Raw genomic sequence first — 137,373 nt, forward strand, 5'->3', positions numbered from 1 at the left:
CCCAAAATGTATTCATGACGTTTCGTGCACTGTATTCTGGGACTTGGAGGGAACTTTTAAAAGTCTATGTCGCCCCATTCTCGGGGTTCAATCTCGCCTTGAACCTGTTGCGCAATAAACTTGGATCTTCTACAGTTTGCTCCTGCGTCCGGCTGAGCTCATTTTCTTCCGCAGGGACCCACGGACTTAGTCCGATGAGCTGGGTGGCAGAGCAGCCTCGCACCCAGATTTTGCCGTAACAGATGGCGCCCGAACGTGGGGCTTGCGGTTCTCCCGAGCTGCTGACTGGGGGCCCCGAAATCTTCAGCCGGCTCCGGGCCATTTTGCCTGGGAAGACCCTTTTGGACCCCCAGCCATCTCCCGGGCGGTAATCGAAAGCCCTAGGAGTTCAGCCGGGGAGCAAAAGAGGGATCCAGCCGGCTTATTCATCGATCCCGGGATCATCATAGAAGACGCGTGAGTATAAGGAAAAGGAAAAATCCAGTGCACTGGTGGGAAGGGGGTGGAAGTCTCCTGGCAACTGAATTCTCTGCCCTCCTCTCTATCGCTCCTTCTCGCCTGTCTCTTGGTCCAAGTGGTGAGAGAGACCGTGGACCGCTGCTCAACCCGAAAGGGGGGTTCTGAGCTCTATCTCTTTTCCTTAAAATCTCCAGCCAGCCGCACCAATTGGGAGCCCGAAAGTAAGACGGAGAGACCCGACTTGAAAGATAGCCGACTCTCCGCAACGGGCATCCCAGTTGAAAGCAAGGGGTTGGAGCTCTTTTTCCGATCTTCCCGAGCGTCCTTCCTAGGGGGCAGGAAGTGGTCTTGCTTTCTATCCCAATCCCAGCCGCACTGGTCGGAGCCACGTAACACGTGTATCGTGCGTGAGCCCGCTTCCAAAAGCAAGGGGGATTTTCAGTTCGAAGTTCTATCCAGGGATCACCCGATCTGGCACCGCACGGCGCGGGCGTCCAGTAGGGCCCCTTTTCCTGAGATTGTGACGATAGATAAGGAGGTTGCCAGGAGGGATAGCCCATGAGGAATTGGGCGGGATCGGCAGAGTGGAAAGGGACCCCAGGTTATTGATTAAGGAAATCGGAAGGAAATATGAAATACCGGATAGCTAGAGCTCTTTAAAAACTCTCTCAGAAAGTTGCCAAGCGACTGATGACCCCTCTTTTCCTATAAATCCTCATGTTAAGTATACCAATCTCCTAGACCTACCAATCCTCACCGACCCCTTCTCTTTCCCTCTTTCTGTCTAGACACGCGTGAAACATAAAGGGGTACCCCGTCAACCAAGCGTTGTGGGCCCTGCCAGTTTGATTAACTGGTGGTGTGTTTGAAGAGGCAAGGAGGCTCATAAAACCATGTGGGACCTTCCTACTAATTTCACTTAATGAAGCCAAAGGTAGTGGCCCAACTCCTTGCAATAACCAACTAAAGGATGAGAATATATATGTTTACATGTTGTCTGTTATGTGTGCTGTCTGTTAATACATATATGAGAATATGTATGTTTACATGTTGTCTGTTATGTGTGTTGTCTGTTCCTTCTGTCTCTGGCAGACTGCCTTTCTTAAGTGTGCATAGTTTAAACTGCAAGCTTGCTTCAAAAGTTAAATCTAAGGAAGCCATGCTGGATCTTAGCAGTCCTAAATAAGACAAGATGAGAATGAAGTGTGCAAATGTTTACCCCACCTCTTGCTTTGCCCCAACTTTTGAGATTGTGAGTCTACAGTCTTATTTTGGAAGGTGCTGATAACCAAATGTTTCTGCTGCAAAAGCCTAGTTGAGCCAACTGCTCTCTCAAGCTAAAATGCAGTGTATGTACTTCATTAAGCATATGCCTATGAAAGTATGGTGTTCCTTCTAAGAAAATTATGTGAGTCCAGTTTTAACTTTGATTTGGTTGGACAGAAGAGTTATTGTAAAGCTCCTGATATCAGTCTCTATAAGACGTCCTGGCCTCTTTTCTTAGAAAATGCCCCCCTTGTTTCATTCTGTCTCTTTCAGGTTTTTTCCCTTCTCCTTCTTATTCTGTGCCAGGTAAATTTACTTCCGAGTAAGCTTCCTTTAAAGGAAACTGCAAAGGTGGGGGGGCATAGATTAGGCTTACTATTCCTCTGCAAGTTCAGGAAAAATTGTTCACTCTTGTATTCCTTTAAATCAAATCTATGGCTGTTTAAACTATGCTTTATAAGAGATCCTCTCCCTATCTTAGGAAAAATGTTCACTTCAGTCTTTAAAGATAATTTATCTAGGAACTTTCACTCTTTAGTCTAAGGAAGTAAACTCTCACTCAAACTAGTTGGGTACTTTTATTTTCCTCTTCCTTAGTACATGATAGGCGCATGGTTTGTGATAGGCGCATGGCTTGTGATCTCTTCCCCAGTTGTGTCTGTGTACATAAGTATGTGTGTGTTTCTGGTAGTACAAATCTTGCTATGAACCCTGTATTTTAGGGTTGGACTAGATGACCCCAGGTCCCTTTCAACTTTCCCAATTTGTGGCTGATGAGTTGAAATTCAGCCCAGATTTGCTCTTTGTTTTTTTAAAAGGTGTGAGGTGAAGCCATGATGTTTGAAGCAGAACTGGTGATATCAGGCATTTAAGTGATTACAGTGTTTATCGTTTTGTCTATTATTTACAAAAATCAGACTTAAAAGTCCACTCAAAGTTTAAGCACATACAAATGAATAATCAAGTAGAATTAGCCTTGACCAATCCTGTAAATAAAGGGCAGGAGAAAAATTTGTCTGCGAATGGTAAGGCTGAACTGACTGAGAATGTTTAAAATCCTATGAATTCTGACTGGCCATTTTTACTCATAAATAAGAGAGCGGTTGATTGTTCCGCGAATGACCAGATAAAATGACCAATAATGATAGCCCTTTCCTGTACATAAAGGAAGCAGTCCCTTTGCTTGGGCTGAAATTGCTAGCTTTGGTGAATACTTGAATTGCTGAGTTTCTCTTTTTTGCTTTAAAATCTAACCCTATTTTTTAAATCTACTCCTTACCCTTCATTTCCTTTATTCAAATGGTAATTTTGCCAAAAGATGCAACATTTCAATAGTATAAAAGGTTTGCTGAGACATGAACTCCACACATGCACAGAGACTAGATCAGCAAAAAAAAAAAAAAGGGATAGGAAAAGAAATGAGAGAGAGAGAGAGAGAGGAAGGAGGGGGAACTGTGGGGGGGGAGGAGGGTTTTTTTTTATGTAAAACTTGGAACCATTGAGAGAAATCACCCTTAATGTGTCCCAAGTTTGAAATCTTAACATGCCAAATTCTTTTCACAGGTAAATATCAAAGAATTCCACCCCTCAATGGGATTAAAATCACAGACTTTGTTTGTCTGCATTTTAGGAACAGCATTTCCTGACAGGCTTCTCACATGAAATAATTTTTCCTTTTAACAGGATATGTGAACCCCGATAACAAAGTGTTTGTCCCCTTTTTTCCTCCCACAGCGACTTTCTTTCTATTCCGTGAAACAAGCCTGAATCTCTTTGTGGCTTTGACACTTTTAAAATTACAAATAATCTGTTTTCCATTTATTTAATCCGTTTTTCCATGATGTCTATGAAGTTAATCGAAGCACAACCAAACATTGTTTGTGGAATGGTATTTGTTTACCTTTTGCCTGAGCATTTCTTATTAATTCTATCATTTTGGCTAGTGCAAGGTACTTGCACAATTTTAAATTAAGTTTCCCCCCATTGTTTTCCCAATTTTTTCAGTCCAGTAGTAATCCGTGTGGTTTTGATAATATCTTTGTATTATTTAATAATAATTCTTTTCTAAGTCTGATGTCTTTGTGTCAAGTCTGGTTTCATCTGACTGGTAATCTAATTTTTTTTTTCTTCCCTTTTTTTTTTACCTTTGTATTTTTACAGTTCTCTTTCTAGACTAACCGTGTTTTAAGTCCCCAAAACCCTGCCCCCTTACAGGATATCACTTATACAGATGTGCAATGATGAAAAGCGGCAACAACCCCTCCCTCAACTCGGTTCTTCGCGATCACAAGACCTGCACAACAGACGCCAGAGTGCCCACAGCTATCTCTTTCAAAGGATGTAGACTGACGGGGAAGAGTTGAATAGCGAGGACATTTTTTCACTTGAACCTCAAGCCTCGGTGCTCCAGGGATTCAAAAGATACATGCGTAAAAGATCACAATTATGTCAATATGCAAATGATATTTAATTAGTTGGTTTTGTGTATTATGTGTTATTATGTAGGAATGTTGAAGTGTGTCTGATTATGTGTTATCTCCACAAAAGAAAAATTTCTGTGTAATGTAACATACATAACTATGAACAGCAGAAGGATATGGCTTACACCCCAAGTCTTCATGGAGGACTCCTATATATTACAATGCTTTCCCATATATTACAATGCTTTCCAATAGAGCAGACTATACTTAGATCAAGTCAACTGATGATCATATTTCCTTGTCCCACCTGGCACTCCGAAGAGTGCCAACCTTCCCTACCCATTTATTTATGCATTCAATGTTTTTCTATATATGAAGTTCCCAGATTTTACTATTTCTTTCTTTCTGTTCCAGAAAACTATTTCAAATCTTTTCTATGATTTCCCTGCATCTCTTGCAGATTCAGTACTGTCTTCAAGTAGCAATTGTTCTGCATTTATTTACTTATTAATCTTGGTTTTCATCTATAGCTGCGAAATTAATCTACCACAACCAAGTATTATTATCGGAACCATATTTTATCAGATAGATTTGAAGCAACACTCCTTATTATTATTTGAGATGTTTTGATTAGGATGCCAGATGAAATTGGGTGTAGATCATGTCAAAATTTTATTTATTTATTTGAGGACACGACTACCATACGTAATATTATTATTGGTAACAAGAAAATTGTATATGCCTTGATGTAGCAAGAATGGTCCCTTATAGAGTTAAATTGACTCATTTGGACAAATGCCCCCTTAGGAATGGCTTTGGTTTTAACATATTGGTTTTGAAAAGTTGAGAACCATGGGGCAAGATAAATTCAAATTGGACTCTACCAGAATTGGGCACGTGTATCCAGGCTGCAACTAGCTTTTGGTCCTTTAAGAGCAAGTGGACAACTTTCCATGAGTGTGGGACCAGAGCCTGCAATAATGAAAACCCTATAGAAAGACCAAGGCGAAGACATATCTCTCATGATGTGTCCAAGCCTGGTCAGCTATGGTGGTTGCCAGGCGACATGGTTAAATGAAAGCCCTGAGGGGATTCAGCAGGATGTGTTACTGTACCACTATGCCGGTGTGAGACCACAGAAGAGCTAGCTTGGCACCTGAAAACACAAAAACGGTGGGGCTAAAAAGCAAACTGCATTTTTTTTTTTCAGTCAGTAGTGGACCTTCCTGCTAAATGTAAAGCATACACCACTATTGAAAGTGTTTGAAAGAGCTAGGGTGCCACAAGTAATTTTATTCGTCCGTGTTGTTCCCTCTTTTGCTGCCCACTATTCCCACTCACAGGGCACCCCTACATTCACCGAGATTTAGGGTGCGGAGAAAAGATTTGCAAGTTCTTGCAGAACTTTAATGCAAATCTATCTCCGAATGGGGGACTGATACGGAAGGAACAGGGGGGGGGGTACCCATCCTTCCCTACCGCTCCCTGAAGGGGTCCGAGGCGATGGCCCCTGCAGTGCCCAGCCGGCCTCGAACCCTCAGCCCCCGCACCATTGCATAGGCACCACACTGTACCCCTGCCTTGTAAATAAAAGGCTCTCTTTCCTGTCTTCACGCGGGCGGAATAAGCCCCATCTTTCCTATGCCTTTCTCTCGCCCTATTCCTAACGTGAGTCTGGAAAGCATTGAAACCTTTAGAAATTGATATAAAATCAACCACAACTCCGATTTTCTCCATCCTGGTGACATTCAACTCAGTTGCCTCTGGACTCCATGTTGCTACCCCTACCTCCATAATCTTCAAGACGACAAGTCACGTACACAGGAACTTCTTAATCCTGTCAGATCGTCCTGCCTAACCCTTCCTCCGGGCAATACCAGGTGGCAGACGATGTATATCACTGTCCCATTGTCCTGCCACCACCGGTACTCAAGAAATGTTTATTTATGTATATCCCTCACTCTGCACATTCCCCCCTCCCTTGTCTTAAATGTTAATCAGTGTAACCCCACCTCTCTGTAAACATATTCATGACGTGTGTAATATATTCATGATGTAATCCATGAAACCCAACCTTCCCAAAATGTATTCATGACGTTTCGTGCACTGTATTCTGGGACTTGGAGGGAACTTTTAAAAGTCTATGTCGCCCCATTCTCGGGGTTCAATCTCGCCTTGAACCTGTTGCGCAATAAACTTGGATCTTCTACAGTTTGCTCCTGCGTCCGGCTGAGCTCATTTTCTTCCGCAGGGACCCACGGACTTAGTCCGATGAGCTGGGTGGCAGAGCAGCCTCGCACCCAGATTTTGCCGTAACAGAAATAATCCATCATATCTGCCCCATGCAAGATACTTTACGTGCATCCATGGTCAGTCAGTCTCTTCCGCCCCCCCCCCCCCCCCGTGTGTCCATAGATGAGTCTTTTTCTGTTATGCCATACTAACTAAGGCTGGGGGATAAATTCAATTAAATTCAAATTTAAAGCCACATCTATCAAATTTGCACTTTCTGAAACAACACAAGAACCGAATCACAGGCATCCTTCAAATTTTACACTTTCCCAAATTCTGTGATGCAGTTCTCCAGCCAGTATTCACAAAAATGCATATCTTAGGGGAAAGGGTGCATAAAAACAAACATATGAGTGAAAAGAACATATAAAAATGCTTTAAGATTGGATTGTGTTGCTTGTTAAAATGTGTACGTTAGTCAAAGCTGCATACAAACATTTCTTCCTTAGGAGAAATTAACACTGAAAGGAGGATTATTTTTTTTTAAAACCCGCACAATTTCAAATTGCTGGAGGAATGTGGAGAACTGAATTTACCATTGGAAAAATGAGAAACTGAGAAAACTGAAAGTGGCAGCTCCTCCCATCCTAATATTTACCCAGCTCATCTTCATCTGCAAAGGCAGGGTAGGAGCCAGGAGAGGAAGAGAGGGTTTTAGCAGGAGCTGGAGAGAAGACAAAGGGGTGGGGGTAGCTAAAAGCATGTTGAAGCAGGAGGGCTCCAAAGGGGTGGAAATGGGAGGGAGGGAGGGAGGGAGAGCTGGCATCCAAGAGGGACCCAGATGCCTTAGACAGGATGTAGGTTTGACTGCTCAGGAGAGTGAAGGGACGGTATAAGAACGCAAACTGCCTTCCGCTGGTGCAGTGAGAGGGAGGAGAATGATGCATTACCCAGGAGATATGGGGAAACGAAATGGGAAGGCATATCCTGAAGCACTTTCTGTACATGATGACATCTGGTAAATGTGAGTGATGCAAAGTTGCTGCACTGTGCTAATGACATTGTTAGTGCTTCTAGTCGAGTGGGTCTTTCTGTTCTTGTGCAAATGGCAAGAGTCCTCAAAAGCTGCCTTACGTCTTTGCTGCCTCTTTACTTCTGCAGTCGCTTCTGCAAGTGCGGGTCAGGTGCACCCATTCTTTTTTTCAAAAAGCAACATCCCAACACCTTCCTCATCAAACAACGCTGCTCTCAGAAATAGCAGAGCCCTTTGAACACCGGGCTATGGGTCTCTATGACTCACTTCTACAAAGCTGCCTGCATGTTTAAGAGGTGTGGTATGCCCCATAATGCCCATAAATCTGGGGAAAGGAAAAGTGGTTGGCATCTTCTAGAACTGAATTATTACTACAACAATTAAATGACAGGCTGCATGTTGATGCACACAGAGGTAGCCAGTGTGGTGAGGGGGCAGCACACTGAAATTGGACCAGAAGGTCAAGATTTTGGTTTTCACCTTAGTTACTGATTAATCAATTTATATAAGATACAGTGGTACCTCGGGTTACAGACGCTTCAGGTTACAGACTCCGCTAACCCAGAAATAGTACCTCGGGTTAAAAACTTTGCTTAAGAATGAGAACAGAAATCATGCTCCGGTGGTGCGGCGCAGCGGCAGCGGGAGGCCCCATTAGCTAAAGTGGTGCTTCAGGTTAAGAACAGTTTCAGGTTAAGAACAGACCTCCGGAACAAATTAAGTTCTTAACCCAAGGTACCACTATATTCCTGCAGCATATCTGAGTTTTCAAGTGGTGAAATTTCAGGGTTGCAAACTGGCGATGGGACAACACTCTCTTATCAGTAGTGTGTGAAAGTACAAAGGTGATTTAAGCCCTACTTGTGGGGAAACTGCTGCAGCGGTGGGGTGAGTCCACCCACATAAGGGACCCTGATGTTGCGATGGTGTTTCCCCCCACCCCACCACGGGCTGATAGATTTATGATGATTGCTTGTTGGTAGCGAATGCTTGGTGGCATTTTGACAGACCAAATTAACTGCATGATTATATGTGCAGGAAGCCCATTATGGAAACCAGAAAAGGTTACAGCTGGGGAGGTGGTTATGGGCAGGTGAGCTTTCTTTAATCAAGGCATTTTCTACTGCAGTTTGCTTGGTTTTACATTCCCAAGCTCACTTTCCGAAGTGAGCAAAACCAGTGCCTGCCTTATGACAAGCATTTTGTTTCCAGCACCACATTTCTTTAATTTGATTGTGATGAATGTCTCTGGCCCAATTTCATTTCTCAAATACGCCTTTCTCCCCCCATTCCTTGTGACAGGCCAGTTTATAATAATTGAGGTTATGAGATGTTCTTCCACCACCTTCCCCAACTGCAGGAGTGAGGGGGGAGAGAGGAAAGTACTGCAACAACTTGCATGTTTATTGGCAGAGCTGGAGAGTACCATCTCCACCCCCCTCTCGCCATCCCCCAAACTCTCATCTATTTCACTCAAACACTTCCAAGTGAAGATTGACTTCCATTTGCTTTTCTGCTGGGGTTATAATGACAATGGCAGCTGTGCTTCGGGGCTCCTTGGAGAGATTCTACTGAAAGTCTGGTTTGACACGGCAGGTTCAGACCAGCCACGGCAGACTATTGCATCTAAAACTTGCTGGTGCCAGAGGATGGTAGCAGAGAATCCTTGTAGCAAGTGAGCTTAGAAAGCTCTCTCTGTGTGTCTCATCCGTTGGAGAGCTTCCACTACAGGTGCATGCGCAAACTAGTGGCAAATTCTGCTCTGCAAATTCCGCAACACAATTTTGCAACAAGGAAAGCCAAATTGTGCATACTAGAATATATTATAAAACTGGAAGGAAATGGGTATTTTTGATACTGCAGCTGCAAGAGGGGTTTGCTTTAGCAGATCCCTTGTTGATGAAGGCTAGAAAATAACCAGTCTGGTTACCAGCTGTGACTGCTTTCTGAAAATTAGAAATCTTTTACGTTCAATATATCTCTCCAGAGTTGTCCACTTAAAATGCCTGGATGTGAATTGCAGCTTCCCTGGGAGTTAAACTGCTTTGGCAGAAGATGTTAAATTCTAGAACGGGTAGCATGATGGTAGACTTGTGGCACTTTAAAACGGAAGTAATATATACCTCTATAAGGTTTTGATTGCAAGTGTTCTTTAAAATATTCTAAGATGCAGGGCTTGTGTGCAGATTGCCGTTAGGGTGCATAGTTTGTTAGGGGTGCTGGGAATTGTAGCTCTGTAGAGGTAGACTACAGTTCCCAGGATTCTTCAGGGAAAGCCCTGTGCTTTTAAATGTATGGTGCATCCAGTCTGGGTCAAACCTTCCACTCATCTTGCTCTGTTTCCCTACATCCTGGTCTGTTGGCTGTAGATCTCACTCCAGCTCTGGGAAAGTGGCCCTTGGCTCAAATAACTGCCTGACAGATATGCTCAAATGAATATTGCCATTATCACACACAGGCAAAGACAGGAGGAATGGAAAATAAGTTTATACAGCAGCTTCCAGCAACATATAAACAAGGTATGCAAAGGAGCCCAACCCCCGTTTGGGGGTCTTCATGCCCTTGCTGCCACAGCAGGCCTGTTGTCTTCCTAAATGCAAAAGGTGGGGGGAGCCCCAAAAAACATAATGAGCAATATGTACCCCTCCCCCGCTCCATTTGAGAGGAGGCTGTGTGATGGAAAGGACCATTTCCCCACTCCCTGCCAGAATGCACAGCCATTGGGTTGCAGCTAGGGGCAGCAGTGCATTGCTATCTCTAGTGTTCAGGCTCTCAGCCCCTGACTCTGGGCTGATGCCCAGGAATTAAATACTGTTCTGTTTTGCACTGCTGCCGTTTCTGAGCTGAACAGCGCCTGTATGCTGCAGGTGGTCACTTGCACTGAGCTGGTGGCAAAACTGATCTTCACAGCATCTAAGCCCGGGAGACATAAAACATACTTTCGAGACTCATTTGGAAGCATCCTACAGATGCAACAACAAGAAGTCCTGTTGATTCATAGAATCATGGAATTGTAGAGTTGGAAGGGACCCTGAGGATCAGCTAGTCCAACCCCCTGCAATGCAGGAATATGCAGTTGTCCCATACGGGGATCAAACCTGCAACCTTGGCGTTATCAGTACCTCACACTATCCAACTGAGCTATCCAGAGTCTTTGCTTTGAGCTGAGAAGAGCAATTAGAGAACTCCTGCATTGCAGGGGGTTGAACTAGATGACTCCTGAGGTCCCTTCCAATTCTATGATTCTATGAAATGCATTGTTTCCCTTTAATTTCACTATCCTGACAGGTCAGTTTCTGGCTTTGATTGTTAAGGGCAGCAAGCAGCATGTGTGGTTTGTAGATCTTCCTGCTCTTTCTCTTCTCTCCAGGGGTGATTCAGAAACGGTTCCTTTGATCCCCTCTCTGTTGATTATATTCTCCCGAGTTTATGATATTTATGCTATTATCACACATTTGACACTGGCTACCAATGGGCCTAATGTATGACCAATTTTGTGCCATCTGTACTCAGTCGTCATGTCAATTTCAGTGAGTGGATGTCAGTTATCATCTGCAGACTCTGGATGATGCAGACTCTTTCCCCACCCCACCCCATTGCTGTCTTACAGCATATTTGCTTTGATTATTGAACATACTTGCTTCTCTGAACGCTCGCACATTGTGTCTTTGGAGCTGAATATCATCCCACCCTGCTCTTTGAGGTCCTTGGTGTAGATATCTATCCAGCTTTGCCGTGCTGGTAACTAGGTAGAGATACTGAGTTATCAGCTCAGCCAATCTGCCCCCTGCCAGGCCAGGACAGAATCTGCGATAGAAGATGCATTAAGAAGCACTTCAGCCAAGCAAGTACTTAACTTTAAGCACATGATTGGAACTCTTTTTCATCTAGAGGATTTGAGCATGAGTTTAAGTGCTTTGCAGCATCAGAGCAAGGGAATCTCATGCCTCCAACGTACTTTCAAGTGCTAATACTAGATCAAGGACACCGGTATTGAGTTGATGATGCTGTCCTTCATCTCCGCCATCAGGGCCACCTCCTAAGTTCCTGAGTCAGTCATCTTCTCTGGCCTAGAAAACATCCAGCCCCCCCCCCCCGGCTTTTCAAAAACTGGAAGATGGCATTGCATATTACTTGCCTGCTTTATTTATAAAGCCCCCATCTGCCTCACCCTCTCTGCGATGCTCTGGGAGGTGGCATACGAGCAATTAAAACAAAATTGCACTGATGAATAAAGAACAATTAAGCCATCAGGCTGCGAAGCCAAATGTCACCATGATGGAGGAAGTGCCTTTTGAGATATTTGGCTGGGGGGGGGGGGGGAGATGGCAGAGGAGAGTGCATTGCGTTGGGAGAGATGAGCTCCTGCTCTGAGCAGCCAGTGCAAGGAGTGACAGCAGGCTGCCCAAGCTTATCCAGGGCTGGGCTCCTTGGAAGAATAAGATTGCCAAGAACAGATCTCGAGAGGGCTCCTTTTAAGAGAGGCAGAGAAGGGGAAACACAAGTCTGCTGCCGCTTTTTAAAAGCAGTGGAGCCTCCCATGGGTGGGTGGGTGTTGATCTGGCAACATTAAGAAAGCAGACCCTTATGTGAAAATGCAGTGTCAAGAAAGCATTCACAAACAGTAGGTTTTGATTTGGCTTTGATTTGGCAACTCTGCTTGATCCCTAGATTGGAATATAATGGGGCTTAATCTCAACATCTGAAGCAGGCTGAAGGTTGCCAAGTGCAAAGAGAAGAAGCAGCTAGGGCTCCTCTAACCTGAATAGCTGTTGTAGGACCAGAATTTCAGCAGGTGTTGCTTATTGTGCAAAAATGAGAGAGGCTGCACCTGCTAAAATTTCTGCTTCTGCACAGCTCATGAAGGCAGTGGAACCCTGTTGTCCTTGACAGTTGGTCACCCTGTTTGGAACAGCTGCTGGCCTCCTTCCTCCAGTGCTTTTCCTCATCTCTGCTGGCTTCATCAAACCCAGAACATCTCTTATGGTAGATAAAAGGTGTGGAGTGCATGCATGAAGCCCTGATTTAGCCATTATACCAGGAGGCAGTGAGAGATTTTACTTTCTTGGGCTACATGATCACTGCAGATGGTGACAGCAGTCATGAAATTAAAAGACGCCTGCTCCTTGGGAGAAAAGCAATGACAAACCTAGACAGCATCCTAAAAAGCAGAGACATCACCTTGCCGACAAAGGTCCGTATAGTTAAAGCTATGGTTTTCCCTGTAGCGATGTATTAAAGTGAGAGCTGGACCATAAAGAAGGCTGATCGCCGAAGAATTGATGCTTTTGAATTATGATGCTGGAGGAGACTCTTGAGAGTCCCATGGACTGCAAGACGATCAAACCTATCCATTCTTAAGGAAATCAGCCTTGAGTGCTCACTGGAAGGACAGATCCTGAAGCTGAGGCTCCAATACTTTGGCCACCTCATGAGAAGAGAGGACTCCCTGGAAAAGATCCTGGTGTTGGGAAAGATTGAGGGCACAAGGAGAAGAGGACGACAGAGGACGAGATGGTTGGATAGTGTTCTCAAAGCTACCAACATGAGTTTGACCAAGCTGCGGGAGGCAGTGGAAGACTGGAGTGCCTGGTGTGCTCTGGTCCATGGGGTCACGAAGAGTCAGACATGACTAAACGACTAAACAACAACAACCAGACAGGTGCTGTGAGTAATTGCTGCTATTGTCTTTCGACCTAGCAAGCAGGATCAATGCAGAAGGCATAATCAAACAGCCCTGCAGTGCCTCTTTCTACGGGAATCTCTTCCACCTCCACCACCCACATTGTGAAACCAGCCACAGAGGAAGCTGGTGCATGGACAAGCTTCCCATAGGCTCCTTTCAGAGTGCCCTCACCAGCATGTATCCAAATGAGGGTTTAGCAGGAATGAGCACACCTGCCAGTCCACAGTGAGAAAGCTGCTTTTCTCTTCTCTCCCTGTGGCTGCTGCCAGGCTACTGGGCTACAAACCATGAGTGGTGAGCCAAGAACAGTTCTTGGTTATGGCTCACGGTTTGTTTGGAGTGAGACAAACCATGAGCCCGGGTTCAGATGTTAACACTTCGCCAAAACAATGTGGTGGCAGCAGGGGAGAGGAAGAGCAAAGCAGCCATGATTTTTTTTTGCTGAGCACTGTGCACTTGTTCGTTCACACCATGCCATAGTGTTACATGCAAACCAGGTCACTGAGAGACCAAAGCTTGTCCAAAGCTGTTTGCTCCATTGCTTGAGCTCCTTTTGCATTCTGGGAAGGGATCTTGGTGAGTTAGTAGCATCAATAGAGGTGCAAGCAGGACTTGTTTCTCCCTTTTTGGACCTTATCTTACAGCAAGCTGGATTTTGTATTCCAGACTTTGCAGTCCTTCCTGAGCTGCATGGCAGGATTTGGGCCTTTGTTTGCTTTATATTTGGAATTTGGGTTTTTTTAAAAATACAAGCGCCATGAGTTTGTGTGCTTCCCCCACCCTTTTTGGGTAATGATTTTCTTTGTCTGTGACATAATGATGGATTAGAGCACAAACCAAAAATATAGTGGACATTTATAAGTGTTTCACCGGCAGATTAGATTTTATTTTCAGTTCCCTAGCATGTTACTATAGTAGAACATGCACAAAGATTATGAGAAAGAAATCAGTGCTGTAGCAGTAATACTATGAAGGGTTTGTTGTTGTTGCTATTTCTGAATACATTCAGATTATTTCTTTTATTAAGAAATGGTTACCATCCTAAGCCTCCTTCACTTTTCAGATTGTGGGTGGGCTATTACTGACAAATACTGTGACACAGACAGAAGCCTCCCTACTGTGTCTCTGAGTCATAGACAGTTATGACAAGATACAGGCAGCCAACTTTAGGAAAGGACAAGGAAGTACCCCTACCCTCGTTGCAGGAGTGCCAGCTTGGCCCCACAACTGTGGTTGCCCAGGGCCATGGGTGCATGCAGCATGCATGGCCCTGGCACCAAAATTTGTGGGTGCCCGGCCCCTTCATGGGGAATTTGGTGGGTGCTCAGGCACCCAGGGAGTTGGCACCTATGCCTAATGGTCCTCTTGCCTGTGAGATATATCATCTGAGCAACCAAGGCTGAAGTGCTCTACTCCCACTGACCCAGGTGTTTAAGAGGGACTACAAAGGGGCTTCTTCCTTCAGAGTGCTAGGCATCTACAGGATCACGCTGTAATTCTGGCAATGGGTGGACAGTCTGATTGTGCCTCTGACTGGGATGCGGATTCTGCCTCAGAAACACAAGTTGCTGCCTGACTTCTCAGTGGATCAAATGCTTCTAGGCTGGCGGAGGAAATACCTTGATCCCCTTCAGCATAAACACACGAGATAATTACTGTACTGAATATTATGGGAGCCAGGGACCAAAACATGTGATATGCACAGACCCAGAAGTGCCTTGTTAAGAGTAGGTGGTTCCCACGTTTCAACTTCTTTCAGAAGACAGCTCTCTGAAAGCTGCTTTCCCCCATTACAAAGAGATCAAATGCCTCCCACTCTGTCATCCTCAACTCTTATTCCCCCAAGGCTCCCTTGCTCTCAATATTATCCCTGGGTAGAGCTTTTCAGAGGCACAAGGGAATAAGCTATTTCCCAATGAAATGACACTTCCACATGGTTTAATTTGCAGCCAAGCCTGTTGATCTGCCCTGCTCAGTGTTTATTAGCATTTCAGAAAGCTGGCTGCTACAATCTACTATTTTTATTTTATGTATTTATTTTTGTTTCTTAGGAAACTTTATTCCAGTTTTATCTTCTGCATCCTGCTATGCACAAAATCAGGTTGCCTACAAGATTTCAGAATGAGAATTGTCCAGTTGGAAGGGACCCCAAGGGTCATCTAGTCCAACCCCCTTCAGTGCAGGAATTTGAAGTGGATCATACATGACTGCTGGCCATCCAACCTCTGTCTAAACACCTCCAAGGAAGGAGCGTGCCCCGCCTCCCAAGGGAGTCTGCTCCACTGTTGAGCTGCTGTTACTGTCTGCAAGTTCCATTGTGGCAGCACAACCACCAAATTTGGGTCGGAAGTGCCATTCTTTCATAAGTTTGGAGAACCTGCTCTTTCCATTTGAACTTGATGGGGCTGTGAGTGGTACTGATTTGTGGGCTTTGGGTGACATCACAAGACTACCCTTCCAGGTTTTCAACTTTTAAAAGCTATTAGTTGTGTCCTTAAAACAAAACTACAGTGAGGAACAAGACTTTAAGTTGAATTAACATTCATGTTGATCTTTAAAAAAAAAATCCACACTGCTTGCCCATTGCATAATAACACAGAGGGGGAGGGCAAGACAGATGACTGAATTAGCATTCAGTGCACTGGCCGATACATCTGTTAAATGCCTTGTGAGGTGTGCATACGTGAGGGGGTGTCATTCAGGTTTGATTTTCTTAGACAAAATATGCAACAACTCCTGTTCATGCCCTAAATGGTTCATATCGGGTTCCTTGATTTGGATGAATGAATTCAGCCCATATGCATGCTTTATTTACCACAATATCTGAATATTTATAGTATTGCGAGAATGGCATAAGGTGACAAAAGTGAAAAGTGAAACAAGGTAGCAGGAGTGCACATGTCGGTAAGATGACGGGAGTCTTTGAGTGATGGGCAGGCACAGAAATGCCTCTTTAGAAGGCGTCTGCCAAAAGTGCCTTCTTTCCTCCATCCACATAAAGGAGAGGGTGATTTTAAACTCTGTTCTGTGCATGGAAGAAATGTAAAGATTCGAGACATTGTCTGCTCTTTTTTTCTGAATAGACTTCCAGAGCTGTTTTACTTATTTCATAACATTTATATACCGCATGATTGTAAAGGAAAACCTCAAAGCAGTTTACAAAAAGAGGGTAGGTTTGTGTCCATCCATTCTGCTGGCAGATCAGCTCCATTGGCTCCTGCCTCCTTCAACTGTCATCTATTAGCACCCATTACAACAAGCTGCAGAGCAAAGGCAGGGAAGAGAAGCAGGGCTGAAGACTGACTCCTTTGGTTTTTCCTCTCCCTGAACACTCCATTCCAGCTGATTATTGATAGTTTCAAGAACAGGTTTCTGAGTTTCCTTGTTTTCCTCTTCCCCCCTCTTCCCTTTTCCTTTCATTGCTGTGTTTTTAGGTTGGAAATCTGTGGGCAGCAGCTGCCTTATTTATTTTTCTATTTTGTTTTTATTGATCTTATGTCAACCACTCTGGGAGACTTTTCAGCTGAAGAACAGGGTAAAAATGCTTTAAATAAATACATAATAAATTTCAGCCTCTGAGATCTCTTCCCTCTGCATTTCTATTTCTGTCACTTTTATTATTCACTTCCCCCTTGTCACCTAACCAAGGGAGCACTCCTGTAGCATCGGCAGAGGAAGAAAATGTTATAGATGTACTCTGCGAAGAACGAAGCAGCCTTAACCTTCTCCTCTGATTTATCATGCAAACATCCTTGCACATTTAAATCTTTGGGCTGCCAGTTCTGTTTGGAGCTCCTCCATGCTTACACGAGCTCTGACACACTGTTGTGTTGGACAGAGGAAGGAAGTGGGAAGCAAGAGGGACAGGAAAACGAGGAGTGTTTATGCCTGGCATAAACAAACAAGCAAGTCTTACCCTCCTGCCCCCCCAAACCCCCCACCAACAATAATAATTTAATGTAGTTCATTTCAGGAGGACTTATCCTGAGGAAATATGTTTATGATTGCGGCATGGCAAAGCACAGAAAGCCGTTTGGGCAGGATTAGAGTGCAGTGCTGACGTATTTTACACACCGTAGTAACACGTTCCTGCATTTCCAGAAATAAAATCCATCTTATGCTAGATAAGTGGGTGCATGTGTGCATGCATGTGTATGCAAGATTCTGCATGTCGTCATGCAGTCTGTAGTAAAGATAATGTCCCAAATTCCCCTCAACTGCCCAGAGTTCCAGCTCCTGCCCAGAGTTGCCCAGCACCTTTCTTTCCTTCCTTCCTTCCTTCCTTCCTTCCTTCCTTCCTTCCTTCCTTCCTTTCTTCCTTCCTTCCTTCCTTCCCTTTTAGCTGACGATATCCCCGCACTGCCTATTGGTATTTTGACTCGTGGGAGAATCAGTTCCTCTCAGCATCACATTTCCCTGTGCCCTTTTGCAGGCAGAGCCCACAACGTGTCACACGTGGCAGCGAGCTTTCCTTGCCAGGCCCTGCAATCTGCTCCAGCTGTGCCCTCATTTATCCCATGACGACACTGTGACAGCAAGTCCTGCCCTTGTGACCACGAGGATTGATTATTGTAATACCCTCTGAGCCGGCTGTCCAGACCAGCAGCCCCTCTTGCTCTCTCTGCCAAAGCTGCTTGTTCAGAAGACAACGGCATCGTGGGCAGCCCTGATCCTGTTATCTCACCTACCCACATGCCCCTCCTTCCCCGGGAGCGATTGCAAACGCTGCTGAGAGCGCGGCATGTGGCAAACTGGACGTTGCCCTGTCGCACCATTAAGCCCTTTGCAGTGTTGGCTCTGGGATTTTAAAGGTCTTCTGTCCTGTTTTACTACAGCATGCCCCGGGCTCCATGACTCAGGTGTGCACCTGTGCATTGTGTGTGTGTTGGGGGAACATAAAAGTGGTTTGGCTTCCTGCAGCTATGGATGCTAGTACGGATTAGAGAAGATGTCACAGGCTAGACTATAGAAAAGGTAGAGTGGTACCATGGTAGAGTATCTGCTTTCCAGGCAGTAGATCCCAGGGTCAATCCCTAGCATCTCCAGTGACAGGGACAAGCCAGCAGGAAATCAACCAAGCCAGTTGGAGTTAACTATTTATTACCAAAAACAGGATCTGCACAGGAGTGCCAGGCCTAATTTGCATAGCAACACATCTCTGGCAGGTCTTGCCCCCATGAAGCAGTTGCTGAGACTGAAGGTCCCTGGCTCCCCACAGCTGCCTAAGTCCCATCCTCGCCAGGGTTTTCCCCAAGCAATCTGAGACTGTGCCTGCATGAAGCTGACTTCTCCTCTGCCCTCTTCATGCCTCTTCTGGGCCTGGGAGACCAGAGGGGAGGAGAGCTTGTTGCAGCAGGAGGGGGAGATACCTGTGCCTCTTCACAAGCCAGACTCATCTCTGCCTCTTGGCCTCCCTCCTCTCCTGCTTCAGCTTCTGCCTCTGATTCTGACTTCTCTCTGTCACAGACTCTTCCAGCTCACTAAGCCCTGTTACCTCTTCAGCTTTAAACACTTCCTCTGTTTTCTCCCTCTGGCCACTCATCGTTGTCCCACCACCACTCCCCTGGCTCTTAGCCTTCTTCCCCTGGGGGTTCCCCAACTGGTTCCTCCCCCCATTCCTCTGTATCCAAGCAGTTTGTGACGTCCCGGTTTGCTGTTTTAAATTCTGTCTAGGAAATCCCAGAAATATTACATTTTATTCTCTCACCTTAACCAAACCTTGTCTTTGACTACTCAGAAGGTAAGCAAACTAGTTTAGGGAAATGTGTGTGTGTGTGTGTGTGTGTGTGTGTGTGTGTGTGTGTTAGTGATATATCTAGATCTAGATATCACACACACACACACACACACACACACACACACACACACACGTGTTCATACCAAAGAGATGTGGCTGGAGGACTGCTTAACAGAAAAGGAAAATACAAATGTACAGCCATGTTAGCCAACATGTAACTTGTAGCTTTGTGTATTTGTATCTTTTGAATTTGGCAACCAAATTCAAGGGTACATGCAGTCCTGGGGAACTTTCCCTACCCTGCTAGGACCCAAAGAGCCAGGAACCTGAACGAGACTGAAGACCTATTTCTCATGAGAAGCACACACCCCAATGCCAATCAGCAAACAGCAAACTACTTTTGCAGTGTGTGTGTGTGTGTGTGTGTGTGTGTGTGTGTGTGTGTGTGTGTTTGTGGCAAAAGCAGCTTCTGACCTGGTCATAGGGCTTAGCTACCCAAAGAAACAAAAGCCCCAGGCTAGGGCAACCCTTTTATTTGAGGCTTAAAGGTTATTTGGACCCCGGGTGCTCATGGTTTGAACAAAGGATCTTCTTGAGCAAGGTATAAAATGCTTGCAAACATTTCCAGTGCGATTTTGGGGAGGGGGGCAGCTTAAGAAAACCCTCTAAATGTTTGTTTTTTAAACTGTTTCCCATTTGTATTCCAGGGAAGCAATGAGCTATAATCTGACTTGGTTGGCACTGCTAATGCACCAGAGTATTTTGCTGTATTAAATTCTGTCTAGGGTGTCAGAAATACTACATTTTATCCTCTCACCTTTTCTTGTCTCTAGCCTAGCAAGCGGTACACTTGGGTCTGAGCTGTACCATTTTAGGGGGGGTTCATTCTGTTCTGTTAATAACAACAACAACTTCCTCCATATAGAAAATTTGATACCAGCAAGAAGAGTTCTTGTCTAGCTTGTTTCCCTGACATGCTACTTTTCCATGTGCAGGAATTTTTTGTCCAGAGCAGCATTCACTAAGTGTAGTCCCTGCTTGTAGCCTGAAGTGGCATAGACCAAGCACAGATTTACTGCTCTAAACTCCTCTGCTGCCTTCCCACTTTTAGCCCTCAAGAAATTTCCCCTTTATTCCATTGTTTGGCTTCTGTGTTTTATGGCTGCAGCTGGGCAGGTTTTGAGCAATTATTCCAGAGGCTGGTTTAATTGGGTGCTATTTGTGTTTGTGTTTTCTTCTCAGGTTTGGACATCTTGCTGCCTGCAATGGATGCTGACGCAGATGGAATTAATGTTTCAGTGGAAGTGGAGCCAGGATGGACATGGAACCTAACCATCCCTAGGTGAGGCAGAAGAATGGCATGTTGAAGTCTATTTGCAGCACACTGTAGCTATTACTACTATTCTTCTTATTATTAAGAGTGTGCTCGATTTTGGTGGGGATAATTCCATCAACCCTGGAGACCTGGTATTCCCTTGACAGTATTTCAGTGTCTGTTTCTGTAAGTTAATTGTCCAGGCTAATTTCATTTTACTGTAATTCATGAACTGTGGCATTGGTTGGGATAACAACAAGCACTGCCCTTGCTCTCTCAAGCGCAGCAGAGGAATTGGCTGGATGGTCAGAAGTGCTTAGTGAGCCTCCCCACCCCCAGCTGAGGAAGTTTGCAACTTGGGAAAAAAGGAGATGGTCAGATCTGAGCTCATGGCCACTGCATATTTACAGGCAACTTTCAAATCTTTAACTTTTAAATATGGGGTGCCTTGGTGCAAGAAGCAGCAGGGAAGCTCTAGGTGTTTTGCCACCGTGGGTGGGTGGGTGTGGGTGGGTGTCAGTGTCAGATTCTCATCTGGATATTCCTGAAGTATAGCTCCTTCCCTAGTGTTAGGGATTAGCCATTATATTGTGCAAGTTAGGAAGCATCATGCCAGAAGCAGCTCTAAATTGTTTTCAGCTGTGCACTTGTTTCAGTCGATACAAAAAGACCAGGAATAATAGTAGCAGTAGAAATAAATAACTAAACAAGCAAACAAGTAGTGTGACATGGATGCAAAGGTTCTGTCCGTCCTCTTGCACACAGAAAATTCTCACTTGAATGATTTAAAGCAGGGACGGCCAACTTCCAAGAGACTGCTATCTACCCACACAATTAAAAACTGGCAGTGATCTACCCCTTTTGGGGGGGCAGTTCAGGTCAAAGTTGTTAAGCTTTTTTAGGGAGGAACGTCCCGTTTTGGGGGGGTTCAGGACCTGTTGGACACCCCTGGTTTAAAGTATCGCCTAGTGGCTCAGAAGCAAATAATTGCTGCTGCGTACCTGACAGAGGCAGCAGATCTGCCTCCTACCCCTGTTGGCCTCCTCTGCTGTCATCTGTCATGGCCACCCTTCTGTGCAGGGCGCCATTTTGAAAACCTTTGTGGAATAAGAACTTACTGACTTTGGCTACTAAATTGCGGGTCTCCAGAGATGTGGAGGACCCAGAATACTTCTATATCATCTGGTTGGATTTTATTTCTTATGTTTCAAACTTAGATGCCCAGTGTTTACCCACTGTCCTTGCTTTATATTGGGTGTGTTGCCACTCCTTTTTCTTTTTTCGTATGGGGTACGACATAATAACAACACTTTGGAGATCCTGAGCCTCAAGGAGGTTCAATTGGTCTCAACTAGGGCCAGTGCCTTTTCAGTACTGGCCCTGACTTGGTGGAACGCTCTGTCGCAAGAGACCAGGGCCCTGCGGGATTTGACATCTTTCCACAGGGCCTGCAAGATGGAGCTGTTTCTCCTGGCCTTTGGCTTGGACTCACTCTGACCCCTTATATGGGATTTGGTATATAAATTTTCCCTTGGCTTTTTTGCTGGCTCGTGTAGGACCAGCATGGACAGCTGGCTCGGGTGAATATCTGATGTTTCCTCCCTTTATGGTCTTGATTGATGAGCTACTACTAAAATGAGGCTGCATTTTAAGCTGTATTTTAATTGTTTCTTCTTCTTTTTTTAATTGCGTTTTATTGTAATTTATATTCGGTGTTAGCCGTCCTGAGCCTGGCCTTGGCCAGGGAGGGCTGGGTATAAATGAAATATTATTATTATTGTTGTTGTTGTTGTTGTTAAATAATAATAATAATAATAATAATAATAATAATAATAATAATAATAATAATAATAATAATATGCCTTGCTATGGCACCTAGGTATTGTGAGTTATGGTCATTGTGCTTCATTAAAACATAAAAAGAGGGAGGGGGAGTTCTCCCCCCAAACCAAACCTGAAATGACTCCCCTCCAGCAGAAAGAAAAGCAGTTCAGCTCTTCAGCCTTAATGAACTTCATTGCACCCTCCATGGCACTTTGTCCCAGGTATTTAGCAGGCGTTGTGCACTCCAGTTTGGAAAGGAGGCAACTCTGAGAGTGAAGTCAAATGAAGGCAGTGCATTAGTCACACCAACCCCTAGCTATCTTGTGGTGTTAAGTGAAAAATTAGCAGTTAGGTGATGGCTCCTCAGGAGGCCTTTGATCCTACTGTGACTGTAATGAGACAAAGTGAATGGATCTCAAGAAAACGAGCCTTGTAGAAATGAACAGGCAGAATATCAAAGGTCTTTTCTCTCTCTCTCCTTAAAACAGACTGGAGCTAAATTAAATGCATTTCCTCCGGTTTCTGTTAAAACAGCTCAACTTTCATGCTGTCAAGTTTGCTGAGAGCGGGGAAGGCTAGGCAGGGGCATTGCTGAGCTGTGATATTTTCCAAATATTAGGCTAGTAGCCCATTTTCAAAAGAAATTGAACTTTTTAAAAAAAGATATATATTTCATTATCTTCAGAAGTGATTATCATCTCATGTAGCCTCAAGGTGAATACTGTAAGACTCATAGGAAGCTCTTGGGTTGCTTTGCTTATGAATATATAATTGACCGGCTCTGGTCGAGACCTGACTTGCCCACTGCTAGTGCATGTTTGTGCTGCTTTTGTAATGCCATGTGAAAGATCACTCTTTACTTCTCCTGTTTGCTGGAAATGGTTCTTGGCAATGAGGGCTGCAGGATCCTCCATGGAGGACGCAGATTTGTTTCACCACTACTACCTTCCAGGGCTGGACAGTATATCAATATATTGTCCAAAACCAGTTTCAAGTCCATATCATGATTTCAGTTTCATATTTTTTGACCTGGCAATATATTGCAAATCATGATGTGTGTGTGGGCACGTGTGCTGTGCAAAAATCACATTTGGGGGGGGGACTGTGAAGCTGGGCAATGCTTCATCCTTACATTGCTTCATCCTTATATCAAACATTGTGATATATCACCAGCTAAACACTGTATTATACTGATAATCATGGAGTTGATAACCAGCACCATCCTTATTTCAGACATTGTGATATATCAATATATCACGATGTTTATTTGGTGATATATTGCAGTGTTGAAAGCCAGATGTTGCTCAGCCCTACTATCTCCAAGATCTGCATGTCATATTTTCCTATGGAAAATGGCCAATTTATGAGATCTATCCATGGCAGTAGAATCCCAGGGGGTTGCAAACAAACTATCTCTAAATGAGAAGCAGGATGCTACAGGCATCGTTTCTGATGGTCCCCACTTGATCAAAGGAACTGCTCAGAAGGGAACATGCTGCCTTTTCCTTGACTATGATGCTTTTAATAGTTGGCTTTATGGTTTGCAAAGCTTGCTACAAGCAGAAGTCAAAACAATGCTATAAACCAGTCCCTGTGCACCTATCATTTGGGGTTGGGGAGGCACACGAAAGCCTGAATTACACAACTGGCAGTGTAGTCTGACTAGATGGCTGTCTGAGCCTCGTTGTTATCAGTTGCCTGAAAAAGGACCAGAGTAAACTTGGATTCAGTAATCAGCACTTCAGGTACTTGAAGCTTTATAGCTGGCTAGGATAGGGACTACAAGGCATATATTTGAGCCGGCTCAATGTAAGGTTATATTTTGATCCTCAGCTCTTGAGTGCACCCGCAGGACCTTGCCTGGGAAGGGAACTCACTACAATTCAAGACAACATGGAGCAGACATAGGCAATAGGTTTACAAATTGCCCGAATTACATACGGAAGGTATAACTTGAGAGCACTTCCAACAGGCATGAAAGGCTACCCAGGGCAGGCTGGCCAGTCTTCATTTAATGGATCTGGGAGACCAGGTTATTGTGCAGAACTGAAAACCTAACAATTGATAACCCCACCCAACAAATTGAAATTCACTCACAGTCCTGCATACTTTCACGGATGCTAGTCCCAGTTAAATTGCATCACTCATTTTCAAGTATTAGCATGTGGTTCAGAATTTTTGAACAGGGAAAGCAGTAGCTTAGGGCAGAGCATCTGCTTGGCATGCAGAAGGAGCCACGTTAAGTCCCCAAGTAGGGAGAAGGACACTTCTTGTCTGAAACCCTAGACAGTTGCTGCCAATCAGTGCAGACCAGTGCTTCCCAATTAGCTAATGACTGAGGACCCCCTACTTTTGAAAATTTAATAATTCTGTTGTAGTTACGTCTGCAAAGCAATTTTTTGAACAAAATTTGGGGTAGCCCCTAATAAGCAAAGGATTTTAGGTATACTAAAAAAAACCAGACCATAAAATTTGTGATATCACCATGCAAAAATGACAAAAAATAGTTGGGGGGAGGCAACGGGCGGGGCCGCAGACCCCCAGGGGTCCCCGGACTTCAATTGGGAACCACTGGTGTAGACAATAAGGAACTGACTCTGTATAAGGAAGCTTCCTGTGTCCTATGAGTGACCTTGGGGTCCCTTTCTATAATTCTAAGTTGGAGCAAAAAGATTTCAAAAACTCTGTGAAGATGGATAAGAGCTCTAAGTAATGCTGTCTAGTCTCATTCTAATCACAAGATTTTGCCAAGTCCCAGTTGTAATGTCTGTTTAAAGTGGTATGCTACTGCTTTTAATTCATAGTGCAGATGAGGCCTTGGTGCAGTGATGGTAGTCTATTGCTAAAGGTGTGTTTTTAGGACCTAGGTTAAAAACAGTGGCAGGTTAGTCCCAGTCTAATTTGAATTAAGCAGCGATGGCAAGGAGAGGAGAGTTTGGTGCATGCCCCCACACTCATCTACTGTTGCCGCCTTATCTAGCCAAGGATCCTCTGCCTTGAACTAAAGGTGGCAAATGCAACCCCGCCCCACCTCACACACCCTTCTTCTCCTGGTGGGGCTTGGGGGGGGGGAGGGAGCTATGAAGGTAACATCTAGGGATGTCTCATGTCCTGGTGCATTTGACTCAAGGGAGGTTGAAGAAGGCAACCTTTGTCAATGTGGCCAAAAAGAAAGAATGAGAAAGGAAGGGTGTGTGAATACATTTTAAGAAGTGTGTATTTAATAACCCCCATTTGGCATTTTGGGCTCTTTACGAAGATCCAGAAAGTAATGTAAAACACTAAAAATATCATACTATGCCCCCTGTTCAGTCCTCTATACAGTCTCAATTTATATCAGTGCATTATGGGAAAGCAAGATAGTCCTAATCATTTTGTTTATTTGTTTAATAGGAGGCTGTTGGGCATTTCCCACTGTGTCACAGACAGCCATGCTCTGAACGATAAACTGGCACTGAAATGTAGATGGTTGACACCGCAACTGATGCTTCATAAGCTATCCACAGAGGCAGCATGACTGTGAATCACCACCATGAGAGAGTCGTCTTGTACGCGAGTGAGGGCATCCCAGTGCCCAGCAATGGAAGACTTTGGAATCAGTCAATAAAGTGCCTTCAGCTGCTCCCGCTTTGCGTTTTGGTCCATTAGAGGATGGAGAAAGGTCACTTGCTCTTACGTTGATCCAGGGTGGTAGTAGTGAAGAGACAAAGAACTTTCTGCTGATACCGGCTTAACAGGGAGACGCAGAACGCTGGCTTGGAAGGCCTTGTCTCTTGCCCTCCTGGATGAGCTTCTTCTCTGCAGTCTCCAATCGAGCATCAAGAGCCCCAGCATCTTCCCCCTATCAGACTTCGGACTCTAGGCTAGAGATTCGCCTCCACGATCTTCCTGCGTAAGGGCTGTGCATCCTCTGGGTGCTCAGGAAGTCTCTCTGCTCAGTATTGACCATCTGAAGAAACGTTGGGTCCACCCTGCTGCGGTCCCTGTAGTCTCTGTAGGTGCTACCAAAGTACATGGTCCTCTGGCCATCCTGGTGGACCAGGAAGTCCCTGCTGCAAGGCGACCAGGGAGCTCGGCTGAAGCAGTGCTGGGTGGCACTGGACTGTTCGCACAGCTGCGGAGAGCCTGGGTAAAGGCGCCCCCAGTAGATAGGCAGGTTTGTGTACGAGTTCATGTAGGCATACTGCTTGTGCACCACCGTGGAAGAAGCCTTGTGCACGCCTGAGCTGTTGTGTAGGCAGGCCTCCCGGTACGAGGGGAGCCTCGTGGACTGCGAATGCAGCAGCCGCTGGTCCTTCCAAGGTAAGCCGTTGGCCTCCACACATTTCCTATTGCATGTATAACTCGGCCTAAGGGCACCGGGAGGGTAGGAATGCGTTCCAGGCACTGACATTGTTTTTGGAGCCCGGCCAGCTTTGGGGAAGAGGTCTGGCACATCCCCATAGGCTGAGGACTTCCCATGATGTTTCCACAGGCCTAGAGACTGGGGTCTCTCCTGCTCCCAGCCGGACCTCGAGAGATTAGCTCTGTGGCTCGGCTTCTCTCTCCTTAGCTCTATTGAGTCAGATTCTTTGTACAGAAAGGGTCTGCAAGTCCTGTTAGCTTTGGGGAAGGAATTGTGGACACAGGCATGAGGCGGAAAGTGGCTCTCCAACTCCTTTCGCTTCTCGGAAGTGGAAGCCAGCCGCTCCACCTGGGCTGAGCTGTCGTCACCACCTTCTCCGTACACCAGGTGAACGTTCTGGTGGTGGAATTTCTCCTTGGTGTGCCCTCTGGCCAAGGCCAGCTTATGCTTATGCTCAGGTAGAGGAAGCTCCCTAGCAGTTCCTACTGGGGAGTGGGGAGCAGCACTAAGGTGGTTTCCAAGTGGCACGTGGTTTCTGACATGGGTCTGAGGTGTGGGTCTTACCATGTAGTGGGGGGAGCTGTTCACAGTGGAACCGGGGAGCACCTTGTCCTCAGAATAGCTGCCTCGGAACTTCAGCGGATGAAGAATCTGCGGCTGCTCTAGTGTCCCTCTCCAGTTTTCACTGGCTGGCACCAAAGACTGCTGGAGCGGAGAGAGGGATTGTGGGAGAGACCTCCCAAGCCTCTCAGCTGCTGCTGCATCGGAGGCATGAGCTGGCCTGGTAGGCCCACTGGTGTTCTGCACAACAAGCTGAGGAGTCCTTAGGGAGAAGGTGGTTTGGAGGTTTTCGCTCCTGTTTGACCAGTTCTCAATGGTGCGTGTGGCGTTCTCCAGGGAGTTCCCCACACTGGCTGTCGACACCATGTTCTTGGCGGCCTGTAGCATCTTCAACACGTTGGCTTGAGCAGAGTTAGCAGTGACGTCTGGTTTGTGGACGCGGGCAGGGCTCTCCAGATTCTGGACTCCATTGAAACAGCTGTAAATGCCCTGGAAAGAAAGAGAAGAGGGAAGGCAATGACTAAGTAGGCATGTATTGGAAAGGGGATGAGCTGGAGGGTAGAGAGGGCAGGTTGGCTTAATGTTCAAGCTCATGCAGGACAGACATTACAAATACTGAATGACCACATTTTTCTGAGTGAACTGGGAAAATGTTTGAGCAACAAGATACTTGGGTAAGCTAGCTATATTGACAGTCCTACTTACCCTGTTGCAAACCAAGTGCTTCAGCCATTCAAAGGAAATACAGTGGTACCTCAGGTTAAGAACATAATTTGTTCCGGAGGTCCATTCTTAACTTGAAACTGTTCTTAACCTGAAGCACCACTTTAGCTAATGGGGCCTCCTGCTGCTGCTGTGCCACCGGAGCACGATTTCTGTTCTCATCCTGAAGCAAAGTTCTTAACCCGAGGTAGTTTCAGAACTTGGGTGAAAGATCAGGATTCCATTATAAGCTTGGCTGGATCACCAAACAGGGTTGATAAGAAACGTGTTTCCTCCTTTTCTGCTGACCAAGTCCGGTTGTCCAGGAGGTTGTTCATGTCTGACCCCCCAGGCACTCTAGCATTCACAGATCCAACTCCCTCTCGCTACTTCTGGCATTCCAGTCTCCAATTGCCATGTACTGTTTTCTATGAAATGTCACGGGTTTCCTGTTTCGTTTCTCGGAGGTGAAGTAATTCTGTTAAAATGTATGAGGCTTACACATTTGAGAATCACTGTACTAGATTAATTTTATTTCATATGTTTATCTCCTGCTTTCCACCCCTCAGGTTTAAAGATCCTACACTTTCTGATTCCTCGTTATCTGAACTTCAGCCCAGTACACCTGGAGGAGCGTCTCCACCCCCATCATCCAGCCTGGACACTGAGGTCCAGCTCCGAGGGCCTTCTGGTGTTTCCCTCATTGCGAGAGGTGAGGTTATAGGGAACCGGGCAGAGGGTCTTTTCAGTAGTGGCACCTACCCTGTGGGATACCCCTCCCAGCAGATGTTGTGTTGTGTTTTTATTGTTTTTTGTCGGGAGCCAGTCAGATGGGTGGCATATAAATAATGAATTTGAGTAATAATAATAATTTATTATGTCCCATTACTCTTAAGGGCCCTCAAGGTGATGGCATTCGACAAGATTAAATACCGTATACAGTGGTGCCCCGCAAGACGAACGCCTCGCAAGACGGAAAACCCGCTAGACGAAAGGGTTTTCTGTTTTGGAGGCGCTTCGCAAAACGAATTTCCCTATGGGCTTGCTTCGCAAGACGACAGCCCATAGGGAAATCTCCGGGACAGCGGGGAAGCGCAGCGCGTCTTCCCCACTGTCCTCGGACCTCCTCCGAAGCCGGGCGGCGGGGCGGGGACACCTCCACCCGCCGCCGGGCTTCGGAAGGCTCCTCCGAAGCCGGGCGGCGGGGCGGGAACACCTCCCCCCGCCGCCCGGCTTCGGAAGGATGCTCCGAAGCTGGGCGGCGGGGAGGGAACACCTCCTCCCGCCGCCCAGCTTCGGAAGGATGCTCCGAAGGAACGATGCTCCGAAGCCGGGCGGCGGGGCCGCGAAGCCTGGGCGCGCTGATCTCAGCACGCGCAGGCTTCGGCATGCTGGCAACTCTCCGCAAGCAGCGGGAGCGCTCCCGCTGCTTGCGGAGAGGTCCGCGAAGCCTGTCCAGGACAGCTTTTGAAGGCGGGGGGGGAAGCAAAGACTTTCGCCCCCCACCCGCCTTCAGAAGAGGGACCTCTTCTCAAGGCGGGCGGGGGGCAAAAGTCTTTGTCCCCCCTGCCTGCCTTCCCAGGGGCTTTTAAATCGCCCCGGACAGCGGAGAAGTCCTCCGCTGTCCAGGGGCGATTTTAAAATGCCGCCCGCCAGCATTTTAAGATCGCCCCGGACAGCGGAGAAGTCCTCCGCTGTCCCGGGTTTTTTTAAAATGCTGGTGGTGGGAAGAAAAGCCCTTGTCCCCCCCCCCCCCCAGCCTTCAGAAGAGGTCGGGGGACAGACTGTCCCCGGACCTGGTCTGAAGGCGGTTTCCATAGGAACGCATTAATTGATTTTCAATGCATTCCTATGGGAAACCGTGCATCGCAAGACGAAAAACTCGCAAGACGAAGAGACTTGCGGAACGAATTAATTTCGTCTTGCGAGGCACCACTGTATACTTGGGTATAAGCCAACCCGAGGCACCTAATTTTAGCAGAAAAAACTGGGAAAACTTATTGACTCAAGTATAAGCTGGTTCACCACACCACAAACTTGGTTGTGGTGGCAGCGGCGGAGGAAGGAGCAGCCCAAAAGACTGCTTTCGGGCCGCTCGTCCCTCTGCCGCCGCCTCTGCCGCTCGCAGGAACAGGCATAGGAGCCACGGTTGGGAGAGGCGCAGCACAGGGCAGCACCTCTCCCAACCGTGGCTCCTGTGCCTGCCCTTGCGAGAGACGGGCAGCAGCGGCGGTGGGACCAGCGGTGAGAAAGGGCTCCTTTCTCACTCGAGTATAAGCCGAGGGGGGCTCTTTCAGCATAAAAATGTGCTGAAAAAGTCAGCTTATACTCAAGTATATACAGTAACTAACATTTTTAAGTTAAGAACAGATTGAGGACAGAGGTGACAATAAAAGGCGCTGTAATGAGAAAGAGGCCTATTCTGATACTAGATATCAATCCAGATTATGTAGAAAGAAATCTCTCTCTTGCTTCTGTTCAACATTAAATAGTTTCAAACACCTATTACTTTGATCAGGTGAGGCACTGGCAGGAAACAGTTAAGGCATTTTATGTTGGAGCAGACAGTGCAGCCTCGAAATGTAAATGCAGTAGAACCAGGAACAGGCAAATCAATTTCCTGGTCTTTTCTCCAGTAAATTTCTAATTGGGAAAAGATTGGTTTTTGATTGGTTTAATTTCAAATACATTTCACACAAATTAAGCAGCAGTGATGCAGTCCTCTACAAATTGCTTCATGAACCTGTCACAGAAAGCCTTGCTCTGTCTTACCAGTACTAGGGAAGTGGGTCATGACCGGGCTACAAATACTGATAAGGCGGCTCCTTCAGTGTACATGAGGAGCAGCAGACTTGTTGCTTTATCCACAGGCAGGTTGACTACGGAAGGCTTTCTTGAGCCTGCCCTGTCCACATGTTGCATTTTTGACCTGAAAGAATTGTGGCTGCCTAAGAGCTGACACCCTGCTCAGAAGGAGCAGGGTCAGGCAGCTGTGGGCAGCGTTGTTCATTATCCAAAGATGAGTTCCTAGCAGAAGGTTGTGCCTGGTTGGAGCACTCTTTGTTAACAAGGCCCAGGTGGCCCTAAAGAAAAACAGCGCAGGGCAGAGGTGGCTTCTGTTTTTACACTCTGCCTCCTTTGTTAGCTGTAGCCACCATGGGTATCATTACTGCTAACACTGGTTGATATCATTCCTCCAGAACCATGTATGGAAAAACTAATTTCCATAAAATACATTTTCAAATTTAAAATTTCAGGTTCGCATGAGGAGGACTGGAAGCTGTCCATGGAACCTGTACGTGTGGAGAATGTGTTCAGCTTATCTTTTGGTTGCTATTTTGTTAATGTTGTTAACATTGTTTTATGAATTATAAATGCTGTATTGGTTTGTTAATCATATACAGTGGTGCCTCGCAAGACGAAATTAATTCGTTCCGTGAGTTTTGTCGTCTTGCTTGATTGTTTTCGTCTTACGAAGCACGGTGTTGAGAAAGTTTTGGAAAAGCTTCAAAAATCACCAAAGTCTTTAAAAACCTCAAAAAAGGCTACCACACCGTGTTCTATGAGTTGCTCCTCGAAGTCAAGTCGCAACTGTATTAACGGTGTTAAGAAAAAGGAAACAAACTTGCAAGACGTTTCTGTCTTGCGAAGCAAGCCCATAGGGAAAATCGTCTTGCGAAGCAGCTCAAAAAACAAAAAAACCCTTTCGTCTTGCGAGGTACTACTGTAATGTGACTGGCTTGAATTGTGATGTTTAGCTTATTACCGTATTTTTCGCCCTATAGGATGCACTTTTTCCCCTCCAAAAATGAAGGGGAAATCTGGGTGCGTCCTATGGGGCGAATGCAGGCTTTCGCTGAAGCTGGGAGAGCGAGAGGAGTCGGTGCGCACCGACCCCTCTTGCTCTCCAGGCTTCAGGAACACATCCACAGCCTAGGCAGCCCTGTGGGAGTTCCCGCAGGGCTGTCTAGGCTGCGAATAGCAGCCTGCTTCCCGGAGCGTCGGGCGCCCTGAAAGCAGAGCGCCCAGCGCTTTGGGAACACACCCGCAGCCTAGGCAGCCCTGCGGGAGGTCCCACAGGGCTGTCTAGGCTGCAGATAGCAGCCTGCCGCCCGGCGGGCAGCCCGCCCTGAAGCAGCGCGCCCTGTGCATCGGACAGACATCCGCAGCGTGGGGAGCCCTGCAGGAGTTCCCCGCAGGGCTACCCACGCTGTGGATAGCAGCCTGCCGCTTGGCGGGTGGGGCACCCTGAAGCAGAGTGCCCCGAGCGCCGGACAGACATCTGCAGCGTGGGGAGCCCTGCAGGAGTTCCCCGCAGGGCTCCCCACGCTGCGGATAGCAGCCTGCCGCCCGGCGGGCGGGGCGCCCTGAAGCAGGGAGGACAGCAGGGAGGTGCAGCGCCGCCATCCCGCTATTCCTCGACCTAGTTCGGTTTCCCGGACCTGCTTTTGGGGGGGAAATAAAGGGGAATTTTTTTCCCTTTATTTCCCCCCCAAAAAACTAGGTGCGTCCTATGAGACGAAAAATACGGTAGTTGTTGATTTGTAAATTTTATAGATTGCAAATGTTCTACATATGATTTGTTAATTATTCTATGAGATTTATGTTGTATTTGTGATGATCTGTAATGTTAGTGTTATTTTTTGTTTGTAAGCTGCTTTGGGATTTATTTGAATGAAAAGCAGCAAAGAAATATAATAAATAAAAACTAATTCATTTAAGCCACCTGCATACCCCCCGTTTTGAAAGTGAATAATAGATTGTTTTTAACCATTCCTGGTATGTATGTGGGGACAGACCAGGAATCAGACAAAGTGAAACTGAATTATTGGCTTATTCCACCTCCCAACTACAGGAGAGGAGAGGGGAATGCTTGAGCTATCACTTTGCACTGGTTCCTTCTTTTGTACTTATGCATGCAGGGCAACACTGTGGTTTAAGCCCTCTGTTCAAATATGACCAGCAGCTTGGAAGAATAAACTGTCTATGTGTCACATTAGGAATAATCTCAAAGGGGACATCGAAGGGGTATGTACATATCTACATGGCATCCTTACCCTGCTTATAGCCAGAAGGAAATCCAGCTTGTGAGACTTGGGTACAGAATGTCTCAGCTTCCAATAGACCAGGTGTTCCCAGGCAAAGACGAGCAGGCTCAGCCCCATAGCCACCAGCAGCATGTAGAAGACGCCTGCCATGTTGTCAATGTCCAGCTTGCTGCTCATCACCTCGTTCTTCTCATTTTGGCAGATCCCTGACAACCACACAGTCTCTAGCTTCTGTGTTTCACCTGGGAAACAAATAACAAGAAGGGAAGACAGTCAAATCCTAGCAAAGGGATCTCCTCTGATTGACATCACAGATAGCGGAACCTGAAGAAATTTAGATTATTTTTGGCTTGTAGTATTCATTGTCCACCTCAGTCAAGATACCCATGGCTACTCAAGTAAAATTTCCTGTGTTCCCATGATCTTCCATAGGACTAAGCATTTCTGGAGGTCTATACCATGGAAAAACCTTTCCCCAGACAACAGAGCTTAAATTTAAGATTACCAGCTTCACGGGCTTTATAGTATAATCCTAGAACTGTAGAGTTGGAAGGGACCACGTGGGTCACCCCATTATATAAAGCTCCTGTGTACAAGTGCAGAGTGCATTTCCTTAATCAGGCCAGAAGGTATGGTCTCCACCCAGGCCAGAGTCCTGGGAGCAGCTGTCCACATGTGGGATGTTCACCCCGTGCTCCTCACTGTCGCCCCACCACTGAACACCTCTCTGCTTTAAAACACAAGAAGCAGTGTTCAGAGAAGAGACAAGAAGTCAAGACTGTGTGACAGGAACTCATTAAAGGGACTCTCTGATGTGTGCTTTAACCTTATTTGCTTTTGTTCATATAACAGCATATTTGTCATTGATCATACGTATAAGTGTACAGACCTTCCCCTTTCCTCTCCTTTTCTCATAGCCTGTCTCCTTTTCTGGCTCTCTGATCCCCCATTATGTTCGACATTTCCTTAAAACACTTCCATCTGAACTCCCCCAACCCTGCACACATTTTTTTAAAAAAACAAAACATTTTTTGCACACAGATCACTTGTTAAGGTCTCCAGAGTGACAAGAGAGCTTTATTTCCTACTGAAGGGAAGAGAGAATCATTTCAGGGCGAGATAACTTCCCAGACACCTGACAAGGAGACGTTGTGCTTGATTTAATGTGGACTACCAAACGGTGTGGCAGGGAGGAACAGCGCTCTGAAACCTTCTCAGAATTCTCCCTAATGGCCAGAAAGGAACTTTGGTCACAGGCTGGCGGCTCAGTGGAGAGAGCCAGAATCCGAGCATACAGTTGTCCTAGCACCCTGGGGCGAAGCAGTCAGCAAGACAGAATCGACGGGAGGCACTGCCACATGGTGGTCAGGAAATTGGGTCAAGGAGACAACCGAGGCCTAAATACATGCAGCAACTGTAACACAAACGGGAGCCCTGGCCAGCAGCAACACAAGGAAAAAATATATATTGGAGGAGGCATAATAGGAGCAAAATGCATGGGGTGGGGGCAAAGTTTGTCCCACATGGGATAAATGATCCCACCCACAAACATCATACAGTGGTACCTCAGGTTAAGAACTTAATTCATTCCAGAGGTCCGTTCTTAACCTGAAGCACCACTTTAGCTAATGGGGCCTCCTGCTGCTGCCACGCCGCCGGAGCACAATTTCTGTTCTCATCCTGAAGCAAAGATCTTAACCCGAGGTACTATTTCTGGGTTAGCAGAGTCTGTAACCTGAAGGGTATGTAACCCGAGGTACCACTGTATAATTGTACTAATTTTGATGGTGTAGGGCTGAACTCCTAACCCCATTTAATTGGGAGCAAGCCCTACTGAAGTCAGTAGACATGTTTAGGAATGCAGCCTTAGCTTTCAAGTAAACATGTTTAAAATTGCAGCTTCAATTTAAATTCCAGTTTATCCTCCAGTTATTATTTGCATGTGAAAATGCCTTTTAAAGCAACCGCTATAATGGAGGGAGGGAGGGTGAGGGACTTGTGAGGAGGTGGCCATCCTTGTGCCTCTTTTGCCCCTCAGGGTCTGAGGTTTTGACAGGCTGTTGGAAGTTTTTTTTGGGGGGGAGGCGGGTTTAACACCTTCATATTTAAAAATAAATACAATTTTAAATAAACACAGAACTGTTGTGATTGTGCCAGGGAACATGGAGGGGTGGGTGAGAAAGTGGAAAGAGGAGAGAGGGAATAAAGATTAAGTAGGGTTCAGCTTTGTGTTTGTGAGGCAGTTGTGGCCAGGTGTCCGTCCCGTCCCGTCCCCCTCCCCCCCCCACAACCTGTTAAGACAGAGGTTTTCTTGTTCTGTGACCCCTTGGAGAAAAATACATAGGAGACTACTGGTAACTACCCCTGAGGATGAGGAAGCAAAGTGTGTTTGCGGGGAGGAGACGGAGAACTACTTACCATCTCCCAGGAATTGTAGGAGGGCTAAATCAATTGGCCTCTTCCACTTGGAGTCCTTCTGGAGGGCAATGCCATAGCCGGTGGTGGCAAAGACTTTCCCGCTGCCAATGGTCACCAGTTTGCAACCCTCATCCTTGCCCGCCATGTAGTTGAGCACTGCGGCATCATATATAAATGCATCCAGCTTTCTGGAATCAAACAGAGAGAGAGAGATGGAGAGAGAGGGGGGGAAATTAAGGGACAGCAACTACAAAAGCCACATGGGGGGGGGGGGGTTGGTAAGCTAGAAGGTCACACAGTGCCAAGTGCCAGGCTATAAAATGATGCAAGAAAGCAAGCAAGCTGTTCTCATCTGTGGGCTTGACCATATTTGTAGGACAGCCCCAGAAGCTTCAATCCAATAGGAAAAGTGCTACGCTGAGAGTAACCTAGTCTTGCAGTGCAATCAAGGGGCAGGAGAAGACAGCATATGTCATCGTCTTGCTTGCAATTTTTCGGAAACAACTCGTGCCTCTCTTAACACTGAAGATGGGGACTGCACACTGTTCAAACAATTCATGTAAAAAAACCAGTTCACAAAATGGTGATATCTAGCATATTCTCCAGGGCAGCCACAACTGTAATAGTTTGGAAGATAAATCACATTTTCCCCAGCTGCAAAATCTCACAGTTTGAGTGATTGGGGGGGGGGGCAATCACTTTCTCCATATCAAAAGTATGGCCTTGGGGGAAAGCAAGCATTACCCCACTGTCATAAACAACAGGGCAGTCACTGTCCATAAAAACAATTTCACAGAAATACGCTTAGAAACTAACTATCAGGCTGTGGCTGCAGTCGTGTGCTCCCTTTCCTGAGAGCAAATTCCATTGAACTCTGGAAAGCAGCAAGGACTGCTTGGCTTGGGCCTGCACACGCACAGCTGCAGCTTTGCAGCTCCTGCAGCCCCACCTTGAAATGCTTAGGCAGAATGTGACATACATGCATGCTGCAGCCTAGGGCAGGTGAGGCAGGCAAGAACTGGCTTGAGAGTTTTCACTCCCTTGGTTTTAGAATACCACATCACACTCAAGCTTCATTGTGCTGTGCAAGTTGCCTTTTAAAAAGGACAACAAGAGGTCAACAGATCAAAGGATAGCAACAGAGGGATGAAAGAAAAAAACGGAGCAAATGAAATTAGAGGGTGAATTAGAGGCTGGTAGCAGAGAGAAGACTCTCCTACTAATGAGTAGTACATTCGAAATCTGAACTTCCAGAAACTGGAAACTTGGAGACTTCTGTTGCTAAAATTAGGAAGCACTAAATATTTCGAGGCTTGTTAGCTACAGGAGTGAAACCAGCATTCACGGTGGAACGCACCCATCAGGCACCAAAGGAAACCTCTGTAAAGATGCTTGAGAACCATTGTTTTGATTGATCTAGCAGCTTGCAGGGGTTTCAAAATTGTTAAATTTTGCATCACATGTAAAGACAGGAACCTTACATGTGATACACACATATTCCCAAACATCCAGATTGTTAGAAAAGTCTGAAAACAAGATATTTGGGCATCTCACGGCCAGCACTCGGTCTGTGACATTTACCTCACAACAGCAGCAAGCAAACTTCCACCCAGAATAAACATAATCGTGTTTGGACAGAATATAGATACCCAGTTCACATGTTTGTGGAGTCTGACTGAGAGAAGGGATTCACAGTGAGAACCAGGAACTTAAGTCAACACTCTCACAGAGAGTAAGCCAGCTATGTGACAGAATACTGAAACGTAGTCATCATTAGCAGAGAGCTTCTTTATGGTTTAATCTCACACAGCATCAAGCGTGCAGAGAAACTTCAGTCAATAAATAAATAACTTCAGTCAATAAATCCTGTTCATAGGATGGTGACTTGATCAGGTTGCTATGGGCTGCCCATTTTTGACATGGTGGCCAGTCCTGCAAAGGCCCCAAGGAAGTGGTCAGAAATGCAGCATGCCATAGTGTCAATCTGTGTGAGAGGCATACAGGAACATTCACAAAACTGATCAGAAGGTTTGCCTGAGTCTGTCATCACTGAAGCAGAAGCTCACAAGCAAACAGAAAACAAGAATCAGAAGCTGAAATGGGCCAGTTCCAACAACCAACTTCAACGTCATTATTGAAGTATATGCCAGTATATTTACTTATCCTGTTATATTTGCTAGGGCTGGCCATGAATGAACTCAATGTGGCACAGATACCTTGAGGCCTTCTTGCACGCTGCTCTTTCTTAGGGGGAAATGCTGCCACCTACCCCATTTTGAGGCTGACCAGGGCATCCTCCACTGAGCGCTGGTTGTACTTCACCATGTGCGAGTGCATGTCATGGTAGTTGCTCCGAATGTTCCTCTCGGTGCTGCCATTGGGAACTGTTCCAAACCGGAATGGGGGGTACTGCTCCTGAGGCCTTTGAAACTGGGAAGGACACCACAAAGACAAGTCTGTTGCCAGATCCAGAATGGAAACAGCATCCCTCTATTCAGACTTGAGGATGCACATTTCAGAAAGGACTCTGGGCTCCTCCAACCTAACTATTGAGCGTTCAGTTCTGAGTTGCTTGCACAAAGCTAAGTTGGAGGTTAGACTTGGCCCTTACTGGGCACTTGTTCGAATTTGTTAGTGGGAAGGTTATACAACCTTCATCATGGATTCATCCTGGTTTGTTTGTGCAGTGGTTATATGCCTTCCCATTAAATCAACTGTTCATCCCACAATTTTCAATGCATTTCCTTGCCACTTTCCAAACCAAACAAAAAACTAATCCTTGTTTTAAAAAAACAAACCACAGATTTGTTTGCACCAGGGTGACAGAACCCTTTAATCCACTTGAATGGCTGCAAACCTAAATTTTAGGTAAGTGCTTAAATCTCTCCTACAAAATAGTTTTTATTTAATGTATTGCATTGTAACCCATCTTTGCTCAAAAACGCTCAAGATAGCATACATAGTTGTTCTCCTCCTCCCCTATATTACCCTCACGAACAATCCTGTGAGGCAGGTTAGGCCGAGAAGGAGTGACTTGACCAAGGTCTCTGAGTGACCTTCATGGCAGAGTGGGGATTTGAACCCTGGTCTCTAAAGTCCTGGTCCAACACTCTAACCACTGTATAAAACTGACAGTCTGGAGGCAAGCTGAGTGTGTACTTCAGTACCACTGTTGTAGCATAATTTTCTACATAATTGTCTACATTTACTTATTTCAGTTTATAGTCCATGTTGCAACAGTGTCTTGGGAGCCAGCAATACAGAGGTCAGAAACTTTGAGAGTAAAAAAGCAGAGCCATTGAGTTATCTTCAGCCTTACAGATGCAAAGGTGGGCACAGAAAGGGACACTTTTGTGTGGGCTTAATTTTCCTTGGTAACCAAAAGCTATCAGGTTTCCTCTAGCTGCTTACCAAAGCCAGCAAATGTAACCAACTTGAGTTTATGTCCTGCCATTCAGTCAGCACTAGCACATCTTCCTTGTGGGATATTCCAAGCTACAAAACGTTGCACCCATGGCCTAAGCACTCGACATTCGTTCCCTTTGCCACCATTGCTCAAGCATTCCTCACCTTCTTATCACTGAGCCCAGAGACAGTATCAATGTATTGCTCTTGGATCATGAAAGCTGCCAGATTAGCAGTGTAGCTGGCCAGGAAGATGACGGCGAAGAAAGCCCAGATGAGCACCATGATTTTACTTGTAGTCCCTTTGGGGTTTTCAATAGGAACGGAGTTGTTGAAAACCAGAGCCCAGAGCAGCCAGACGGACTTGCCAATAGTGAAGGAAGGCCCCCCAGATTCTAGAAAAGATGGAAGGGAAAGCGATTTGTAGGCAGCAGGTTTTTCCTGCTAGAAATAAGCCGTTTTCGTTCATTGTAAGCTTTTGGAAGTAAAACACGTGCATTTTATTTACTTTGGAGATCTCTGCTGAAATATCTCTGGCCGCCATTTCTGCTAAGGCTCATCACGTGAGCAGGATTTGCTTTGGGAAGGGATTGCTTCTTCCACTTGCTAAGCAAAGACATGCACTTGTATTTAAAGATGTAGGCACAGCAGAGTTTGACAAGCAGAAGGTCAAGAAGGAGAGAACCAGGGCAATCCAGAACCCAGCAGTGTACTTAAGAGACCTCATAATCTGTTTGACCTTTGTGGGATTGCAACAATTGCTGCAACCTTTTTGTTGCTCAACTCAGACACAGTATTGAGAATGCTGGCAGATTAGCAGCAGAGCTTGCCTGGGAGACGGCATTGAAGAAGACCCAAATAAGCACCACAATCTTACTTGGAGTGCCTTTCCAGTATAATCTATTGAGAATTCTGAGAATCTTCATCATTTATTGTTTATAAGTTTCTAGACCCTATGACTACAGGGGAAAGCTTCAAAACCCAAACAATTAATGTGGGGCTTCACTTCAGCAGATCTCAGACTTTCTAGGACCACCCTGCGGAGAGCCAGAGGGCCCTGCTCCTGCCTCTCTCCACCTGGCCCAGGGCAGGACTTGATAGGTTTTATAAGGGCTGCTGCTGCTGCTGCTGCTGCTGCTCAGCAGAAAGGGCTGCTTCTTTTATATCCTTTTAAATTGTTTTTTTAACTGTTGTAAAGGGCATTTTTTGCGATGTGCCTGGGAGGAGAGGAGCGGGGGAGAGCAGGGGGAGGCCCAATGGCAGCAGTTCTGGGCAGGGGGAGGTATGGCGTGGGAGGAGGGGCAAGCTGCGTGAGGGGCACACAGCACAGGCAGTTAGTGACTGTGCTGTGTACCCGTCCCCCCTCCAACCTGGGGAATTGTGATTGTCATATCAGCCAGCCCTCGGGTCTGCGACTGCTGCTGTTGAGTGCCAGAATAAAATCTCCCTCATCCATGATCTGATTATGGATGAGGAGGCAGATCTGGCATGTATCACTGAAAAACCTGGGTGGGTGAACAGGGTGGAGTTGGTCTCACCCAGCTGTGCCCACCTGGGTGCAGCATCAGGCCAGACTCAAGGGTCGGGGAGAGAGAGTTGCTGTGGTCCATAGAGATTCTCTATCTCCAGGCTCTCTGTCCAGTTGGGGGTGGGATCTAGAGTGTGTGTTCCTGGCATCGGGCAATCAGGACAGATTAGGGATTCTGCTGGTTTACTGCCTGCCTCGCTGCCCAGCAGTCTCCGTGCCTGAGCTGACAGAGCTGGTCTCAGGGGCAGTGCTGACGAGTCCCAGACTGCTGGTTCTGGGAGACTTCAACATCCATGCCAAGGCAGCTGGTTCTGGGGTATCTCAGGACTTCATGGCCGCCATTGACAACCATGGAGCTGTCCCAACATGTCACCAGCCCAACGCACATGGCAGGCCACACTCTGGTCCTTGTTTTCTCGATCCGGCAGGAAGAAGGTGATTTGAAGGTGGGGGGCATTGACATCAGTCCCTTGTCATGGTAATAATGAGGCCAAAGGAGGGACGGTGGCACAGTTAGGAACGTTTGCGAGTTCTTCATATTTCCATTTCCCTCCTGTTTGCAGTTATGAGATTCTGCTGCCATTTCTAAATTAAGAATGCAACAATACTGAACAAACAAGCCAAAGAACAAAATAAAACCCACCCTAAAATCAGAAACCCAGAATGTTTAGAATGGTTCAAAGGCAGCTTCCAGTGAGAGGACGAAGGAAGCAGCAGGGTACCAGCCACTCTCACCAGCCAGAGGTTTGGTGTTTTTTTTACAGAGTTGGATGATGAAAGCTAAAAATAGGTTGTATATTTTTATTCCAGGCTATTCTCTCCTTGTAGCTACCAGTCTCCTCCTGACTTCCAGCATCTTTTACCTTTGTTTGATCCACCTTCAGCAGCAAATTCTCAGAGGTCAAGTGGGACGGTGGCATTCGGGGAGCTCTCCCGGGGAAAAGGCTAGCCAAAGGTGGCTGGAGGGTGTGTGGGGGTGTGTGGGACCTATCTCTCAGCACCCGAGGAGCCTTTTCATTCCCCACATGTCAGGATGTGTAAGTTTTAATGAGCATTTATCAAGGGCAGGGATGGTAGGATTGGCCTGGGGCTGACAGCTTCTCCAAGCAGCTGTGAGAAATCTTCTGCCCTGCTCACTTAAGACGCGGAAGCTGTTAACAGGAGGAGCCGCTCACGGAGTTTACAGGCGAGCCTACAAATCAGGCTGGCTGATCCGGCCAGCTGTTGACAGTTCAGACACAAAAGATGCTGACATGACTCAGAGCTGGATCGGATCAGCCTGCAATGGATGCATTTGTTTCTTTGCACAGAAGCCCGGGACAGACTGACCTAAGGCTGCTGCCCTTGCAGGAGGAACACTTCAGGACCAGCTCCTGGGTGATCAGGAGGGCTTCCTTGGTACCTCTAGACTGATTCAGAAGAGATCCAAAGGCACTATATCCTACAGGAAGGCAGGGCACTGTCTCTAAACAGCCTTCGCAAGTGCCGACTACCAGATGCAATCTGGTGCCTTCCATAGCTGCAAAGAAGCCAGAATTTCTGCAGCTTTGTCATGCAGAGGTGAGAAAACCTGCATTGACATGTTCCCTTCTGTGCATCTATTTTAAAGGCACAGGAGCCCTGTTTGCTTTTACACCTGGTCCATCTATACACATGTAAATAAACAGGACAGAGAGTCCTGTCGGTGTTTGTATAGTTTGCTTGAAAGGCTCCTGGGTCTCTCTCCCCACAGCAGGGGACTCAAAGTGGGCATTTTGGGTGCTTTTCAGTTTGCTCTCCTAAAATCTAAAGGGTTGTTTTTCCAGATTTTGTCATGAACTGCAGAAAATGTCTGGCAGGTCTTAAATATTTAACAACGTCGAACGGCACATATTTCAGCGGAGATCTTTACCAGTCTCATTTGCCACATTTCCGTTCTCTTGTTTGGGGTTTACATGGAAATGTTATCGGTGCTGGTGGTGTGAAAATGATGGTGACCATAAAGAAACAAATATCGTTGGGTCGCCACAGAGTGCTGTACCGCACCCTGGTTTTCCTGGGTAAAGGAGAAGTATGGAAATGCCATAACTAAAGTAAGTAAATAAATGGAGGAATCCTTACACCAGAAACTGGAATGCCATGGGACTCTTGTGGTGGGGAGGCAGAGAAATCCCACCTGCTGGAGATTGCCATGGGCTCTCTTTCCAAAGGTCAAGGCTTTCGATGAGACGCTGAGACTTGTTTATCTTTTGCAACTGTTTAAATGTGGAGTGTATAATAGCAGGGTGGCTCATGCTTATTACATCCTGCTTTTTGTCATTGCCCCCACCAAAAAAATAAGGCTCACTTGCTGTGCGCAATTTTGGAAACTTACTTACTTTTGCCACTGGTTAAATTCTGGTTGTAGCCAACAGGGCTGAAATACTCAAACATGAAGACTGTGATGGCAACGACAGTGAGACACATCACAAACATCATCACCCACACGGCTGGACTGTAGGGTTCTAGGAGACAAGAGGAAGCCAGTCAACCCAGGGCAAGTGACAGGTTAAGAGTCACCCATCGATGCTACAAACACCCCCTCCCTGCCCACTGATAGAGAGAAAAGATGGTCCGATAGACAGCGGGAGACTTGCATTCAATGCCTGCTGAAGTCAACAACATGTGCTGTGAAATGCACCTCTATTGTGCTCATTCTTTGCGTGTGACAATAGGAGTTGCGAGTGTGATTTGCAATGAATTGTTGCAGCAGGGAGTGCTTCCATTCACTGCACCAGACAACCAGCCACACCCTCCCCAATATTGCCACCCTCTTCTCCATGGTTTGATTCTGCTATGGCTACATTAACACCCCAAACGTCAGAAGCACAGAGAACCAGTGAGACCTGCAACAAAACATTACAGAGTGGAGGACTCATTTTCATCCTCTCCTCCTCTCCCCAAACCAAACAGTCTGTCATCATTCAGTGGCCTCTGAGTATGCTTGGTCCCCCTTGGGCTGTTTTGTGGGGCTCCCCACTCTTCTCTCTTTTTTCTCTAAATACTTCTGTGAAGTGGGATTCCCCTGAGCTTCCTGACTCCCTCTCAGTGTCAGTCTGAGCACTGAAAGTGGAAAGAACGGTGATTGTGTGTGTAGCGATGCTGATAACAGGTATGGGTACATATTGGCTGCTGTGGTGGCACTGTTGAAGTGCACCCCAGCACCAGTATCAAACACCATGCAGGACTTACAAGAGCCCATATTATGAGTAGGCCAGCAGTAAATAACACTGCTCAAGCTGGAGTTGAGTCTTCATTAGTCAGAAACACAGTCTGCACAGACTTGGTGCAGTGTCAGGCCTAATGAGCACAGCAGCTTAGCCCCATGGATCATGTGCTGAGACCGAAAGTCCCTGTCTACCCACAGTCATCAAAGTTCCCTCCTCTCCAGGGCTTTTTCCAAGCAATCAGAGACTGCGCCGGTGTGAAGCCAACCTCTCCTCCACCCTTTTCACGCCCCTTCCGGTTCTTGTAGACAAGGAGGGAGGGGAGCTTTTCACAGCAGGAGAACAAGACACCTGCGACTCTTCACCAGCTTGACTCATCTCTCTGCCTCTTGTCCTCCCTCATACCACTCGCCTGCTTCAGCTTCAGCTTCTGCCTCTGATTCTGGACTTCCCTCTGACACTGATTCTCCCAGCTCACTTAGCCTTGTTGCCTCTTTAGCTTCCAAAACCTCCTTCTCCCAGTCTTCTCCTTTTGACCACTCATCATCATCCCACCACCAATTCCCTGGCGCTGATCCTTCTTCCCTTGAGGGTTCCCCAGTTGGTTCCTCCCACCATTTCTCTGCGCCCAATTACAGCCCAAGAGACACAGGAACCATTTTAAGACAATATGCTGCTGCTGTTGCCCTGGGTACTCAATGGGGGCGGGGGGAAACTCTGTCCCCAATCTATGCGAGTTCATTAAATATCTGAATGAAGACAGGGAGACAGGCAGAGTCTGCTACTGGAGGCCCCTTCATTTAGCAGGGAGAGAAGCATCAGGTATGGAAAGAGTTAGAGTAGTACAACCACCCCTGGCGATAGGTGCTTAAAGAGTCAACTTCACTAAAATTTATGTACGTAACCTGTCCATAGCACCACATCACACAAACACTTGCGTCATCCACAGCGATGGTTTTGACAACAAAGCAAAGGAAATTAAGGTGACACCCAAGACCTTGGAAGATGTCCTTATCAAGCTGGAAAAGGCTGTTCATTCCCCATCTCTACAGGACATTTATTTTCTCTCTCCCCAGTGCTGTCAATAGACAGACATGAGTAAGAAATTTGGTTGTTGTGTGTGCCTATTATATTCACTATCATAGAATCATAGTGTTGGAAGGGATCCCGAGGGTCATCTAGTCCAACCCCCTGCAATACTGGAATCTCAGCTAAAGCACCCATTTGCTGCATTCATTGGTTGCAGCAGATATGTCCATCAGGTATGTCCTAGGGAGTCCTCTCCCCATGTGAACGGACCCAGACCCTGCAAACATCATCCAAGGCCCTTCTTTGTGCGCCGTCTCCAAGAGAGAACAGGCCTTTTCTACAGTGGCTTCCCTTGTTGTTAAATGTTCTCCCCCAAGGAGGCTTACCTGGCGCCTTCATTGTGTATATTTAGGCACCAGGTGAAAATGTTTCTCTTCAACCAGGTATTCGGCTGATTAACATTCGATTTTTTTTTAAATGTGTTTGTGGAAGGTGAGTTTGGGGTTTGTTTCTGTCTTTGTTTTATTGTGTATTTTGTATTCTCATTCTTTATTTTTCTGTTGTGAACAACCCTGGGATCTTTGATTGAGGGTGGAATACAAATTTAATACAAAATAGTAAATAATAATAATAATAATAGTTCCAAATTAGGCCAGATCTTTCTTTATTTCCCCCTCTGAAACTTAATGGAACCAGAGTCTTTACTTGAAAATCTCTATTGAACCGAAAGCTTCAATGTTTCTCTGCAAGGTAACCTCTTGGTGAGAAAATCTCTCTCCTTTTCTGTGAAGGGTGGGGAGTGGGGGGGGGGGTAGGAAGACGGGCCCACCGTGCAGGACTGTCAGTAAATATTACTATTCCCAAAGCTAAGGCTGAAGCATTTTCAGGAGCATTTAGGAACCCTAAGCCACATTTTAAAGCTGTAAGAATGAACAGGCTCTCAAGTCAACGGGATATTTTTCAACACAACACACCCCAAAGCTACTTGTCTGCCTTTATCAGAACAGAAAAATTAATATGGTTTTCCCTTCACCTGTCAAATGCGGTTTTGCACACCAAGGTGTATGAACAGAATGTGCTTTGCAGGGCTGAGGCAGAGAATGAGAAATACCAACCCCGTGACCAGTTGCTTCAGAGTATGAAATATTTTCCCGTCCGGGGCTGGTATTTTGTGAGCAAAGAAAGAAAGAAAAGAAAAGAAAACCCACCACAATGACTTTAAAGGTAATTTTGGGGCAGCAATATTTATCAAATTCCTTATGAAGATAGTGGGAGGGAAATTATAAGCACAAATTGTAATACAATGATGAAGTATACAGGAAATCTCCAAGCTTCCGGCGCATCTTACAGATGTGCTTAATCACACAGAAAGAGGAAAAACATATTACAAAGGCATCTCATTCTGTTAGTAATTACTCTGATGTAACGCTTTTGTTTATGTAATTTGGATACCCACGGACATATTACAAGAGGCTCAGTTGCAAGATTACAACCTGGTGATTTGCTCTACCTCTTTAAGGACTGAAAAAGTTGCATCGGAAGCCCCCTGCCCTGCAGGTCCAGCATGGAGGGGGGGCATTAAAAGGTTGTACATGGCAGAGAAGAAACAGATGAAGCCGTAGCTGCTACATTTCCCACCTAGTTCCAAAGCAGGAGTGGAGAACCTGTAGTCTCCCAGATGTCAGTGGACTACAACATCCCTGGGTTGTGCGTGTAAGTTTTGTAGGATTCGGCTCTCTCCCTGCCCTGCTTTTCAGGCTCTGGTTATTGGAAAATGGGTTTAATGAACACTTTTGCCTGTGACCTGCAGTCGGAGAAAGAAGCTGTTTCTGCCCCTGGGTGAGAGAACCTGTTTCTGCGCACCAGGAGAGTCAAAAGAGAAGTGAGTGCATGAAGGTGGCTTGATTAATGGTTTCCCTGTGTCTTTGCCACAGGTTAACCAGTGTTCTCAATGTCTTTTTCATCAGTGCTTGGTCAGCAGTGAGGGAACTGTGGCCTTCCAGAGATTACCGGACTACAACTCCCATCATCCCCGACCGTTGGCCCTGCCAATGGGAGCCAAAGTCCAGCAGCATATGGAGAGACACAGGCTCCCCATTAGGCGTGGCGATGCAGCAACTGGACTCGTGACTGGATGCAAAAACACCAAGGTAAAAAAACACTAAGTTGCTGGCATCTGTCTATCTCGGGAGACAATGGAGGAGTGCTCCTTTGGGGGTGAAGTCCAACCGTTCGTTGGAAGGTTACAGCGCCTGCTGTGGCTGTAGAGACCGATAGGGGAGAGACATGTTTTGTTGCAGCAGGGGCAGGTGAAGGCATCCAGTTGTGCTGCTGCAGATGCACCATGCCGTTTCTTCTGTCTGCGCTCCTCCCACCAAACATTCCTCCTCTGGTCACTGGTAAGGATGCACGACCTGACTGGCCGTCTCCAGGCACTGCGATTGGGATTCCCATAGTTGACGTTGCCGGCCTTCACGCCGCGTTTGCAGACATCTTTTGTAACACAGCGTTGGTCTGCCAACGGGCTTGGTGCCTGAAGCCAGCTCCCCGTAGAGCATGTCTTTGGGGATCCCGCTATCTTCCATTCTGTGGACATGACCAAGCCAATGTAGATGTCACTGGGACAGGAGTGCGAACATGCTGGGCTCGGGAGAGCACATATTTGTTTGGAATTCTGTCCTGCCATGGTGGTGAATGCAGCACATGATATCATGGGCTGTCCCCGGAGTTCACTAGATGACATTGTGGGAGACCACTGTCTCAGGAGAGCGAGGAAAATACTTAGGAACAACTCACACCCTGGCCAGCACCTCTTCGGGCAGGAGATACAGAAATATAGTCAGCCGCACCAACAGGTTAAAGAAGTTTTTATCCGTGGGCTGTTGGGCTGCTGAATGGAAAAAAACAGTGGTGCAATTGACTTCCGACAAGCACACAGAGCGCGAACAAGACTGAGTGTATTGGGGGGGGGGGTCATTTAATTTCACTGCACACAGGTGGTGTAGTGACAAAAATTCTTCTTCTTCCCAAAATCCTCCTGCTGCAGCACACTGAGGCATCGTTCCTGGAAGTTGTAAGTTGCCCACAACTCACTTCCATGAAGCAGCATGTTCAGCACTCAAGCCTGGCAGACCTTCATCACAGTATGAGACATTAGTATCACATTCACTCATACCCTTTTGGAGAGGGGAGCCATTGCTGTAGCTGTACCGCCAATATGCTTGTCCAGCTCAGGGTCAATGGAGAGGATGCTGGTTAGGGTAGAACCCAAGCAGACAACTCATCTACCACCTTGAGTGTGTGGTCAGCAATGCTGATGCGTGGAGTACTGGCGATGTCCAGACCCAGGATGTTGGAGGTCATCAGGCTGATGGTAAGACTGAACTCCCTGCAGGCTTGGGCAAAATGGTGGACAAGTCTCTGTAGAGCTTCCTCAGAATGTGCCGTCATTAAGGTCTTATTATTACTATATAGCCCTAAACAGCTTGGGATCAAGTTACCTTGTAATCCTGCCTGGACACCTCAATTCTTGAGAGACACACTCCTTAGTACAGTGGTACCTCGAGTTACAGACACTTCAGGTTACAGACTCCCCTAACCCATAAATAGTACCTCGGGTTAAGAACTTTACCTCAGGATGAGAACAGAAATCATGCGGCGGCAGCAGGAGGCCCCATTAGCTAAAGTGGTACCTCAGGTTAAGAACAGTTTCAGGTTAAGAACAGACCTCCAGAACGAATTAAGCTCTTAACCTGAGGTACCACTGTAGTGCCATTTGCTCCTGAGGTTTGTCTTAAGTCCACAAAGATCCAGGGTCTTTGAAATGGCGGCATCTCCCCTTTGGTGTGTGCTCTCAAATGAACACCAGGCAGGCACCTCCTGACATTTAGGCACCTGCTTAAAACTCCTCTGTTCACTCAGAATTCCTCTGATGGGTGATCCAGCTGTGCCGATGTATTAATCTGTGATGCATTTGGAACTTTTGTTAATGTAACTTCCTTGTTGATTTTATGCTCTTCACCACCATTCCCCCCCCCCTTCATGTTGGAGGATAGAAATATCTGCAAATAAACAAGTTCCCTTCAGCCCCAACCAGCATGGTCAGGGAGGATGGCAGCTACAGTCCAACAACATCGGCAAGGCCCTAGTAAAGGTAAAAGGACCCCTGACCATTAGGTCCAGTTGTGGCCAACTCTGGGGTTGCGGCGCTCATCTCGCTTTATTGGCCAAGGGAGCCGGTGTTCAGCTTCTGGGTCATGTGGCCAGCATGACTAAGCCACTTCTGGCAAACCAGAGCAGCACACAGAAACGCCCTTTACCTTCCCACCGGAGTGGTACGTATTTATCTACTTGCACTTCGTGCTTTCGAACTGCTAGGTTGGCAGGAGCAGGGACCGAGCAACGGGAACTCACCCCGTCACGGGGATTCGAACCACCGACCTTCTGATTGGCAAGTCCTAGGCTCTGTGGTTTAACCCACAGCGCCACCCGTGTCCCTCTGTAGGGCCCTAAAGGTAAAGGTAAAGGTAAAGGTACCCCTGCCCGTACGGGCCAGTCGTGTCCGACTCTAGGGTTGTGCGCCCATCTCACTTAAGAGGCTGGGGGCCAGCGCTGTCCGGAGACACTTCCGGGTCACGTGGCCAGCGTGACGAAGCTGCAGCTGGCGAGCCAGCACCAGCGCAGCACACGGAAACGCCATTTACCTTCCCACTATAAAGCGGTACCTATTTATCTACTTGCACTTAGGGTGCTTTCGAACTGCTAGGTGGGCAGGAGCTGGGACCGAAAGACAGGAGCTCACCCCACTGTGGGGATTCGAACCGCCAACCATGCGATCGGCAAGCCCTAGGCGCTGAGGTTTTACCCACAGCGCCACCCGCGTCCTGTAGGGCCCTAGGTGCCCACAAATCTGCTTTTAAAGGGCCGGAGGTGGAGGAAGCCAGATGCACATACTCTGCTGCTCTTTTGGCTATCACTCAGTGTGGGCTGAGGTTGGGGGAATGCCAGCCGAGGCCGAGGTTCCCCTGCTTGCGTATACTGCGAGGACTGGCTTGTGCTGAGACACCACATCTCTTCCTCTAAGCAGGAGCCGTGCGGACGTGACCAAACTGAGGAAGAGAGCAACACAGGGGGGAGAGGAGGGGAAGAGGAGCAAACAGAGAGCCCAAGCAGTTGTCTGATGACAGCAGCAGACTGAGAGATAGAGCTCCAGCGTTAAAGGGCAGACTGAAGGATGGGATTAATTCAGGCCCTCAAAATACAGCAACCGAGGCCCATTTGTCAGCTTGTCCTTCCCTGTCAAGGAGGACAAAAACTTTATCTGATGGCATCAGATGCATTTCATTAGCATGTTGAGGCAGATGAGAAAGAGAGGAGATCCAGAAAAGCAAGCAGCACTGGGTGGGAATCCAAGAACAACAGCAGGAATGGCCCCTAATTTTCTCTGGGCTTAGTTTTGCCCCCACCACCCTGCCCTGCATCCAGATGGTTAGATGAGAGCAGGTAGCTCCCTCTTCTTGCCTTTATGTTCTCCCCATTCTTAAGAGCCCTTTTTGTTTTGAGTTGCTCCAGTATTTCTATGGCTTCCGAAAGGCTTTAGAGATGATCACTTCAGGTTCCCAGTCCAAAATGTGTGGGTACACACACACACACACACACACACACACACACACACACACACACACACGTTATATGATAACTATAGTACAGGTAATTACTGTGTACCAGGGAGACTGTGAATGCAAGAGGCAGCCACTCTGTTCTGTGATGCTAAGAGGATCTGGCATGTAGAATCTCCCAGGTTTTTGTGCATGTGTGTGTGTTTTTTTAAAATCCAGATCAGAGAAGTGTCTTTGTCCTAGAGGAATTTTTAAAATGTCTGATTCTTTTATTTTTCTGAACGGTAAGTAAAAGGTTCCGAGAGAAGTTTCTGACAAGCCCTCTCCTCTTTTTTAAAAAAAATAAAATAAAGTACACATTCCTCTAAAGTGGGGTACAGTGGTACCTCAGGTTACATACACTTCAGGTTACAGACTCTGCTAACCCAGAAATAGTACCTCGGGTTAAGAACTTTGCTTCAGGATGAGAACAGAAATTGTGCTTCGGCAGCGCGGCAGCAGCGGCAGGCCCCATTAGCTAAAGTGGTACCTCAGGTTAAGAACAGTTTCAGGTTAAGAACGGACCTCCGGAACAAATTAAGTACTTAACCCAAGGTACCACTGTACACTTCTACATGCCACGCTTACCCTTAACCAGTAAAGGCTGGCAGAGGTCACTACCAGAGGGGAGCTGGCATGGAGGCTGGAGCAAAGTTGGAGCAAATGGACAGGCTCCAGCGCTGCACCCACATCATGCCAGCCACCCCACTGCCTCCCCCATCTCAGTTACCAGCGGCACCCTCTGCAATGGTAAGCAATGCTGCTCTATTCCACCAGCCACTACTGCCCTTAAAAAACAGCTTCCTGCCTCTATTCCATTTTAATATTCTAGCTGTGGACCAGGCATGCAATGGGCTGCTTCCACCCACACTGAAGGCACAAGGGAACTCGGCTCAGAGCCATGGGATGATGCTGGTTCACTGAGCAAATGCACATCTGTTGGTCAATACTATCAACTTTCCAAATCCCTGCCAGATGGGGTTTTTTATAGTACTTGTGCCTTTGGTCAGCAATCCCTACCTGTAAAACAGTAGGCAAAATGGTACCCTCTTGATTTCCGGATGCACTTACTCCCTGGAAAGCGTATGCCATCGGTGTGCTACTGCTTTTCTCCCTAGGAGTACCGGATGCTCCTTTAAACTGAACTTGCACTTGATCCTCTAGTGGACTCAAGAAATCTCCACTTCCCCGGGAATCAGCCACTGCCTGCCTTTCTGCGAAACGGCTCCTCTCTCATGAGGTGTAATAGATTCCCCCCGACTGTTAAACAAGCTTCTATTTGAAATACTAGACCAATCAATCACTTGCCGTGTCAAAAGGCAAAACACAGCTGGTGTGCATCGAGGATGGCATTTCAAAGCTTTCCAAAGTACAACAGCATGACGTTGGATCCTCCCCACCCCACGCCCGGAAGATGTAGCTCACTTGCTCAGCACCATACTGCGAGGTGCTAACTCGTGTAACGTAATACGTGTGCCTCTTTTTCAGATCCAGCAACTGATGGAAGACAGGCTACCACCTTTCTTGCACATAAACATTTGCCAGCGCTCACTCAACATAGCTAAAAAGCTACGGTAATATTTCACGCAAGGCTCTTGCAGATGCATAGCTACATTAATTTATCTTCCCAATGGATATTGTTTTCACTAATCTTCAACAAAGATTTCCTTTTGTTTCCGTAATTATGTGTTTGCCGTTCCAAGAGAGAGCCTGATATGACCCCCCTCGACTGATTGCAGCGATAATTCTGCCTCCCTGTTGTTTATTTTGTTGTTTATTTTAGTGCCTTCAGCTTTCGGCATAGATGACGGTTGGTGCCAGAGAAACACAAGAAAGGAAGTGACAGCTTTTGTTTCACAACAGGAAGGAGGAGGGCCAGCTCTCAGGAAGCCCTGCCTGCCTCGGAGGGGCTTTAATGGGAGCCTATGAGAAGCCAGTGTCCTCACCTGGCACTGAGCAATTCGTTTCCAAGGGAGCTCCGTGGAGTGGAAGGAAATGCATCCCTTCCTTCGAGGGCAAACAATAAATTCCGCGATATAACAAGCTAGAACCAAAGCGTCTGGTTTTGTCCGTATCTTTCAACTCCCAAGTGGGAAAAGGAGAAAGCCCTTTTCAGCTATGATACACCTATGGATAAACAACACAACTCACGGAGGTGACCATGTAGCAGCAGGCTCCGCCCCTGCCCAAGGGGCCTGCACTTCATTGGCTGCACACACACCATACATTTAAAGCACATGACATTCCCCAAAGAGCCCTGGGACTGTAGTTTGTTGAGGGTGCTGGGGGACTGTAGCTCTGTGAGGTGCAAGCTACCATTTCCCATCATTCTTCAAGGAAGTCACCTGTGTTAGATGTATGGTATAGTCGTACCTCGGGTTACAGACACTTCAGGTTACAGACGCTTCAGGTTACAGACTCCGCTAACCCAGAAATACTACCTCGGGTTAAGAACTTTGCTTCAGGATGAGAACAGAAATTGCACAACGGCGGCACTTTGATGTGCTTTCGAACTGCTAGGTTGGCGGGAGCTTGGAACAGAGCAACAGGAGCTCACTCCATTGCAGGGATTCAAACTGCTGACCTTCTGGTCGGCAAGCCCAAGAGGCTCAGTGGTTTAGACCACAGCACATAGTCCCACTGCCTGGCATATGGAAAGACAATTGCAATTCCATGCATACTGACTCTATCTCGCTACACACATGCACCTTACACCAGCTTTGGCTGCAGGAAGGGAGATAACTTCACTTTCCAAGCCATCCTCCATTTGAAACCTTTTTGGAAAGATCTCTACATCAAGAGTCTGTCTAATGATTAGCTCCCATTAAAAGACAACTAGCAGCTATCCTAGGCTATTAACCAGCCATCTCCCAGACAAAGGAATGGCTGGCTAGCAGCCATAACAATACATCCACATCCTTGTAAACAGGGGTTGCAAGCAAATTACCCAATAAAAGAGTCGCCACCGCCAAGGGCTGCTATGTTTAATATGCAGAGACCGTATTATGCTAGACTATCTACACTGTGGGGATGATGCAAGGAATTTAGACCACAATAAACAAAAGGAAGGACACGGGAGATTCTGGGAACCACGGGTGCAGTATAAACTGAAGCTATACGGCTGGCTTCAGCACAATTCTCAAGCTATCCAGCACTAAACAGATGAAAGAGCTTGCCAGAGGGGAGTGCTAGCAAGCTAATTGGCCCATGATAAAAAAAACAATACTTTAAGTGGGAAATAAACTCTTAACGCTGCTAATCCAACACGCAAGTTTAAAACTTAAGTGCCGCCTCCCACACTGTATCTGTCCCAAACTACTCTATGGACGCCGCCAAGTAATTGATGCATTTGGTAGCAATGCATCAACGGAGCGCCCATCAGTCAGGAGACATCATTAGAGCAATAAATTTTTATCCTACAGTACATTTCATCCAAGAAGCACTGAGTACACTATAAAACCATTGATGAACTTGCTTTACTGCTTTGCTCTGCAGCTGGGCAGCCCAACTTTTCATACCAAGTGAGCCGCAAGAATACTTCAACACAGAACTTGCAGGCCACACACCACAAGGCCCAAATTTGATGCGCAAACACACGCCCTTGCACTGCCTTTCTGACTAAGTGAGGCACCAGGCTTTGGGAAGGGGTTGCAAGGCTCTGGCAGGATCCTAGAGCCCTCCCACCTCCTTCCCAAAGCTGGGAGATCACTAACTAGGCTTTGGGAGGTTGGTGGGAGAACTCCAGGACCATGTCAGAGCCCTCATGCCTTCTTCCCAAAGCCCAGCGCCTTGTTTACTTGGCTTTGGAAAGGCAGTGTGGGAGCTGGGGTGTGTGTGTCAAATGTTGCTGAGGGCCTTTGAGAAGCTCACAATGAAGTTTCTACACGCTCTCTGGAGAACTCTGGTCTATCGGCAGATTTCAAAAGGTGAATGAGACTCCACTGGGAAAAGGTCAAATTTTCCCAAAAGAAACGAAAGGAACACGAGAGAATGTATTGGCTCTTTAAGTCTCTGGAAACATATCAGAACAGATAATGAAGCAATACATCTTTAAGTTTCTAGGACAACACAGGGTGATTACCAGAGATCAGCATGAATTTGTTAAGAACAAATCATGCCAGGCTAAGCTAGTTTCCTCCACTGATGGAATAAACTCATGTTAATAGATAAGGGGGTGTAATTAATATCATATATCTTGACAGCTCAGCCTCTTCCGAGCCCTGCAATATTTCCTTGGTGTTGGAAGGGGAATCGCTGGCAACTGTACATCTGATGGTATCTCCTTGCTGCCAACCTTCCTTGATACCCTTTCCCTTTAGCATTTCCAAACATGTGACTTTTCCTGTCAGTTCCCAAAGCAACACATTATTTCATGCTCATTGTTCTTTTACCTACTGCTCACCTTAACTTCTCAAGCTATCACTTCATGACAAGATATTCCCAGGTCACCTACAGCCTCTGTTCTCTCAGCCAGTTCTTTCCTGTTTGTATCAGCCCAATTCATTAATCTCTTAATTGGTTGCCCAATTTTCTGGTTCAAGGCAAAGCGGCACAGCATTTTATAAGAACTTTTGAAAGGATAAACACCTCCCTTTTTGAAGTTGACGCTCCATTCTTTTACAATTTACATTGTCCTCTCTTCTTCTCCACTCCCTCAACGACCTTTGCCTGCCCTCAGTTGCATCATCTCATTAGCAATTTAGCATTTGATGTCACTCATTACATGTTCATTACATGCTCCCCAACTGTTGGGAATCACCCATATCACCGCTTCCACAATCAGCCAATGAAAAACAGCTTAGACTCAACATTAACCAAGGGAAACAACACCAAACAATGTTATGAAATCAACTGGTCATGCAAAGTGTTCCTTTTGGAAGTATTTCTATTCTTCCACAAATCGTAGTTTTCAGCTTGAAAACTGAAATTGGGTAGCATTATGTACAGCCAAATATCTAAGCAGTTATAAAAGTGCTCAATTCTCCCTAGCACACATGATTTGGATCTGGCATCAGCAAACCCTCTCCTCTATTTGTGATGATCAAAGGTGAGGGCCAATCCTTATACAGCAGGACCTCTCCTTACGGACGTAAACAGTTCCGGAGGTCCGTCCGTAAGTCGATCCGGGTCGCTGGTAGAAGCGCCATTGTGCACAGGCGCATTCGGTGGCAGTGCACTCCTGTGCATGTATAGACGACAGCAGCCACTTCTGAGCATGTGCGAATTGCGGCAAACCCAGTACAGTCATACCTCATGTTACATCCACTTCATGTTACGTTCTTTCAGATTACGTCCCGCAGTGACCCGGAAGTACCAGAAAGGGTTACTTTCGGCTTTCACCACTCGCGCATGCATGCGCAGAAGTGCAAAATGACGTCACACGCATGCACAGAAGCGGTGAATCACAATCTGTGTGTGTGCAGATGCGCCGCTGTGGGTTGCACTCTTTTCATGTTGCGAATGGGCCTCCGGAACAGATCCCATTTGCAACCAGAGGTACCACTGTATTTACTTCTGGGTTTGTCGCGGTCGCAACTTGGATTGGGCTCAAGTAGAGGCAGTCGTAAGTAGAGGTTCTACTGTACAGCCAAAACAGCATCATCTGCACACGAGGAGGAGGCATCAGCAGCCTGGAGCAGGGGGCACTGAGGTTTATAGAAGTACAAGACATCTTTAAAAATAAACTTGGAGGGGACGGAGACAGGACGGGACGGGACTCCACCACCACCTCAAAGCCAAATGAAGAACGAATATGTTCAATGGCTACAGGACACTTGCCGGGGGGGGGGGGGAGAGAAAGGAACAGAATATCATGGCAAAAGGCATGGCTGGCTGAAACAGTGAACAAGGGCACCCCATTCTGCAGCACCCACTTATAGCAAGTCCCTCTTTTTGAGTGCTATCGGCATTAGCTCATACCTAGAAAAGCGGAAGGCGAGACGGTCCCATTGCTTCTTGCTACCATGACGCTGATGCCGGTCTCCACAAAGGGCACAGAGAAATCCACAATTTGCGACCGCTCCTCATTGATGGTGAGGGACCCAATGGCCATGTCTGCTCGCTTGTAATACACCTAGAAAAGAATGAAACGACAGGAATAAATCCCCACCACCACGCGCATACAAAACACCACAGCAGAGCCAGCGGCACACAAACTGAGCAGAGCATCTTGCACTCATTGATCCCTTCCCTATCTTGTGCTGCATCTCTAACAAGCGGAAGAGGCTGCAACCTTATACACACATGTCTGGCAAGGGCCGTAGCTCAGTGGTATCATCTGCTTTGCATGCAAAATATCCCAGGTTAAATCCCCATTGGCTCTCCAAGTAGGGCGGGCAAAGAAGCCTGCCTGAAACCACCTTGGAGAGCCACTGTCAGTCACTGAACTAGATAGACCAATGGTCTGACACGGATAAGGCAGCTTCCTATAGGAGTAAGCCTCACTGAACACAGTGGGACTTACCCTAAGGAAATGTATATAGAATTGCTCCCTGGACAACCTATCTACATGAATGTACTAGTGGTAAAGGTAAAGGATCCCTGGACGGTTAAGTCCAGACAAAGGTGACTATTGGGTTGTGGCACTCATCTCGCTTTCAGGCCGAGGGAGCTGGCGTTTGTCCACAGACAGCTTTCCAGGTCATGTGGCCAGCATGACTAAACTGCTTCTGGCACAACGGAAGCCAGAGCACACGGAAATGCCATTTACCTTCCCGCCACAGCGGTACCTATTCATCTACTTGCACTGGCATGCTTTCGAACTGCTAGGTTGGCAGGAGCTGGGATAGGGCAACGGACAGATCACACAAACACACCATTGGCTATAGGAAACTAAAGAATAAGGGGGAATGGTTCTAACATAGATGCCTCCCAAATATGGCAGATTTCCATGTGCAAAATGACTAGCATTGTCTGTGTTGGCTCCTTGTCCTCATGGCCCATAGTAAGTTGGCAGTGCGTACCCTCCCTCCCAAGACACCAATCTTCTATTTGCACAGCATTTTTATATGGATGTCAGGTGCACTGTCCTTCTCCCCTTCCTGTCAGAAATATCATCTTGTCTTTAATATTGCTCTGCCTGCCTTGGGAACATCTGATTATGCTTTGTTCCACTCTTGCGACCTAGGCAGGAGAAATGACATTGCCGTGGCTATATAAAGGTTCTTTGTACTCCCCGCCTGCACAGCCTCCGCTCTCGAGACCATTTAGTGTAGGGATCCTTTCGACCAGGTTAAGATGTTCCCCAGAACCAGGGGAGCTGGTGGGGAGTCAGGTCAGAGGGGGCAGCTAACTGCAGGTGAGTCAGTAATAGCCCTGTGAATGAATGAATGACATGACCCCAAACTCTCGCAGCACAGAGACTCACATTCACAGCACACACTATGCCTGCAACAGACAATGGTGTTGATGATGGAGAAAGACCTAAGGCAAAAAAAGTATTAGAGCCAAATAGTGGCAGTGAGGAAATGAGGCTGTAAATGCAGGACTGGGGTAGTTAAGGCGGGATGAAAATTCATACCAATTCAAAAGTTCAGGATCTGCAACAATCGAACCTTCAACCTTCAGTTCAATCTCAAGTGTGGACCCTGCTATAATCTGCAACTTGTTTGAGCAGTAATCCTTCCCTCCCTCAGCAAAAGACAGTGGCAGCCCAAGACATTTCTCAGTCTGGAGCGACCCTCCACAACTGCAGCCAATAAGAAAGCCTTGCTGTATCGTTTGCACATCACTTCCTGCCTTCATCTATCCTCCCACGGGGGGACACCTTAAGCAGGGCCACTTCCCCCTTGTGGCATGGTAGGGCCGGCTCTGCCTCAACTGGCTCCTCCCGCTTTTGCACACGGTCCATGCTGGTGATGCTGCTGCCGCCGATCCTCCTTCCTTATTGGCCCACCCCAAAAGGCAAGGATTGGGAAGAGGCTGAATAGGGCCAGCAACATTATGCCACAACTTGCTAAATTCAATACCTTGTGGAGGTTCCTCCCCACCCCACTGCATCTTTTTAAAAATATATATATGTTAATTTAAATTACACACATATACAGAGAATTTAGAAAGAATTTACAATCTCATACTACAAAAAAAAAATTAAAGAAAAAACAATTAAGAAAAAAAGAAAAGAAACTACAGAAAGAAGAAAGAAGAAAAAGCAGATGTGCATAAAAAACCTTCCTAATTAATACTTAAACACTTAAATAAAAAAGACTTCTGACAAAACGAGTCTTCCAATCATTCTCATTGTACTGTTTATACTGTCATTGTTTTTTCGCAGTTTTATATTCGTTAATATTGTTCCCATCTACTCCACAAACAGTGTTTATTGTGTTTACAAGTATCACTCAAGTTCTGCTAATAAGGCGTGGTTGGTACAATATGATCTTATACAATCCTTAAATATTCTCCATTCTCCAAATATTTTCTGGTTCAATGCTCCTCTAACTCTTCCCGTCAGTTTTGCTAGTTGTAAATATTTTAACATGAGTATCTGCCAATCTGTAATTGTCGGTATTGTTTTGTTTTTCCCACTGCATCTTAAACCCCTCAAGACTAACAATAGCCATAGCTAGCAATACTGAAAGTTCAGAAAGATTCGCTTGAAAAATTGTTCCCGCCATGTGTTTCTGAGGCCGCTTCAGATCACAGGCGCTTCCCGATTCTTCTGAAGTCTTCTCCCTTTTTCTCTAGTGGAAAATTTTAATAGCTGGAATCCTGGAGCAAGAATAGTTTCTACTTATGGAGAAACGGTGAGCGTTCAAGCTAGAATTCGGGGCTGCATGCCTAATACCCCACTCCCAATTTCATTGCTGCCAATGACCGCCTTTCCCCCCTCTCAGGGCTGCTTAGCTGTATTTGCCAGCACACACAGTGGGCACTTAGTGCTGCTCTGGTGACTCAGCCAGTTCAGATGGATTTATGGCTCCTTACCGGGCTGATACAAAGCAGCTGGAGCACACCAAAGCTGTGCCTGGTGTAATGTGTCAATATTTTCTCATCCCTTTTCTAACAGGTCAGATAAAACCGACTGTCCCCTGGTTGCAAATTCTGACATGACAGCTCTGGCCAAGCTGTATGTTTGATTTCTGCTCTACCTGGAGATCATCCTGCCGCACACAAAGGGCATAAGGAAGAAGGGGAGGCTAGAACCTTCCTTCCTGTTTCACAGGACATTTGTGTCATAAGTGTTCCTACATATAATAAAAATAAATAAATAAATTTTTATTTATACCCCGCCCTTCACGGTTCAGTAAACCGGGCTCAGGGCGGCTAACAACAAATTTAAAACACTTAATTGATGCAAGAAAAAAAACAGCATGAAATACAGTATAAAACGTGAATGACAATAAATTCAGAATTCAAAAATCATTTGGGGGGGGATCCATCCAATAAACATTAGATGACCACCAGGGCTAGCTGGCTAAATTAGTCCTATTTGGGCCAGCGAGGAGACCAGGGGAGAATTAGCTGTGGGATCCCAGAGCGGGTAATCTTCATAAAAAGGGGAAGGGGAGGAAAGGAAGGGGAATAAAAGATCAGGCTAAGTTCAAATTGAAAGCCAGGTGGAATAGCTCTGTCTTATAGCTCCCCCCCCCCCCCAGTTTGTATTGTGAATAGGAATAGTCCTGGGAGGACTGTACCATGTGCTTTTTCTGAATATGCCTGTTACATCCATGCTGCAGAGTACATCTAAATATGGATGGGGTTGAAAACATATGATCAACAGCTAGAGAAATGTAAACTGAACCCATGGAACAAACTTTTCTAACAAATGATGTACGGAGGCCACATTCACACCAGACATTAAAGCACTATGATACCACTTTAAACAGTCCTTCGGGGAGCCGTAATTTGTTAAGCGTGCTGAGAGCTGCTAGGATACCCCTATTCCCCTCCAAGAGCTACAATTCCTAAAATTCTCTGGAAAGAAGGATTGATCCAACTCTATATCCACTCTCATTTTAACACAGTTTTTCTCAAAATTGGGTCTCCAGCTGTTTTCGGACTACAATTCCCATCTTCCCTGACTACTGGTCTTATTAGCTAGGGATGATGGGAGTTGTTGTCCAAAAATGAGCCTGGGAAACAGTGCTCTAACAGAGGCATCAGGAGAGTCCCAGATCTTGCACATCCGATGACTTCTCTGTTACTCGCTATACAGATGTTACAGAGACTTTCCTAGGAAAATGCAACCTTCGCGTATTTCCTTACCTCTCCGATCATGCCATTCCAGAAGCCATCAACTATTTTTCCATGTTTCCCATTTGTCACCAGGTAGAGGTCATAGGAGAACTTCACTGTCTTGGCCAGCTTCTTTAGGATATCAATGCAAAAGCCTTTGCAGCAGAGCTTGGTGTAGGGATCCATTGGTTCTTCTCCACTGAAAGAAGGATATATTAAAACACACACACATAGGGCATGCTTAGTAGTCCTTTGCCTCCTGTATTGTGCTGGGGCTCTCCAATGATCTCTTAAGCGTGAGGGTGATCTCCGCCTAACTCCCTGGCCCCTTCCCTGTTTACTCAGAGCAACACTATAGCAACTGGCTCCATCACTCTTTTCTCAGAGGGGCTAGAACTCAGTCATTTGGAGGTGGCAGCCAGCCACATCCCAATCATACAATTTTTGCAATATAACTTTATCAGTGGCAAGAGAGGCTGCTGCTCCCACCTTTCCTATCTCACAAACATCTCTCTCTCTCTCTCTCTCTCTCTCTCTCTCTCTCTCTCTCTTCCTCTCTCTGTGTGTGATGGCCATTACTGAAGTCAACTTTGCACGCAAATGCTCTCACGAAGTACACAGCTGTCAGCATGTTCTGTCCCATGCCATTGCCCTCTAAGCACCTGTGAGGTTCTGGCATTCTGGAGCCCCACGCAGCCTAGCTGGGCTGCACACATAGTCAATGTGTCTAGGTAGAATGAGTGATAAGAGGCACGCAACTAGGTTTGATAGTTATAGAAAGCAGATTCCAAAATACCCATCTCTATGAGGGCTGAGACTCCAATACTTTGGCCACCTCATGAGAAGAGAAGACTCCCTGGAAAAGACCCTGATGTTGGAAAAGATGGAGGGCACAAGGAGAAGGGGACGACAGAGGACGAGATGGTTGGACAGTGTTCTCAAAACTACCAGCATGAGTCTGACCAGACTGCGGGAGGCAGTGGAAGACAAGAGTGCCTGGCGTGCTCTGGTCCATGGGGTCACGAAGAGTCGGACACGACTAAACAACAACAACAAATGAGGGCTACTAGCCCTGCTCATTTCCACTTACTGCCCCAAAGAAAAAACAGCAGACAGTTTTTTGCAAATTTGCTGAAGTCCCGTCTGCAGAAATGTCCCTTCACCCTTGAGTGTGTGCAATCCTTTTCCTTCTTAAAGGTTGGGGGGGGGGTCACATGCATGCAAGAGGGAGAGGTGACAGCAGGCAGGGAGGAAGGGAGGAGTAACTGATTACAAGAAGCTTCCTGGAGGGGATGCCTCCTAGCTCAAGAGGAAGTGGGCAGAGGGGGAAAGAGAGTGTCTGGCAATCTTTGCTCAACTCCTAAGGAAGGGGACATGCTATCCTTAGCACTAGGAAAAATGCTAATCACGTCTGGGAAACTCTGCACACCACAGTGGGATGCAGGGAGATGAGCAGTCTTCTAAACAGTCTGGAAAAAACATCCAGTCAGAGACCACTCCAGGAAAAGAGAGGAAAGATTAGGGGTTCTGGCTATGACAAGAAAGCATTTAATACAGGCCTGGTAAAACAAAAAACAACCCCCCCTTAGGTTCCACCTTAAAACTAGACTTGCTTAAAAGATTGTACTTTTTGTTGTTGGAAATGATCGCTGAAGTCTCACTTGCTCACAGCCAGTTTGCACGTCAGAGCCAGACACATCAGAGTGTTGGCACCTCACTCGTTCCTTTTGTACTGATCTGATCTCCAAGGGAATTGTCCTCACCTCCTCTCTGCTCAAAAGGACAGGGAAGGAAGGGGGTGCTCCACCGCTGTGGTTGCTGCCACCACCAGCAACATCACTTGATCTCAGGCCGTGGATGCACGTGAGCATTCCCCACATGGCAACTTGGCGCACAGGCCATCTGCTTAATTCCAACTGGTGACAGGGAAATAGAATCTTGCCACATTTCTGCACCTGGTTACAAACCCCAGAAAGCAAGCATGGGGACAACACTTTTCTGCTTGGTAGGACAATTCAGCCAATGAAACAGAGTGGGCAATGCTCACTGGGAGAGAATGGGGTTTCCCTGAAGGTTTCAGGTCCAAATCCTAACCGTCTCCAGCTAAAAGGTAGCAAGTAATCAGGCTAGGAGGCCTTGGCTTTGGCCTTCCCCAATTCTGGAGCCTTACAGATGTTGTGGCACTCTAGCTCCCATCATCCCCGATCACTGCCCACACTCGCTGGGGCTGATGGGAGCTGGAGTCCAGCACCAGTTGGAGGGCACCAGATTGAAGAAGACAGCCTTAGTTATTGCCGGTCAGAGTAGCAAAAAACTCTTTACCAAGATTTGAAATATTTGAATGCTGTCATTTTCCTTAATTGCATATTTTTGTTTCATTTCACAGAGAAGGTCTTTACCTTTAAATATTGCATATAAATGTTTCCCATAAATAAACAGATGACAATATGGATGGACACACTACAAGGCAGATTCATATGTTCAAAACTGGCTTGCCAAACCATGTTTTCCCCCAGGGTGCTTGTGAATATACTGCCCACTGGAAGTTAGTTTCAGAATCTGTGTTTCTGCAAAAGCTTTCCGATAGTTTTTAACCTACATTTATTGAGCTGGGGAAAGTAGCTTGCTTCTTCACCCAGCAGGTTGGCTGACACAACTTTGATCAGAGGACTGCAGAGGTCGGCAACAGGCAGGTGATTAATAACTATGGGCAGACTTTTCAGGTTAGGTCTTGGTGGGGGCGTGCGGCAGACCGACTGCCATGACCACCTTTCCAGCTAGTTGCCTCCAAGGAGCAGCCACAGCCTTGAGAGTCTGCTTGCAGGGTCACTACATGTATGCAGTCCTGGAAGTGTAATTGATGGGCCAGCTCACCAGGTAGCCTGCTGGGAAAATGCTACCTTTATAGACATAGAAGTGGAGGGGAGGATGCTGCTGCTGGGGCTTCAAATCTACCTGCAAGCCAGAGACACCTCATCCAGAGCCTCCATCCCAAAGCCTCACCTTGCCTAGAGAAACCAAGCTGTCGGTGTTGGGACAGGAATCCTTCCTGCATTAAGAAAACACTACTTCAAATTCCTTCAATGTTCTGCAGCAAGGGTGAGAAGCCTATAGCCCTCCAGGTGTAGTTGAGCTTCAACACCCATCAGCTGCAGGAGTCATGTCCAATGGTCAGGGATCATGGGAACTGGAGTCTAGCAACTGCTGGGAGAAGGACACAAGTTCCCCTCCTCTGTTTGGAGCAGTGTTTCCCTAACTTGGGTCTCCCGCTGTTTTTGGACTACAATTTAAAATATCACCTAGTACAGGCATAGGCAAACTCGGCCCTCCAGATGTTTTGGGACTACAACTCCCATCATCCCTGACCACTGGTCTGGCTAGCTAGGGATGATGGGAGCTGTAGTCCAAAAACAGCGGGAGACCCAAGTTTGGGAAACACTGGTTTAGAGGAAGCAGCATTTCTCACTGGGATCCACTACGGTTTGCAGCATTTTTAGTTTCTCTGTCTTTGAAAGCTGCAAGTCCAGGAGAAAGTCAGCAAGTGAAGATTTTCCAATGCAGTGATAGGAAAAGCTGTGCTGAACTGAATTTGCCTTTGTAATGCAACTATTAAAAACATGGTGACCCTTATTATGGAAGGAGAAGATAATTAAAAGTAAGCACAAAAATAATCTCATTTGATAACCTTGCTATCATTTAGTGAAATGGAGGTTTATCTTAATTTTTGACTACCTGGTTCTTAAAATTGCCTTACTCATTGTAAGGATATGATACATAGCAGATGTAACTATGATGTATTGAGATTTGCATACAAGTTGTTTTCTCTTTTTTGTTATTTCTATATTTATTTAAAAATATAACAGTAAATTTAAAAAAAAGAACCGGAGAAAGAAAAGAAACAGTTAAGAATGCTCTGATTCCCAAGACTCAGCCAGCCAGGAACACTCAAGGTAACTTCTCTGTTTTCCCTGCTAAATTTTTCAGAAGTAAAAAAACCTCTGAGATCTCCATTGACTGATAATCATTTTCATCCATCAAGATGACTCCCACTTCTAGTGCCACCCTGGGAAGCAAACAAATGGCATTTCAAACTAACGGCAACGATTCCTCCAGCCAGTGGCCCAGCATCCATCATGTTTGTGTAATTTTTATGCAAATTCAATTAATTGTGTGATGTAAATTAAAATATGTCAAGTCCTGATGTGCTTCTTTTGTGGTTCTGGATATTGAGCACACTTCTCGGGGGCCCTGCCTGGGGCAAATTCTCATATTCCTTGGGCAGGCAGCAGGAAGGATAACTTTATCACTCACACACTCGGAGTCAAGAAGGATAAAGGAAGCCATCATATAAAAAGAAGACTCCCAGCAGCTTCCTCTCAGCTTTGCAACTGAATCGAAAGACAGTCAGCACACCAGTGAATTTGTCCATCGTCTTGCCCCTCCATGCTTCAGGTGGCTTGCCTCTCTCGGACTCACACAGCCACCTTTTGTCTTGGAAAGTTAATTACGCTTCCCACAGATACAGAAAAGAGAGTCACAGGCTCTGATCTGCTCTGCAGACTGCAGAGGGTGTGACAAGTTTGATCTTGCTTCACACAGAGCCAGCAAAGGGCACAGCCCTTCCCCATTTCAGACGTCCATACGAAGTCAGAGACTTGTTTCTGTGGTTTTGGGGCAGCAGGAGTGGTGGTTGGGCAAGCAAGTCAGTGCCAGGCAGACTGCTTCAAACACGATATGCTTGTCCAGTTTATACTGAGGAGCCAAGAAACTTCGAAGAGGCTTAAGCCGAACTTCCAGCATCTACGGCTGCGATGCTGGCATTATTTGAGTTGGTAGACTCGCGGTTTGCCTCTACATAGCTCCCATCCTTATTTTAGACATTGTGATATATTGGCATAGTGCAATGTTTAGCTGGTGATATATCTCAATGTTGAAATCCAGATATCGTCCAGCCCTACTCGCAACTAAGCTATTTGAAGTGCAAGCACCTTGTCCCAAGACTACTGTGCCCTTTTAAAATGGGGTGTGTGTGTGTGTGTGAGATTATTGGGTTGTTGTTTTTATTTTGGTTGTGTGTTTTGTGGTTTTATATTCTGATTTTATCCTGTGAAGCGCCCTGAGCATAGCTGTCAACGTTCCCCTTTTTTAAAGGGAAATTCCCATTTTCTGAATAGGATTCCTCGCAAGAAAAGGGAAAAGTTGACAGCTATGGCCGTGAGACCTGAGGGTGGAGGGAGGGAAATAAATAAATAAATATGAACATAGTGGCTGAAGGACTCGTCAGCACACGGCAGAAGATTGGTACAGAGAACACCAGGGCAACAAGAATTGAGTCTGTTGCGTAAGGTGCCACCAGCTCAACCACGGACCCTGCTGGAATGTTCATGCCATTGAAGAAGCAACCCCAAAGGTTATTATGCAAAGGGTTATCAACCCCTTCATGAATTCTCCAAAGATGTGGACATCTGAGTTCCACATCTGGCCCTCTGATCAGGCCACTGAATTCAAACATGATCGTGCCTGCCTTGCTGAATATTCTTTACGATGCGAAAGAAGGCATCAAGGTGAATGATAGCGGCCCACAACATGAACCCTTCGTTAAGAAAGAAAAAACCCTAAGGGCTCTTCTCAAAGCAGCAATAAGCCATAGTCCTGTCAGTGCAAAAAATCCCACTCCAAACCACCACCCCTCTCCCATGTGCCCCTTAAATCTGTTCCAGGGGTTCCCCCAACCCTCCAAAGCAATTTTAGGGAGGGCATGGGATGTCCCACTGCACAAGTGGAAATATCTGAGCTATAGAGGTGCAGGAGTTGGGATACTGCCCTATTTCAGCTACAATGGGAAGGCCTATGGGGCAGGGGGGGCACATGGCTTCCTCCAGAGGCTGGTGGACATCCACTCCCATCAGTCCTAGACATTGTGGCCGATGGTCAGGAGCTTGTAGACTAGCAGCAATGGAAAGGCGCCATATTGGTTAACCCCACTGCAGGCTTATGCTGGGGAGATGGCCAGCAAGGGGAGGCAGCAGAAAGCTCAATGCTCAAAAGGCACCCCATACCCGCAAACCAACCCTAAATATAGACTTGTGCTAAGTGTGTCCCAGAAATCCTTGCTGCAGCCCCCCACCCCTTAACTGCCTTCCTATTTACCTCTTTGTGTGGTTGGCCTGTTCCCGGCAGGGGACGGTGTTGCGGACGCACACTCCGGTGGTTGGGTCTGTCTTCTCCACAATGACAAAGGGCCGCTCCTCCAGGGTGGCTACTGTGAGGTGGTGGCTGTCGGCCATGGGCTGCAGGAAGGATCCGTAACGTGGCCACACCGGGTATTTCATGTGGATGATGCCCTTCTCCCATTTCCCCACCTGTGCAATGAGGCAGAAAGCAAGGGACACGGTTTGTACCAAGCAAAAGGAGGCCCTCAGCCATGTACACAGCCTTTGACACCCCGGCTGTGCCGTCCTAAATAGCCTGTTGTCAGCAGGAAATTTCTGCTGCAAATGACTATAAGACTGAGAGGGGAGGAGAACATAGGACAGAGCCAGGTCTCTGTGCAGCTCATAGGAAACCAAACAGCGTGAAATGGACCCAGAAGTCAACACAGGCCCCCCGGGGCACAGGAAATGCATGCTGCTGGCAGCCTCTGCACTGACCGGGGAGGCGGCAGAGATTGGCAGCTTCCAGGCAGTCCCAACCCAGAACAATTTGCCAAGCAACTTGATGACAAGCCAACAGAGCAATTGGGAGGGCAGTTAGCATTCAGTATGTTTTGTATGGATACAGAAGACAGATGTTTTATTTCTGTTTCCCTGATTGAATGGAGGTGATTTTTTGTGCGGGGGGGGGGGACCACACTCCCGCTGCAACTGACTTCAGGAGATAACAGTCATTTTGGAAATAGAATTTGTGATATTAGTTTCAAATGAGCCAGATTTTGAAATGGCCCGGCAGCAATTGGCTATAGAAGCTCTTATTTATTTACAGAGATTGAACACAAACTAGATGTAACCCCAGGCAGGAGGAACTTGGGTTTTAAACAGAGCATTGAGTGGAGAGATTTCATTTTGCTCTGGGACAGTTGTCTGGCTCCAGTAACCAGCTAGAGCACACTCTATGGCCCCACTGTTAACTCTAGGTCTGCTGCTCCTCATCTGAGCTCTCCGTGGTCAACCTGTTACTTAGCTGGATATCACACTCCCCAGGAAGCTTGGAGGCTAGTATGTGAACTACAGCCGTACATCGGAAGTCGAACAGAATCTGTTCCAGAAGTCCATTCGACTTCCAAAATGTTTGAAAACCAAAGCACGGCTCTGATTGGCTGCAGTAAGCTCCTGCAGCCAACTGGAAGCCCTGGAAGCCCCGTTGGACATTCAGCTTCCAAAAATAGTTAGCAAACCAGAACAGTCATTTCTGGGTTTGCGGTGTTTGGGAACCAAAACGTTCAGGGACAAAGCTGTTCTAAAACCAAGGTACAACTGTACTTCCCTGGAGAAATCAAACCTTGTATCCATGAGCAAGGAGATTCCCATGACATGGATTAAAAGGACCACTCCACTAAAAAGCTCTTGCTCTTTTATAGTTCTTTAATCATCCCAAAGGTGATTATTACAGAAACCAATCCTGGGGCGTGTATCTCAAGGGATGATGGGTCAAAACCTTGCTTGATCAAAGTTGCAAAAAGGGAAGGGATGCAATGGCACAGAGTTGTTGCTTTCCATAAAATGCAAAAAGCGGTGGTGGTGGATAGGATTCCGAATTTTTAAAATCTACTCAAGTTATTGTGATCTTACTGAAATTACATTTTTATTAGAATTTATTTTTATGTCTATTTATATACTGTGACAACAAAAGCTTTGCAATAAATTGATAAGATCAAAGTGTGGTCCAAGTCAAGCATGAATCACTTGACATTAGAGATGCTGCCAAGACCTGCTCAGAAAGATGAATCTTGGGGCTCACAAAGCTCACCCCAAGTACATTGTGAGCAACTTGACCCCTAAATTATCCTTGAGCTAAAAGGTCTGGAGGAATGAAAAAGTTTTTTCAACTGACATTGAAATGACACCAGCAAAGCATCATAAAAGCCTTTCCTCCTCAGTGACCAACTCACCATATCTATATCAATTGGGGCACCAAATTAGGACCTCCAGAGATTATCTCAGCATCCTGGTAGGTTCAGATAGCAACAACCAATTCATCGGATGTGCCACATTTTAAAGTCAGCCCATTTAAACCAAATTTCATTGAAAAACCATATAGTGTACATTTTTACACACTTGGCATTTAGGTGGTAATCTTGGCTACTTTCACTACTGAAACATGAACATTATCAACTGAAAACTATTTATTTATTTATCTATCTATCTATCTATCTATCCATTCCCTCCCCAAACAATGAATTTTCAGAGTCAAATTCTGGAGTGTAGTTATCTAAATTCTCAAGTTGCCATGTTTAATCTGAGGCATGCAGGTTTAAGGCTGTGTACACACCATACATTTAAAGCACATTTAGCACATTCTCCCACCCCCAGCTCAAAAGAATTCTAGAAACAGTAGTTTGTTATGAACTGTGACTCCGCAAGGGGTAAATTGCAGTTCCCAATATTCCTTTTGGTGGGTGGGGAACAGACTTTAAACGTATGGTATGTGTGCAGATTTGGTGAATTCAAACTATACCTTTCAAACTTGATTTTGCTCTTAGAAACACAAAAGGAATGCAGCAAACTAGGATGGATGGGAGAAAGGCTTATTGTTGTTCGAAAAGATAGATGTGTTCTCTTTTTATGCTATTTGGCAGTTCCCTCAATACCTTCAATGAGAGAATATTAGGACAAGTCCATCCTAACGCTGCAAATGCAGTTGTATCGACTGTGTTTATAGCATTGTACTCTCGGTTTCTTAAGAGAAGTATTGACAAAGCAATAGTAATAATTGCTATGATACACGAGAGAGCATTTTAACAGCCCAAACCAGTCATATCATAAAGGGAAAGTGTCAATGGAAAACATTTACTCAAACAGCAGGGTTGACTTAATTAACACTAATATTATTCCACTGGTAGCTTTCATCTCGGCCAAAGTACTTATGGCACTCTTCCAAAAAGAATAGAAAACCCAACCAGAAATATTTAGTAACACATGTTTATCGGATAGAATAATCACACACACACACACACACACACACACACACACACACACACAGCCATCACAAGCAACTGGCTCTATTTTCCTCCCCTAGGTTTTGCCACTTCTGAAGAGAGAAAATAATGGCCCAGTCTCATATGCTTAAAACGTCCAACCATGGAGCAGGGAGACAATGCCAGTTCTCCAATCAGCAGTAGGATTTGGTCGCAGGTATGGACCCCCAGCACAGTCTAACTGCCAGAACATGCTAATAAGGCCAGGGGAATGGCAGGTCGCCACCCTCCGGAAAATTCTGACACAAAACTGGACCTGTGGCACTGTTCAAGAGCCTAGACTTACTGGAGCATTCCTATCTGGTAAAACCATGCAAGGATAAATGAAGCCAATAACCGTGGACGGCCCAAAATTAATCTTGACTATACAGGGCCAATCTAAGACCCTGGAATCTTCAGGTTCCCATCTGGAAATCTGGAAAGCCACAGCCAGTCAGTTTTGACAGTACTGAACTAGATGGACCAATGATCTGACTCCGTATAAGGTAGCTTTGCATGTCCCTGTGACATTTCGCAGAAAATGGTGCCCTTTCTACCCCAAGCAGCACAGTATCCGAGGCCAATAAAGTTATTTTACACCCCTATTCCAGACCGTAAAAATGCCCCAATAATAAATGGAACAACTAACAATTTCCTGCCCTTTCCCGACACGCAAAATCATCTGCCTGAGGTGGCCACCTCACTCTGGCTAACGGTAGGACTTGACCTGTGGACTAGACAAAAGAATAAAGAGTCTCACACAAAATGTAAATACTGTTCAGTGCCTATAGCAGGATATCAAACCATCTAAAAACAGAACTTTGTTCTATCTTTTGCCTATTTCCGCTCCATGTCAATTTTGCATGTGTTCGGTCACAACTCTGCTCTATATTCTGTTTCCACATTAATCTGTGGCTTAAAAAAGAATATTCAATTTAAAATACCTATTCTCAAAAAAACCACCCCACCCTATTTAAATTCTGTTTTATCTCAATACACACATTTCTAAATGCACTTTATCTTAAAATATTCCCTTTTAATGCATTTTGGTACTTTTCTCTGAGTCAAGAACTGTATCAAAAAGTTCAGAGAAGTGCGAAATATGAAGGTAATTATGTTCCAGTCTAGGACGTGTGGATCAAGTCACTCTGTATTGGAATTCATGGGAATCAAGTTACTTAAATTTCCCTTCACTATGGTGCAGCATTTTGGAGAGCCCCTATTGTATACCTGAGGGAGGACACTGGGTATCAGTGGTTTCATCCCATAAGCCAGCTAACCCGTGGGCCTCTATTAGATGCTGTTGGACTGTAACCCCCATCACCCCAACCCCATGTCATGCTAGCTGGGGCTGACTGATGTTGGAGTCTAACATCTGGAGGGCCGTGGGTTAGCCACACCTGCCACAAGGGTTCCAATTTGTTTTCAACTTCTGATGAACTCAATTGATTGACAAGCTTCCAAGTTGCCCTCATCTCTGATCTTTAACTCACTTAAGCCAATTTGCCTTCACATAATTTGTCCAGTTCTGTTTTTTAATTCAATTCCACACGAACGAAACTACAAAGTAATCTTGCGCAAACAAGGGCATTGCCGCCCTCTTTCTCCAACTGAGCTATGCGCCCCGTAGCATGTGATACATTACCAAGGTGCCGCAAATTAAATAAATTAGTTGTGTAACACTGAATAAATGAATCCCAAATTTCATTTCATTTCATGGTGCTTCCATTTGTTTATGAAATGAAATTGAATTGCCATGCAGATCCTGAAGAAAGCGTCCTTTTCAGCTTTTAATCATTCAGTGAAGTCATCACCTCGATGGCAGGAGCCGGGAGGAGCACAAAGCACAACTGGGAAAGGCAACAGGAAGCAGAACTTGGGGGCTTCCAAGTCGTTCTTTGGTTTAAAGCAGGGGCAGGGAACTCTTTTTGCAGCCCAAGGGTAACATTCCCTTCTGGGCAAGATTCTGAGGGTCATATACCAGCGGGGATCGGGGCCAGAGACAAAAGTGGGTGGAGCAATGGATGCAAATTTTGCAGTTTAATGCACACTCTCTCTCTCACACACACACACACACATACACACACACACACACCTGATCCTCCATTCAGACAAGCAAGGAGCAATATCAGAGTTCAAGGGAACATTCCAGCCAAGTAAAAACACTTGGGTACAGTAAGGATTGCGGCTTAGGGAGAGTTCTGAGGTCCAGATATAGAGAGACTTGGAGGGCTGCCTTTGGCTCCTGGTTTAAAGCCAAGACCCCTCTTTCATTGATTTTCTCCTTCCCTTCCTCCCCTCCACAAGCACTGGTCTGTGTCACCCTGAAACTCTTAAAGCAGGAAAGCCTGGAGCTTGAATGGTGGGTAAACCCTCCTGCAGAAGAAGATGAAGAAGAGTTTGGATTTGATATCCCACTTTATCACTACCTGAAGGAGTCTCAAAGCGGCTAACATTCTCCTTTCCCTTCCTCCCCCACAACAAACACTCTGTGAGGTGAGTGGGGCTGAGAGACTTCAGAGAAGTGTGACTAGCCCAAGGTCAGCCAGCAGCTGCATGTGGAGGAGGGGGAAGCGAACCCGGTTCACCAGATTACGAGTCTACCACTCTTAACCACTACACCACACTGGCGGGACGGGTGACTGTGCCTCCACTCGCAGAGAAGGCTGCCCAGAAAAATTAAAAGGAGCCCTCACCATCTCCCAGAGCCGATGCCGGTTCAATGAGATCACCACCAAGGTGGGCCTCACCAGGAAGCCATCGTCATTGAAGGAGAAGTCCCTGTTTTCCCACGTCACGTTGAGCAAATGCCTGTCGGGAGGAAACGAAAAGCACTTTGAGGTTGCCAGGAGGGAAAGGACAAGCGAGAAGTCCCCCCATTTCATCAGTGCAATGTGCTCCATTTGTCTTCCTTTGAGAGAAAACATTTCCCCTTCCGTCTCTCTCGCATGCTGACCTTGCAACAACCACCCAGGCCTCATCAGTTCAGAGCAAGATGGTTAAAGTGCATTTTACCGAAAATGCCTACACCTCCCTATGAGCTCAGACGTTGCTTTCCCCAAGAGATGCAAGAGTGAATGAGAAAGGATTTAGTAGAAAAGCCTTCTCGCAAGTGGTCTTATGGGGAGAGCACCCGGCAGCAATAAAAATGCGAGCACATTTGCAAAGCTGACCAGGGTCTGGTATGGTTTCATGTTGTGGGTTCAGATTCCTACACTGCAGAGGGTTGGGCTAGATGACCCTCAGGACCCCTTCCAACTCTACAATTCTACGCCCTGGGTGTCACCACTGAAGGGAGTGACAAAATGCCAGGCGGCACTCACCACGGGGCCTGCAGCGCACCCGAGCCATGCATCTCTCCTGGGAGTGACACAGTAGCTTGGGTGCCCGCATGCTCCGCGCTGCCCCAAACAGTCTGCCCACTGCCTCCCCCTCAGTTGTAGGGCGGCTGAGTGGGAGGAGGCAGGCAGACTCCTCAGAGACCCCGCGGAGCGTCTTGACCCGGCTCGCCCTGCCCCTGCGGGTGGCTGGCCCCATCCCTGGGTGCAGGGCACACAAGCTGCCCCAGGCACCCAATTGGCTTTCTCCGCCGCTGCATCACTGCCTCCAACAGTGGAAGCAGAACATGCTATGTCTAGTGGCCTTGACAGACTAAACCTCCATGGTTTTATCCAATCCTCTTAGCCGTCCAAGTTGGTGGCTGTCACTGCCCCTTGTGGGAGCAAATTCCACAGCGGTCTGCTTTGTGAAGCTCTTTTGTCTGCCCTGAATTTTCCAAGATTCAGCTTCATTGGATGAATCTAGGTTCATCATCCTTCCCTCCTTAAAGGCTCCTGCGCTTGCCCTGCTGCCTTCTAGCCAACTCCCTCATCCACATCTAATACTTCCAAAGTTATGATCTTCAGGCTGCTCCACCAGCACCAGTCCCATTTATTTGTCTATTATTTATACCCCCAGAGTGACTTGAAGGTTGTGCAAGTACCCATTAGTAGCAAAGCCCAAGATTTACATAACTCCCAAGTTAAAGCCGTTGCTCAATTATTGAGTGTCACACTCCAGAACTGTTCATTAAAACCGGGAAATTAAAAAATGTTTCGCTCAGTTAGCTTTCTTCATACTTTAGATTTTTGCCATCCCTTGACTCACAACAGTTGAGCCTTCCTCGGCTCTCTTTCTTTCTTTCTTTCTTTCTTTCTTTCTTTCTTTCTTTCTTTCTTTCTTTCTTTCTTTCTTTCTCCCTCCCACCCTCTCTCATTCTTCACTGCTGTACCAGTGACCACACAACCCACTTGAAACTATGGTGATCGGCTCAAACGACAGAAAGAAGAATAGCAAAGAGCTTCAAAATATCAAAGGGAGTGGTATCCAACATCCTTTGTTTGCTAGCTCAATGACTCTTGGGTGAGCTTTACTGTTGTGCTACAACTCCCAGAGAGATTGTTAGTTATATCACTCTGAGAATTGTAGTTCTGTGGCAGGGATAGGACTCTGCTAACAACTCTTGGCACACTTAACTACAGCTCCCAGAATTACCTGGGGGGAGCGGTGCCCGTTTAAAATGGAATGGAATGTGCAATAAGCTGGAGAATTGCATTTGTAGAAAATGGGCCATTTCTAAATGCAGAATTATGACTGCAGAAAATGGCAGAATTCTCAAGTGTATGAAAACTAAAGTCTCTCTAACTACCAAGGCACAAAATCTTCCTTACAAATGGTTGCTGCAAATCAAATTCTAATTTCTGATGCACACCAGTAGCCAACAGGGTTTAAATCGTGTTAATTAATAGGCTGTTGCCCGGGCTGACCTGTAGAAGGTGTTGTTTGTGGGTATACTTGAAGGTGTCTTGTTGTTGCAGTCTCTACCCACTATGGGAAGGTAGCCATGGGTCCTAAAATAGCTCTCTGCTCCGAGGGCGATGATAGCCACACCATCCCGGACCTTTTGCCTCAGGCTCATTTTCCAGCTCTCCGTCACCACACTGATGAGGCCAATTGGGAAAGAGGCAGGTGGGACATCCATGTTCCCCACGGTCAGGCTAGGCACAATCCAGATATAGCCAGGTCCAATCAAACCAGCCTGTTCTGCCACTTGGAAGAGGTATTCCGCCTCCTCTCGCGAACAGTACACAATCATCACCTGAGCATCTAGCTGACGCAGCAACCTTTGGATCTTGGAGTTGCTCCCGTCCTGGGACATCTCAAAGGTGAGGACATCTTGGATTTCCCAGCCAAAGTAGCTGGCATCTGTGAAGGACCGTATCACATCCAAGAAGACACTGTATCCAGGATATAGGCTGGTGATAATGGCAAAGGAGCTCCAGTCATATTCCTCCAGGACTTTGAAGATCACCTGTATTTGCTGTTCAATGGAATCACCCAGCTGTAGAAAGGCAGAGCCAGCCTCCTAGGAAAGGCGAAGAGAGATGGATTAGTAAAAGGGGGTACATGAATAGTTTTAAAAATTTATTTACTTTAGTCCGTCATTACTGACTTCTTAGCTATTTTCACAGACCTTGAATAGCAGGCTTGATGGCCACTCTTGTTCTCAACACTTTCCCAATTTAATATGAGCTGTGAGGTGCAAAACCTTCCTTTTGCTTCCAGATTTGCCACCTGCTTGCTGCATAAGCCCGGGTGCATCAGCAGAACTCTCTCTGTAGCTCAGAGCTCTCCGATTTTAAAACAGGAAGCACACACCCCACCATTAAAATCTGCAAGTCTATTGTGGAACTCAATTAGTCAATCTTTATATGATGATATATAGAGGCAGAAGATGTGTCATCACTTCTGGCACTTATTTCCTGCTCTGGCTCAGCTGCTCTTTGCCTGGGCCAGCTGTTACAAGTGGTCTCTTTCATCCCCAGTTCCTAATGGCTATTCCTGGTCTGTTCTTGTTTCCTACACTAACATTTGATTCTCTTGCTATATGGGCAAATGCACATACCCATACATACTCACAGAGCAATAACTTTCAAAAGACTCAGTTGCTCTGCCACCCACAACACAATTTCCAGAACATCCCGTTTTACAAAGCAATGGCGAATGTCGCAATCCACAAACGAAACATGGTCCAGAGCAGGCATAGGCAAACTCGGCCCTCCAGATGTTTTGAGACTACAATTCCCATCATCCCTGACCACTGGTCCTGTTAGCTAGGGATGATGGGAGTTGTAGTCCCAAAACATCTGGAGGGCTGAGTTTGCCTATGCCTGGTCCAGAGTATCTTCATTTGGGAACTTAAGCTCATTTGAGTCAACATTTGGCAAGGTCAAAATTTTCCTAGCCAAGTCAATCAGCCTAAACAGTCAGTGAATTCATTCTTGCCCTCTGTGTATGTTTCTATTTTAAAAGCCAAACCTTCAGTATTAAAACACAAAGGGGGAGGGGGGAATCACATGGAGAACTGACTTTGTTGAATACTCTGTTTTTCAGTCAGTACTTGCTTGATATCCATCTGAATATTTCATTTGTCTAATCTCCCTCTTTGGCCCAGCCTGGCCCTCTTAAGGACAAGATTAACTGATTGGTGTTTATCTTTAAAACATTTACAAAACAGTTTGGAGTTGGAGAGGTGTTCTGTTATTATTTTTTTTTTGGAAGAAACTCACTTGGAAATTCAGCAAGATTTTTTTTTGCTGCAGTTTCCAAATAATTGTTTTCTAAAGGGATGCAAAGCAGTTCCAGACAAAACCACGTAGGAAAGATTTAGTAGTAGGCAAATTGAGATAGTCAACGTGGGTTGAAGAGGACCTGGCCTGCCTTGGAATCTGAGGTTGCAGCAGAGGTACAGGGGTTGTCAAGTGAAAGAGCAAGGAGAAAACAAATGGGTTTCAGAGAGGTATATAATCCCAGGACAGCAGCAGCAGCGAAGATGGGATGAAAATGAGGAAAACAGATTGCCAAGATCAAACCTAAATCAGTTAGGACCTTGAAGAAAGATCTCCCCTGAAAAATGAGCACTCTAAAGAACATTAAAACCACTAGTTTGGAAGTAGGTGACATTCTGCTCCTTGCCTTTCCCTCCCCCAACTTCCACTACCTAAGGACCATCTTGCCCTGAGGGGAGGGGAGAGAGAGAAGACCAAACAACCCGGATAGCTGCTCACCATTTAGCTCCTGGAGTTCCAGTGAATGTGGTCTTTCCATCTCTCAGATACCACCACAGGGGCTATTTTGAAGACTATCTTGCCATGGGGGGAGGGGAGATCTAGCTTTCAACAAAGGTTTCTTCCTTGAAGCTTTCCTGGCTTGTTATAAAGGGCCATGCCCCCTTTACTGACAGAAGGCTCTTTGATCTTTGATACATTAGCAGAATGGTGGGGTAGGGACATTGAATCATAGCTGTGATTGAAGTTAGTGACTTGATAATATCTGGAGTTATAGCTGGGCTAGGATGGGGCTCTTTCCATTCAGCTGCATGGGCTTGGAGGATGGCTCATAGAGAAGAAGAGAAGAAGAAGAGTTTGGATTTGATATCCCGCTTTATCACTCCCTTTAAGGAGTCTCAAAGCGGCTAACATTCTCCTTTCCCTTCCTCCACCACAACAAACACTCTGTGAGGTGAGTGAGGCTGATAGACTTCAGAGAAGTGTGACTGGCCCAAGGTCACCCAGCAGCTGCCTGTGGGGGAGCGGAGACGCGAACCCGGTTCCCCAGATTACGAGACTAGCGCTCTTAACCACTACACCACACTGGCTCTCAAGCATTTAAAGCATAGAGAGCATTTAAAGCAGCCTTTCTCAACCTGTGGGTCCCCAGATGTTGTTGAACTACAACTCCCATCACCCCTAGCTAGCAAGGCCAGAGCTCAGGGATGATGGGAGTTGCAGTCCAACAATATCTGGGGACCCACAGGTTGAGAACCGCTGATTTAAAGGGAGCCTGCCCAAGATTCAACTCTGACAACTCAGAGAGCATTCACAAGCTTAATCAGAGAAGTTCAAGCACTGTACAGATCCCTTGCTCCCAAAGCTTGGGAGGCTTCCTGAGTTTTCCCCTACGCCAGCGATGTCCAACCGGTCGACTGCGATTGACAGGTAGATCCCTGGGATCCTTATTGATTGCGGGAATATAAGCAAAGTATTTTGAATGATTCTGCCCCTGCCCCCTTGCTCTGTCCATATCCACCCCCCTTAAAAAGCTCAACAACTTTGGCCTCCCCCCCCAAAAAAAAGCTCAGGAACTCTGGGCAATCTTCCCCTTTGACACGCCCACCCCACGCACGCTCCTCCTCCCTCCAATGACAATGGGTAGATCACTGCCATTTTTTTTATAATGGGAGTAGATTGCAGTCTCTTGGGAGTTGGGCGTGCCTGCCCTATGCCAATGGTTCAGGAGCCACAGATTTCCCTGCAGTCCCCCCCCCCCCCCGGGATCAGCATTTGGAAGCTTTTGTATAGCTCAGTCTCAGCTGTGTCCAGAATTTAGAAGGATGGGGGATGATTTTTTTTTTTTAAAGCAGATGAAATTCACTGGCTATGTTCAGACATTATGCTAAACCAGTGTTTCCCAACCTTGGGCCTCCAGCTGTTTTTGGACTACAACTCCCATCATCCCTAGCTAGCAAGACCAGTGGTCAGGGATGATGGGAACTGTAGTTCAAAAACAGCTGGAGGCCCAAGGTTGGGAAACACTGTGCTAAACTATGGTTTAGCACAGGGTTTCCCAAACTTAGGTCTCAGCTGTTTTTGGACTACAACTCCCATCACCCGTAGCTGGCAGGACCAGTAGTCAAGGATGATGGGAATTGTAGTCCCCAAAACAGCTGGAGACCCAAGTTTCGGAAACCCTGGTTTAGCATTATGTGAACAAGCCTTGGGCTCATCAGCACCGCTCTCCTCCTCTGCAACAAACCACAGTTAAGATTAGCCACTGTCTAAGGTTCAGCTGTAATGCGAAGCTCCAGTTTATTTAAAATGGAAGCGAAAGCTTCCGATCTCCTCCTTGTGGCCACGCTGGAGACGATGGCAGGGAGGAGGAAGTGAACAAGCGAGGCACTCATGCACGTAATGCTAAGCCATACATTAGCATTAAATCTAATGAAAACTGAAGGTGCTACTTCATTACTGCAAATGTGACAGCAAAACTAGAACACCAACAATATGATGTGAAAACGAACAAGTTTCCCCTAAGAGTACTCCAATAAAGCTCAAAAACACGGAACTGATTCTGAAACAAGCTTTTGGTGATGATTATTTATGATAAGGACTGGGTGCGGCCCTCTAGATGATGCTGGACTCCAGCTCCCATCAGCCTCATCCTGCACGGTCATCTGGAGGACCATCCCCGATTTATAATGTCCCCAAGAAAGTCAACATTTGCGCCGCAAAACGCAACCCCATAATCATGCCTTAATGTATTCAAATGCTATGCTAAAATATAAAAATGAGCCAGCATTCCTATGAGATCAGTGTTTGCATCAGTGAATTAAAACACTTGAAATGAAAATATTCTGCTTATAGAAAAACAAAATTTCAATTGTTGATCAGAGCCAGTTGAGAACGGTGAAGCACCGTAACCCTCTTTTTTGCATTGCTATAAATGGAAACTATATAAATGATTACTTGGTGTTTAGCTAAAGGGTGGGGAGGAACAGTGATTAGCATTTCCACCACCACCACCCCCTGCTCTTTTTAAGAGCTTGATTGTGCCTGGGTGTCATTTTGAATGAAGTGCTCACATTATTTTAGTTTATTTTAAATAAATTAGATTGGGGGAAAAGGTGAGCATGCTTTCACATGCATTAAAGCATTTCTCGTCCTCTCCTTCAACGTGCAAGCCCTGGGTGCTCAGAAAGGTCGCCGCGTGTGTGTAATCCATGCAGCATTTACTTGTGACCTGCTGCTGACGCACATCATGGAAGGAGGTTGGCAAGGAGGGAGGGGATGCAATATGCTAATACTCTAAATGAACTTCTCCTGTTGTTCTTGGCCCCGAGGAAACACTGTGGAAACACATTAGGCAGCTCAACCAATGTTATAACCAACGTCCATTCCCTATGAGCATTAGCTTCTTCTGGGGGAAGGGGGGAACCTTCTGGAGCTTCTCCTCTTCTCTTCCTGCTCACTACAGGCATGACAAGACTACCACAGCCTTTCTCTTACACTACTTTGAACAGTGGTAAGCAAAGGGACCGTGTGGATTAACGTGCCGGAGAGCCTTGTGTGAACAGCTAGCAAGTTGGGAGGCACTGATCTGGGTTACTGCCAGAAATACTGGAAATAATGGCTCTCTCTGTGTGTGTTTTAAGGCCTTCCCAATAGAGCACAATGTTCAGCACCATGGAGAGCACTTCAGTTGCTGCATTGGCAGGGCTTGTCGTGCCCACTCAGCCATGATAGCCCACCATTGATGGTGGGAGCCATATTTCTTTTCGTGTGCCTGTTCCCATGTACGCATAACTTTGGGGTTGACAGTGGGGAGCCTTTAGCAGCAACAGGATCATACAGGACATGAGCATTGAGCCCTTTTGCTTCCTCTGCCTTATTTGGCTGTAGTCCACTGTTTCAGTCTCTCTCACACACACCAATTTCAGGTTCACCTCTGGAACCTGGACCAACAGAAACAGAGAAATGGAACTGGAGCAAACAAGGCGACCAGGAAACACAGAGGATGGGTGAAGTTTCAGCCCACTGACCCTTTCTGCTTACACCCACCCACACACCCTGCTTTCTTGTAGCGGACATGTGAACAACGGTTCCATTGCATCTGATTGGGCTCCTGCCGTGTGTGTGGGTGGGTGGGTGTGCGCGCGCTGATAAGGTGGAACAGAGGTGGAAAAGTACATGGCGGGGGGTGGCTTCCCAAAATGGCAGCCCCTGTGTTGATCTCGCTTTCCTTCCCCTTCAATCTATAGCCATTGAAATATGCGTCATGATCTCATTGCATGGTGCTATTTCCTCACTCCAATGCAACAACAGTCAGCGAATGATGTGTCACCTGTTTCCACCACTCTATTATATGAGGAGCAGGAGACTGAACTCAACCTGGGACAGAGTTGCTGTTGGTCTTCAAATGAGAGGAATATGCACTTGTTTAACAAAATTGAACACCTGGCCAGGAAGTGGGCTTTCAGTGATGCCATTGGGGGAGGCCTTTGGGGCAGAAGTTTAAACCCCCCCCCTAATTTAGCAAAACAAGCAGGAGGATTCCCCAAATGCATCAGGGTGGGGCTGACCACAAGTCGAAGTGAAGGAATACATTTTACCATCTAAAGGAGCACCCCACCCCACCTTGAGACCATGAAATTCAGAGACTAAAATTATCTTAATTCACCATAGACTGGCCCCTTCCTCTGATGTTCACTTCCATGTGGCAAGATGCTCCTCTGGAAATGCAGGCGATAGCTATCACCCCACTGTCACGGACTCATGCTTGGGTGGGTTTGTGGTGGCAAGATCCACCAGGGCTCTCCCTATGCCACTGTTACATCGTGTAACAGATAGGCTGCTATGGGTGGGGTTGCTTGCAGCCACCACAGGGATGAGCTTCCGCATGATGAGACATCGCCCCACTAGCTCTTCTAGAAAGCATGGCTTTAATTTGGCGAGACCCAGCAGCAAGTTCCTGTCAATAAGCCAGAGGCCCTTTTTGACTGGAGAGCAAGAACTTGTTAGTGGCCAGCTATGGACATTTCCATGAATTGCTTTATGGAGCACATGTTGCCAGGGGAATGAGCACTAATGGAGCATGGCGAAGGTGAGGAGGCTGATCCAAGGTGGTCCTTATTGTTCCTAATCATGTCCTAAAGGCTTCCCCCCACCCCTCAAGGTAAGTATCACACATGATATTGGTCTTATGTAAGCTGTGCTGCCATTGAACGAGGCTCAGAGAAATTTCCCCGTGAGCAGGTGACAGTAACCGTCGCTGACATCCTGTGACAGGCAGGCAAGCCAAAAATAATTACACAGCGCACAGCCCACCTGTAAGGAATCAGGGTGCCCTACAGCAACCACTGCGCTGAACTTGCACGTGCTCTGAGCCGGTGATTTAAGAGGTAAATGCAGCCTGGCTGGGGTGAAACATGGGACTGGATCCCACCCTCGCCCACCTGAGCTACATCCCAATGGCTTTGGGATGGATGCAGAACAGATGGCATTTTGCCTTCCTTCCCACTAGCCTCTCCTCAACATTAGCATTCTCTGTGCAATAACTTGTTGGGACTTGCTTACAACAATTGGTCCAGAAATCGATAAACGGACATCACATATTGACAAAGTCATTGGCCACTCAGCTTCCTCCCCTCATTACGAAGCGAGACAGTCCATTTTTCCCTATTTCAGCAGTACGGAAGGTTTTCAGTAGGCACTCCATAATCAAAGCAAGTTTATCTGATTTCCATTTCCTGACCAAGACAGTTTTAGCAGCAGCTAACAAATAAATGGTTGGTTGGATCATTGGCCTCTAAAACGACAACAACAGTTCTTGGCCATTCAGGGCCAGGAGAATATAACACAGATTATCAGGACCCTGGACCCTGTCCCTCCACATGTTGGTAACTATTAGCTTATAGCCCATGGGTAGGCAAACTAAGGCCCGGGGGCTGGATATGGCCCAATCGCCTTCTAAATTCGGCCCACGGACGGTCCAGGAATCAACGTGTTTTTACATGAGTAGAATGTGTCCTTTTATTTAAAATGCATCTCTCGGTTGTTTGTGGGGCACAGGAATTCGTTCATTTCCCCCCAAAAAATATAGTCCGGGCCCCCCACAAGGTCTGAGGGACTGAGGGCCCCTTGCTGAAAAAGTTTGCTGACCCCTGATAGCCTTTGGCCATAAAAACAGTAGCAACAGGCTTAAAGGTACCCCTGCCCGTACAGGCCAGTCTTGCCAGACTCTAGGGTTGTGCGCTCATCTCACTCTATAGGCCGGGAGCCAGCGCTGTCCGCAGACACTTCCGGGTCACGTGGCCAGCATGACAAGCTGCATCTGGCGAGCCAGCGCAGCACACGGAACGCCGTTTACCTTCTCGCTGGTAAGCGGTCCTATTTATCTACTTGCACCCGGGGGTGCTTTCGAACTGCTAGGTTGGCAGGCGCTGGGACCGAACGATGGGAGCGCACCCCGCCGCGGGGATTCGAACCGCCGGCCATGCAATCGGCAAGTCCTAGGCGCTGAGGCTTTTACCCACAGCGCCACCCGCATCCCTAGCAACAGGCTTAGGGAAATGGAACTGTAATGGAACTGCTACAGCCTGACTTTGCTTGTATGGTGTATGAGATATTTGGCAACATACTGGGAATTAATAGTCACATTACAAGTGGATGAGAGTAACCTGTTTAGAACACAAATTCTTCTTCTATTATATAATTTCCCCAAACGTCTAGCATTAGACTTTTCCTAGAGAGAGAGGTGGACCATACAGCCATACAGAATGGGTGGTATCCAGACAAGTAGCACTGCCAGTGCAAGGACTTCTGGCTGCACAGCGCAATATCCCCTCCCTCTCATCTCCCTGCAAGTCCCACTAAACCTGTTTTGGGGGTTCCCCCAATCATTTGGAGCAGGTTCGGGAAGGGTGTGGTGGCAAGCAGAGAGGGACAGGAAGCTACGTTGTGCTTCTTTGCTCTGGTGGCTTCACCTGAGATATGGTATTCCCTACAAAGGAATTTTCTGCAAATGCTATCACACCGCAGGTAAGCTGAAGTCCAGGCAGTCACAAAGAATTCACTGTATAGTTAACTAAACAATACAATGATCTACATGGCTACTCAGAGTAGGTCTCTTTGTGTTTCATGGGGTTTGCACCCAGGTAAGTGAGTGCAGGATTATAGCCTTGACTGTCTTGTGAGGAAGGAGCAAAAAGGTTGATAGCGATGGGGCCACTATCAAAGCAAAACAAACAGATATTAAAGGCAGCCTATGTTTATAAGAGAGCGGTATAAAATCAACAATAATTTTAACATGTTACTAATAAAATAAAAATTATTCTGCAACATTTAAAAATCCCGGCACATGTCAGTGATTTTGCAGTTGGGACAAAACACTATAAATTAGGAGCCAGTATTGATGCTGTTTTAAACTGAGCAGTTAGGGAAAGTACTGGCTCCTTAGTATTTTACCTATAAAACTAAAATAGTTAAATAATATATATATATTAAAGTACAACCCTCTTCTTTTCACAGCACCCCACCCACTCTCCTGTGGCTACAGGCCTAAGGCAACTCCTTCTGGAGTGCAACTGAACATAGGGATTATGCATTGGTGAAAAAAAAGCAATAACCAGGCTAGACTAAGACTAGTTGAAACCTTAGAACTGTACTAAAATGCAGGGGTGGGGTACCCAGGAAAAAATACAAAACTGTATAGTGCAATGACCCATCACTATGGTTAAAGGAAGCAAATTTTGATGCTTAGGATACAAGCACTAAGTTCCCTTTTGCACCCAGCTTTAATCCTCCTTCTATATCTTCGCAATAGCCATGCGAAGTAGGTTAGGTTGAGAGATGTTGCCTGCCTCAATTTAGGAAACGAGCAAATGCAATGAGAAGCGAGTTCGAAATATTAACTGCACATGCTCAGAGTACTTTCTTTTTGTTTACTGCGACTGTCATGGGCAGTTATATATTTTGCTGATAGGAGTCAGGTTCTTAGCGGCTACCCACTGCTATAACCGACACATTTATGAATGGTGCACTGCATTCACCCCCAGTCTCCCAAAATAACGAAAAGGTTTTTTCACCTTGGGTGTTAGGACCACAGCAGATCCTCCACTGATGCTAATAATGGGTACGTTGGTCTGGGACGAGATGAAGTCTAGAATCTGCGCCACGGCTTCTGTGCCGATGTTGTCCTCAAAGACGATCCCGTGAATTTTCGTGCTGGACAGCATGTTGCAGATTTGGGTCAAGAGAGTCCTGGGGTTGGTGTCGTTCACTACTACGGTGACCGGGTGGATCTCCAGAGGCATATCCAGGAAGCTTTGGTGCGTCAGCCGGCTGCGGATGTGGACAGGGTAGGAAGATCCCCCGAAAACCACGGCCACCGTTACCACTGGTTCCCCGGAGCTTGGCAGCGAGTCATCCATTAGGACAGCTGAACAGCCCAGCACCATGGACAGCACCAGGGTGTTTGTCAGAGCTCTGCCCATGTCCACCATGGATTGCCTGCAACCCAGGACAAAAGAAACATCGGTCGGAAAAGGACAGCGACAAAGGATCCAGAAGGAGAGCTGGAGGGAGGCATTAAAAGATGCTGTTTTGCCAGCAGATCTAAAGTCAATCGCACACAACTGTTTAGCCACCAACGTGGGCCAGCCACCGAGCGTACGGGAGACAAGGGAGCCAATCCCAGCCTTCTGACAAGCTTGTCTGCACAATATGCCACTTTTTGAACACCTGCTTGCTGTGTGCATGCTCTGCATTTTTAGTCTCCCATAAGGACACAGCAACAACTTAGGGGAAGACCCGTGTGGAGTGGTCCCTGAGCAATAAAGCGACTGGTGGATTTATTCCACAAAGCAGTCACTACGCTATTCCCCCCCCCCCCTTAATATAGGCACATTTGACGCCATGCTTTCTTCCCTCCGAATCCAACCACACCTGCTTTACCCATCCCTCTGTCAGATCAGCTCTCCAGCTAACCTCCACCCCATCTGTTTATCACCCTGCCCCCAGCTTTCACTCTCCCTCCTTCCCCACTTCCCACCCCCCAGCCTTGCAGTCAATCCCTTCTCACAATCCTTTGCCCTTCCTGAACCTATAGCCACCTTTTCTCTTGCCACTAAGCTCCCCTCCAATCACAACCCTGTTCTTCCCAAACATCCGCACTTGGATAAGTTTCCTTCCATCATCCTGAACACCCTTTCATCGGGGGGGGGGGTGAGGAACCTGTGGCCCTCCAGAAGCTAACAAGACTACAAATCCCATCACCCCTGGCCACGCTGTCTGGGGCTGATGGGAGATGGACTCCTGCAGCCTCTGCCAAGCCACAAGTTTCCCCATCCCTGATTTAATCCCAGCCACTTCTACGCTTTCCTCAACCCAAATTTCCCTCTGCTGCCACCCAGTGGCCTTTTCCCAATGCTTCCTCATTCTAGCTTTTTCCTAACGGGTCTCTTTGATTTCTTAGCGTCATTCAATCACTGCTCATGTATTATATATTTCCTTTTTAAAACATTCACTGCAGTGATCTCCATTTTTATTCTTCTTCTTTGGTATATTTTATAGGGCACATAGGCTTGGTAGGCAAAACATCCCAGGTTCAGTCCCTGAAATCTCCAGGTGAATCTGCCTGAAACCCAGCTAGACAGCTGCTGCCAGCCAGTGCAATCAGTACTGACCAATGGTCTGGGCAGCTCCCTATGTTCCTATTTTGGTTAGAATAATGACTTTTCTAACAAACAGGCTAGACAGAGGCAGAAAGAAGAAGAAGCAAAAAAACTCCAATGCAAAAGGCTCGAGGCTAAATTGCTTGGCGCTTTGTATAGCTGACAATCAAATATTTAAGAGGGAAGACTCTCCCATTCCATCAGTCATCTGCACTGTAAATCATCACTGTAAATTCAACACTCATTGGCATCCCTGCCAGCAACCGCCAGTCACACAATGTTCTGGATCTCTCTCCCCCTTCCGCTGCATGAATTGGAAGATCAGCACATCTTACCCTGGATACTCTCAAAGCAAAGGCAGCTCATTCTGTAGCATCATAAGGTAGATCTTTGTTAGCAGAAGTGGAAGAAAACTGCCCTTCTTCAAGCCAAGTCTAGGCTTCATCGAGGGCAATTTAATTGGGTTATGCTTGGCAAATCTGCTTTGGGTAAGGAGCTGCTCTGCTTCGGACCATTTCGGATGAGACCTGCTTTGCTTCAGATCCACAGTGAAAGGTGGCTTTGGTTTTCCAAAGCTTCATGTGTCTCTTCATTGACTATAATGAAGAAATCAAGAAATGTAAAAAATAAATAAATAAAATTGGGTTTTTTTAAAACCCTTTTGCCAGAATTGGATGAAACTTACAGGTAGTGTAGCTGCTTCTGAATGGGTGAAAACCAGCCAAATTTCAGATTAATGTTCTCCAAAGATTCACAGACCTCCCTGACTTCAGCCAAATGCAACTAGGATCAGAATGGGATGGAAAGTGGAGGGGGAAAGGAAGTGACTTGCCTAATTGCTAGCACTCAGGCATAAACAAACAACTGCAAGTGTCAAGAGGAATTAGGATGCAAGAATAGGATTGATTTCAAGAAAGCTTTGGTCTGGACTAGAATAAGATCACACACTACCAGCAACAATTCCAACTGTTTCAACTTTGCGGCTCCTAGAAGAGTAATCACCCCCTCCAGTTGCAACTGGAGAACCCTGGTAAAGTCAAGCCCTAGTTGGAAGCTATAGCTGTCAGACATTTGGGTTCCAAAGAACGTTCGCAAACCAAAACACTCACTTCCGGGATTGTGGCGTTTGGCAGCCAAAACATTCAAGTCAGAAGGTGTTCGAGATCATAGGTACGACTGTATATAAAAACAAAATAAAACATTAAATATTCAAAAACTTCCCTATAGATGTCTTCTAAAGGTTTTATAGCTACTTGCCTCCTTGGCCTGGTGGTCGCATAACTCCATACCCTCTGACATTTCGCTGATGAAAACAGGGATGTGTTAAGGAAAAGCGTGACATTCCGGGATCAAATCAGAAACTGGGGCGGCTTCTGTAAATCTGGGACTGTCCCTGGAAAATAGGGACACTTGGCACGCTCAACAAACTACAATTCCCAGGATTCTTTGGGGCTGTCAGATGTGTGCTAAATGGTGCTTTATATAGTGTGGAAGTGAAGCGTGGCTACCTCAATCTCCCCCAGGACCCCAAGATTTAATGGAGGATCCCTCCATGATCTCCCCTCCCTTTGCAGTACAGTGGTACCTCGGGTTAAGTACTTAATTCGTTCTAGAGGTCTGTTCTTAACCTGAAACTGTTCTTAACCTGAGGTACCACTTTAGCTAATGGGGCCTCCTGCTGCCGCCGCACGATTTCTGTTCTCATCCTGAGGTAAAGTTCTTAACTCGAGGTAATATTTCTGGGTTAGCGGAGTCTGTAACCTGAAGCGTATGTAACCTGAGGTACCACTGTAAAGTGTAATTCAGTGAAATTCTGTGGCACACCATACTTCCCAGGTGAAAGAAAATTACAGGTGCAGAAATGAAAAATGTTGAGATGGATGTTAGTGCTAATAAAAACAAAAAAAATTCCTTTCAGTAGCACCTTAAAGACCAACTAAGTTAGTTCTTGGTATGAGCTTTCGTGTGCATGCAGAAGTGTGCATGCACACGAAAGCTCATACCAAGAACTAACTTAGTTGGTCTTTAAGGTGCTACTGGAAGGAATTTTTTCTGTTTTGACTATGGCAGACCAACACGGCTACCTATCTGTAACTGGTGCTAATAAATAACGACTGGGAACAATATGGAGAAGTTAGGCAAAAGGCTTCTCTCGGCTGGGGCAGCTCTCCCTCAAAGCGGAAGAGAGGAAAGGAAAGGGCCACCTGAAACACTTTGCTACCTGAGGTAATGAACAAATGGCACCCCCCTCCCCTCTTCACATACAGAAGTCATCCAGACTGGCAGTAGACCCTGACTTCACCACTAGTGATGATATTATGTCTTCCACAGTACCTGAGGCATAGGGCCAGATTAAGGCCTTCAGAGGCCCTAAGCCAGCCTTTCTCAACCTGTGGGTCCCCAGATGTTGTTGAACTACAACTCCCACCACCCTTAGCTAGCAAGGCCAGAGCTCAGGGATGATGGGAGTTGTAGTCCAACAACATCTGGGGACCCACAGGTTGAGAAACCTAAGCCCTGAAAAGAGTATGGTGCCTCCCATGTAATTCAAAATAAAAACAGTACTAAAACATAAAATAAAATTTTCTTCTTTGAAATGACACTAAACTTACACTGCTGAGGCAGCAAGCTAGTTTGGGGGCAGGGGGAAGACAGGCCATGTAGCGTAAATATCAAGTGATGCAACTTTTTTTACCTCATATTATCCAATTTTCTTAAAATTTTGTACACTTGTTGAATGAGCATAACTAAAACTAACATTTTAATCTTTTCCCCATCCCGATTGTGAGGGATGAGGGCTTGAATTTTCAAAAAAATATATATGACCATTTTAGCCTTGCCTGGCTACACAAAAACATTAAAAGCTCAGCCCAAAATGGAGATGTGTCAAAACTAAAAACACCAATCTCTTCAAAATTTCATGGGCCTTAATATGATATGTCACATGATGGACTTACTGTAACTTTTAAGTTACAAAATTTAACATTTTAAAAAGTGATTAATAAAATGAATATGATTCGGCAAGGCAAAAGAGGTAAAAACGCTGGATCACTTGATATGGAAAGACCCATCTCTGAAGAGAAAAAAACAGGAGGCCTGGAAGGAGCAGCCATGGGGATGTCATAGCTCCCATCCCTCTGCACCTGCTGTCTGAAGCAGTTGCCTCACTTTACCTAACGGTAGGGCTGGGTTGGCAAATACCAGTCACATACCAGTAAATTCAGATTGCACAATTACAGTTGATTGGGAGGTCTTTCCCATCTATTTCCCCCCATCTACTTTTCCGATAAGGAAAGCGAGGGGGAAATGCCCCGAAAAGTGGGGGATCCACACTTCTTTTGATGCAATTCTACCTAAACATTACTCAAACAAATCAGAACAAAGGCTCATTATATAATGGCTGCCACTGTCTCATCACTCTAAAAACAAATCAGGATGAATGCTTGATAGACAGGTCACCTGGAAGTGCCCAGAGAGAAAATAGTGCCCCACTAGAGTTCTAAAACTGGGTTATAAAGTGCCCCTGCAAATTAAACATTCTCTATGTTTCCCCCCCTCCAGCCACAAAGGAAATCTGCTCCACGACTCCCCAATTCTTTTGCCTCTGTTTCCTGAGCAGTTAATAAAAACCTTCTTCTCCTTTCCTTCCACATTGCCCTTGGTTCCACAGCAGTTCAGTCTCCGAGTGTCCTTGAGCAATTTTTTATTCTTTTAAATGATGTTGGGGAGCAATATTGTCACTCCCCCTGCTGCCCATCCTCCTGGTCTTATGACTCCTGCTGTCCCTGTGGCTGTGAGCTGCCGCAACGCAGCCTGTCTTCACCATTTCATTTCTTCTTCTTCTTTTAAAAAAAATATTTCACAGCCTGATAGGCACCTTCAGTTCCATCAACTCAAAGATTAAGTACCAGCGGTAATAATAAAAAATTTAAAACACTTCAAGGGAAAGAAATTAGCTCTAACTACTTCTTTGGATGAGGCAGCAGTTAAAACAGCAGGTCTTGGGAAGGAATGCTACAGGGCAAAAGACACACAGGTTTGGGAGCAGTCCCTAAAGCTAGCCTTGTCCCCTGCCCCAATCCTGAGCATGATCACACTCAGATTCCATTGACTTCACTTAGAGCCGGGCTACTCATTTGGATGGCTGCGTGAAACACCTGCCCTTTTGCTAGTGTTCCCCCCTGCAAATGCGTAAAGCACGGAAATAAAAGATGCATGCATATGCATCTTTTAAAAGCACCTTTACGAGTGTCTGGGAAACTTGATTAGCATACCGATGCTTCAAACAGGCATGCATATCCATTTCACACCGCCACACGTTCACGCCATAAAACATCAACGTTTCTTGCAATAATTGCAAGCCATAGGGCTGCCCATTGGTCAGCATAGGATAGTGAGGGACTCATAGCCCTCCAGCTATGACTGGACTCCCATCGCCCCTGGCAGTTGTGTCATGCTGCCTGGGGCCAATGTGAGTTGGAGGCCAACAACATCTGCAGAGCTACAGGTTCCCCAGCTCTACTGCCAGCAAATGGGGACAAGGTCCCTGTTGCATCCAGCAGCTTGAAGAGCCCTCTCTGCTCAACTTTCTCAGCTGGCTCAAAAAGGTCCCTTCAGTTCCCTTTTCCAAAATGGCTTTGAGAGGCATAGAAATGGCCGAACCGAATCAAACCACTCTAGCTTGGTGTCCCAGCTCCAATTCAACTGCTTCAACAGACTGCAGAAAGCCAAGACGAGCAGTTATGAAATCTAGCTGTGAGCCTTGCACATTTCCGAAACTGTGTGAGTTACTAAACCATTTAATAAGACTGATCTTTGTGCAGCAGAAGGTTGGGAAGTTTTTTATGTGTGACATTTTGATGTATTTTTAATCCTTGTTGGAAGCCGCCCAGAGTGGCTGGGGAAACCCAGCCAGATGGGCGGGCTACAAATAATAAATTATTATTATATTATTATTATTATTGGGAACCAAGAGTGGGTTGCAGCCTGAACTAAGGTGAAGTCCCAACAGTGGCACTAACACCATACACATTTTTGGTAAAATAAATTAATAAGCAAGCAAGCCAGCAGGTTCCCAAATGCATGGTTAATATAAAGGTGGGTCCCAGGTCTGAAAAGGTTGAACTCTTCTGCCTCATCCAATTACTACCTTGTCTATTTGCCAAAGTGGCCTCTTTGCAAACACATTTGAGAGGACCTGCTTCTAAGCACATATGCTACCCAAGCCACAAGGACTGAGAGGAATTCTGCTGGCTTCCATCCCACTGAGGGAGTTTACCAGAATGTGCTACATTACCTGGGGGGTTTTTGGGTCCTTTGGATGAAATCCTATGTGTAGCTCAGACAGGTGTTCTCAACATACAGCCCACAGAATGGGGAAGCTTGAAAAACTTCTTTTTAACCTCCCTGCTCTTCACACAAGATCCAACAGGTGAGGCGTCAACTCCCTCATATTGGCTGTTCTCAGCTTCTGCCATTGTGATTTAACTCAGCTGTGAGAAAAACTGGGTGGTTTTCAACTAGGTTTTACTCCTAATGGACCTAATGGACTCCTAATAAACATGACAAAGTAGTCATGTTTATTAATTTTAATGGGTCTGTTCTAAATATTAAAAAAAGTTAGCTGAATACCGCCCTCACACACATTACAACCATTTCATTCCTGGCTATTTAGGTTTCATTCATTATATTTACACATATCTATAATGGCCCATCTTTCTAAACATTTTATAAATTCAAAGCAAATCACAAAAATTATTAAGAATGTAGTACATCATACCATTTTAAAACTCTAATAAGATTGATTAGATTTTTACTTTGAATGGAGTTTGTATCCAGCCATTAAACATTGTTCTTCCATTCATCTTTATAAGTTTTGGGAGGCTACCAAACCATATTCCTCATCCTAATTTCCCACAACCACTCAAAGCCATCCAAGTTGATTAGGGTTGCCATCTCCCCCCCCCCCACACACACACACCTTGGAAGCTTTCTGTATCTTCAAAAGTGACATAGCAGGAAGAAAATCAGCAGGTGAACCTTTCCCCCATCAAGATACAGGAAACCTCTCAGGAAAATATTGCCAACACACATACATAAACACACACTACATTGCAGTGTGTGCTGTAGACATATGTAATACACACGTAACCATCCCTGAAATGCAGAATTTTATTTATTTTATTGGCTCTGGTTCCTGTGTCTTTTACAACAGACTTGCATGCAGAAATTTAAGCAAGCAAAACCTGTCCCAAACAATTCCTCTCTGTGCCAGGAAAACCTCATGGGCTGAATTTCTGCATGCAAGGTTACAGTTTAAAGGCACAACTGCAGGAGGAGGAGGAAGAGGGCCAGTGAGCAAGTTGGCAGGCCCAACATTCACTGAGCAAAATTCCATTCCACCCCAATGCTAACACCATCTTGATGCCCCAAACGCAAATGTTAGCATTTGGAAAAGGAAATGCAAAAATTTAACGGCAAAAACTTGGCCAGTGATAATTAAAGTATTAACAGGGTTGGAAGAGGGCGGGAATCAGTTTTGCCCTGGGCTCCTGCTCTCTTGCCGTCACTAATCCTGGTTTCCTCTCCATCTCTCTTCCTCTCTCTTTTTGCTGCAAGATGTCAGCTGCCAGCAGGAGTCTTGGAAGCACCAACTGTAATTAAAAACTGGATTTCCAAATACGGCGCTGCTTTGTGGGGAGAACATCCCTTGCTGGGCGGACCTTTGCCTGCTGGGCTCCATTTAGACAGATGCAAGCACTTAGCTGAAAAAGCAACTGGAGGAAACAGGGCATTGGCAGGGGCCAGGATAGTTGCACTCCTGGCGCCTCCCAACACAATCCTCAGGACTTGCCCACCACGCCCAATTTCTTTTCAGAAGATGGATACTAGAAGGTCATGCACACACTCTCAGAAGATCCTTCTCTGGAACTAGGTTGGGCTCAAACCATATTCTAGCAGGGGTGCTTTTGAATCTGGCAGCCATTCCCTGCATTAGTGAAGCCAAACATATTATGTCATCTGCGTTGCACTCTTCATGTACTGTGCACTATCCCCTTAACTTTTGCACTGTTTTCTTAAGTGCCACCCAGACCCCAGACTTCATCTGGCTTAAGTGAAACACTGCTGCAGGCCTGCATTAAGACCCCTGCCAGGGGAACTGCGTAAACTAATTGATGGATCAATCCATCAACCTCTGATGGATGATTTAGTAGGAATGGGTCCAGCATCACTTTCGCTGTGCATGTGTGCCAGTATCCACACTCAGCAGAGTTACATCTCAACGCAGCTCCTTCCTTGGGGTTGAAGATACACACAGTAGACAATAAACACTCATGGATGCCATAAAGATTCAGTCAAGTGTAGAAGTTTACTTGACAGGTATAAAAGCGTATTAGTAGCAAATATATGCAATCTTTCACCACTACCATGGTAAAGGCATACTTAAGAGTCCAACAAGAGTCCAAGTCTCTCTCTCTCTGCTTCTCTCCCCACAAGTGACTTACAAGCAAGAGACTTACAAGCAGCTACAAATTACAGTGGTACCTCAGGTTAAGTAGTTAATTCATTCCGGAGGTCCGTTCTTAACCTGAAACTGTTCTTAACCTGAAGCATCACTTTAGCTAATGGGGCCTCCTGCTGCCGCCGCGCCGCTGGAACACGATTTCTGTTCTCATCCTGAAGCAAAGTTCTTAACCCAAGGTACTATTTCTGGGTTAGCGGAGTCTGTAACCTGAAGCATATGTAAACCGAGGTACATAGAACCGTTGTTATCAGTACTTCCTGTCACACTGCGCATGTCCAAAGAACAGTTCCCACAGAAAATGTCCTTGCATAGGAAAAAACAATCTCAGCCTTCTGATGATTCCTGAAACAACTTCTCCGTTTCTGGAACAATTGATTCTCACACACACAGAGAGAGAATGTCCAACGCTAATAAAACAGAATTTGCCAACATTGATGTGGAGTCAATATTCCATAGTCAAGTTACAACAGCTAACACTGACATCAAAGGACTTATTGTGACTGTGTTGTACACTTTAGGGCAGGGGAGCCCAAACTTTTTTCAAAGAGGGCCAGATTTGAGGATGCATGAGGACTGACTGAAATTGTTGAACTTTTTTAAGGAAGTTTTTAAGCTTCTTAAAGGATTTTACTGCTACAGGAGCTAGATTAAATCAACCAGCAAGCCAGATTAGGCCCCCCAAACAGACTTTGGACATGCCTGCTTTAGGGGCATCCAAACCATAGCACTTTTAATTCTTCTATTATTTAAGTACAGAGCTGTGGCACATGGAGTAACTCAATCAAAGTGCAGAATAAACCATCGGTGATTCATCCTATGAATGAAATCTGTCTTGCACAGAGTCAAACCACTCAGTATTGCAGAGGTAGCTAACCTGTGGGCTCTCCAGGTATGGCAGGACTAAGCATCTCCCATCAGCCCAGCTGGCATAGCCAATAGTCAGGGATTCCAGCAAAATCGGGAGGGTCAGATGCTCACCAGCTCTGCGATATTGTCTACTCTGCAAGGTCTCAGGCAAAGGTCTTTCTCAACGTTGCAATCTGAGATCTTTGGGGATGCCAGGAATGATGGGAAACCCAGATAATTCTGTGTTCTTTCACCAAATTGCAGCACCTCCAAGTATTCATGTTAAAATTCCTATTTTCAATTATAATTGAAGGAGGAGAAATTGCTTTGCGACAATTAAAAGAAAAAAATCTGGATAAACGCTTTCCACAGTACATTTGCTTCATATTGCGGGGCAGATCTCCTAAAATGTGAGCAACTGCTAAAAATGATGAATGGGGTGATATAACCCAACTTCACATCTGTAATGGTGTGCATAAAAAGTGCTCTCTGCCCCACCCCAAGTGTTCTTTCGACTATTAATACCAACTGTAATGATTGTGCTGGAGATAATTACCTCTGATGCTGTTCCAGCAGAGGTGATTAAGAGAGTCTGCTTATGGCATTTCCTTCCAGTACGAAGGAACTCACAGCACATTCCCTATGCATGTCCGAAGTATACCTCATTGAGTTCCATGGGACTTGCTCTTAGTTAAGTTTGTATAGCCTTCAAGCCTGTCGATTCTGTCCCTTTCTGTATGGATGGGGCTGCTATATAAGCACTGTAGAAAATGTTCACTATTCATATATTTGGGGTGGGGGCAGAGAACGGGATAATCTCAGGTCTGCTGAACTGGGCTGCTTCTTAGAGGAAGAGCAGGATGCAACATGGTAGAAAGGTAGAAGCCCTTTTCAAATAACAACCGAGGAAGAAGGAACGTGCGGAAGTAGGAGAGTAAGATTCATGTCCATGGTAGGGTTGCCATATGTCCTCTTTTCCCAGGACATGTCCTCTTTTTCATGGGTAGAGTCATCATAGCAATCCATAGTTAAGTCAGCAAATGTCTCCTCTTTTTTGCTCTTCAAAATATGGCAACGCTAGATGGGGTCCCATCCCTGACCTCCATGCGTTAATTCAAACCTGTACACTAAACAAAAGTATCTGGTTCTGTGCACAATGCATGCACAGTAAATCCTTTTCTTTTACATGCACAGTAAGTTCTATGCACAGAGCATGAATTAATGCATTTAAGTTGGGTGTGTGTGGTGAGTGAATGAGTGCAATATCAGATTTCCCTCCTGCACGCTTTCTCTGTTGTTTTCTAGAGAGGAATACATCACACACACACAAAATACTATGTCACCCACTCTACTAGAAAATTCTTCTGGACAAGTCCCATAGAAATGACTTTCGATGAGGTTTGCACAGCACCACCTTATGGTCCTGGATGGGCCCAATCTGTCTATCTCCCCACACGGCCACCATTAGCAATTCCCAAAATCATCTGCCTGAGGCAGTCGCCTCGCCTGGCCTCATGGCAGGGCCTCCTTTGGAAAGTAACGAGAGCCAATAAATCCATCACAATGCGACTGGCGTTATAACTCTTCTCAAAACATGTTCATCCATATGCAGCCTGGAGAGCAGGGATTAATGATGACAATCACATGGCTGCCTATCTCCACGGAAAGGTATCATCCTCAGCGTATCCCAGGGGGCACAAATCTGGAAAGCACTCTGTGCTGTGGCAAATTATAGCAATGCAGCCATCCTGTGACACTTTGAAGAGAGGAGTTCTGAAGAGCAGACTAAACAACCGGGGGAGGGAGGAATAACACCAATGCAAGTGGGTCAATCCTAACGGGGGGGGGGGGAGAGGCACTAGAGACTCCCTGAAGTTCTCTAGGGAATTGCTATCTGATCCCCTGCCCCATACACACACCGTAGAAAACATTCAGATGTGTCAATTAAAGGGTTGGCTGTATTAGGCTTTGGCCTAAGATTTGTAGAGTGCTTTGGATACTCAAGATTTGCACCTCTGCTGAAATGTGAGGATCATTTTCCATCCTTATCTCTAGCTTAAATGTGGCATGTTTAAACACTGGTTTAGAGCAGTGTGCAATGAACACAATGAGAGGAAGGAGGATTGCAAACACAAACACACAATCCCAGCCGCATGCATTCATCAGCTCTGTATGCACAGAGTCTACATCTCTGCAAGTTATATACACAAGGAGGTGCAATCAGGGTGATTGGTTTGTGCTTAAGTCTCCAAGTCATGCAATCCTGCATGCATACAGGCTCCATGCACATATACTGGATGAATGTGCGAAAGTTGGGAAGGAGGAAATGGAGGGAGCGCAAACCTGTCCGTCCGCCCCCCTGGTGCATTCTGTTCATCATATGTGTGTTCAAAACATGACAGCAGGGCCATCTTACCCATAGGCACTAGGGGTGTGGGGCACCCGGGCACCGGGCTCTCAGGGGTGCCAGGCCAAGTCCAGGGCCCAAGAGTCCGAGGAAGAGCCCGCCCATCGGTCAGAGCACCACAGCAGGCTCTTCTGCTGCGGGAGGCTCTGCGCCGTGAGTTCGGGGGGTGACCGAGCCAGCAAGACGCCGAGGCAGGCGGACGGCTCCACCCTCCTGCGTGCCTGGGACTGGGCAACCGGGGAGGTGCATGCCAGGCGGATCTTTGCACCCCTGGCTCATTAGGGATGATGGGAGTTTTAGCCCAGCCTCTGGAGGGCAACAGGTTGGCTATCCTTGCAGTAGACTTTGCATCTAATATAATCAGTGCTTTTTTTCTCTAGAAAAATAGGTGCCGATACTCGCCATGAAGTTGTTACAGTAAGCGCCACACTTTTTAACAATGAAAAAGAGGTGCCATTACTGTGTACCCTTGAGTGTACCCCCTGAAAAAGAGCACTGAATATAATGCATGTAAAACATGCATTCCAAGCAAATACAGTGGTACCTCGGGTTACAGGCGCTTCAGGTTACAGACTCCGCTAACCCAGAAATAGTACCTCGGGTTAAGAACTTTGCTTCAGGATGAAAACAGAAATCGCACAGTGGCGGCGCAGTGGCAGCGGGAGGCCCCATTAGCTCAAGTGGTACCTCAGGTTAAGAACAGTTTCAGGTTAAGAACAGACCTCCAGAACGAATTAAGTTCTTAACCTGAGATACCACTGTATCAATTTCCCCTGGCACAGAGACAAAATGAAGGGGGAAATGTTTCAGCGCCTTGATTTCTGCATGTCAGGTGGAGGGGTGCTGCTTCAGACTCTTTTAAATGCATGCGCTGAGGGGGGGGGGGACAGGTAGATTTTTAGGTTGGTAGCGCAAACTGCAGAGCAAGGTTTGAAGATCTGCTCTTGGAGCCTATATCTGGAATTTGTCAAAGAGCATTTGTTTTTGTTACTTGTATACTTCATAACAATGAAAAAGGGTGTTGAGAACCATTACGGGCCGCTAAGAGATTTCTACTTCAAACCTGGAAGGCTAAATGTCTGCTATCAGAAGACCTCAATGCCCTTGCTCCATTTCAAACCACTTTTTATAAAGGCTAACTTCACTTGGATACCTATCTGGACATTTGGATGACATAGATCGAGCTTTATGTGTAAAGGAAGACGGATGAACTGATGGTTATTGCATTGCGAATGTGAGCTGGTGGGCTTTTCTTTCTTTTCCGCGCTTCCTCCTTTCCTTTCACTCCTTTTTGGCTTTAATAAAATTGCGATGAAAATCAATTAGAATACTTCATGACAAGAGACATGGATATTCCTGAGGAATTATCACATGCAGCCTGAAGACCAGAACTGCCTGCTCCCAACCTCCTTCTCCCTAAATGGTGTCCTCAGTCGGGCTGCTGTTAAATGGCCAAGGTAAAGCAAAGAGATGGACAACCCTGATGTAAAGCCAACTTTGCCTCTTTTGTTCCCTCCCCTCATTCACCTCATTTTGATTTTTTAGGAACCAGCCGGCCAAATAGAAAATAAGAGCACCTTGAAGCATTGCAGGTAGGTCTCCCCTGCCTTCATACCTGACACCAAGGAAGGGCCATAACTCGGTGGTAGACCACATATGTTGGATGCAGAAGGCACCCAGTTCAGTCACTGGTATCTCTAGTTAGGGAGATTAGGTGAGATAGCAGGTAGGCCCCATTGTCTGAGTTCCTAAGAGAGGTCCCGTAGCTCAGATGAGACAATATTGGGCTAGATGGCCAAAGAGTCTTAAACATGATATAAGGCTGCTTCCTAAAAGGAAAACAATATGGGTGGCCTAGCATTGAGGATAGGCTTTTAAAGAGAAGATATTTTAAGGTGGGAGATTAGGCAGAAGACAACGAGGATCCCAGGTGAGAGCTGGGAGGGTCCACCCTCATGACCTAGAATAAAAGTTAAAATGTATTGTTGACAGAGGGCTCTGTATTCTTTTTAACATTCCCCCCCTCCTTTCTATTCTTTTCTCTTTACTTCTGCTCTTTCATTCCCCACCCCCTCTTTAGATTAGTTTGAAGGTTCCTGTATTTTACGCAGAAAACTTTTAATGAAAATTTGATAATAAAAGGTTCAGTACTCAAGTATGCATCTGAGCTTTGCACAGGAAAAAAAAGAAAGAAAAAAAGAGGATAGGCTTTTAAGGCCTAAGTGGGGAACCCAAAGGAGAAAACAGCCAGGACAATTCAGTAGTACATCAAGGTCCTTATTAATTCACTAGGAACAGGAATTAGAATTGCAGTAAACTGTAGCCTGTTTGATGTGCCACCCTCCTTCACACCCTTTCAGATGCAGAGTGAGGCCACTGAGGGCTTTGGTGGCAATAGCAGCTGCCTCCTCCCCAGCTATTCCTTCTGAACCACCAGACATTCCCCTCTGTTGCAGGACTGAGCCATGTAAGGTGGCTGCCCTGTTCACCATAAGTTAACTTGCTGCCCTCAGGTGTGGCAAAGGATGCTGTCTCAACACGGACATTGAATTAAGAGTGAACTGTCCATCTGGTTGGCCTTTGTACAACGAATGGCGGAGGGGGAGCGCCATCTTGTCCTTTGCGCCTCAGGCGGCAAAATGTTTTGGGCCAGCCCTGACAGCCTGGGCTTGCGCACCAAACAGCCACAGGCGGTTCCTACCCTTGGCGAGGGTTGCAGGGCTTCCAGCCGCAGCTACCCTTGTGTACATAACCCCTTGTTTTTAGAAGCATTGAGAGTCCCATGGACTGCAAGAAGATCAAACCTATCCGTTCTTAAGGAAATCAGCCCTGAGTTCTCACTGGGAGGACAGATCGTGACACTGAGGCTCCAATACTTTGGCCACCACGTGAGAAGAGGAGACTCCCTGGAAAAGACCCTGATGTTGGTAAAGATGGAGGGCACAAGGAGAAGGGGACGACAGAGGACAAGATGGTTGGACAGTGTTCTCGAAGCTACGAACATGAGTTTGACCAGACTGCGGGAGGCAGTGGAAGTGCTCTGGTCCAGGGGGTCACGAACAGTCGGACACGACTAAACGACTAAGCAACAACAAATTAGAAGCATCAAACTTAAGAAAAGGGAGGATCCAGATTCTGTGAACAGAGACCTCCCATTCTGCCAGCAGGAAATGTGATGCGTATCAGTGCTATTACAATGCAGGCTTCATATTTCTTGCCACATTGCATGAGCATAAGACATGTCGGTCCTCAGCACATATGGGGCAAAAGGGGGCTTGCCACGGGGACATATAGGAGTTGTATTGGGATGGCAGAAGCAAGGGGAAGAAATATTTGGCTCTCAGCAAGGAGAAAAGGTGGGAGCTAAATGATGCTACTATCCTGGGCCAGTTTCTCAAGAGTCTTAAGCTAGGAGGTAGTTCCTAGGTCCTAGTGCCTACCCAGTGCTCCTCAACCTTAGCATGGGGAAATGGAGAAGGCATTGAAGCCAATACAAACAGACACCTGATACCTTCTCAGAGCTGACATTCGCGGTTATTGTGACTGCATCAAATTTGTGAAGGCATCGTAACATGACATACTCAAGTTTACACACTCCAGCCTCCCTCCCTAGGCTGGGCCGGGCTGCTAGGAAAGGCTCTTCTATTCATTGCTGTGAATTTCCAAGTATTTTTAGCCCTGTGATCAATAATTCATGGTGATTATGGCATCAACTACCTGAGACCAGTTAAAAAACACACCAAAAAAAAGAGGCCCAGAGTCTCTTAAATCCAAGATTCGCCCATTTTAATTTCACTTCAAGGACATTTAAACACACTGTAGGCAGCACTTTCTCCCCATAGAGGCTAATAAGTTTCTTCTGTATCAGATTTGATGCACCACCAACACTACAGAAACTCCTGCATCATGCTTCAGCTGCTTTGTGGCTCCATCTTCAGCTTCAAGGCTACCTCTGTCTAGTGAGAAGAGTTATGCACACTGGAACCAGCCTGCTTGATACCAGGACTTAATCTTTAACAGAAGAAGAGCCAACGTTCAAGTATCACAGAAGCAGGGACAGACTTTGGTCTTTTGCGGCTTTCTCCCAACTGAAGTGCAGAGTGTTTGAAGACTGGGACATTCGCAGGGAAACCAAAATGCTTGTTTACAAAGCTATTGTACTACCAACCTTACTGTATGCTTGTGAAACATGGACCACTTATAAATGCCATCTCCAACTCCTCAAAAGATTCCATCAACAGTGTCTCCAAAACATTTTACACATCACTTGGGAAGACAGGCAAACTAATACCAGTGTACTGGAAGAAGCAAAGATCACCAGCGTCGAAGCAATGATTCTTCAACATCAACTTCGTTGGACTGGTCATGTTGTGCGGATGCCTGATTCCAAAGCAACTTCTCTATTCCAAACTTAAAAATGGAAAGCTTAATGCTGGTTTTCAACAAAAGAGGTTTAAAGACTGTCTCAAGGCAAATTTTCAAAAAATGTAGTATAAACACCGACAATTGGGAAACACTTGCCTGCGAGCGCTCCAACCGGAGAACAGCCTTTACCAAAGGTGTCATGGGCTTTGAAGACGCTTAGGGCGCAACTCAGGACGAAAGGGAGAAAAGTGCTAAGAGGAAGGCACACTTGGCAAATCCACACCGTGATCAACTCCCGCCAGGGAACCAATGTCCCCACTGTGGAAGGATGTGTGGATCCAGAAGTGGCCTCCACAGTCACTTACGACTCATTGTTAAAACCATGTTTATGGAAGACAATCTTACTCGACTATGAGTGATCGCAGAAGAAGAAGAAGAAGAAGAAGAAGAAGAAGAAGAAGAAGAAGAAGAAGAAGAAGAAGAAGAGGGCTGCCTCTGAAGATGGTTTGGAAACTTCAGCTAGTGCAGAACTCAGCGGCCAGGTTGCTCACCAGAGCAAGGTGGTTTGAGCATATTAATGTTAGACAGTGAAAAGGAGGTTGGAAACTCCATGGTTCCTTCATAACATCAAGTTTGCTACTCAATGCTAAGATGAAGATCCAGAGCCAGAGAGATAGATCGAAAACCAGAAATGAACAAGAAAAGTAATGTTATGATTCCCTGAACATATCATACATGAAATGTTATTTGAGCTATGGGGGCATGTGTGTGTGTGTGTGCATACACCACAAGTGTCCCGAAAAACAGGAACATCCCATTTCCCCCCGCAAGAGTACAGTGGCCATTTTAAGTGCACAATTTCATGCTGAGAACTCGCCCTAAAAAAAGGTGGTTTGGAGGGGGCTGCGATATCGCAGTGTGCCCAAAAATGGAAATGAATTCTATGCGCCCTAATGGTGGCCAAGAGGCAGATACTGATGAATTGGAAGCATAAAGATACAATTCCCCTTAATCAATGACTTGACAACATGACAATATTGGCAACATATGAATGGGCAGCTTATAAATGCAGACTCTCTTTGGATAAATGATATTTGGAATGAGTTTACACAGAATATATTTGGTTATTGATAACTATGTGTGTATTAGGATAAAAAGATTATAAACATCTATATACTAATGTATGGAAATGTAATGGAGTATTTCCCCCCCCCTCTTTTTTCATTCTCACTCACTTTTTTCTTTCTTTTTTTGGTCACTCTACCTTTTTATAAATGAAATTCTTTGAATAAAATACTAATAATAAATGACTGGTTCATACGGACCAAAAAGGGTCGCCCTTGTGAAATTTGCTAAAGGTGCGCTATAACTCTTTGACCTTGCTCTAAGGTACAGCGCACCCTGGTTCCTATCCAGCAAAGCACTTACGCATGTGCTTAAACTAAGCACAGACTTCAATGGGATTATTCACAAGCATAATGTTAATAATCATACTTGAGTGCTTTGCTGGGCTGGGGCCAGATTGTTCACCTCTTTCCTCATCTCACTGTCCCCTGTATCTCACAGCAGCCCCTTAACCTGCAAAAAATAAAATACAAAAGAGGCGACTTCTTAAGGGCAAATGCAAAGATCAATTCACCTAGCTCTAAAATACACACTATTCCAGGGCTAAACAGTAGCATCTCCTTAAGTGCCAAGTTGCAACACACACACACACACACACACACACACACACACACACACACACCAGCCAAGGACAGGATAAAGAGAACGAGGATGCCATCTCCATTTCTAAATACAGAATTAAATTGAGGTCAGTACGTTGCTGGGACTTTGGAAATCCAGCCAGAAGAACCCTTCAGCTCTGCTTGCAGAGCACCAGAGTGCGATGACTGACAACAAGTGGTCAGAACTTGGGGAAAGGGCACCTCCGAGGCAACGGTTGATGCCTTGTTTTCTGATTCAAGAGCACTGGCTCTACAATGCACTGGGATGCAGTCTCTATAATTCACACCCAGTTGGAACACCTTGAGCTTGCAATGCAATGTCACAGGCACTCCGAATCTCAATAGCACCCATTGTCTTATTCAAAGGGGACACCCCTAATATGTGAAAGTGCCTTCCCCAATTCTCTCCCTCAGGAGCATTATGAAAAGCAAAGCTTGGGGAGACATCCTTCACGAGCCTGCGGGCAACATCTACATTACATACAGAGATTGGCTTTATATTAGCTGAACTGTGATAGCTGCCCCCTCCCAAAGAATCCTGGGATTCACAGTGTGCAAAAATCCCATTAGACGTTCTAAATACCCGCCTACAGAACACTAACAGCCCCAAGATTCCACAGGGAGAGGAATTACTGCTTAACCAGTATACATATCTTCTGTTCTGTAGACTAGGGGTAGGCAGAAGGGAGATCGTGATCTAGTGGTAGATCTCTGGATAATTTGAGGTAGATCAGCTAGGATTTCCAATTCACATATGTTTAGCAGTGGCAACAATGAAGTGACTTCCCCTGAAATTAAGAAAGCTGGCAAGGGGAGAGTAACCTGGTTTGTGCAGCAGGACTTTTGAGCTTGTTGTGTGTTTTGGAACTCCAAAGAAATTGATGGTCTCTGAATTCTTCAGTTCTGATGGTGCTAAGCTCAAGGGGAATTCAATCACATTGCAGAAAATCCAGACAAGCACACTCAAAGTTGATTTGCTGCTCTTGCGTAACAAACCCCACTGCCCTAAACTGGCTTTTTGGCAATAAAGTGATGGGGAAATGCACTGGAAAGTGTGGCGATAACACTTGCTTGACACAATGTTCTCTTGACACCCAGACATTCTGAAGGACACCCAGAATTTGCGAATATGAAAAGTTTGAAGTGTTGTAGCAACAACACTTCTAAAAAGCTCATGGACAACATATACTATGGAATAATCAATAACTTCAGATAAGTAAGAAGCAGATAATGGAGATCACAACATTCACCTGCTCAAATAAACCCCTGGAAAAGGGGCCAGTTCAGGGGAGGTCCTGAAGTTCTGACAACACTCCACGGTTTAAGGACATCCCAAGCAAAAGCAGGCAAACTTTGTCCATCACTTGCAGTAGGTTTAATGTTTTAGATGGCGGGTACGTTTCTGCCTAGATTGCATTTAATTTGATTTTAATAATGTATGCACCCTGTCCTGGGACCATTTGGTGATGGGCAGGTTTATAAATCTCATAAAAAACAAACTCTAGTGCCGAGCGCCATCAGCTATGCAGCCCAAATGGGACTGCCGAGAAACAGAAGAGAGGTGTCGGCATGTCTGGGATAACCCTCGGGGTTTGGAGAAATACGAAATACATTTAGGGGAAAGCAGTAGCAGCTTGTGTGGCTGGGCTGCACTGAGGAGCCTCCCTCCCGACACTGCCACCATCCATGAAGCTGACCTAGATGGAGATGGGCAGGGTGGCTGCAAGGTCAGGATGGTGTGGGCACATGGACAGGAGGAACACAGACTTGGCTAGACCAGGGCACCCCTGCAGCCTCAACCTCACCACCACACCACCCTAATCCCAGGTAAACTGCAGCACTGGTAGTGCCAAGAGGGCAGCTCTGAAACTCCACCCTGCCACTACTGAGGGGAAGATAAAGGGGAGAGAAATCTCCCAAAAGGACTACTGAGAACAGAACATGCTCAGCGACCACAGGATTCTTAGTAATGAAAAGCTGGGGGAGAGGGAGGAATGGAATGGAGCAAGTGGTCTGGCACCCTGAACAGGTGTGTACCACACTGCAATGTCTCATTGCAGGACCCGATTGCCCTCTTGACTAATAAAGGTAAAGGGTAAAGGGACCCCTGGCCATTAGGTCCAGTCGTGGATGACTCTGGAGTTGTGGCGCTCATCTCACTTTATTGGCCGAGGGAGACAGTGTACAGCTTCCAGGTCATGTGGCCAGCATGACTAAGCCGCTTCTGGCGAACCAGAGCAGTGCACAGAAACGCCATTCACCTTCCCGCCGGAATGGTATCTATTTATCTACTTGTACTTTGATGTGCTTTCGAACTGCTAGGTTGGCAGTAGCAGTGACCAAGCAACGGGAGTTCACCCCGTCGCGGGGATTTAAACCGCCGACTTCTGATCAGCAAGTCCTAGGCTCTGTGGTTTAACCCACAGTGCCACCTGTGTCCTCTTGACTAGTAGCAAGGCACAAACTGATCTACTTCTTTCAATCAGTAACAACCCCTTTCGAACAAAGATGGGACCAAAAGTAGCACTAGAAGCACCAAACCCCCCCCCTTCTCTCTGTTTTTCTCCCTTTGATATACCAGCAGAGAGACGACAATTCTTTCACTGAGTGTAAGTAAACAAGCATACCTAAACTCCAGACCCTAGTCAAATCATCGTCCTTTACTCACTTTGACCCCAACTCTAAGGCTGGATTAGTCCATACAACAGACAAAACAATGACGTTTCTTTTTGCAGTTGTTTGGGCAAAACAGAACCAACCCAAACCAACTCACTACAGCACCAGTCAAATCTTGCTCCCTACTGAAAAAGTGTAGGGGGTGTTAGGGGAGGTGTAATACTGCTAGTGGGGGACATGTTGTGCTCCTTCTCGGGTGGTTCGTCCACCTTTGGGCCCCACCCTGTACTCAGCTCTCACCTGTGGCTCCTAGAAGCTGTCAGTATATGACAGTGGCCACACCCTGGAAATAGGTTCAACTGGCTGGCTAAACCAGGTGAGGGTAGCCAATGGGTCTCAAACCCTCAGCGAGTTAGGGACTTGCGAAGATGTGGCAGATTGAGCAGATGAGACCAATACTGGACCCAACAGTCAAGAATGAGGTTTCTGCATGTGCTGTAGAGAGAAGTGAGGGACAGATGGGGCTCATTAACCTGGGAAGGCAGCCCATCTAGGATCCTAAACCTCTGCTGCCTTGCAGGGTATCTTTGGGAGAAGAAAGGGCTAAGGAATAAAGCCCTTCACAAATCCAGAGTAGAGTCCCTAAGATGGTTGGATGGTGTCTTGTATGCCTTCTTCTGGCAGCTCCTGCAGCCAAGCTGGTGCCAAGCATATTGCCCTGCTTTCCTTTGAATCACATCAGTGAGGTCGAGAGGAGGGTCTTGTTGTCTGGGCAGCCCAGGACCTCCATACACACTGCCCAGGCTTGTGCCTAGGGGAGGTCACTTTGGTGCTAATGCAGCAATTTGACTTCATCCCTGGAGGTGCTCTCCTTGAGACAGATAGATACCAACAATAATAATGATATTATAATAATATATTATTTGTACCCCGCCCATCTGGCTGGGTTTCCCCAGCCACTCTGGGCGGCTTCCATTAAAGATACATTAAAATGTCACACATTAAAAACTTCCCTAAACAGGGCTGCCTTCAGATGTCTTCTAAAAGTCAGGTAGTTGTTTATTTCCTTGACATCTGATGGGAGGGCGTTCCACAGGACGAGCACCACTACCAAGAAGGCCCTCTGCCTGGTTCCCTGTAAGCTCACTTTTCACAGTGAGGGAACCACCAGAAGGCCCTCAGCGCTGGACCTCAGCGTCCGGGCAGAACAATGGGGGTGGAGACGCTCCTTCAGGGATACTGGGCCAAGGCCGTTTAGGGCTTTAAAGGTCAACACCAACACTTTGAATTGTGCTCGGAAACATACTGGGAGCCAATGTAGGTCTTCCAAGACCGGTGTTATGTGGTCTTGGTGGCTGCCCCCAGTCACTAGTCTAGCTGCCGCATTCTGGGTTAATTGTAGTTTCCGGATCACCTTCAAAGGTAGCCCCACGTAGAGCACATTGCAATATTCCAAGCGGGAGATAACTAGAGCATGCACCACTCTGGTGAGACAGTCCGTGGGCAGGTAGGGTCTCAGCCTGTGTACCAGATGGAGCTGTTGACAGCTGCCCTGGATACAGAATTGACCTGTGCCTCCACGGACAGCTGTGAGTCCAGAATGACTCCCAGGCTGCGCACCTGGTCCTTCAGGGGCACAGTTGCCCCATTAAGGACCAGGGAGTCATCCACACCAGCCCGCCCCTTGTCCCCCAAGAACAGTACTTCTTTCTTGTCAGGATTCAACCTCAATCCATTAGCCGCCATCCATCCTCCAACCGCCTCCAGGCACTCACACAGGACCTTTACCGCCTTCACTGGTTCTAATTTGAAAGAGAGGTAGAACTGAAAAAGGATTCATCCTCTCTTGTAGGATGCGTCTTACCCCTCAAGAAAACACATAAGTGGGAGAAAAGACTCGGGACCAGTTCATGCAAGGGAACGTCACATCCCTTGCCCCAATCCTTACGGAATGCTGTGACATCACAGCATTTCGTAAGGAGTGAGAAAAGGCTGAGACATTTTCCTGCTGCATGGAATAATCCTCTCTCCCACTCATGTGGGCACAGGGGGTGGTAGCCCATTTATGTTTCACACAGAGATTCTTAAACAATAGGGATATTAGATCTTCCTGTCATTCTGAGATTAGACGCGCAAAGGGGAACCTAACTGATACAGTACAGTTAATACAGAGAAGCAGTTGTGGTCAGTGTTGCATCCATACCACTGGGTCCTCATGGCTAGCCCAGCTCATGGAAATAACTCCAAACCCTCCCCCCCCCCCCCGCCAACTTCACAGGGCATCCATCTTCCTCAGCATTTCCAAAACCCATCACGTAAAGGCAGCAGCTGGCTTGGGATCTGCAGCCTGGGCTCAAATCACAAATCAGCCACAGGCGAGTCAATCATACAATCTCAGTTCTTCATTCCAAGGGGGGGGGGGCGAGGAGGAAAACAAATGCAAGGCAGGCACACACAGCTGTTGTGTGAATGAGGCTCAATCAACAAGTACAGCAGAACAAGATGGTATAAGTGATTGCACTGTTTCAGAGCACATTTGTGAATGTCCCGCCCCTCCCGCCATATACAATTTAAAAATCAAGTTTACACAGCCCAGCTTATTCCTAGGGCAGTTTTAAATAGCAAAGTAACTAGTGAGGGCTTTTGCTTTCTTCCTTTCTAAAGGAGGGGATCCAATCATGTCCCCCACCACCACCCTTGCGATCTGGAGTGGTACAGTCACTTCTAAAACTGCAGGACTCTGCCACTTCATTCTGCTCCATACATAGACCTGCCCTGAAATAAGAATTGTTGCCTGCTTAAAAAGGCAGTCTAGTTAAAAGGTAAAGGTAAAGGTACCCCTGCCCGTACGGGCCAGTCTTGACAGACTCTAGGGTTGTGCGCCCATCTCACTTAAGAGGCCAGGGGCCAGCGCTGTCCGTAGACACTTCCGGGTCACATGGCCAGCGTGACAAAGCTGCATCTGGCGAGCCAGAGCTGCACACGGAAACGCCGTTTACCTTCCCGCAAGCGGTCCCTATTTATCTACTTGCACCTGGGGGTGCTTTTGAACTGCTAGGTTGGCAGGCGCTGGGACCGAGCAACGGGAGCGCACCCCGCCGCGGGGATTCGAACCGCCGACCTGATGATCGGCAAGTCCTAGGCACTGAGGTTTTACCGTTTCCTTCCTCCAACTGGGTAGGTGAAAGAAGCCTCTATTCTGTTGAGAAGTCCTCTTTGCCAAGAAAATGTTATTTGCTTAAGAGTCAGGGTCCAACGACATATTCAGTCAGAGACAAATGATGTGAAGCCAAACCATGGCTTAGCGCAAATGCACAAGCTGCTGGAGAGGAGATTGTGGCTATTTTGCTGTTCCTCTGATCCTGCTGCTGTTGCTGCACTCCGGCAAGCAAAGCTTTGAATGTTATCTGAACCTGGGCTCAAGGTTTGTCTCATTCCAGACAGACCACAAGCTGTAAATGGTGAACACAACCTTGGTTATAATTATTGGCTTGTCTGGGGCAGAGACAAACCTCACGCCAGGTTGAGATGACACACTAAGGCGAATCAGTTCAGTTGTATACTAAACATGTACCTTCTTAGTAGTGGCGCCTTCCCTGTGGAGGTGTCAAGAAGATAAAGAATTATCTTTTAGAAGACATCTGAAGGCAGCCCTGTATCGCGAGATTTTTAATGCTTGATGTTTTTAGATATGCTGTAAGCTGCCCAGAGTTGCCCTAAATTGTTTTAGCAATTTAGCTGGCTCCAACGTTGTTGTTTTACACTGTTGCAGCTTGCCCTGGGAACTTGTGGTGAAGGGCAGGTAAGACATCTAATAAAAAACAACAATGCTGAAGCATAAAAACTTCAGCAGCAGAGATTAGAATTAGTAGAGAACTACTCTCAAGCAACACCAGAAGATATTCCAAGCAGGTTTTAAAATTTAAAAAACCTGCGAAAGAAATAAAAAGTAGTTTTCACCTGGTGCCCAAAAGACCACAAAGTGAATGCCAGGCAAGGCTCTATGAGGACAGCATTCCATAGCTAGGGTGCCACCATTGAAAAGGCTCTGTCCCCAGTAACCACCTGCCACACATTTTCTTGGCAGATACCTAGAGAATGGGAAATAAAGATTTAAGACCATAGTCCCCAGCATGGCACTCATAGGCACCATTGCACCCTTAGACATCCCTTGGTGTTCACCAAGGTTTCCACTGATCCTTCTTATTTTTAACTTTAAAATATTTATTTTGTTTGTTTGGGGTGGGGGGTGCTTTTTGGGGGGCAGCTTTTTATCTTTTTTATTTTGGGGGTATAGACGTTAGCCTGTTGTTTGGCATTTGTGTCTTCAGTAATCAGTTTTCCTTCTGTAAAATGGGTATTTTGAGGTGCCCATGGCAGTTTCTTCGATTTCAGATGTGTCTCCCAGGCCCCAAAAGGCTGGGGGTTCCTGATTTAAGGCAATTCAGAAAAAAGGTATTAACATGGAGATCACTTCTGCCTAGGAAACTTTATGGGTGCCATGTGCAGTTTGTCAAATATGAATGTGACAAGGCATCTATTCCACTGCACCGTCAGTTGTGGCTTCCTGCTGAACATACCTGTATCAAAATAGCCACCAAGCATTCATCACAGCTGATGAACTACTCACAGGAATTATGTAAGCAGCTTCCATGCGGGAAGCGCCTCTCTCACGTGAAAACCGTTTTGATCTGTTAATATCCCTGATCAAGCAAATGCAGAGGGGACTTGTGGGAAAGTATATTCAGTACTTGTGAACAGCTGCAGATACTGCCAGCTAAGGCTTCTGTTATTCTTATCTATCATCATCATTTATTAATTTATCGATTGCCTTTTACACACATCTCAAGGCAATTTGCAAACACACCATAAAACAAGTAAAAACTACCCCCACTGATAGCCTCCACTGTTTGCAAAAGAGAAAAGTCATTAACTGAATTAATATCTTCCAAGGGGTGGTCATGTAAGAAACGGTATTTCCATTAGCGTGCCGGTCTGTTTAACTGGCACAACAATGAGCAGCTGCAACGCATTGCACAGCAGCAGCAGCAACAGGAAGTTGCGAGAACCGTGAAAAGGCTACTTGCCCACATAGACACATCATCTTTTCCAGATTGTCCCGTCACAATTACCTGCATGGAGCTGTGCAATATTCAACTACAGTGGTACCTCGGGTTAAGTACTTAATTCATTCCGGAGGTCCGTTCTTAACCTGAAACCGTTCTTAACCTGAAGCACCACTTTAGCTAATGGGGCCTCCTGCTGCTGCCGCGCCGCCGGAGCACGATTTCTGTTCTCATCCTGAAGCAAAGTTCTTAACCCGAGGTACTATTTCTGGGTTAGTGGAGTCTGTAACCTGAAGCGTCTGTAACCTGAAGCATCTGTAACCCGAGGTACCACTGTACAGAGGAAGCACAAGCACAACAATATTGCTGCAGGTGGGTGGTTGTGATCAGGGTTCACTAGTTTGCTTTCCATAGATCCAATTAGATCTTTCTCCAGCTTTCCACTCACTTGTCCATCTCCCTGCATTTGTATCGGGATCCCTTGACACAACGTAGCCATTTCACAGAGGAGCTGCGAGACGAGCAATTTCTCTGAAGCATTCTGTTGAGGACAGAACCACGCAACTGACACAGGACCACTGCTATTTTTCTAGAAGAAGAGGTGCCGAAACTCACCACAGACACCTCTCTTATAATGGGAATGGCACCCACTGAGAGGTGCCAAAATTGAGTCTTGGCTGGGGAAAAAGCCCTGCCTAGCTCTGCAAAGTGTGATGAAGGCTGAAGAAGTCACAAGTGTCTGGAGCTAAAGTGATTTGGAGATTGTTGCAAGGATGGCACTTAGTGAGCATAAACAGAATTGTGTTTGTTTAACTCTTCCAAAGGCCGAGACCTGAAATGTTTAGTAGCATTTCAGTAATGTCAAGGGCAGGAGAATGTGGACAGTAAATTTGAACACCAGATATGAAGAGCTGAGAGAGGACCAGCAATTCAGAATTGTAAGATATTCCTCCCTGTTGTGGGGCGAAGGGAATGCGGCAAAACAGAACCCAAAGATGAACTACTGAGGAAATGTATAAAGTCAGTAACTATCTAGGCTCGATGCACCCGTCTCAGGCTGCAGCTGGAATCAAGCAGTTCCAATCACCCCTGTGTCTCAGAGATGACTCTCCACGATGATGCTGTTTCAACCCAGAGCACAGAATGGATGGAAAAGGGACCAAGAGGCTCCGAATGTGCTAAATTCATATATACCTTTTTCCTATTTTTACTGGTATGTCAAGTGATCCAAGTCTTGCCAAACTACAAGGGAACGAGAAAGACCCAAGGAAATCTTTCAAGAATGAGAGCTGTAAGCAAGTATAGACTCCTGTGCTGTGTTTTCCCTCTGTCAGTTTCAAGCTGTGGCTACACAGAACAACACCAATGCTGCCCTTCTCTCTTCTTTCCCCAGGAAATATGTAGCAGGAAGAGCCGGTGGTGATGGTTCGATCCTGCTTCCCTGTCTGCTTGTCCAGTTTTCGCTACAGATTCCCAGCCCCCACCCCCTGCTCTGACTGTACTTTTTAAAAATGTATTAAAAAGAGGGAGGAAAAAACAGCCTCTTTAATCCATATTTCCTAAAGCCCTCTAAATAAGCATCACATAAGTACTTATTTAGGAAAATTATTTAAAAGGGAGATTATGAGCCGAAAGGATTGGGAAGTCACTGGTGCTATGCTGAGGGTGGTCAGCCCCAAGGCATTTCAGAGCTACTATATTCCCTCTTCAAACAAGGCAGAGGCCGTGGGTGCAGGGAATAAATTCAGGTGGAAGCAAATCTTGGCCTATGTCCCCACCGCCACCTTCTGAAATGTGGGAGCAGATTTGGATCTTGGTTCTGAAATCATAAGAGATTTTTGCTACTGGACGCAATGGAAGGGCAACTTTTTCACCTCTGTGAAGCTCAAGGAAAATGACGGCTGATGGCTTCTTGAGAAAGCCCTCAAAACCCAGTACTGCGTATTTCTCTTTCCCAGGGGGAGGAAGAACATCTACCTTATCACAGCTCCCAACATTTTGCATGCAAAGCTCTGTTTGTAGGGAACACCTTTCAAGCATATTGTTTTATAATATACATTAGGCAAACCTGTCGCAGCCGTATTTTGTTGGTGCTGCCGTAAACAGTGAATTTTGTTGGTGCTGCATTTGCCAACACACACACACACACTGTGGATTGCTAAAGAGTACATAGAGAAAGGTGGAAGAGAAGAAGGAAAACCCCAAGAACAGCAGCAAAGAGTTCCAGTGGAAATGAATGGAAACTGAACAGATCCTTCCCTTCTATATCCATGGAGCTTGCAGAAGAGAACCTCCTGGGTGCCCCCTCTTCACCTCCAGTAGGAGCAGAGTTTCCAGTTTCTAATTCGAAAGGCGGTGAGACTAACCCCATCCCTGACAGCGCTCAGGCTGCGGGTGAAAACATTCCGATTCTGCATAGCTTTTAATGCATCTTTAATATATGAAAGAAGGTTTTTAACTCTGCTCCCTTTCCTTTTTTTACTTGACGGTATGATTTGTTCTTCTTTTCTTTTCTTTTTAATGGTATGATTCCCCCCCCCCCCAATTAAAAAAAAAATATATCCAACCAACCTGGAGAATATTTCATTTTAGATTCAGTTTCTTTCTCGCCACTCATATCAAGTCATGGCAGGTGGTTATGGAGAACAAAACGGCCTTATTTATAAACCTCACTTTACTATCACCTTCCTCTCCTCCCAAAACGTATCTCCAGGTAACACACACAACTGTCAGTGGAAATTATTTTAACTCCCCTTAATTTTGTGGATGATGAAAATTCCTTAAAATATCTGTACGTTTAAATCTACCTGTTTCTGTATGAGAGTTATATTTTGTTTATTTACTACTGTTATGTCTTGAAAATAAGCTCAAGGGGGTTACCCCCCCCTTTCTATTTTATCCTCACAACAACCCTGTTAAGTAGGTTAGGCTGAGAGACAGTGACTGGCCCAAGGATGCCCAACTTGGCTGGGTTGTGATTTGAACCCTGGTCTCCCAGGTCCTAGCCCCATAATCTAACCACCGCACCGCACTAACCAAAGCTACAAACTTTTAAAAATCCTAAATTTGAGGATGGAGTGAAGCACAGGTTTCCCTCCTCCACGATTGAGATTCTGAAGTCTTTTAACTGGGCTAGAAGGATCACTTGTATTATAATGATCCCATTCCAGGAAACAACCCCACCGCCAAGTTTAAGAGAATATAACTAAAGGAAGGGAGGAAAGTTAGTTAGAACTGGGTAGCAGGGAATAGTGCACGTTGCTGATATACAGAGGACAAAGTGGAAAACTGAGATTACAGAACAGAAGGAGAAAAAGGAACAGGGGGAGATCTTCAGGAGGATCTACTTCTGTAGCGCTTCCAAGGATACTTGAGGAGGGGAGAAGATGATGGTGATGTAATTCTTCCCCTCAGGAAGGTACTTCCATGACATGCCACACTCTGCCCCATTACCCTGTCTGACTTTTTGTTCCTCTACCCCCAAAAGGTCTCCCTCTCTCTCCCCCCCAAACTTCCGGATGCGCATGAATAATCGCCACACACACCCCCCAAAAAAAAAACTTCGTTCCCAACAGCTACCTTTCCTCTAAGACCCCGATGCTCTAATGTATGTCCGCCTTATTAGTAGAAACCGTATTATTCATAGCATTCTTATGTAATTTCCCCCTTTTCTCCCCTTTGCTCCTCCCGCAGCAACAGTTGGAGACGGGGCGGGAGGGAGGAAGGAAGGAGCGTTATCAATACCAATTAGAACCCTAATCGTTTGTAGACAAATGCCAGAAGCCCAGGAGGAACATGGAGGGGGGGGGAGAGAGGGAGAGAGGACCATTTGTCACCGGGACAAGACTCCCTCCCTCCCGGGCTCCGGCTCAGACACGCAAGAAGGAAGAAGGGAGGGAGCGAGGCAAAAAAATGCAGCTTAAAAAGGTCGCATATGGATTAACCAAAAATAAATGCAAAGTGTCCTGCCTGATGCGATGTTACGCAAGGTGCTGGAAGGGGGGTGGGGGGGATGTAAAAATACCGACACTCGGCGATTTAGGAGGGGAGAACAAGCGAGCGCCAAAACACACACAACACACACACCAACCAAACTCTCTTGCCTTCCAGCCAAGCCAACCTTGGTGTTTCGTGGAAACGTTCCCAACACGACCCGGAGGGTGGATGGATGGGAGCTGCTTTCAGAGTGAAGGCGAGAGAGGGGGATAGCAAGGAAAGGGGGTTGTTTTTTAAAGGGGGGGCGAGTTCTTCCTTGGGGGTGCAGAACTTGGGGAAAGCGCCACGGACTTGGCGCTGCGCAAAGCCCTCCAGGAACAACTCCAGGCGTGACATTGACAAGGTGGCAGCGGGATGGGCGCCTCTCGGGTTACTTACTAGCCAGACGCCGCTGTTGCTGCTGCTGCGGCGGCGGAGGGAGAAGTAAACAAACCGGGGCTACTTACTAGAGGGCAAGTGCGGCGGCGGAGGGCTGCATCCCCTGGTCTCCGGGGCACGTCTGGGCTCCTCGCGGTCTCGGGAAGAGGGGGGTGCTGTCGGGGGTCGGCCCCCCGGTCCGCTCGCCAACCCTCTGGCGGCTGGCTGGGCGAGGCATAAGCGACCCTCGGCTCCTTCTTGCGCGCGTCCTCTCCCGCCTTCCCTGTCGCCACCACGGAGCCAGACGAGTGGCGCGAAGGGCTCTCCGTGGCTGCCTGGCGGGGGTCACCAGCGTATCCTTGCAAGGAGTGGGGACGGCAGGGACGGGACCGAGGGATCCCAACGGCTTTGGAGCGAGGGAGGTGGCGAGATCCAACTTGGGCAGCCGGCGGCGGCGGCGGCTAGCAAGGCGGAGGACTTGCCCTCCGTCGAGGGTCGCCCTTGGAGGAGGCGAGACGGCCGCGCGCCCGGGGTGCCAGCAAGTGCCTCCTTCCCGCCCGCTTCATCGCCCTCCGCGGCTCTTCTCCATCTCCGCGGCCGAGGAGGAGGAGGAGGCGGGCGGGACGGCGGAGAGGATCTTAGACAGCAGCAAGGCTGCGCAGGGCGCTGGCACAAAGATCGGGCAGATGTCCTTCCGTGCGCGCGGGGCCGCCCGGGCTGCCATCCCCTCCCCTCCCCTCTAACCCGGCCTGAACCCTCCTGCAACTTGGCGCCTAGGCGCTGGGCCAGCCAGTCCCAGGAGGGGGACAGGTGGCTCCGATTAAAGCTGCCTCGCTCCGTCTGCGCGGGCACCGCTCCCAGTTTAGGGAGAGGGAGGGCGCTCGGGGCGGGAAGCGGGCGAGTGGCCTTGGCCTCCGCTCGCCCGGTGGCCTCGGTCCACCTCTCGATCGCCCCCCTTCCCCAGAAAGGACGCGCAGGGCAACCTCGCCTTTAAAGAAGCGGCGCCGTCGGAAGACCGAGGTGTCCCCACGTGCGGCGCCCATAGGCGGCCCGAAGAGGCAGAGGGTGCCTCGTAGGCTCTAAAGCACCCGGCACGCACCCAAGGTTGGAGCGGGAGAAGCCAGGCGGATCCCCGCGCGGAACACACCTGCGAGCTAATCGGCGGAGTGGCCGGAGGAGCCCTCGCGTGCTCGGCGGACCGCCCGCGCTCCCCCGACGCTCAGCCGCCGCTGCCTCCCTTCTTCTCCCCAAGCTCCAGCCGGCAGGAGCTCGCCTGTGCCCTTCGGCTGCCCACCTCCCCTCCTTCTTCCCGCCGCTCCTGCCATGCTCTGCTACCCGCCGCGCCTCGAGCCCACGCTCTTCCCTGCTCCCCAGCCAAGAGCTTGGCGTCCCACCAAGGTCCTCTTCCGCAGCCTGTCCCTTTAAGGGCGCTCGGACCCCGGCCCTTAAGCAGGGCGCCGTGGGAGGGGCCTGGAGGGAGGGGGAGCCGCCCCCGCCCCTCCTACGCAAAAGGGAGGAGGAGGAGGAGGCGGAGAGCGCCGAAGCCTTCGGAGTCAGGAGCCTCCAGCTGTCGCCTGGACCCCATCAGGGCTAAGGGTCACGTGGTCAGGAGGCTTTTAATTTGGAACGTGGGGGGGGGGGGCAAACGAACGGAGTCAATGGGCAGGGGAGATGCTTTGCCATTAGTTTGTTAGTAGGAAAGACAGAAGGCTTTGGTCCCTTTACCAACTCTGATGAAGCCTTGTTTGCATGGCATGCACCCCACACACGTCGCAGTATTCGCATCTTCAGGACTAGTGCCATGGGCTCTTCTTTTTGGTAAAGGTAAAACGGTCCCATCTGCCTCTCTCTCTGCATTGGGTGCGAGGAGTTGGTGCCCACCCACCCTTGTTAGACTCCAATTCCTACCAGCCTCAGCTGGCATGGCCAGTGTGGTCTGGGATTGTAGGACTGGATAGCCCAGGAACCTTTGGAAAGCCAAGGCTTCCCCATCTCTCATTTAAGGGTTGAGAGCGCAACAGCCTGGCCAGGAACAATTCTTGTCTCTTTAGCCATATACACGCTCTTGGGGAAGTTGCCTGGCCTCTTGCTGATTCCTGTAACTCTGATGAAGGTTGTACCTGGCAGAGAGTGCTCTTCTCAATCAGTCTGGGTATGGATGTGACCACAACTGAGAAGACTGGTCACATTGCAGGCTGGCAGAACCTAAGCAAGCCTCCTCCATCCCAATCATACACCACCTTTGTTCTGTTTTATTGGGGAGGGGGCTATGGTTTCTACACCTTGCAGGTTTTGCAGGTGAATCTTGTGAGACACTGGTGGGAAGTGAGCTAAAACACTCAGATATTGTTTAAATCAACACATCAAAAAACTGAAGGCCAGTTGCCTCAACACGAAGGCTCCCGAGGCTGGTCTTGTGACATGTAAAATAATTAAACTGGGGCAAGATGACAAGCTTGTTCTTGGTTTTTCTAAAACCACATGGCCAATTATGTACCAGCTTGGACCTGAAAAAATGTGCAGGATGAGCTTTCTGTGCCAGAGACTCTTCGTCAGGAGACTATTGTTTTCCCCACTACAGAGAAGCAGTCTGTTTAGCTGGGGCAGTAGAGTTCGTGGCATCCTATGTTCATAAATCATAGAATTGTAGGGTTGGGAGGGACGCTGAAGACCATCTATTTCAACCCCCTGCAATGCAGGAATATCCAGCAGTCCCATACAGGGATCGAACCTGCGACCTTGGTATTATCAGCACCACACACTAACCAACTATCAAGCATACATCTGAGCTATTCATTTCTCCCAGGCCTCCACAAGTTGCCAAGCTTATATTGCCAGTGGTACGTGGGACACTGGGGTGGCAGTCCAGGGCCCCATTCAGCAGAAGAAGCAGGATGGCCCCCACAGGGCCAGCCAAAGATGTGTTGGCACCTGAAGCAAACCACAAAATGGCACATACCCCCCCCTCTCCCCCAGGGAAAAAGAGGTGAGTGAAGAACTATGTCAGGAACAAGGGGAAATAAAGATTCTGCCACCCGAGTCAGTCACCACCCTTTGCCTTATTAACATCCAGAATCTAAAATTATCCATTTGCATGGCATGGCTGCAAATTACAATGGAAGTCCCAAGCAATTTTGCTTGAGAGAGGAACACAATGGCTGGCATGCAATGAAGCTTTACTCAGAGTAGACCCACTGAAATGAATGAACATGGCAAACTTCAGTCCATTAATTTCAGTGTGTCTACTCTGCACAAAACTTTGTTTAATATCACCCGGTGAACTCCCACCTCCGCCATGCTCTTTAGCTTAAATATGAAATTTAATAAGGAAACCCATTTTTTAAAGTACCTTAAATTGAACACAAAATGTCCAAAATGTCACAGACCAGGGTACAAAACTTCAGAGAGAGAAATGTTCATCATACCGTATCAAGATTGCTTTTCTAATGCTGGATTTCAAATTCTTTTGATATGCAATTTTTTAAATAAAAAAAGTAGAAAGTGGGAAGGACGTAGTTACTTTTGAAATGAGGATGGTGAGGATGAGATCTTGATTAGGAAGAATTGTCCATTTGCAGCGGCTAATAAATCTTACAGTTCTGAAACGTCCTTTGGGGGCAGGCAGGGACAAACCCAAAACTTAGCTCTTCCCAGATAAGCGCAGGACCTGGTGAAGAATGGCTCTTTAAAAAACCCACCAGCAGCAGCAACAATAGTGTGCTTCGTCCTTGAGCAATCAGCCTGTGCTGGCTGATCATTACAGAGCAGCCACATGATGCAGAAGAAGCTATAGAGCGTTTTCATTTATAGAGGGAGGTTCTCCAAAGAGATGTCTTGCCTCACCAAGACAGTGTATGCTAATTATACATGGCTTGCGCAATACCTGCATAAAGTTCAAGTGAGCAAGTGCAGCCCCAGACAGGACAATATTTCAGAAATTCCCAGGCTGATCAATTCAATCTGATAACCTTCTCTAAGAGCGTTGTAAATGCCTGACGCATGACGTGGCACTCGTGAGTCTCTTTTGTGCCACTGGTGCACAAACTGATAAGGGGCAAGAAGTTTTTGTTTAAATCAAGTGTGCCTTCCAGACAGTGTCAAAATTACAAATACAAGAAAGGTGAAACAGGTTAAGTGGTAGCAGACCACACTGCCAGCTATAACTCTCTGTGTTTTCTGGAAACAATTGAATACATTTTTACATTTTGCTTGTTTGTTTCAAGAAACTTGTCCAACTGAATCAAAACATCTATGTTTTTGGTGTTCATTTTGTATTGCTTTTTAAACTACCTTCAGTAAAAAAATTTCTCCCAGTTGGTTTACTGTTTTAAAAACTGTGTGTGTGTGTGTGTGTGTGTGTGTGTGTGTGTGTGTGTGCATTGCTGTGACACAAAGCAATTCATAAATTATAATAATAATGACAACAATGAAGGTCTACAGAAGTACCAAGAGAGTCGCAGAGGGGAGAGACTTCCCCTTTCTCTTCTGTCAATTGACACATGACCACCTGGTCATCTCTGGGCCAAGGGAAGAGGTGACTGAGAATAATAGGGCAGGAGGCCAACAGTAGGTGGCACTAGAGTCAATGACAGCAGAAGGCATCCTCTGGTTGTAAGAAAGGAGCCAGGCAGGAGCTAGTTGAGGGCAGCACCACATTTGCCAAAGTAGACCAACCCCACCAGTGGCCAAGGCTAAAAAAACCTGTCCCACAAAAAAAATTCCTTCCAGTAGCACCTTAAAGACCAACTAAGTTAGTTCTTGGTATGAGCTTTCGTGTGCATGCACACTTCTTCAGATACTTCTTCAGATATGGTATCTGAAGAAGTGTGCATGCACACGAAAGCTCATACCAAGAACTAACTTAGTTGGTCTTTAAGGTGCTACTGGAAGGAATTTTTTTTGTTTTGACTATGGCAGACCAACACGGCTACCTATCTGTAACTGTCCCACAAAGTTACAGATATACTGGAATCTGCTAGTTGTTGTGACCCCCCCCCCCAAAAAAAAAGAGGATGAGTATGGCATGTAGAACAGTTTGAACAGGACTCAACTGCTGAAGATCTAAAGGTCTTTGGTCCTGAGCAGTGCCTGGAAGTGAGGCCACCGGGGTGCTTGATTAAAGCCACTATGAATTCCATAGGGAAAGAATGGATAAAAACTTGCAGTCCTAGCCCCACTTGCCTGGGGAGTAAGCCCTGTTGAATTCAATGGGCCTGACTTCTGAGCAGACATAGTTAGGACTGAAGCCTAAGTAAAGAGCTGGGACCCAGCTCAATCCACAAAACTCTGGAGGAATTTCCAAAGTTGCAGACAGCCCCAGGATATAGGCTTGAGCATGACCTACAGCTAACCTGTCATTTTTGGCTGTATATGCTGCTGCAGAGATGCAGCGTCAAAGGTGGCAAGTGCTTAAGATTCACTTTGTACTTCTTTCAGCAGCAGCAGCATCCACTGAAACATCCTGGTACGGCTAACACGGCTCCTTGTGCAGCAGTTTGCGCCATCAAGTCCAACGATCTGGACTGTCGATCCCTAAGAATCTTGGGCGCCTGTGTGTGGGACAAGGGAGGTTGGCTCATCCATGTGAAACTCTAGGACTGAATGAGAGTCGTGAGTTCCACTTTGTGCTTCAGCCGGAGAGAGTGAGGGAGTCTATTACAGCACAGCTAAAACGCTAAATATAACTCAGGCTGTTAAGGGTGCCTATCTTTAGCACTGTGTAGACCACAACTCCAGTCCCTGGCATGGTGACCGGTGTCCTGTCGATACCAACAGGAAGTGGGATAGCTGAGCAACTGATCTGGATCTGCAGTGGGTCAGCGGCAGGTCAAAGCACAAGGATTCCTGAGCTTTGCTCAGATCAAGAGAAAGACCTATGGGTAAGATCTACTACACTGCAGGATATTTGTATTTCTTTCCCAGCTTGGGCCCACATACCTGGGAAACACTGGTTTAAGCAATCTACCCTTATTTCATGGGAGCATCTATTTGTTGGCCAGGAAGAGCAGCCTCAGGCAAATTCTGCGGAGAAATTTCTTTTAGCTACATAGTCTGAATTGCAGAAGTCAAAGTTTCAGCTTGCAGCACTTCCCTGTTTTTGCAGTAGAATGTGAACATCTTCCATCCAGAATTTGGAGGGTGGGGAGACAAAATCTAAGTGCAATAAATGCAACCTCAAATTATTATTTTCTCTCGCATCGTCCATAAAAATGGCACCCCTTCGTATCTCTGGGAGCTTACAAATATTGTGTCCTGGCTAAAACTGATAAAGCAAAGTGTATGGTGGCAGCATGTAAATGGATGTTGCCAGATCTTGATGGTGGATCTCTCAATAGAGAGAGAGCACTGCTTACACATTTGGCCTGACTCAGCCAGTTGTCTATTAGTAACCCAAATGGCTGGCTGCTAACAGCCTACACTAAGGGAACTAGTGATGGGCTGGTGATAGGCCATTTACAGCCACCTCAGTTAAACCCTGGGGAGAGAGAAAATATTACAAAGAAGCCAGACAGCAACCAGCTCATAACTAGCTCAAGCAGCAACACACATTATTGCTCTGTCTGGAAGACATGTTTTTTTAGCAAGTCTAACACGCCAGAATCAGAAATAGTAGCATCCCCTGCTTTACTTACGACTGACTCACTTTCCACACAAGCAGGTAGTAGTCAAGCAGCCATGAAATACTCAGGTAGGCCTCACTTTGCTTGTTTGTTTATTGCAGAGGATTTCAACCTTTTTGAGTCACAGCACCCTTGACCAACTACAGTGATACCTCAGGTTAAGTACTTAATTCGTTCCGGAGGTCCGTTCTTAACCTGAAACTGTTCTTAACCTGAAGCACCACTTTAGCTAATGGGGCCTCCTGCTGCCGCCGCACCGCCAGAACACGATTTCTGTTCTCATCCTGAAGCAAAGTTCTTAACCCAAGGTATTATTTCTGAGTTAGCAGAGTCTGTAACCTGAAGCGTATGTAACCTGAAGAGTATGTAACCCAAGGTACCATTGTACATGCTTTCTGCAGCACCCCTGTGGGGCTCAGGAGCCCAGTTATGCCGCCCCTTGCCTGCAGAGCTGGCAGGCTCCGACCCTTTTGCGGCTCCACTGTTTTCCACGAAGCTTTGCCAAAGCTGGCTAAACGTTCAGCACCAAGGAATGCGTGGCAGGCCATTTGTTTTCTGAGTCGGAGCGCTTACAGTGTACACATTTCACTTATTCTATCAATCTCCTCAGTGGCTCCAGCACCTTGGGGCAGAGGCTTTGCGTTTCTCTGCCTGGCTGACCAGCGGCTCTCCAATGATCTCCTCATACACCACGGCTTTAGAATGACAGTGACAACACACATGTGCTAAAAGGAGCGATTCCTGTGACCCGCCAAGTGTTTTTTGGACTCGGGTTGCATCAGCCTCTTCTCTGCATGGCCCGTGGTCAGGGAGGATGGGAGTTTTAATCTAGAAGCATCCAGGGGGGGGGGTGTCACAGTTTCCCCATTTGTGGGAGAGCAGGGGCTCAGAGTCCACTCATGGGCCAGTCTCCTTCTCTCAGTCTAAGCTTCCTCATAGGGTTGTTGTGCAGAAGGGGAAATCTGTGTATGCCAGCTTGAGCTCTTTGGAGCAAAATGTGGGATTTAACTGGAAAGAACAGATAAAGAATTTCTTTTTAATGTGCATTTATCAACCCTGACTAATCATGAGCTATTTACCTCCCTGTCTGCTGATCGTGGGCAGGTGCTCAGTTCTGAACCTTCTGGAACAGCTTCCCCAACCTGGGGCCTTCCTACTACAACTCCCATCAGCACGAGACAACATGGCCAGGATGGGAAAAAGCTGCTTGAGATCTTTCTTTCTTTCTTTTTAAAAAGACTCCCCCCTACAGATGTAGAAACATTTGCAGAGTTGGGCTTTTAATCAACAATCAAAGGAAGGCTAGTTCTGCAAATGTTCCACGTATGGCACTCCTAATTAAAAGTCACCGAGACTTCTGGACTTGGACAGTTTGTTGCATTAGCCTCAGGGCCACAGATGGATTAATATGTGAAACTGCACAGCTTATCTTTTTAAAAAGTTGTTTTCACTATAATTGGCCTCATTTACAAAAGCCAACATAAATACTCGTGCAAAACAGTACATTGGTCTGCAGCTTTATTCAGCAGCTAACTACAGATGTAGGCCCAGGAATGGTTTTCTGCTAAAAAAAATCAGTGGGTGATTCCTTACAACCCAATGTCATGATCCTATGGACAGGGATAAGTAAAGAGTAAGACAACTCTCTCTCTCTCTCTCTCTCTCTCTCTCTCTCTCTCTCTCTCTCGCAGCCTTGCCCAACATGGTTTCTTCCCTTCAGACGTTTGGACTTCAAACCCCCATCAGTCCCAGCCAGCTTGGCCTGCAATCAGGAATTATGGGAGCTGCGGTCTGACATTTGGTGTGTCGTGGTTTCCCATTCCCACTCTGCACACTTATCCGTGGGGAAGATTTATTCAGCTCAACAAAACTTGCTACTGAATAGAGATGTGCAGTTGGGTTTGCTTTCTGTCATTATTGCTTTTGTTCCTTTTAAAGCAGAATTCTGGCTTCCTGTCGTAAAGGGCTATAGATTTTCATTTCTGTTGCCCCCCTTCCAACCCCCAGGTTTGAATAACCAAAGCCAGGGTACAATTAAACACACAGAGCCCCAAATTGCACATTTTGCACTTACTTAAAAGCAGAGAGCGCTGCGCATCCACAATCACTGGCAAGAAAACACTGCTTGCTTTAACACATTACAAAATCCGTACCTGGATAACACTTCCATGTCTGGATGTGCAGGAAACCTGTTTATAGATCATACACATTTGCCAGTCGTATGTATGGGATTTCCACTGCATGTACCCATGGTGAGAAGGAGCAATTGGCAAGCACGCACATTTAAGGAAACATGGATAATCTTTGCATGTTGATACTCAGAACGCAGATTCCAGGTAGAAATTTCCTAATATACACATTGGCAAAGGACATTGGTGGGCACTTAGGGCAGTGATTTTCAAATCCTCTGCCTGCGGAGACCCTCCCCTGTCTGAATCAATATGGAACCCTGTGGCTCCTGGGGAGGGTCCTATGCTACCCACAGCTCATATGGGATGCTCACAAGGACATTTGGGGCTTCTTGATGCCCTCCATGGACTGAGAGTGCTTCCTTTTTAATTGTGTTGGCTTTTTTCCAATGTTGTGCTAAGTAATCGTCCTGTCAGCACAAGGAGTTATGCTTGTGCAACAGGACTTTCCCCCGTCTGTACTCCCCCTGCACCCTTCCCAAATATTGTCCAGGTTTTTTTGGGGGGGGAGCCCTCGAACAGATTGAGGAGTTGCAGGGAGTCAGTTCCAATGTGCAAGTGGAAATTCCTTGCACTGACAGGGCAGTTACCACTTAGGGCAACGTTGGATACAAGCTGTTGTTTTGCTACATGTTTGGTTGCTGCCCTCTCGAAGCCTAGGGCACAAATTTAATAAATAAAGCATGCCCAAGATTTCCCCATGGTAGTATGTTTCCAAAGAAGATAGGTGGGAAGGTTTTCCACCTGCTAATTGTGGAGCCTTTGATAATCTTCCAAGGAATCCTATGGTTCTGCACTGAAGAGACCCAACAGGAAAATAGGATGTTGGCATGCTTGAGGCTCTTTTCAGGGATTTCGTGTGATAACTTACTCATCTTCTGTGTTAGAAAAGCTCCTCAGAGAGCACTTGCTTGCTAAGGTGAGGAAAGAGCTGGGTGTGTGTGTGTGTGTGGCAGGGAGGAGCAGCAAACAGGCAAATGTATGGAAAATTTTGCATCTGTATTTTTTAGATTGGGTTTCAAGGAAGTTGCACCAGTTTATGCCAGCCAAGATGCTGGCCTTAATTGTGGCCTAAGCCCTTTTCCACCTGGACTCCTAGAATATCCATGGAAATTCTACCCAAAGGATAGCAGGGCCAATGTAAAGAAGCATCTTCTATGCATCTGCTCTAATAGTCGAGAAATCAGTCATTCAAAGGGCAGCAGATTCCAAAATTCCCCGCCGTAACTTAGCTGAGCAGCAATCACAAGCTGGGTGGCATAAGAGGTTTTTACAATAGGAATCTTTGTCGATTGTTATTTCGGCTTCTGCTCACAGGGGCTGATTGGACCTGCATTTACTAGGCGTTAGAAATCTCTTTTCTCATTATGCACACCATAGTAATAATAACTATGTGGCCGCATTCACAGGTCCAGCTTTACCATTAGGCAAAGTGAGGCGGCCACCTCCAGAGCTTATTTTGGGTTGTCATGGAAGGGCAGAATTTATTTTGGCTATTTAATTTGTTATTGTTGTATTTTCGCTTTAAGGGAAAGATACTTGTGAGATTCTTTTGCCTTGGGCACCAAAAAACAAAGCCTTGGCCAGTCTTGAATACTATGCCCCTTGGCGCCATCTCTCTCTCTGTGTGTGTGTACACACACACACACACACACACACACACACACACACACACATTTGCAGTTCCTCCTTAGGCAGCAGGATGTCTTGGGATGAGCCTGTGTATTTGCTACATTCTTGTCCTTATCCTTGTCTCCCTCTCCCTCCTCCTTAAGGCAGGAAAACCTCCTTTGTTCATGTTTCTATGTTCTATGCCAGGCTTCCTCAACCTCGGCCCTCCAGGTGTTTTGAGAATACAATTCCCATCATCCCTGACCACTGGTCCTGCTAGCTAGGGATCATGGGAGTTGTAGGCCAAAAACATCTGGAGGGCCGAGGTTGAGGAAGCCTGTTCTACGTTTTGTGCAGTAGAGGAACTAAATAAAAACGCAATTTGAACAGCCACAGCATAATGGGACAGTACTTGACCAGCAGTGTGCTTTGGTTGTTTCCGTTGGCCCCTGTTCCTGAGACAGCTAAAGTCTCAACCCCCCCTCCTGCCCAGCAGCTTCTCTGACTGAGCTGTAGTATAATGTTGGAAGAACCTAGAATGATAGCTCTGGGTGATTTCACTATCCATACAGAGGATTTCTCTAGTGTCCTGGCTTGGGCCTTTGTGGTCTCCATGACGACCACGGGCCTGTCTCAAGTTGTCATCGGTCCAACACTCAGGGCAGGGTATACCCTCAATTTGGTCTTTGCTACAGATGATGGAAGGGGAGGTTTGGAAATAAGGGAGTAGATATCATGGTGGAACTACATCCTGATGAATGTTGGACTTGCGCCTCCATTTTTTAATAGATATGTAATTGTTTTAATAGTTTTTCATTATAGGCAACTGTTTTACATGTGATTTTATTGTATGCTGAAACCACTCCAAGATGCCTCGTAGAAAGTAATTCATAAATGAAATAAATAGTTATTATTTGAACCAGGTTCTTGCAAGTGAGAAAATTAGGATATGCAGAGGGCAGTACACCTACCAGTGCTGGGTGAAGTCCCGTTAATCTGGAACAACAACTGAATGAAATGAAATGTGAGACAAGTAAGGTCAGTTGCCCAAAGTCCACCTCTGAATAAAGTCTGGACTGTCCTTTTCCTGTGAGCCTGGTCATAATCCCTGCCCAACCCCCTCACCTTCCTTTTATCAGGCCCAGCGGCTGCCTCTAGCCATTTCATCTGAGTTCCATTTCAGCCGTGCTGCCAGGTGCTCATTCGCTGATGCATTAGACATAGCAAATGACTTTGTCATTTCCCCCCCTTGAAAACACTATGTTTTATTAAACTTGAGGAGTGACCCTCCCCCCACTTCCCCCATCCCTGGAGAGCATGATGGAACTAGGTATCCATCAGACTTATGACAACACTCATCAGCTGCAGCAGCAGCAGCAGCAGCATAGAGAAGAGGCAGGCTGATCTTGGAGGAAATTGGCTTGGTACCTGCAGAGGGATTGCTCCCAAAGTGGGCATTTCACAGCAACCACAAGGGGAAAGTTAAGAGCATAAAGCCTGCTAGCCAGTGCCCCCTTCTCCTATTCTCACAGTGACAAAACCAGAAGCCTACAGGAAGTAGGATGTGAGTACAACAGCACAGAAGGAGGTAGGGATTTGTTTCCAGGTTTGCTCTGTGCCTCCTTGAGTGTTTTTGCTTGACTTGAACTCTGATCATGCTTCCTGCACGCCTGGATGGAGGATAGAGAAGTAGTGTAAAAACTAGCCTACTGAAAAAAGGTAACATTTATGTTTGTTGCACCAAACATTTTTACCCCCCTGGCTACACCCACAACTTGTGTGCAGTCCCCCAGAAGGGTGCTCAGGCATGTGGCTCTCAGCCTTGAAAAGGTTGCCCACTCTTCCAGCAGGTTTTCAACTCCCTGGTGTTATAAGTGCTGGGAGCTGTTTGCCTATTTAGATGGATGGGGTCCTTAAAGATGCAGCTGGCCACCTGCATCCCAAAATGATACAATCTCTAGAAAAAGCTTTACCACTTCACTTTTGCTGAATGGGTAGAAAGCAGCCCCCCCCCCCCGGCCCTTCCAACATTCATCTGCCCTTGTTCTTCCTGCTCACTATCACCATGCAAGTTATAATATGCAATTGCATCTCATCTGCGTTCTATTTTTCTCTGTCTTGTCTGATCCGCCACCGATTTATTTCAGTCTGGAATGGCCCCGTAAACTTTTAGGGGGAGAATCGGTTTCATGAGATCCTCTAAAGTGCCACCCAAGCTACTGATGTAATAAATGAGGCTGGCTCACGCACACACACAGAGTGAGACAAAAGAAACCAAAAGCCTGCACACAGAGAATCTGAGAGGGGCTTTTTCACATGTGCGATTAGGTTGTGTTCTCTAAAAACAACCGGCGGCGGAGGACCTTGAAACGGGAAAGGTGACAGCGTCTCGTGTCACTTTTCTTAATCAGCCTTTCCTTCTGTGCTGAGGGGCTGCAGCGGGGAGCGTAATGAAAATAGAACAGTGCTCCAGTCAATTCATAAAAAGGCTACAGGATGCAGGTGGCTGAACCATCGAGGGCCAAAATGCTGATCCAGGTTTTATGGGCACAAATATCGTCCGGCGCCATTTAGCTTGGATTTCTGCCACTGGAGCTGGACAGCTCTAGCAAACTGACTGCACGAGTACCATCCACCAGGAATGGCTTCTGGAGAAGGGGCCAAAGCTTAGCTGTAGAAGAGCAGGAAAAGGGTTTAACTGGGTTAAAAGGATAGCAAATAGCAGTTGCTGTGAAAGAGGCACAAGAAATAACAGGAGCCCCCCCCCCCAAAGCACAGGCACCCCTCCAGACACCCATTGTTTTGGGAAGCTTTTAAGGTTTGATATTCTGGTGTTTTCTTTTATACTTTGTTCGTAGCTGCCTAGAGTAGCTGGGATAACCCAGTCATATGCATGGGCTGCAATAATTAAATTGTTATTGTTATCATCAGGCTGATTGTGCAAGCTGACTGACATTCTATTTTATTTGTTTAGCTATTTAATTCACTGTGGTTTAACTACTTACAGTTACTGAAATGGTGGGCAGCTTGCAGGCCCAATCACTCCAGGGCATTGTGGGAAATTACAAGACTTGCTGCTATTTTAATTCATTATTTCCCACAATGCCCTGGAGTGAAGCTACATTGTGAGATTCATGGGTAATTAAAATGGTGGGCAGTTTGTAGAGGTCTGGTGCAGATGCGCACCACTGCTGCTGCCCACAACTAGCAACTGGTACATAAGTCTGCTGAGAGTCCCACAGATATGGGGAGTGGGAGTGGCAGAAAACACTTTGACAGAGACCACCCTCAAACGTGGAGCGGGAGTGGGATTTGCTTGCACAACTTCTGCTTGCACAATGGGATTCTTCCTCCTCTCCTTGAATTCACCTCCTGGCCTGGTGCAGCCTATCTGCTCACGGTATTTGTGTATTCCTCTGCTTGTGTGATCTAGTGGTAGTGACATTACTTTCCCACCACCTTTTCTAGTCATGGTTTTTTATGAATCCAGAAATGCAAAGGACAAAACTGTGTATTAAAAATAAGAGAGAGGGAAGCACAGCAGAACGACACCCCAGTTGCAGAAACTGAATCCTACCAAATATAGAGCCCAAGTAATCACAGCAGATGTCATTGCAGAGATGATGATTCTCGTAAAGAAAGCAGCACCGGGCTGAGACTGATGGGGGTTAAAGTCCAACCACGTCCTGAGAGCCACAGGTTCCTATCCCTGCTCTCAACTTAGGAAACCCCTCTTCCCCCACCCCAAAAAAGTATTAAGAAGATGCAAGAGTCAAGATGCTTGTGAGATCAGCCCATGAGTGGAGTAGGTCAGCAGATATAAGTAAAGGAAAATGAACAGCCTTGCTTGAATTGTGTTTTGTGCAGGTCTTTCAACAGCTCCACAAAACAGCTGTTGCAGGTGCACCTTCCAGGCTGTTCAATTCCCTTTCCAGCCTTTGAAAACCTGCTTGCAGGCCTGTGCTGTACAAACTGACACACACGGAGAGGGGGAAAGGAGCCCTCAATGAATCCAGAGAACTACTTGTGGCTAAGATGAGAAAGCAAACAAAATCCGGAGGAGGGAAACCTGTTAGCCTCTCTCCAGGTGTCACGAAGCAAACCGACAAGCAAGGCACATGAGCATTAGCAAACAGGCAGCTTTCCCGGCGGCTCTTCCCAAAGGGGAAGCGTGTCTTTGGGATAGAGCAGCAGCAGGACGTGCTGCTCAAAGCCCAGGGGCCATCAAAGGACAGCAGCAATTCGCTGCGGAAACTCACAGGGATCCTTGCTATCATCAGCCAGGCAGCAAGTGCTGGAGAAGAGCGGTGCTCTCAAACTGTCACTTATACTACGGCGCTGCTCATCACCAGCAAAAGGTTGAGGGAGCCACCATCGTAGGCAGGGAGGAGCTGGAACTGGAAAAGAGCTCCGGGAGCAATGCTGGGTGGAGAAATCCTCTTTTCTGGAGACTTGAAATCCCATTTAACCAGTCCTTTAAACGGAGAGCAACACGTTTCCTTCAGAATTACGGGCAGGAGCTTGTCTCATCCAACATGCATTTGAAAGTGTATGGCTTCCCCCTCAAGAATCCTGGGAATTGAAGTTCACAGAATTCCATACCCAACAACATTTCTCCAATGAAAATAGGGATGTCCTATTCCATGATGATGATGATTCTTCAGAGTCCCATGGACTGCAAGAAGATCAAACCTATCCATTCTTAAGGAAATCAGCCCTGAGTGCTCACTGGAAGGACAGATCGTGAAGCTGAGACTCCAATACTTTGGCCACCTCATGAGAAGAGGAGACTCCCTGGAAAAGACCCTGATGCTGGGAAAGATTGAGGGCACAAGGAGAAGGGGACGATGGAGGACGAGATGGTTGGACAGTGTTCTCGAAGCTACCAGCATGAGTCTGACCAAACTGCGGGAGGCAGTGGAAGACAGGAGTGCCTGGCGTGCTCTGGTCCATGGGGTCACGAAGAGTCGGACACGACTAAACAACATTATTATTATTATTATTATTATTATTATTATTATTATTATTCCCCCGCTCATCTGACTGGGTTGCCCCAGCCACTCTGGGCAGCTTCCAACATAACAGTTGTACCTTGGTTGATGAACAGCATCCGTTCTGGTGTTTTTTTCCCGACTTCCGAAAATGTTTGACAACCAAGGCACAGCTTCCAGTTGGCTGCAGGAGCTTCCTGCACTCAGTCGGAAGCCGCGTCGGATGCTTGGGTTCCAAAGAACATTTGCAAATTGGAACACTCATTTCCGGGTTTGCGAGCCAAAACGTTCGAGTCACAAGGTGTTTGAGATCAAAGGTATGACTGTATATAAAAACACAATAAAACATTGAACATTCAAAAACTTCCCTATACAGGGCTGCCTTTGGATGTCTTCTAAAGGTTTTATAGTTACTTCCCTCCTTGGCTGAGGGGTCGCATAACTCCATACCCTCTGACATTTCGCTGATGAAAACAGGGACATGCTAAGGAAAAGCAGGACATTCCGGGATCAAATCAGAAACCAGGGCAGCTTCTGTAAATCTGGGACTGTCCCTGGGAAATAGGGACACTTGGCACACTCAACAAACTACAATTCCCAGGATTCTTTGGGGCTGTCAGATGTGTGCTAAATGGTGCTTTATATGGTGTGGAAGTGAAGTGTGGCTACCTCAATCTCCCCCAGGACCCCAAGATTTAATGGAGGATCCCTCCATGATCTCCCCTCCCTTTGCAGTACAGTGGTACCTCGGGTTAAATACTTAATTCGTTCCAGAGGTCTGTTCTTAACCTGAAACGGTTCTTAACCTGAAGCACCACTTTATCTAATGGGGCCTCCCGCTGCCGTGTGATTTCTGTTCTCATCCTGAAGCAAAGTTTTTAACCAGAGGTAATATTTCTGGGTTAGCGGAGTCTGTAGCGTCTGTAACCTGAAGCATATGTAACCCAAGGTACCACAGTACTAACAGCAGTCCCTCCTTAGGCCGAGGGGCGGGAGACGCCAGGTGGGGCACAATGAGTGCCCTTTCCCCACAACTGGCATTTTCAAGAGGCTCAGCAGGGCTTGCGCTCAGGCCAGCATTTCAGCAAAACGGAGCCTTCCGGTGCCAGCAGCCTCCGGTGCCATCTGTTCCTCGAATGAAAGGCCATTAAGGAAAGAATCATGAAGCCGCGCACCCGAACGACGGCTGCCGGGCCCGATGATTCATTGCCGCTAATGTCGGGGAACTTTTTAAAAAGCGGGACGCAGCCTCTGCAGACAGGGGGAGGGTGTGTGCACGTGTGGTAATTTGGGAAATTCGTCTAATTTTTTTTAACGGTTTCCTTAAACAAATCGCTTTTTGAACAACGTCCCTCTCCCGCTCTGCTTCCCTCTTCGCTCGCTTCTGAACCGCCCTCTTCCCCTCCTCACTGCTCTGCCCAAAATGGAGGCAAGGAGGCCTCTCCTCCTCCTTCGTCCCTCGTGAGCATTAAACAACCAGGTAGCCAGGCGGCATGGGTCCCCAGGTAGCATTGCGCACACACTTAGGAAGAGCTATTACAATAACGAGGGCGGTAGTTAAGCAGGCGGGCGCGCCAGTCATTTGTTGCGCCTGCACAGAGGAACATGTTTACAAACACAATGGGAAGGAAATGACAGGCTTTGGCGTCAACTGGCATAATGGGCCTCTGCTGTGGAAGCTGCCGCGTTGGCATCGCCTGCTTCAGGGATTCTGCAGGGGGCCGAGCTAGTGCATTTTCTGTCGCTTGTTATCCCCACCCCCTCTCCTCTCTCTATTTTTAAGCCTGCGTCGTGGGGCAATAGATGAGGCTACCAGAAAAAGAGGCTAGCAAAATGGATGGCAGGCTTGTTTCGTTTTCTGAGTGGGCAAGGACATAGGTCACATTCGCACCATTCATTTGAAGAGCTATTAAGACCGCTTTCGATCATCATGGAGGACGCTGGGAACTGTAGTTGTGAAGGGTTGCTCTGTGAGGTCAGCACCCTTATAAAAAACTACAGTTCTCCCTGCTGCTAAAAAGTGGCACAACAGGGCTTTAAGTGGCTAGTGTGGACGACGTGAGCAGAATCGCCAAAACTGCAACCACTCCTCTCACAGAATTGCCCACCCACAACTTTTCCAGTGATGTGGTGGTACGAAAGAAGTGAGGGGGTGTATCAGGAGAACATGCCCTTTATCATACAGTCTTCAGCTCTCTTAAAAGCAATTTTGTCTGTAATATAACGAGGGATGGGGAAGAAATTTGGTTGTGGTCACATTTTGATGAGAAGTGACTTAACCTGCAATTCCTCAACAATATATGAACAAATCCTTTGAAATTCACACTCCTCTGAATTTTGTGGTGCAATTTCCCAACCATATACTGTCTTTTTCCGTATATAAGACTAGGGTTGTTGTTTTTTAACCAAAAATTAGGTTTAAAATTAGGGCTCATCTTATACACAGGTAGTGCTGAGGGGTGTTTTCTTAATTTGAGTCCCCCAAAATAGGGGGCGTCTTATTCATGGGGGCATCTTGTACACGGAAAAATATGGTAATAAGTTTAAAAACGATTAGGGGAAAGTATGCATAAAAAGGCAGGCACTAGTGCAAATAATATGCCCCAAAATGCATTATATTAAGAGGAATTGCCAGCAAAAAAATAATTAATGTGATAAGCAGGCCCTTCTGGCTTTGTCTTTTGCGTCCATAGAGCTGAAAGCTCCTAGCCCAAAGATAGCTTCTGCACTATTAGTAGCTACGAGACAAGGAAACATTGGGGTAGAGGGGGGTGCCACTTATTCCATCACAGTTGTGTTGATGGTAAGAGAGCAGTGTCTGTAAGTTCCCTCCTCTCTCTTGACACAGGGATGTTAAATACATAGCAAGTGCAACCTCATCTGTCAAGAAAGAATGCTAACATATCAGCCCTCAGACTCTTGATGCGTGCTGCACCCCTTGTATTTGTGAACAGACAAGAATATGGCGAATTAAGAGACCCCACCAACAGAGTACAGTATTCCCTTCATAGCATCTGTTGCCCTGCCAATTGTGGAATAAGACGCTCAAAACAAAACTCTGCGAAGCAGCCTTTTTCAATCCAATGCCCTTCATATGTTTTGGACTAGTGGTGACTGGGGTTATGGGCATCAGGTCAGTGAAGGCAGATGTAAAAACTATGCAGAAACATACTAAGAATTTAATCCCCCCCCCCAAAAAAAAATCATATGGAGGAAAAAGGTATGTAAGTTAATTATTGGAAGCTTGGGTGCAACTCAGCTTTTTTCATGGGACCTCCAGCTTTCCAGGCAATCCCTGTTCTTTTATCTCTTTGCTGACTTCTCTCTAGCCTTTGAAGTATAGACTGATACATCTTCGATGGCATCCTGTTTATAACTTCCTCCTCCTCCTCACACTTTCTCTGGACCTCGAAGTGAGAGGTCATCTTGGATTTATCTTCTGACAACAAAGCAGAAAATGTGGCTCCTTTTTTTCTTCGACTAGTTAGCTAGGACTACAAAACTATTTTCCATCAAGAATGTAATTCCTTTAAACAAGCTTTCTTATTTAATACCAAGTCTCAGATCTGAATACCTTCCAACTAAAGGTGTGCTCCACGAAGAATGCATTTAACTAAAGTTAACTTCTGCTGCTTATGAACTCTCTATGCTAACACTATTTTCTACTAAGAAGTCTTCTTGACCAGGGGAAACAGGAGATGGGGGAATAACTGAAATGATTTCAGAATTGTGAAAGTGTATAGACCTCCAAAGTCATTTCTCCAGTTCCACACTCTGGCCCTGGCCTTCATATAGCTCCACAACAGTCTGGCCTCTCAGGATTCCACAAAGAGGAAATTCTCCTTCCTCTTAATAAAAACCAAAACAGCGCCCTATAAACATAATAAATACATTTTAAAAAACCTGTGAACCCAAATAAAGGAATGAAAGGTTGCGCAGGTTTATAGGCAAACCAGTTGCAAGATTTAGGTTTTCTATGTACTGAATTCTAATTCCCTAGATTTTGTTTTACCTCAGTTCCTGTCCCCTAGGTGGCTTCACACTTCGTGGGGCAGTCATGTGTGCACCAAATGTCTACAAGGGCACATGTCTATAAATACACAGTGGGCACACACTGAGAGCCATGCTTGGTACTGGCATCCTGGCACACCGCCGCTGCATGTTTGTCCATCTCCCTTCCTAAAGTTATGGAGCTCATTGTTTTTAGGCACCAAGAGATACATTGGCTACCCAAAGCATAAAGGGGCCTCAGTGGAACACTAAAGATTAAACCCAACAGGGGGCTTATTCACCTGTTGATATTATCAACAGATGCCTCAGCAGGAGAAAAATAATGGTTCGTGCCATTATGGGCAAAAGCTGAGGGAATCTTTTCCTGTCACCAGTCTTTAGATCAGCCTTCGTCAACCTCCAACACTTTAGACTGGGCTGGGTTAAGTGGGGCATGATCGACCCACGTGGTGGTGCGAGGAGACAGGCAGTCCAGTGAACATCTTTTAATTGCATGACAAAGTGCAGATGGGGCATTTTATTGCAACCCTGCGTTAGCAGGGAAGATGGTGAGTGGCATATCTGAAACTTGAGTTCACACCCACTCTATATGTGATCTTAAGCTGTTTCCAGATTATTCCCACCCCTTCCTCTCAGTCCTAAACACAGGTTTAGTATGCAAATTTTGTTGTTCTTGTTCCAACCAGGACAGAATTATCAGGGCATGCTGCAGAGTTTGGAGATAAATGAACCATTCCATTCCTTATATCCCTGCCTCATCACTGAGGTCTTGAGGTGAATCACTGTTTGTGGTCCTCCACAGCTCAGATGCACGGCTCCCTTCTACCAGGAGCCATGGACATTCAAGTACTATGGGCCCAATTTTGGGAAGCTCCCTTCCAGTTGAGGTCAGACGGGCTCCTTCCCCACTGGAACTTCTGGCACCTGGCAAAGTCATATTTAAATTTCTGCAGGCATTTCAAGTCAGGTGGGTGGGATACAAATAATAAAATTATTATTGTTCTTTCCAGTTTTATAATTAGCTGTTAACTGGCCTTTTCTCTGGTGTATTTGTTGAGCTTGTTGTACACTTAGAGGCAATGGTAATTGAGGAGGATATAAATGGTCAAAATAAAGAACTCCTGCATTGAATGGGTACCTCTCTTTTTTGACCATCTTTCCCCCCCACCCCTTCCTCATTTAGCACTGCATAGCTCAGTCGTACCTGAACTTAGAAATACCGGGAAAGAGCCTCCTTCTAAACTTAGCGGCAAGCAGCTCCTGTGCAAAGAACGATTCCCTTCCTCTCCCCAACCTGCCTCCCACCAGTTAAACAGGCAGAAGGGGTCTTAAACAGAGGAGAAGGCAAGTCAATATGTGTGGCATGAGCCATGCCATGGCACCCAAGCCAAGCCTTAAGTCCAGCCACTTTTCACTCAAACTTTTCAGGAACAATCAGGTGTCTTGGAAGGGGTGTGTGGGCGCATGCGCAGTAGTTTCTGGCTCCACAGCACCACCTAATGGAGAGAGCAGACTCGGGACAAGAAGGTCCCCAGGAAGGTCGGCCTAGGATGGGGAGAGAGAGAAGAGGGAAGGGTTTTCAGGCCAAATTGGGTCACAGCGAGCCGATGTGGTGGGAGGGGCAGTTCAAAGGCATGAAGAACCGGCATCACATTTACATAATCTTTACCGAGGGCTCCCTTCCCTCCCCTGCTCCCACAAGGTTAAGCCCAAAGGATTGACTTTTTGTCCTCCGGTGCTACTTTGCATAGGGGCATTAATCCCCCAAGCTCAAATCAGACTTCAGTGCGAATAGCTAAGTGGCTGCCCCCAAAAGTTTCTCCTTCAAGTCTTCGTCCTTTCTCAGTTACTGACGTAGAAGGGAAGCCAAACCAGAATGGTAGCAGGATGGTGATCTACGTGGAGCTGCCATCTTTTTCTTGTTTTACACAGCTGGAATGGTGAAGGGTGTGTGGGCGTCAAATAATGTACCATTTGCTTCCACTGTGGATGGTTTTTTACTTGTAGGCCCAATCTTGAGGTAGTTCCTGCAAGGGGCACAGGGAAACGCCTTTGCAATGGGAATTCAGCCATTTTGACAGAAGCACCAGCACTAAGAACTTGCACCCACCACTGAGTTGGGACGGCGCGTCAGAGGCCCTCCTCCACCTCAACATCCCCACCAGAAACCCAGTTCGTCGTCCACCTCCACAAACCCCAAACACACGTCAAGGCTAATTCAAGAACAAGAAATATGACAACGAAACAGAGCAGGCACACTTCGACCGGCCTCCTTAATATATTCAAGGCTGCAGCTTTATAGCTCTTACAACACTCGCTTTATTTACAAAAGGAAATGTTGGAGGCAGGATTTATAGACGGTCCCCCAAAGTACCCATTTCTCCCATTTATGAGAGGCCAGGCAGAGACGATACGTGTACAGCAAAAACTGATCACCTGCCCAGCTCCCCAAGGGCTCCGGAGAGAGCAATAGTCAAGCTCACTCTCCGCAAACTCGCACCAGCACAGGCAAGGCAAGAATTTGAATTCCAAACTCTGTTGCTGGGAGACAGCATGGCTGGCCCCAAACGTTTTGCTTCCCAAGGTAGCATATCCACATGACCCTCCTCTGCCCCACAGAGGAGGCAAACAAACCCCACTTAATGGCAAACAGCGCTGTGGTGACATCATCTTCAGGAACACCAGGGGTTTGTAACATGCCCTCCTTGCTCTGGCTGGTGATTGAGGAGATAACAAGGCTTTCAAGTTTTACTTGTGAAATGTCAGCATGTGACATGATTACTGTCAGCTTAACATGCTTGGTTATAGTGGTATATTATACAATTGGTAGAATGCTGGGCACTATTACTCTTTTGTGTCTGCGTGTAAATTCAGGAATAGGGAACCAGGTGCTCTCCGTGTGATGATATAGGACTTCTATCAGCCCCAACTTATGCTCAGGAATGATGGGAGTTGTAGTCCAACTACCTCTGTTGAAACAAGAGCTGCCTGATAGCATGATTCCTGGTCATTCCAATGTGCCTTTTACAGAGTAACCACCCAAGCAGAGTCTGCTACATGGGACAGATCCTCCCCATCTCTCACCCAAAGTTAGCCTCTGCAGCAGCTAGCTCACCTTGCTTCATGGTGGGGTCGCTGCTGGAGGCGAGATGCCAGCTCACTCCCCAAGCAGCAAGAGTCAGCTACCACCCTTGGGGTCCAGGTAAGCCGCCTCTTTTATCCACAGATGCACCCAGCAAAGGGTGGTGGGATGCTTCAGAGTACAAGACTGCCTTCTGCCAAGAAGTGGAAAGGCTTTAAAAGAACAACAGCCAGCCTTCCGAGGGAAACCTTTGGATACAGGAGCAGGCCAGATCAGAAAACTAAAGGGCCCCCGCTTTTTGTACCGGGACCCTGAATCCTCGCAGAGCAGGGGACGCAGATCAGTTCCAACACTTCTTAGAGCATGCTGCCAAAACCAGCTTTCCTAAATCCAGAGTTGATGTAATCCCCAGATCAGAGAGAGTAACACCATAAATGCATCATCCAAGTGCCGTAACAGGGGCTCTATCACACAAGCAGCTGTTCGACAAGCTTTATTG

The 137,373-nt window shown here is 46.6% G+C and overlaps 1 protein-coding gene and 1 long non-coding RNA gene across 3 annotated transcripts; one reads left to right on the forward strand and one right to left on the reverse strand.

Annotated features, from left to right (window-relative positions):
* Positions 1–25,171: 25,171 nt before the first annotated feature.
* GRIN2C (glutamate ionotropic receptor NMDA type subunit 2C) lies at positions 25,172–115,809 on the reverse strand. Of its 2 annotated transcripts, none has more exons than XM_077924170.1 (13): positions 115,518–115,809; positions 83,879–84,302; positions 74,004–74,602; positions 71,895–72,009; positions 66,177–66,388; positions 60,057–60,225; positions 55,770–55,923; positions 42,337–42,462; positions 38,617–38,846; positions 37,316–37,476; positions 35,047–35,234; positions 32,638–32,870; positions 25,172–27,367 (listed from the first exon to the last, which is right to left on the reverse strand). In XM_077924170.1, exons 2-13 carry the CDS (start codon positions 84,293–84,295, stop codon positions 25,817–25,819), a joined length of 4,155 nt encoding a protein of 1,384 aa, XP_077780296.1. In that variant the 5' UTR covers positions 84,296–84,302; positions 115,518–115,809; the 3' UTR covers positions 25,172–25,816. The 2 variants fall into 2 exon arrangements, with proteins under 2 accessions (XP_077780296.1, XP_028572632.2); XM_028716799.2 differs by having other exon boundaries at positions 114,460–115,809.
* On the forward strand, positions 26,143–32,301 carry LOC144326926 (uncharacterized). Its single transcript, XR_013391829.1, has 3 exons — positions 26,143–26,274; positions 28,150–28,292; positions 30,838–32,301. It is a non-coding gene; the product is annotated as an uncharacterized LOC144326926 (long non-coding RNA).
* Positions 115,810–137,373: the final 21,564 nt, after the last annotated feature.

Source organism: Podarcis muralis, chromosome 2, assembly GCF_964188315.1.
Source record: "Podarcis muralis chromosome 2, rPodMur119.hap1.1, whole genome shotgun sequence".
Lineage (NCBI taxonomy): Eukaryota > Metazoa > Chordata > Lepidosauria > Squamata > Lacertidae > Podarcis > Podarcis muralis.

What these genes read in the sequence shown, in the direction of transcription:
- GRIN2C (XM_077924170.1), bottom strand. Translation starts at nt 84,295, where the DNA reads ATGGTGGACATGGGCAGAGCTCTGACAAACACCCTGGTGCTGTCCATG. An exon ending in CTGTGGTCCTAACACCCAAG is followed by an intron (nt 74,603 to 83,878) that starts GTGAAAAAACCT and finishes CGCCTTTCCTAG; the next exon opens with GAGGCTGGCTCTGCCTTTCT. An exon ending in CTGGTCAGCCTCAAAATGGG is followed by an intron (nt 35,235 to 37,315) that starts GTAGGTGGCAGC and finishes GTTTGATTCCAG; the next exon opens with AAAGCTGGATGCATTTATAT.